Below are 144,179 nucleotides of genomic sequence, written 5' to 3'. Positions count from 1 at the left end.
CAATACCTATGAAGTAGAAAAAAACAGACCACCTTAATACTCAACACCAGGGTGCTTCACGTTTAAGAGACTCTGTAACACCTGACACACAAGTTGGTGCAAATACGGAATAGTGATTTAATGGATTTACACTATAAAGCAAAATTTAAGTTAAGCTCTGTGCCCTTTTTCAAGCAGATAATTTTTCCCCTGTGCTTCTGAATTTAGCGTTATGAAGGATGGAGATAAAAACTTGAATTTCTCTGCTATTATCTGTAAAGACTTTTTTTTTTTTTAACTTTGTACATAACGATGAAAGGGGGACTTTTCATTAGGTCAGGTTTACTTTTCCTGGAAAGATTGTTGCATTGTTTCTTGATTTCAGGTGATTTTACATCGTGGTAACACACAGTTATTTCTATCGTGATGATCTGTGCTGCACAGAAAAGGTATTTGCGTCAAAGACGAAGGCTGAAATATTTTCTCGAATATAAAGATGACTTTTTTTTCTTGCCTAAGAAGCCTTAGTGTGACTGAGCCGTGCGTCAGCCTGGGGGCCAGCACTGATACTGCTCAGGAGTAGCTGGGGCAGAGCACCCCTGTTGGTTAACGTCTGGCCACGGACAAGGTGTTGTGCTTATTAGGGTTTCTGCGCTGACCGAATTAAAAAATTTAAATAGATATATATAGCAGGGTGATATGGTGAAAATGAGCTAAAAGAAAAACATTTCGCAGAGACAAGTATATACTTTCAAAAGGTTTAAAATATTCAATTGGTGAAAAAATAACTACTTGTAAAAACGTGTGTATTTTCATTATGCTTAATTTGCCATTCAAAACAAGTTTTTCTTAATAAGCTCTATTGTTTCTATCTGTTTTGTGAAATGTAATACGTGTGAGACAGAAAGCAGACTCGGAATGTGAATGAGTCTTGTTTTCTCCTTCTCTCTTTCTTTCTATCGCTTTTAAAATACAACTTTACTCGTATTCAGAGAGCCTTAAGTCAAGAAAAGGATTAATAGAAGTGGAGTGGCACGGCATTCCTGAGGTCATGATCTGAAAAGATGAAACGTGAAATCCTGTGTGCTAGTTTTTTCTATGTCTTATTTCTGTGCAGTATAAAAGTCTCCATAGGCAAAACACTCTATGGTTAATAGTTATGTTTTCGCTCTCAGCAGTGACACAAGCTTTGTCAGGTTTTCGCCGTTTGCACAGTTCATTAAAAATACTTTATTAAATGACTCATTGTTTTAAAAAATCACCACGCTATCACCCGAGTAAAAACATCTATATCCCCTTAATCCGGCAGTGTCAAAAAGTATAGTCTCTCAGGGCAAAAGGTTACGGAGCCTTCATAAAGGTTTCCCATCTGTCATCAAGTGCGACATCAAGCCCTCTAGGTGCCGTGAAAATGATTTTCTCCGGAATTCTCCAGCCCAAAGATGCCATCCTCTTAATTACAAGCATTGGAGATCAGGAACGCCACTGAATTCCCAGGAGATTCACAGAAGATATGCAAAAATAGTCTCTTCTCTTGCTTGCCTGCCAGGGCTTCTGTACCTGCCCACCAGCTAGCCGGCTCATTTGCTAGGTAATGATGGGTGAAGGAAGGCAGCCCGGACAGCGGCACCGCCACCCCTCCTGCCATTGCCGACACGCTGCCATGGGAAGCTTCTTCTTTATAACTGACCGTGAGCAAAGGAGTGACAAATAATGTCCTGTTTGGCTTTGTAGTGATTAACTGCCCTTCTCGCCGTCCCAAGGCTCCTGCGCACGGGTTCCTCCCGGACGCGGGGTACCGGAGTGAAGGAGCCGCTGAGATGGCGAGCTGTGTGTGGCACCACATCTGCTTGCTACAGGTGCCCCGAGAGACCTCACAAAGTACTGCTAGGGTCAGCGTGTATGAGAAAGGGTGTGCGTGCAGGCGGTGTGCGGAGCCGAGCCTTTGTGCGACAAGACCGTGCCTGCACAGCACAGAGTGAGTCTGCGGTCGGGCGAGAATCCTATCTCCAAATGTCCATTAGCACTTTTTCCAGAGGTGACAACCAGGTGAAAGGGCACCCGACCCACCAATTCATCAACAGCCGAGCGTTGGAGGGGTTTGCTGGGTTAAAGGGATTGCAGCAGTTGGAGGAGGAGGTCCAGAAGATGAAGTGAGCGGGAGAAGAATATCCTTGCAGCCGGACGCGGGTGACCTCCCAGCACGGCACCAGCTCGGAGGAGCTGGCTGCGGCCAGACGGTGCGGCGCACACAGACCTGGGGACGGCAACGTCTGCAGAGGCTCCGCTAGTGTTGTCAATCCGAGCGGTGGAGACTGCATTTTTAATATGTGGAAACATGTACATAACTCTGGACATAAGGGTGGGGGCGTAAAAAAGCCACGTCCAAGCTCAATAGGAGCACTGGAGAGAAACCTTGGGCTCCATGCCATCCGAGATGTGAAAGCCCACGGAGGCTCAGCAGCCAAAATCGCATACACTGATTTTTTAATAGAGTTCTCATCCATGTGTCCATTTAACTGCAGTTGATACGGATCAAATAAGCTTGTTACTTTTAGATTCCCAGTTGCCTCAAGTGATACAAGACAGTAGCAACAGGAAGATCCCTAATTAAAATGGATTCATCTGATTTTCTTATTCAGGGAGTTTAGTGCCCTTAAGTATTCCAGGAATGATAAAACTCTCCCAGCGTCAGCCTGCCAGGTCTAGCCCTTCTTCTGCCCGCGGAATGGGAATAGCAGATTTTCTTCTACCACTCAAACTTCCTTTCATTCTTTCGTATCATTTCTCAAAACTCCTTCGGCACACTGCTCTCTGCATTTCTCCGAACTTTTAAATATATATATATATATACAATTTCATGTCTATATGCAAGAACATGCATATTCCAGGCAACATAAATCTGAGCGGAATATGTAGCTGGAAAGCAGTACAAGATAATATATCAGTTAGTCATGAAATAGCTTCATACACTTTAACAAAGTTTTAAGAGTCATCATTTTAAAATTTACTTCGTGTAATGATAGCTCGAGATTATAGGTCATGATTGCAACCGCAACTATTTGAAGATACATGTGTAGTGATCTGTGAATGCCTCTTCTAAGAAGAGGACAAAATGCTGAATGCTTTGCAAATTATTCTAAAGTTAACTTAGTTTACATGCTTGTTGTGTTGTTTGACCGAGTGCGTGCTGCTCCTCGGTGAAACTTACTGACCTACACGGGAAAGAGGCAATGATGACCCCGCTGCTGGAAGCCTTGTGCACCCCACGCTCTGGGCAATGCTCTAGAGTGGCGAGCGTGTACCCCTATAGACGGCCAAGTGTGAAAGAAGACGAACATGAATGTTATTAGCAGAGAGAATGTGGTCATGCATTCAAGTTCACAAGACCATGGTAACGTCAATGGGCGGAACTGCAGTAAGCATTTATAAGTTTGTTTGGCTTTTTATTCCATATAGAATACCAGGAATGCCAAGCAATGCCCAGCCGGCCCAAACACGCCACAGACACAAAAATAAAAGGCAGTCCCTTCCACTTTTTTCGACCCCACCATACGGTAGAAAATGGATGCAAGACCTGGAATGTGATGAGAATCTCAGAAGTGCCAGACCTCTTATGGGTTTCAAGGGAATTGTGTGGCCAACAAATCCAGCTTCACTCTGGTTTTAGTCAGTTTATCAAAGAGAAGAGATGACTAGAATGGCAGAACAGCAATTACCCGGCTCTTTGCGTGAGGGTAACAAGACTATGAGGATGATAAGACTCCCACAGCATTTCTGAAGGTCTGTATTTCCCACTGGGCCTAAGTGACTTTTCCATTATAGGGTGAAGAAAATGCCTATTATAAGAAAATGCCGGTGAAGAAAATGTTACTATATAACAGACCGTTTGCGTCTTTTGATAAAGAGTTTGTAGGAAATAACACTGACTTGACTTACTGTTCTCAAAAACGGTTCCTTTCCCTTTTCCTTCTAAGCATATATCAAGTGAGATTTTTTTTTCGAGATGAAGCTAAGAGGGCTTTAGCTTTCTTTTAAAGAGAAGGTTCGTGGCACTTATAGGTGGGGGCATCTTTGTGTTCGGAAGGGAAATTTATTTCTTTAAAAATAAAACCTGTTCCTTGGACTCTTTTAGTAAGGCTAAAGGAGCACGTCCCTTTCTTTGCCTTCAGAAAAAATGGCAGAAAGTTTGAATCTTCTCGCTTTCTCTTCCCAAAATAAATGCCTTGTTATGATTAGTTGTGTGGTGCCCTAAAAAAAAAAAAAAAAAAAAAAAAAAGTAACAGCTTCCAGGTCCAAGCCTCCACAAATTACAATTCAAAACGTTTTTGAAGAAACGGACTAACCGCAACCTCCTTGTTTAGAGTCGCAAATCTGCAGTGAAATACCGCTAAACTGGGTTCTTAAAGTTTATTCGGTGGCATTTTCTTCGGTTGCCTGTGTTCACTCTGCTGAGATGCTGTGAGCAATAATGCAACTCCCATAGGGACTCGTGCCTGAGAGCGCTGGTGATTAGCTGATCTGCCATGTCTGGTATATCAGAAGATGGGATGTACACTGGACTGACTTTACCATCTTATTTAAATGTGATGATTTTTCTCATTTGTTGCATTGTTTGTATTAATACGAATATCTTGTTATGTTTGTTTTGTCTCCTGGGAGCCAATAAAGCTGTGAAGTTTTTCTTTACACCAAATGCAGCTCTACGGGCGATCAATCAATGGGTAGTTTTTGGATAATCTGCGAGAGTGAGAAATCTAATAAAGCAAGCAACTAAAAAAGGAAAACAAAGTCTATTTTCTGTTAGGTTAGCTACGTCAGGAGTCAGGCTTTCCACCATACCTTTTAATACATTTAAACAGCCACATTTAACTACCAGGGCAGCACCTCGCTAAATTAACTTGCTGACATATAAAGGAAAAAGTTTAGACGTCGTGACCTCGGCAGCAACGTGGGTGACTTACTCTTACAATTAAATTTACTTCGACACTTGCATTTCCCCCACCTCCTCCTCCGCACTGGTATATGAAAACATACTAAGGCGAAATATAGACCGATCGTGAAGTGAGAGAATAAAAAAGTGATTTTTAAAAAAATTACTATTGCTTTGGAATACCAGGTTTAATGTTAAGAAATAGGTAGACAAAGACTATATAGTGAGCTTCCAGGTCGCAACAAGGTCCATAGAAAATCGTGCCACTTAATTTCAAGGCAGCAGTTCTCTTATCACAACAAAATGAGTTATAAACAGATCAAAATAACAATCTGAATTATCTAGCATTAGTGGCTGAACTGAACAGCCCCAGATTACGTGATGAATTGTTAAATTGCAGTAGCATTGTTTTGGAATTGCTAATTAAAAAATAAGTAAACCCCCATGACTCTGGATATGACAACTGAAAATACCCACAAATTATTTAATAAATGAAGCGTCTAACAACTCTAACACTTCCTGCTCGCCTTGTTAATAAATGTAATTTGAGGTAGATTTAAAAAATCTCCCATCTAAACAGTGAATTCATTACGCGACGTTCAGATCTCCAGATGCCTATGGACTCCTCGGAATTAGGTGTTAAATAGACAAAAGTGAACCAAACTGCCTTTAAAAGCACAGCATGACCATGTAATTCTTTTTCCAGTTTGTGGTAAAAAATGATGAAACTTCTTTCCAAGTAGCTATCACCCAGATTTAGTGTGAAAAGTAGTGTAATTGTAATTCACGCCATCAGGGTCTATCACTGATAGACTATCAGCTGTTCTGTAGTTAGGAAGGCTTTCTTTTCAAATAGGAAAGCTGCCAAGTGCTCTGTGATACCTCCAGCAAGCTTATCGGATGGAAGATCGGAGCCAAAACAGCAGCTGCACACATATGCAAATTGGCAATTAATAGTATAACATTCTGGGGAGGATTTTTTTTTTTTTAATATGGGAAAGTATAGCGGAGCTACCTTAATATTAACCTTAACAGTGACAGGGAACTTCTTGTCTGAGCGGCCAAGGAATAATTACCCTCTGGAGAGCCTATCACTCCATTACTTTCTTCCTTCACACAAAGATCAAAGCTTTGTTGTCCTGCCGAGTTTCTCTCCAGCAGGAAAGTTAACTTAATGCCATAAAAAGGGAATACCTTGTAGCTTCGGCTTTCCAGGCTTGGCAATCGTGGCCATTCCTTCCCCACCCCCCGATTTATTTGTTTGTTTATTTTCTTTTGCTTAGGATGCTTGTCCTGTTCCTGGAAAAAAAAAAAAAGCTCCGTGCAAAAACTCTTCGGACCGTGCATTTGTTGTGGATACTCTAATCACCGACAAAGTAATTGAAAGGATTAGTTTTATAAATTTTCCCCAGCCTGCTGCAGCAAACCAGCTTGCTTTATTTAGCCCAGCATGTATGAATACAAGCCTCCCAATTAATGCAGTTGCTTGCTTTAGTCAGAACATTTGCTTTCAAAGGAGCCTCACATGATCCTTTTCTTTACTAGCAGGCTGGAGCTGGAAAGGCTTTCCAGGGCTACTGCGTTTCACACCAGCCCGTCCCCAGCGCTTTCCCCAGTGTCTGTCTGTCTGCCTCCTCTAGGACAGGCGTGGGGTGATTAGCTAATGTTTTCGATAATCTGCGAACTGTCGACACTCCTCTTTTCAGGAGGAAAATCGCCGCCCGGCTGGGGTTAGGACGAGCAGCGGGCGTCTCTCTCTCCGGGCGGCTCCCTCCCTCAGCGGCGGCCCTCAGGCCGGCCACAACCCGCGCTGCCGCTCGCCGGGGGCGTCTCTCCGGCCGGGGCCGCCTTCCCCGCTCCCCCTCGCTCCCTCGTTCTCCCCGGCCTCGTTCCCTCTCGCTGCCGGCGCCCTGGGCCGTGGCGCCCCTGGCCCCCGCGCCCCGCTCGCGTCGCGGCTCCGAGCAGCGCGGGCTCGGCGCCTGCGAGCAGCGGCGCCTCACGATCGCAGCCCGGGAGCCCGGCCCGCGGAACCCCAGGTGGCGGCACCCAGACCAGCGCCCCAGAGCCTGGCCCCGGCCTCAAAACCGGCCCCGCAGCCGGCGCCCCGCAGCTCAGCCGTACAAAGGCAGGGCGTTCGGCCGCAGCACGCAGCTCCTCGCGGCTCGCTTCCAGCGCCGCACCTTTGCACCGCAGGCGACTTGGAGCCATTGGGATCTAAACAGATCCCCCGCGGTCTGATTGTCAGCTGGAGTCAAAGCCGCGCTCGTCTGGTTATTGCGGTGCCTTCTTCCAGACTGCAAACACTCCTTCAACATCTTTTTTTTTAAATTTATTTTTTTATTTTTTTCCCAGTGTTTCACAAGCATATATGGGTTCTTACAGTTGGTTAAAAGGACGGTGTAAAAGTTGTGTATCATTGACCCGCATCAGCTTCCCAGTGTTTATATTAACTATCATAGGATCTGATGTTTCCCATTAAAGAATTTAATGCATTCACACAACTCTTTTGCTTCTGCTGTCCTAATGATGACACAAATCTCCTTCAGCAGCTCAGTTTAAAGAATGGGCTTAAATGACATTGACCGCAAAATTTCAAACAACGTAAGGCACAACCTTACAAAAACAACCTTGATGTTTACAGTTCAACGTAAATCAGTTGTGTCTGGAAAATTCAGAACAAAACCACCAGGATTATTTTCGTGATCTAGGAGAAAAGGATTTGGGCCTTCATCACCACTTGGTTAGAAGTACGCATTGCAACACTCACGGTGCTCAGAGCTCTGCAGCACCTGGAGTTTTAGGGCCTCACCTTGCGCTCTGCTTTGGGCATAGTGTCCACCTAAGTGTTACCAAGAAACACATGCATCAGATATAGGTACACATATAACTGCAAACAGTATAAATATTCTCTTTATTTGCTGAGTACTACACTACTTAGATATTTCTAACGGATTGTTTATCCTCATTTAGGAAAAAAAAAGTGATTTTTTTTTAAACCCTTGTCCCCAAAGACAACAAGGAAAAAAGGGGTTTAGGTTATGTCCTGTCTCCTAATAATTTTTAAATCTATTGGCAAGTTTCAACCAAGTTTGAGAAACGGATAGTGCTGCCTTTTTTTTTTTTTTTCCAATTTATGTGTATAAGAACAAGCCTGTAAATTCTAAGGAAAAGGCAAAAAGAATGCAACCACTATTTGTTCTATTTGGCAGCATCTGGTAGACCGAAAAAAAAACCCACGTACTCCTGAGGCAGTCTGACCATCTGATGTCTCTAATCTAGCTGGCAGGCCAGAACCCCAAACCATAGCCTCCAGGCAAAGACAGAAATATTCTGGAGGTGTCTCATTAAAGGGACAAAGGATGTCCTGGAAGTTTTAAAAGATGTAGAGGTGATGTAAGATTTACTTGGGATACAGAGGGGATGGGAGTAAGAACAAGTAAAGGACATAGTGAGATACAGAAAATATAATAAATTGATTTTACCGCTCATTGAACAGCTTTACACTTGGAGTATCATACTATTTCATTACTCAACATATTTCCATGGTCCTAAGACAACAGAAAAGAACGACAAATCACTTGTGGTGAATTTCAGAATTTTGCCTACCAACCCAATCTCAATTTTTGTGTTGGAGAAAGCAATCCTTCAACTTTTACACCAAGGCACTGGGGCAGAAGATAATTGGGTGCACTTTTACAAGTACGTTCTCCTGACTTGCTACTAAAGAGAAACTGTGAACAGCAAAGGTCGAAGTGGAAAACAGGTCAGTTAAGTATGATGGTAACAGAAGAGCTACAGTGCCAACAGGCTACCTGAGTAGGTTATTTCCATTTGATTCATGGAAACAGAAGTAGAAGACTTTGCTTCCTTGCTTTCATTTTCGTTAAAAAATTTAAGCATTTTAATACTATGGAGTCTTCCAATGCTACAAGGTATACTACATTGTTGTATTTGAAGGACAAGATTTGAACTTTGTAGACCAAAGTGCTATAAAATTAAAAAATAAAAATAAAAAGAAGAGAGAATTCTGGAAATAATAATAAAGAACCATGAGATTGCCCAGAATGCTGCCTCCTTGGAAGACAGAGCTGCTCCTCAGCAAGAAGGAATCAGCTCCAGGACTGGATTTTTCTCAAGAAAGGACAAAAGAGCTGTACAGGAAAGTAGTATAAACTGGAACCAAAAAACTTTGCAAAACCATAGTAACCCTAGCTACTCTATGGCTTCCAGCAACTGTAGCTGTCCCACTGGAGAAGTTTTAGCAGAAAGTGAAGAGATTGCAGTGAAGATGGGTACTTTCCATATCTGAGAGCTGCAGAAAGCAATGTGCCTATAGATATACATTACTACAGCTGAAAAAAAAATAATCTTGTTCTGAATATTATACAGATAACTAATACACATTAAAATGAAATCACTTGATTTAGATAAGTAATCTAAAATATTATTCGCCTACACAGAACATTTTCAGTAATAGTTCTAGGAAAATTTTGAATGTATAACTCAACATATAAAAGCACATCATCCATTGACAATGAGTCATCTATTGAACAGTAAGAAATAGAAAACTAAGTAAAAGCACAGTACAGCACACAATACCTAGTAACGGAAAGGCAGAGACAGTGTGCTATAAGTTTCAGGCCTGCTGCTGTGTTTCTCTGTCAGATTTAAAGGGACAGTTTCCCAGATGATACGAGAAAAAAGAAGTCTTAGAAACATTTCATCTCAGAGACCTGAACTTATAGGGAAAGGTCAAAATAGGAAAAAAAAAAAAAAAAAAAAGAAAAAAAGAAAAGAAAAGAAACCACACACACACTTACACATAAAAAAAAAAAAAAACACACACACACACACAAAAAAAAACCACTTATGTATGTTCTGCAGTACTGGGGCCAGTCAGATGTTCACGATATATTGCTCACCAAGAAACTGAGCCCAAGAATTATTAAGTTTTTTGGTGAATAACTTTGAATAATTAAATCTTCTGAGAAAATCGCAATCTGTTCACTAAGAGTTCATGAAAAAAACAAGGTGAATAATTCATTATGAATTATTTGACCAGTTTTAGCAATGAGATTCTAAATCTGTCTTCTTATGGATATTAACCTCATTAATACTATTTAGAAAGAATGCTTCAAGATAATTAGGATGGTGCAATACTGCACATTACTATGAAATAATTTAAGATACTGAGTCTCTTGTAAATTCTTTGGAAATAATGCTTTATTATATTTTAAAAAAGCTGTGTACATAAATCTAGAAGTACTGGTAGTCTTGGGTGCAGTAATAGGACATTCTTACATGAGAAGAAAGCCTTGATAACAGAGAGATCTAAATGTTTAAAATCTGCTGGGGTCTACTGCTATAACACATAGCTGAGTGACCAATTTAGCACTAAGATGCTGTCACTTGTGAGTTTTAGGGAACTTGACAGAATGTCAAATCCTGCACTAAGAAACAGAATTTCCATGGATGGCAAAGAAATCAGGTTCAAATTCCCATTCTTACTATTTTAAAAATATTAACTATAATAATTATGCAACAATTATTGTACAATAATTGAATAACTGAATGATGTTAGAAGACTAATTTCAAACCATTCCAGTATGCCACCCTAAAACAACACAAGTAGTCATTTAACCCCTTACTACACTATTTCTGTTTAAATATAAACGTGAAATGGTTTTAAATTAAAAACTAACATTTTCTAATAATTCCTAAGCAACATATAGCCACGTCTCTAATTTCATTAGTTACAGCTGCAGTTCCATGACACTGTGAACTGCTCCACATCAGAGCTGCTAGTGTGCTCACAGCCAAGTGTTTCTGCCTACTCCCATGCATCAGCAGTAGTGTTTGGATGATGCCACCCCCCACCTTCCCACAGAGGTGAGCTGTTTCATGGCATAGCTGCAGCCTGACAATACAGCTAGGCTAGGCTGGTCTATAAACAGGGCCATATTCCAAGAGATTATCCTGCTTCCTTTTTGTTCCCCAAACTGGTCGCATGCCTCCCCATCATAGGTATTGAGCTGACCCCACAGGAGAGAAAACCAGTCTTACAAAATGTACTTTTCTGGGTTAGTAGCAGGCCACTGAGTTGCAAGATATTTACTTTAAAGTCAGATGAATGAAGGTGCCAGTACAAATGCTGAAGAAGAGCACAGCAAAGAAAGCTCAAGGGAAAGCAGTGGTAACATATGGCCAAAAGTAGGGTTTGCAGCAATCAACATTTAGATTGGCTTCGGCTTCAGTGGAACCACAGCCTTAGATTTACTGTAAATAAGATCTAATTCTGAAGGAACTTCTTCAAAACAAACATAAGGCAAGTCATTCCATACCCCTTCCCCAAGAAAAAAGATACAAAATCAATTACAGTAATAATAATAGTAACTTATTACACCTAACGTGTTTTTAGCCACTTGGCATACAATGTGTGAGTCTACTAGTCAACTATACTTAATGCTGACCTGACTTTTACCAATGTAAGATTTAATCTGGCCCTTGAAAAAATATTTTTAAAATATTTAATTGCAAATTCAATGCAATGCATTTTTGAAAGTGCTCTGCTGTTTGCTATGTGCAAATATGCATCACGTTACTTGGAAATATTTGAAATGCCTTTTAAAATAATATCTCTCATGGAAGAAATTTACCATTTAAATAATTCTGAATGCAATCTTCCGTTGGGTTTCTATTACATGTTAAAAACAGGATTCTATAGATTATGAAACTATTTACTATATAGTCTGTGAATATTTTAACTACTACTTCTAAATTTGAATGTAGAATCTGAAATTATGTAAGGACATATGACTTCAGAACATATTTTTGTATATACTGCATAAAAACATATGCAATACATACGTAGTAAATACGAGACAATCCACACAGTTTCTCAATTAAGTGTTACACTAGTAATTATTTCTATTAATAAACAAAACAAAATTATCATAGTAGGCAAAAGTAGGCAGAAGGCAAAAGTGTATACAGGTGGGATTTGGCTACATTGTTCTTCTTCACACCAATCATTCAATTGCACAGCAGACGAGGAATTTTGTTCATATTAGTTTAGTATTAGGCTGTTTTTTTTTTCGTCTTGTATTGTCAAGGCATTTTTAACTGGAATTAAAGAGTGACTAACCTCTGCCAGTTCCGTCAGCTGTAGCATTTAGATGTACAATATTCCCAATTTTATTTTGTTCTGCTCTGTATGTAAGTAGGAATTTGTATTAAAAACAGGGTTGTAGCTTTATATGACTAATAGCTATGCTGCTGGAGCTACTGCTGGAGCTAAACTACTTTCACTGGTTTGTGTAACATTCATTTGTATGATACTATAATAACTCCATGAGAAACATTTAAGAAAACAATTCTGAAGCCACATATTAAAAGATTATGGTTTGGATGGACAAGATCTCATTGAAAAATGGCACTTTAAAGCTACTAGTAGAAAACACACATACAGCAAAAACATTAATAAGATTTGTGGTCATCATTTCTTGCTAACTACTTTTTTCTTAAGGTCTGGGAAAAGCCCTGAACAGGTCTCTCTTACAACTCCATCTCCTTGTAGTACTGATGGTTTGCTAGGTGGATCGCTATTCCTCTGCCCTACCAGAGCAGCAACTTTCTGTCTTTAGGCTAGGTAATTCTTCAAAAGGTTAGCTCCTTCCTGCTGTTCAGTGGGATCCTTGACCATTAATAGAGAGATCAGAATGAGATGAAAGGTCCAGAGAAATAAGTAACAAGTCTTGATGGATAGAATGCTGAAATCATCCCTAAAATGAGGCACATTTGTTTCCTAACAGAGTGAGAAGATCTAAAGAAAAATAAAATTAAAAAAAAAAAAAGAGAAAGTTGCTAAAACAAAATATTATCAGACATTTATTTAGATAAGAGTGTGAAATGGGATCTCCCATGCCCCTAAACCAATTCATTCTACAACAGTTTTATTTCACTAAGCTTTCAGTAGTTTGCTAACTCTCACAATTTCCCAGTAACATGTGATGGATTATATTGAGAATCTCAGCTTCTGCTAAACCAAGTCAAACATGACTTTCCCAGAAATAACTTAAAGATTACCTGTAAAAAACTCAGTGATTTAGCAGCGCAAATACGACAGTAATAAGAAGAAAAATGTATCTGTTTGGGGCACTCTCTGTAATCTCTCTGGTAAAATCTACTGACTATCTAAAGATGTAGATGATAATATCTTTGTTTTATACTTAATTACGCTAACCAGGCTGTTCTTAATTTTTTTTAAAGCCTTGTGGTCCTTTTCAGACCTAGTTGCTGAATTAACTGAATATTAGTGGTCCAAAAGGATCACTATAATTATAAAGATAAGCTTTTACTATATTTAATCTCTTCTTGTTAGTAATCCCAAATATTCAAAATACACACCTGCCGAATTTCACAAGTCCTTTAAGAGCAGGTAAATAGCCTTCTTCACTCCATTTAATCAGACGTACTAGGAACTAAGATGTTATGTATAGAGAGTTTACAACAAAGCCTATGATTTTTTTGAGTTCTGTGCTACCTTTAACATATAAAAGTTAAAAAAAATAAAAAAATAAAAACATAAATACAGGCATTATGTGCTAAGTAATCAAACTTGTCAATAATAATACGTGTTTACTGTTTTTGAGGAAAAGATTGGTTACATTTTAGTATTTTTGATTTTTTAAGTTAGTTTTAAAAGTAGCTGTTTTACTATGTATAATCTGATTTCTTTCATAGTCCTTTAAAATATATACTAAGGAATTCAGAATGGCATGTAGCTTTTAGACGAGTGAGCTCAGAAATGCCGTTGTTAACACAACATGGCAATATGATTGCAGGACTGAAAATTAGGCCATGCTGCTCTCAGGATAGGAGAAGCTACCAGACTAGTTAGATTTTGGAGGGAAACTATTTTCCTTCTGAAGACAACAGCCTTCCTTTTGTCACATATCTCTGTTTTGTTTCTTAAAGCCATGGCTTTACTATGCATTAAAACGTTGTGTCCTCTCAAAGCAGCAATATTCTTTCCCCAATATTGCTCTTTCTCCTCCTTCTTGGAGAAGGCAGGATAAAATGGTTACAAATGGCCAGAAGAAGACCTTATTAATGTCATACAGTAGGAAAAGGATATTCATGATGAGATTCCCATAAAGATTCATGGCAACATCTTACCTGTAAGCAGCAAAACCAAGTCTTCTCCTGATAAAAGCTTTGTTCAGGCACTCTAACTTTAGTTCAAGAATACAATTCCATTGATTAAGGAAAAAAAGAAAGACTAGAGACTTGCAGACATATTTAAATTAAGCAAGAGATGACATTGAGAAGATCTTAGAAATACCTAATTAAATACATCTCATCTCTTCAGTCTGCCCATCAGGTGTTTCGTACCTGAATAGTTAACATTCAAATATAAATCTCAGATTCTACAAGTTTAAAGAGAGCCATTTTCCTCTCACTATATTATTATTTTTTTATTATTTCTTTAGCGTTTGGTTTAATACTAAACGAGATGATTTGCTAGTCAGTTCGCCAAAGAATCCAAAAATGGTAAAGACTGTGAGAACATTCCTGCCGACCACACACTTATGCTAGCAGAACGTCCCATAGTATAGTTTGTATTTCATTGCCTAGTTTAAGTAAGTCAAGTATCAGTGCTTTCATCCATCTCCATTCAAGTCTGAATATACAGTTTAAAATTAACAAATCTAGGCCCTACTGTTCTAAAACAACTGAACATTTCAGTTTGAAAAGCAGTTACTGTGCAAGCAGCCTGACTTAAAGAGAAAAATACAAGGAAATTCTGGATCCATAATTCACCCTCCACCTTCCGACCCCACCAACCGCCATATTAGTGTGCCCCCACCAAAATACCAGCTTGTGTTTACAGTTTCGTTTCTCCTGATGGTGGATGGGCGCGTGTACACGCACTCGCTCTATGTGCACTCAATAGGATCATGATCTGGAGAGCTGAAAATGTAAACACAAGCTGGTATTGTGGTGTGACTAGCGGTTTGTGGTTTCTTTGTTTGAATATTTCAAAAATGGCACACTGGCCAGAACTAAAAAGGAGAAAAGCAGAGCTGCTATTTATGTGAAACTTTGATGGATCCAATATTCGCATTTCAGGTAGATAAAAAATAGTGACAGAATTAGAAGCTGTTTATCAATACTTTATTTTTTTTACATTGTCAATTACACTTCAGTGCAGGAATTTTGTTTTCAAGGATAGGTCATATATACTTTGCCTTTAATTTCACATAATGAAGAATTTCTTGCTCGTTTAGGTGCTCATCAAGCAACTTATTACAGATTAGGAAAGCCCTTTTCACCCAAAGGCATCTGTAATCATGCGACTAAAGTATTGAATATTGTTAAGCACTCATGGGATTGTCACATTTTAGGTGACTAAGAACTCATCCTATTTTCATAATGAATTTACAGGCTTATGTAGCTGGCCTGTTTCTGTATTCAAACCCAAGCATGGATTCACATGTGGACCAAACACCCCAAGCAGAGCTCCAAAATGGCATATCCATGCAGTTACAAGGGTGCAAGCTTAAATCCTTGTAATTTCAGAAACATTTTATTTCTTTTTGCTTCGCTGAAAGTAAATGAGACAGAATGACTCAATGAAGAGACCATGAGTCCAATACCTTGTCCTTTATTTTCTGGGTATATTAGCCAGTCTTAATAAAACGAATGACCTCTTCATATAAACTTTATTTTACTACTATAACAGAGAGGGAATGAAGGGAAGGGGTGAGGGGGAAACTGAAATTCAGCTTGTAAAGTAATGCATTGCATCTGGTTATATTGCCATATTATAATTAAAAGCTTTTTTTTTTTTTTAAAATAAGCTTATCAAAGGTAGATATTTGAAGTATGTGTTTTATTTTGTTTGACCATTTATTTTAATCAGAGTTGCAGAATGTTTCTAACAAATATTAAACCTACTGTTCATGCTCATCACTGAAAATTTAATTTAAACAAGAGCTACAAGTATAATTTAAGAAAAGATTGGAAGAAGCTGAGTGGTCTTCTTGAAACAGTGAAAAAGAGTCCAGAAGACCTACTGATACTAGCACAACAACTCTATATTCAGGAAAGAGGGACAGTTCTGCAACACTAACATTCCACGTAAGAACAACAGTGTTATTCTTATAGTAACTCATAGCTCATGAAAAGAGCATCCACTTGATAAATACTTACCGTTCCCATTTAGTTGAAGCATATCTGTCACATAAAAAGCAGGAAATTCCTTCTTAAAGTATGCAATATTACCTTACACACAAAATCACACAATAACAACACTCAATTTTCCTGCTCAAAAAACTTTCCATATGTATTTTAGAAACATTTGATTGCTTTACACAAACTGCACAACTGCAATGCCATCATAACGTAGAACATCTTGCTTCTTTTTAATACATTACTCTATATAAGCACCCTCACAAAGACAGCTTGTGAGCATTTCACAAATTATAATAATGGAACCACCTACATGTATATCAGTGCTGACAGATCTGGATCATCTTATTTTCACCTGCAGTAAGTTCAGACTCAGCTGAAAACTAAATTATACAATGAACAGCTTTGTTGTAGGAATATGCATGGCCTTATTTTCCACCAACATTTGCAGAATAAATGCATGCAGTTTGGATAGATATTTAATATCAATGGTAATAAATAATAATGATCTTGCAATCTAACTTTTTTCGTCTGAATCAACTATTAACTTCATCACTCTTTTTACATACTACACTACAGAGGAATTATTTTGTCTGTCTGAGATACAGCTGTTCAATAGCCATTACCTGTGATAGTTTAATGTACAAAATGTAAAATATTGTATCGAAAAAGATCTTCTTGCTGTTAGTAGATCATAGTATTGGGGTTCTCATTGAATGCCATATCATGAATTAAGTAAAGAATTAAGTAAAGGAGAATTTATCATTCAGCTATTATACAGAATACCATTGAGTTTTGATGACCATTTGTAGTCAAGACCTCTGCTATAAGCTGTTCTTAAAGGTAGTGGCGGTTCTGGTCTGAAATAAAAGGACTGTCAACTGAGCTGATGTCACTCTGTAATTTCTGAGCTTTAAAGACCAATATAGAATAAATATAGCCAATATATAGCCAAATACTGGTCTTAGTCTGTGGACATTTTAGAAGAGTTTATGACAGGATGGCTTGAGTCATATAGAATATGTTTGTAATTCTTACAAGGGAATGACAGTACATTCACAGTATTTCCCTGTGTTTGACGACCTATCTTAGCCATTTTTTTTAAAGAAATATAAATATATACTCTATGCAAAGATGAAATAAATTTATGCAACGCTACATAATAATACATGCCTTCCCCTCCTACTGGCATCAGTCACTGTAAAATTAAATAAAACCAGCATTCTTTAGTAAGCCTCATGAAATAGCATGTTTAGCATTCCTAGCTTCTTCTACAGAAAAAAAAAAAGAAAAAAAAGAAAAAAGAAGAAAAGAAGAAAAAGCCCAACACCCTTCTTATTCAACTGGCAAAATGACAAATACCTCAAAAGGCAATAGATGCTGTATGCCCAAATTTAGGCAGAGTGGATTCTTCCTCCTTAAAAATACCACTTCATTCAAAATATGTGAGAGATAGCTGCTTCCTCTGTCATAAGAAAGTCTTGATATTATTAGTTTTTTTTCCAATTTGTATAGTAAAATATAATTCTAGAAGCAACAGGGAACAAAACTTACCTATATTATAGCATAAACAAGAAAAACCTACTTCTACCTCTTTCATGACATTGATATAATCCACATCAGTCTTATATATAAATATACATACATATCTGGAGCTAATTTAAAATTAGTATCAAGATTAGCTAGAATTTTACTGGTAAGCAATGAAGAAAACTTAACAAATGTTCAGGAAATGAAAGAAAGAGCTGGAAGAGATCAGGAAGAGCTGAAAGAACTACTATCCAAACCAAATGACCTAAAACACATTAATATTGTAAATAGCTCACCAACTATACATCTAGCGGCTGTTTGAAAACTAACTGCAATATCAAGGGTACTTTCAAATAATTGGAAGCATGATTAGTTCTCACACGGCAGGCAGTCTAATCTTATCTTTCAAGACAGTAAAGACAGTTTGCATTTAAAAAATTCTTTGTTACTTAAGTATTTGTGTATATAACAATATGTTTTACATAACATATAGATCTAGATTGGACAACATGCTTACTGTCAGCTAGATGCAAACTTATGACAGCTTCAAATAGCTTTTTCAATAATTGAAACTTGAAAACATTTATTTAAAAATGTCTCTCTTTCAGAGGGTCAGAAGACTTGGTCTCTATACTCAACTTTGATAATTGTTTAAAAAGATTTTTTGGTAGTTTACATGTGATGGTTGGTACTAGGGATCATTTTTCTCTTACACACTTGAGAAACAAACCCAAAAGAATGTATGGAGAAAATCTGAATGAGCTGGCTTTGACATTTCTTGTACCATTAAGAATACATTTTGGTGTCTTTCATATAAAAAAAAAAAAAAGAGCTAATTTAAGCTAATTTAACAACCACTCATTTGAAGAATGACAGCTATTTCTGTATTACTTCTATCATAAAATCCTAGATTACCAGGAACAAACAAAGTCAATAGGTATAGTAGAGAGCAAAATTTGACCTCTAAAAATATTTGTAAAGTTTCCCTATTTTTCACAGAGATAGCCATATTTTACTGAGTTAATGAATTCAGATAGTGAGCATTTGACCTGGTTTTTTGAAAGTAATTAGCAGCTCCAGTTACCTGAAAGATGGAGCTAAGATGAGCAGGTAATTTTACATCAGTGCATTTCTAATTAAAAATGATGTTATTTACAGCCAGTCAATAGAAGCTGTAAGCATCTGTGCCCATAAAGAAACATGCGACAATGGAATGGTGATTATTTAGAGGCTATCCACAATTGCTGAAAACAGTGAGAGAAGGGTATTGAACACAAAGGGTAATTGTTAGCTAGATGAGATTATTGCTCTTGCTTGAATTTATTTTTCAGGTAACTTGGAAATCTGTCATTTAATTTATTTCTATATCCTCGTCGTGTGGAGAAGGGAAACTTCTCATTACTGAATATAAAACTAAAATAAAAGGAGCAAATAATTATATTAGTTTGTTGGAAAAATGCTGAGAAGGGTACTAAAAAAAGGCCAAAGCAGCGGGAATTTTAAATACGCAAACACTACTCAAAACCCTAAAGTTCCTAAAATACACAAAAATACAATTATAATGCTCTGATGCCATAGGGCAGTTTCTAAGGAGTATAATTACTGTAAGGAAAATATTTTTCAGACTAACAATTGCATTTATACCACCAAAATTCCCTGTTGCACACAGGCCATATGGATTATCATGCTATATATCAATTACTCTGAACATTGCAATTTCATGACCTGTACATGAAAACTACTCAAAGACTCCAAAGCATTTTAAAATCACTGATCCAAATTTGCGATCTGCAGGCTAAGCATAGAAGTGCCTGTAAGACTAATTCTTAGATAGGACTTCTAAAGCAGTCTGTATAAGGCAATTCAGAACAGTAAGTTCATAGATGTCAGTACCAATATGTCAGTCAAGCAACAACATATATCAAGGAGTCCACTGCATTTTTTTCAAGACTCCACAAGTCAAAACAGGTTAAAAGGTTCTGCCTTAAACTGATATAAATAGTTTGCTGAACTAAAACAAGAGCCAAAGACGTATTTTAAGGTTTTGGTGAGTATCAAACCAATTTGAATATTAACAAAACCAGACAGGAGATACAGAAGTCTTTTCTTGAACTTCAATAACTAGTCCTTTACAGCTAACCATGAAGTTCTCTGGGCTACTCCATGAATTACATTGGTTTAATCAGGCAGATAGACAAGTTGGTAGTCGCAACAAAATTTAAGACATTTTCGTACAATGTTAATTCAAATACGTTGTCTTAAAAAGTCTCAAAAATATATTTAACATAATTAATGTTAAATATTAATTGTATTTAAAAATTAATTGTATTTAATGATTTGGTTTCAGTATCTTTATTTAATTAGAACAAAGCTTTCATATTTACTTTCACTACAAACATTCTGCTTATCTGTGTGATATTGCACTTATCTGGATTTAGTCTCACTTTTATCAGTTAAACAAAATAAAATAATCTAGGCAGTACTGTCATGGTTAACACCTCAACAGAAAGAATAAACAAGGGAGTCCTGTTTACTCTGTTTACCAGAATAACTAAATTTGAAATAAAATACAATTTAAATTGAATTTAAATTAACTTTTTTTTCAACATAAACTATTCACCAAACAGATCAAAGATGCTGGAAATACCTGATACTGAGAGTTGTATCATTAGTCCTTAGGAAACCAAAAGACAGCTATGCAAATCTTTGTATAAAAATTTACTATGTACAAATATAATATTTGCATCTACCTTCTTCGCAGAGCATAAAAATATCTTACAGTTTGTTTATCTTAGCAATAAATATCTGAAATAGATAAAAAATTCCATGTCCTACCTTTGGAGAGAAAAGGCTTAGGTTCAATTAGTGCTTGGACTGCGCTCCAGACCTGGAATAAGATATTACAAAAATGTGTTTAGTAATTCAATCTAAAAAAAATAAAATAAAGTAAAACAAACAAACAAACAAACAAAAAAAGTGCTTCCTAAAAGCAGAAGAAAATCTGGACGCATATGAATTAAAAAAGAAAGAAAAAAAAGGGTCAAAATTAGAAATCTAGGCAGTAGTAAGAGAGTTTCTTCAGATCATTTCTACAATGGAGATTCAAACTTCCACCACACGGTCCCAAATATTTAGGTCTCCAAATACCAACTGTTACAACTTATAATTAAAGTCAGTTTATAGCCTTTAATCAACGGAATCAAGATAGCTAGTGAGATGAGATAAATTGCTACTGTATTTATTTATGGCAGACAGCCAGTATAACTAAAATAAACATCTTGCCTTACCTGAATAGTTTATTGTCAGTTGTAAAATAATCTGCCTATCCAAACTACATTTCTAACAATGCTTGTAAGGAGTTTGCCTATTCGGCAAAATAAAATCCCGAAAAACCTTATTTCTGCCAATTCAGGTATGACAAGAAAGAATGCAACAAGACCTTTCTACATACTTCTAGTGTATTTATTATGATTGACACATCAAAGACATGATGACAACAGTACAAATTGTGCTTAGTCAAGAAACAATTGTGTTATTTACTTTTTCCTTCTGCCAGTGACTCATACTACAAAAAGCTGAACTGGCTGAGGTGTGATGTACACATTTAATCAATAAAATGACTATTTTCTAAATGAAATAAGAAGGAAAAATACTGGTATTTATCTAGCTAGCTATTCATAATTTTCATTTTCTCAGAAAATTTCCAAACACAATAAAGAGGACCCACACAGAGTCCCGTAAAGAGGACAAAGAAAAAAGAGCCAGGGCAACGAATGAGGAAAAATGCCATCGGGTATATCTCTGTGTACTGCAAGTTAACTGAAACCATCCTAAAGAGAAAAGATTAACATCATCTCATCAATAACTTGCATAACTCTGAAGATTAAAACTATTAGGGAATCAAGAGTTTCATGTATAAGTTAGATACATTATTTTGATCCAATTAATATTTAAATAGAAACACGTGTTCATTCACTTCCTAAGTAACAACGTAAATCACAAACAACAAACAGAACCTTATTCTGTACAGGCATCAAGACTCTGCAACTACCTTATTCTCTGCTACACCACTGTGATTATTAGTGCAATCTCCACAGATTTAATTAATTTATAGAGAGCACTGTGGAGTCAATCTACGTAAAAACTCTTTATTACTTTTGTGTCATCAGATAATTTCCAAAATCTATAAATTGCATCTGTGTTCGTGATGCAGTTTGAAAGGAAAAAGTTCTGGCTGAGCAGAAAATCTATTTTTATAGAACAGCACCATCCGTACTATCCCTTTAATAAAGCATTATAGCTACTTTCACTGGTGTCACCATTGTTATGTTTTCCAGCAGCACAATCTTGAACAGCTTTTCTGTAGCGTATCTTCACAAGTTGAGTTGAGAGCAATCTATTTTCTGCAAAATGGCTGCTTTCATTGTATACAGGACACTGAACCTCTTGTGCGGGACCTTTTCACCATGTTGTGATTGATTTTACATTTATTGAAAACAAGTCTGGTCTCTGCCATTTGTTTACCCTTGTATTTTCTCTTTATGCTTTGGTATGCATTTTTAATTAGATGCACTCCGGTTCCTTCACCACTAGCTAACACTTTTATTTGGGAAGCAGTCTTTACTAGCCCTGCAAATATCCGCTGTTCTTTGCAATGTCAAGTCCTTTTCTCACCTTGCTTTGACTTGGTTATCACTTATATCACAAGTAATTCATCCATCTGTTAACTGCTCCAATTCACATTACTTGGCTTTATTTTAAAGATCTTAACAATGGTCAATGGTCTCATCTGGCAGCTGGTTCCTTGTAAAAAATGTGCCTTTCCCAAGTGACATTCTTGTGAGGATCAAAATATTCACTGAATGGGTTTTATCTAGCAGTTTACAGGTCCCTCAGGCTCTCCATAGAACATATTGTATATACGCAGTGCTTTGGGCATGCCATGAGTAGTAATGTGGAGGACCTCACCTTCTTCAATCTCATTTTACTCTCCTCCAGCTTTCTGACGTTTTCTTTTCATACTGTGGGTTAAGTTTTGCCACAAAGAAAAAAAAAAAAGAAAAAAAAAAGAAAAAGATGACATGCATCTAGATGATGCATATTTAAGTTTAGATGAGGAGCATGCTTTTAAAGCAAAACTCTCTGTTATCCCTGCTTGGGGGCTTTGGTTTGCCCCATGCTCTTAGCACACTGGAACTGAATTCTTTCATATGACAAACTGCAGAGCAGGAACATGCCTAACACACTTCAGCTGCAAATACTCATTCAATCCATGGGCCTAAACTGGAGCTATCTGACGGGGAGGGGGGAGTGGGGGGAGGGGAGGATCTGACAAAAACATTGTGTTGCCTGTTTAGGCCTTCCAATTTGTTCCTACCAGTCTGTGCTACTTCCTAACACAGACATAGCCACCGAAGTGACAGAAATAGTCAATTTCTGAGCTCTTGCTACCTGCGACTGGTAAAAAGCATTGTGCCAGTTACATAGCATTTTGTAAAGGAATGTTTCAGTTCAACTGCAAGAATGTCTTAAGTACTAAAGGAAATGTAAAATGTATTTTTATTGTGTCACAAACAAGTGGAAAAACTCCCACTACATAAAGAAAAAAATAAGAAATGGGTTGAACATTGTTCCATCCCACAGCAATCCAGAAAAAAAACAACACAGTATGTCCACTTTACATACCACCTTTCTCTTGATTTTCAGTCTTCAATTTACAGTCTTCTACACAGTTATTTAAATAATCTGTCTCTCACAGAGTAGCACCTTTGCAATTGCCAGGGACACAAACCCACTTCTCTGTTGCCTCATAAAAATTTTCCATAGACACCCCCAACACAAGCATTTCCAGCAAGACTGATTTTTTCTTGGCCTTATCTTCTCCAGATGGTTTGTAGATAGTTCTCACAACTCAGCCATCACTTTAAATAGACATAAAAAGACAAAAGTCCAGTTTCCTGTAGGACTGTATATGAAGTATGTATTGACTGCTGACTACTGAAACTTTCAATATAAACAGCACCTTTTGGCTTCATTTTTTGGGGGGGAGTTATGGCACACAGTAGGAAATGTTTGCTTTCTTAATATTCTTTACCTTCTAAACTGGGATGGATTATATCCAAATACCTTGCTACCATTCTTCTCACCCCAAATGATGCTGGGTTTATACTTGTCATGATTTAATGGGCAGGTCTATGTTCTGGGAGAGATGAAAATAGTTCTGTTTGCAGGTTTTCATTAATCATATGCTTCATGATTAATGAAGCCTCTTTCAAACCTCTAACAGCCTTCTGCAGCTGATTGTGAAATGTTGAGAATGCTGAAAAAAGTAATCTCACTCTTATTTACTGTCTTTAACCCATATTCTTGTAAAATTTTATTCATTGTGACAAGGCCACTTATTAGTCTGTATGCAGCAAAGAATTGTGCAGGCATTTCACAAGCTGTTGTGGATGTCACAGAGGTCATCCTAAGCACTTCTAACCATTTTGAGTGCTCGCCAAGTATGACAGAAGAAACCATTTCCCTGTATACAGGTCTGCCAAATCCTTATGTACAGAGCTTCAGTCCAGGGTAAAAGGCTGCAGTTTAAAAAACTACCATTCCTCTATTATTTTTTCAATGTTTGACTACCAAACATAGTTCAAAGCTAAACAAACAAACAAACCAACCAGACAAGTGTGCTGCTTCTGACTCTGTTATTCCCTTACAAGGATGAAGTCAGCTCTTGTACGCCCCAGTGTACATGCATTCCCTGGGCTGGTTTGGATGCTTAAATGTAGATGTGGTTGTCCACACCTCTAACACGCCATCTGATCCTACTGTACACATTGTATTCTAATCCCAGACTTACAAAATTTCTTTTTTTTTTTTTTAATATATATATTATCCTAATAAAGACCTGGACACTTCCTCCTGTCCTAGCACAAATAGCGTTCTGTTTGTTTATGTACATGATTTGCAGGAAAACGGTGGCCAATCTCTCAATGTATTCCTCACGTTCCGTAGACAACTCTTCAATTTCATCACTCAGATCTGTAAAATTAAGCTCATTAATTACAGAGCTGCATGATTATTGCTGCTTTAACTAAATCATAAACAGACTTGGGGGAAAATCACATTTCAGCTAAACAGGAAGTTAGGAAAAAATAGTTTGATCTCTTAGCAAGCCTGATTCCTGTTGATCACTTTGCTATAAACAAGGATAATTCAATATGAAGAAAACTGGAAGAATGTAAGGGTTCAATCAAAATAAGTTTTCATCATTTTCAACAGCCATGCAAGTAATAAAAAAAAAAAAGAACAAATCTTGAACATTTTAATTCAGTGCTTCATTATAGCAAAATAATAAATAAAAATCTTCTATGGATTAGTGCTGGTTAGACAAAAACAATGAGGGATTCAGTAGCGTGCAAGAGAGTGCCCTTCAGATTAAATAACAATTTGGAAGTGTTTAACAACATATGGTCTCTTTTCTTTGACATATACGATTAAGAATATATCTTTTTTATATCAAAATATAAAATACCATCTGTCGTAAGTACCAACTATGATACTTGCTCTATGTATCCAATTAATTCACTATATTTTCTAATGTAAATATTTCTCCTATTTTCTTTTTTTTCTTCTTCTGTAACTATATTATTTATAAAATTTCAATAAATGTATATGTTAAAAAAGTCAATAGTATGACTTGAAATGTAATTAGGAATAACAATGAAAGTCTGTTTCACTTTGTATTTAGAAGAAGGCCCAAATCTTCAGATGGTTTTAAATGACATAGCTCGTTAAAGTCAGTGGATACAGGTAAATTACAAAAATCTACCTATGTTGCTTTTTCTTGTCATACACATTAACTCGTGAGAATGCTACATTTTCATAAAGATTTTTGCAGGTTTTTTTTTTCTCCAGAACTGCTGAGTTCCAAAAAGACACAAGACTGCAGAGTAAAAATCAAAATGTAACGAGCATTCCTCACTAAGGTGTCAGAATTCCAGTGAACAGAGAGGAATAAAAGGATTACTCTCAAAAACACAGTACAAATTAAGAAAATCTATAACGCATTTCAGTTCTATTAATTCATACTTTACCTTATTAATGTATTTTTTAGAACAGAGAACATTAAAATACTCAAATGTCTCACAATATTAATGACAAGACTATCACAGCGCAAGTTTAGCAAGGTTAAATAAGAAAGAATGTAACTGCCACTTTGAAACAGGGTTCAAATTTTCTTTTGTATGAGAGAAACATACACTGATATACACACACACTTTTTTTTTTCCTGAATAATTTGGCTGTTGTTGCAGTGATAAAATGCACTAATAGGTTTTGCCTTAATAACATGAAATAGAAATGACAGTCATCATATAAACTAAATTTCAATCCTTTAGCATTTTAAGAATCTTCTGAGAATTAGCTCTAGCGATTCTCTCAGCCTAGTAAAGATCTGAAAAGGCACGGGGGAGACAATTATGGGAATATAGTTTTTCAGAAGGATTACCCCTCTTAAAAGGCAGTATGTATCATGTTAATTGAGTTTCCCTCTTTTTTGATTCATTTTACTCATCACAGTATAAAAAACCTAAGACTTCCACGATTGCTAAAGTGTCATGGAAGGGGTGATTGTATGTGGCTATGGATATGTCAGTGCAATTTACAACACAATGCATTTTTACTTACTTTAGCTAGTTGTTTGTGAGCATAGGTGCCGATCATCTTCTAATTTCACATTCTCAGTCCTTGAAGGAGCTCTCAAAACCAAACCGTAATGCTGTTCTTGGACATTCATTATGGAAACCTAAAATGTTGCTTTTCAGGTTCTTAAGCTGTTAAAGCCTTCTTAAGCTTTCTTAAGCTGTTAAGCCTTCTAAAATATTTGTAATATTTTGGTAACTAGATATATATCTGCACTTGTATTGTTTCAGCCATAAAAAGTTCCTGAGGCACTCAGTTCCAGAACAGTCACATAGTGTCTGAAAAATTATTTCCTCAGCCTCATGTTCTCCTATTTTTAATTTTTTTTGGTCCTGTGTAATATAAGGGTAATAGAAAAATCCAGGTGGCTTTCTCTGCATTATTCATCACTATGCATGCTTTTATCTTATGTCTTATTTGTCTTCTTTGTGTGGTAAAAATTACCACTCTTTCCCATTTCTGCTGCTGTGATGTTTCATATGTATGACCAGCATATTGCTCTTTTCTAAATCCTCTTAATTCCTATAACACCACTTTTGAGGCGATTACATATGGTACTACTGTTCCAACTCATCATTCTTTTACCGACTTGATGACACACCCTTTGGTTCCTCAGCCATCATATTGTGTAGTTATGAGGCACAGGGGCCATGTAGCCACAACTTGACCCTGCACTACGGCCAAACTGAAGGTGCGGGACTTCACGACAAAGCGGTTTCAGCGCCTCAGACCAGATTCCAGTCGGTTTCAGACTAGATTCCAGACAGTTTCAGACGAGATTCCAGTCAGTTTCAGACCAGATTCCAGTCAGCGCCACTTAAAGGCCCCTTCCTTCTGACGGCCCCTGCTCCCACGAGCTCCAGGTGCCCTTATGACGGGCGGGGGTGTGTGGGAGCACGAGCACCACAGGTGCCACTGCGGCTCCCCGCTGCCTGAGGGGCCCTCCGGGCCCTCCCTCGCCGCCCCGCAGCTCGCCCTCACGCCTACGGCCCGCCACGGCCCGGGGAGCGGCCGCGCTGCTCGCTCCGCCTGCCCTCAGCAGGCTGACGGCCGGGGCCGCGAGCCGGCGGCACGGCCCTAACGGCCCTAACGGCCGCACCCGCTCGTGGGCACGTGCACCGAGCGCGGCCCCGCCGGCGGCACGCGCCGTTGCCAGGCGGGCCGCGTTGCCATGGTAACCGCCTCCCCTTCCTCCCCTCCCCGCCCGCCCGGTTCCGGGCCCGGAAGGCCCCGCCGCGTGCCCTTTGAACCGGGAAGCGCTCGGCGGGAGGCCTGGGCGGCCGGGGTTTGAATGAGATCCGGCTGATTCACCGCGGCCCGGCCCGGCCCCGCGCCCAGGTGAGGGCCCGGCGGGGCCGCCCCCGCGCCAAGGCCGGCATCGGCGGCCCGGGGGGGGCTCTGCGGCCCGGGGGATGGCCCGCGAAGGGAGCGGGGGGAGGCCGGGCCTTGGCAGGCGGCGCCCGGGGGGGCCGCGGTGCGGTGGCGAGGCCGAGCCGGGCCTCGGACTCACGGCCCCGGGCAGCGCAGCAGGCCCCGCTCGGGCTCCGGCAGCAGCCGCGCGGCGCCGCTGCCTCGGCGGGGGTTGGTCAGGGGTAGGGGCAGGGGGCGGCCCGCAGGGGGGTGGCGGTGACAAGGGGAAGGGGTCTGCGGGCGTGCTCGGGGGGCGAGGCGGGCTGCAGGGGGAAAGGGGCCGTCAGCGGCAGGCCCGGGTGGGGTGGGAACCGAGTTGGGCGGCGGAGCGAGGCTGTAAACAGCTGGCGGCCCCGGGAGTGCGCGGATGTCAGCACCCAGAGGGCTGCTTGCTTCCGGTAGGGCCTGGAAGGCCCGGAGAACAACAGCGACCGACGGAGACGCTTGGTTTCCTTTCTTTTCTTTTTTAGTTGTTATGCCAACGTATCTGAAAGCTATATATAGCTGAGAGGGTACTAGGTGAGCTGAAAAGTCCTACGCGTTTGTATTGATCTCCTCCCCCCCCCCCCCGTGAGTCCAAGACGAGCTGCCCGCCTCAAAACAGGGAGCGCGCTTGTAAGAAGCTTCTCCTGAGAGGAGCGCTGTCAGTGGGCGGCTGTTAGGAAGTAAGGAAAAGATCTGTAGAAGCTGCAATTATTTCCCCTCGTCTGGGGTGAGACAACATCTAGGGTGGTGGGAAAGGACAGGTAGTTTGGATACCTTGAATGATAGAAAAACTGCATGGTGATGGCTCGGTGGGGAGGAAGTGCTCCAGAGCAGTGGTGTGTCTGCCGTTCCTACGGTGGAGTTTCAGGGAGCTCGCTATGTACGTGCAGCATAAAGTTAGAAAGCTCATTCTGGGGCTTTGTGTGGTGGTGTGATTTGTTAAGCAATCTTCCCTTACGTGGTAGCTTGGTTTGGATGTACTCGGGTAGCGCTAGAGAGGTCAGTCTGGGTTACTTCAGTAACTCCAGCTCAGCAGTGACTGTAGTTGAATTATACACATTTGTTCGCTATACTTCTAAAAATCAGAAAGCAAAAACAGAGGACCTAACCTTCATGCCTTCTAGTCCAGCTCAGGTTTAATGAAGTCCAGGTCTGTACAGTCCAAAAATGACCAGCCTCCAAAGCTGAGCACTTCATGGAACCTAGATAGTCACATAGCTCTGGGCTCGCACTACTGAGACTCCCTTTGTTCATTATATGGTTAATCTTTAGCTTTAATGGCAAATAACTGAGGATTATCTATAATAGATTGTTTGGATTTTTTTCCATTTCTCATACAAAATACATAAGAAGCCTTTTTTTTCCCCTGCTGTCACATGAGATCCCTGTTCTGGTTCAAGTTTTGCTTTCAGTCCATGTTCTATGACTTTACTTGCATTGAGTTTTTGACCTTTTCTAGGTGAAATGGTGCTTCTCTGCAAGATACATTTCCTTAACTATTTTACCTTCATAGCAATTTCTTGGAATTGTGTTACACTTGCAGTAGAAACCGTAAACCACTTGATTAACAGCAAATTAAAAAAAGAAAAAGCTAGTCTGCTACGTTGAGCTTCTCACCAGGAGATCTAAGCTTTGTATGAGCACTTCCAGTATTGTAGTCACCATGCAACAGGTGGAGAAACTGAGTTACCAGGGGTGAAATGGCTTGCATGAAGTCACAGAGTGTACAGATTGCACAAACTGTGGAGTAAGTTCCTGTCACCTGAGCCTAGCCTGGTGTTCTTTCCATTATTAGGGCAGTCTGGTAGCCAGTTTTCATCCACGTCTGTGGAAGCTAATTTTGATATTATTTTTTTGACTGTAACTCGAGCTGTCAACCCAGTAGGATTCTCTTGCACTGGGGGGTTACACCATGGTTTTTTAATAACAGATGAAAAAATAATGCACTGTAGCATGAAACTCATGCAGAGGTGCAATAATTTAAGACTTCCAAGTTGATTTGAAAATATGGGCTGGAACATGCCAAACACATGCACAACAACTGTGGGTACCTAATGTGTGCATACATATTGTGCATAATGCATTATATAACTTCTTCCCTATGTTGCCTAAGGAAAAATGTTTTTGTTATTGAAAGTTGGTATTTAAGTCAACGTTTATGAAGTGACCAGAAAACCATAATCAACAACTAAATGGTGAGACAGAGCTCTCCAATCTGACAACTCTTGTGACTTACAGTTATCTAATAATAGTATTATGAACAAGTGTTAGGCACAGGTATTTTAAAATTCCTGTTTTTATCAATTCAGAGATGCTTTGTGTATACTCCCAGTGCACTGTTAATATCCACAGACTTTTCCCTTAGAGGCCAGGACAACTGAAAGAGAAGACTGCAATAGTAGAGGTCTGTTTTTATTGTTGTTCTGTTTTGTTTTTTAACTACCAGACAATGACCAAGGTCTTTTAGCTGAGTTGTTTCAGTCATGGACTTATACAAGCAGAGAAACTGTTTAACTTTTTTTTTTTGAGATCAGTGTGGTTGCTGATAGCTTCAGTGACGAATGTATGTCATCTAAATCATGCAGTGAACCAAAATGCAAGTTTATGATGATTATAACTGGCCTCTACCAACTTTTTGATATGGAACTATTGATATGTGGATTCGCTTCCTTAAAGCTTCACTTTAAACAGAGACTGTTAACCCTTCCTAGCAGGCAGAAGGAAATGTTACCAAAGTACCTTCTGCTGACCTTGGAGAGAAAGGGTATGAAGTTTGCTGTGATTTTTTTTTCCACTTTTCTCTGTTTTATATATAATTTAAATAAAAGCGGGTGTGTGTATGATCAACACTAGCTTTTTGCACTTCCCAGCAGGGAGGAAAAACTTTCAGCAGTACGTTACCACTTTGTGTGTGTCCAGCAGGGAAGAAGCAAGAGGACAGAGCAGACAGTTGGTATTGGAGCAGAAGTATAAGCTGTATTCTTGTGTAACTGAGCTGGATGCTTATTACATTTAATATTCTAAGGTTTTCTTTAAAGTGCAAGGTCTAATTTAAATATTTGCTTCAGATTTGAAGTGACATCTGTACGTTTTAAGGTCCAAATTAATTAAGATAAATTACAGTAGTATTCCATGACAGAGAGCTGCCCATAAAGCAGCTTAGGAACATAATGTCAATAGTTTCAATCAATAATTTCTTCTACCCTAAACATCTTCTCTGTTTTTTTTATACAAAGATGATCTCATTCTAATTCTGCTTGTGATTTACCTACAAGAATGTAGGTTTTTGGCTTGCTTTTTTAAAACAGTCTTTGGTAATTAAGTTTGATGGTTTGAGGCTTACCAAGCTGTGGTTCCATGTCACTTTTCTGTCAGTGTTGAACTTGCTGTGACCGCGGGATTGTCCTCCGCTCCGGCCCCTCAGGACTGTTGCCTCCCCTGACCCAACAGCAGGGTTAGCTGTTGATAACAGTGGCTGTATTGTTGCACTTTGCAGTCTGACATTAAATCAAGCTCTCAGTGAACTGTGTCTCTAATATGCCTAAAGGGAGTGCAAGACCCCTGGGTGGGCAGCTGGCTAAAAGTGAGTTGGGTTGTAACTGAAGCCAGCTTCTGGGCTGGTTGCAGTTCTCTTGCAGCCTGTGCTGGTACAACTGCTGCCTCTTGTGGGCCTGGCTCATCGGAGCTCTCCTGGACCCCTTCCTTGTGCAAAGCTGGCAGAAACCTAATGCCTCTTCGTGTGACTTGTCAGTGGAATTGCACCCCAGCCTGTCGGCGCTGAGAAACTCCGACTTGTTCTTTCTGCTCTGACTTCCCAGAAAGATTAACACCTCCTCCTTTGTTCTGGTACCTCTTTCAGATGAGGTTCGGAATGGACTCTGTTAAATGACCTCATTTACTTCAGGGAGGGGGGGAAGACAGCCAGAGACATCTTTGGGCAGCTTTAGCTTCAAGAACGGTTCAACATAAATTTCTTCCGGAGTCTGGGTTAGCTTTAGAGCAGTCAGCTCTTCCAAGACCTCTCTTTCTGTTATGCCAAGACAACTGTTTCTGGGATGTAGTGTGAATCCTATCAGAGAAATGAACAGGGTTAAAAACAACATTTTTGTTAGCCTATCAGTTTACCGCAAGGCTGCACAAATGGCTGTCCTGGCAGTACTGAGAAAGCAGCATCAAGTTGGTAAGCAGCAGCAGCAGCTTCCCCACTGCTCCTTATGTTAACAGTGACATTGAAAAAAATGTCTATCAAATCATGGCCGCAGATCACTTCACGGATCTGTTGTAAACGCTGCACTGTAAGTGATTGAGTGGAGACAATTAGTGGGCAGTGTTCTCTGTGGAAATGAGAATGCAACTTTTAACTCCTGAACTGAATGTAAAACAGCCTTTCTCAACTTGAATTCAGGCAAACCTGCTGCCCTCAGTGACTTTTTTAGTCACGCTGCTAGAAACAACAGCAAAAAACACTCCCCGTGCCTACAGGCCGCTGTTTACCTTTGTGCTTAGGTCATCTCAGCTGCAGCAGAATTCTCCTAAAATAGTAACAACAGACCACAGTTACAGTCTAGTGGCACTAGAAATTATCGATTAGCTTTAAATTGCTGAAACGCACTTGGTAGGGTTTGTGAAGCACCTACGGTGGTATAAAAATGCAATTGGAAGTCAGTTTTTTCATTCTGCTAAAATGCAGCGTGGCTTCACTTTCGGAAAGTTAATGATGTTACACAAAACCTCTTATTCCTGTGTTTTTTTAATCTGCTTTCATAGTAAAAATAAAAATTGTTTTATTGGTGAGGAAAACTGCTTTTAATACCAAGAGTACTTAAAAAAAAAAATTGTATATTTACATGTTCATTTAAACTGTGTTCCTGTTTTTTTGGACTGCATAGTCTGGATTGGTGTAAATGCAGTGAACTACAGAAAGCTTGACCACTAGATCTTCTGTTCTATCTGTAAAAGGCCATTTCTATCTAGAAGATGCCTTAATCACTAGAAATACATTTCAGGTAGACCCTGGATGATGTTGTGATACTTGAAGAAAATTTAAATCGTGAGGTAATTTAGTCCTGCCATAATCTGTATGTAATCTGTAGTTGCTGAGGCCTCTGAAAATCCTAGCTGACCGATGAAAGAGCAGAAACTCTTATTCCTTTCTGAAGAATGTCTAGTGCTAAGGCAGGAATAGATCCAAGACTAAGTTACTGTGCTTAAAAAAGAGGCTATTAAAATGCCTTACCCTTTCTTTTACTTTTGAGAAACTTAAACTTCTTTCTGTGTTGCAGATACTTGGGCTACACAATCAGTGTGACATTTCTTATTATGCATGTTACTTACTGTTTCTAAATTTTGTTTTCTTCCCCTCCCTCTCCTTCATTTTTCCTTCTCTAGGAAAGACTTACTGATTGCATCTTTATAGCCTGAAAGTCGGAGTTGCTGCTGAGTTTGTTCTGCGATCACCTCTTGCTGAGTACCAGGTTAGAAATGCAGAGATGCTTTGTTTTTAATTGTAATCTTAATTATGGTCTAAAATTTTGCTTAAGTTGTTTTCAAAAACATTGTTTCTTAAACTGAAGCTATTGCTGAAATAATATTTGGGCACAGTGGGTTGACAAAAAATAAAATTGTTTTTAATTTGGATGGCTAACCTAAAATCTTCAGATGTTTACACAGAGTAAACAAATATGTTTAAATATATGTATGAAAGTCTAAATATACTCTAACCTACTAAAACAACTTCAGCTACAAATAAGAATGTAAAATACTAGTTGCCAAAACTCTAACCAGAGTCAAGCTGCGGAGCTAGTGAAATAATTTGCATTCCATCTAGAACTGGTTTGTGGAGATTTTCTCTCTCTGGTGTTGCCTTGGGAATCTGAACGTGAACAGTGACTAGTCTGTGATAGCAACATTGGAAATGTTATATCCCTCCAGTTCTGAAAGAAAATGAGACTCTTGTTCTTCTAAAACCTGGGAAGATATGCCGACAAATAAAAAGTTTCTGTAACTGATGAGTCTAATCCAATTTTAATGATTCATAAATGATGTGCTTGCATAATTTCTACTTAAACATTTACAGTCTTGGGTTAGACTGGAATAAATGATGTAAATAAAATACTAATGAGCTAGTAATAAATATTGCTTATCACTTGCTAAAGTGAAATGTGAAAAGGCATAAAGTTTTTTTTGATATTTCTTAAATGAAGGTAGGTAAGACACCTCATTGGCTTATGGAAGTTGCAGTAGTGTAGGAAAAACTACCAATGTGTTTTATGGCAACCCATTGTAGAGACTAAGAATTTCCCAAAATAAGCATACAGTTATGAGTGGTTAAAATCGTAGGTTTAGTAGCTTAAGCCTACTTCTCAGCTACCTACTCCTCAGCCCTTGTTAGTGTCATGAAAGATGAATCATCTTGCGTTTCAATGGAGGGGTGTCTACCCTGGAGAATGAGACATAAATGGCTTTAATTTGTGCTCATGGCTGTTTCACCTAAGTGATTTACCCTGTGCTTACACAACAGCTTTACCTTTCCATGGAAATTCTACAACGTGATTTCAAGTTTGTTACTGGTAGCTGAGGCTGCAGTTGTAAGGTTTGCATGTGTTAAAAATATGTTTTACAAAATAAAAGAAGTGAATCAAATGAAGCTAGTAGCTTGGTAGTGCATTAAAATTGTGAGTAAAATTCACAAATTAAAAATGTAGAGTGAAATTATCAAATAGTGCATGTGTTATTGATCCGTGTGTCATAGATATTGTTGCTTGAAATGGATGATATTTATATATCATTAAAGTAAGAGTTAAATAATCATGTCTTGTTGTAGATTCTAATAGCTCCTTTTTATTTGTTACTGCGAAGCTTAAAATATTTGTTTTAAACTTAAACTGATATAAATCGTGCTAGTTAGTAGTCAGTAAAACCACTAATAATTTCACAAAATGAATATCATTCCTTCAACATAAAAACTTCATCTTTCATATGCAAAGCCATTTTTTTTTAAGATAAGCTATTTTTTGCATATTTAAACTTAAAATGCTTGATCTAGTATCATTACTGCAGCCTGAGATTATGTATAATTCTGTTATGTGTAATGTAACATCTGTTTTGAGGATGAGTGTATTTTGGAAATACCATTACTTGCTGTTCTTATCACTCTTATATTGCATGAACAGGCTTTGTTGTATTGTATTGAAACTTGTAGAGTTAAGATGATAGTTTCTGGTATTTTACTACGTACTTTCTATTTCATAATTAGAATAAGCTAATAAATTTTACTAATTTCTGTAAGACTTGGAAATATAAAGGCTTGATTTGCTGAAAGCAGCTGTTTTATAAGAATTTTCAGTAGCTTTTGTTTATTTTATTACCAGATTTTATTGTGTAAAGTCAAGAAACTGCAAAGTCAAGTAAGCAAGTAGAAGAACTGTTACACCTGGGACAAAGCCCTTACTTAGGTAGCTAGAATTAAATATTAGATTGCTTTTCAACAATATAAAGTGAATAAACTGCAGAGTAATGAACGTTTAATTCTTCAGTTGGGTACCTTAACATTTCCTATTCCTGGAGATCAGTACTTTAAAAAGTGCAAGATAGAAAACCTCAATTTTTCTCTCCAAGAAAGTAACGAGTTAGCTGCGTTGATTGGAATAATCTTGCGCTAAAGCAATGCCTCATGCAACACTGGAAATGTATTAAATGACTGTACTATCACTAGCGTTCTAACTATATACACATTAAATGTTTACTTTACAGTATTTCTTTTAGTATAATGAGTTCATTAAAAAAAAGCTTTTGATGCTAATTCAGAGATCCATAATCTGCTCAGTGTCTTTCACATGTAGTTTTGATGATAACTGACAAGCTGTAAGTTAATTAGCGCAGAACTTACTAATGAGGATGCTAAAATCCTTACTTTCACATTTTTATTGATGCTTTTTGAACAAATTGGAGTAAACTTGACTGTGTATCATTATAATAAGTTTTAAGCACTTCCTGGATGTAGGTGCTGTTCTCAAGCAACAAAACTCCCCCAATTAATTGAATGATAGGAAAGTTTTTGAAAAGTTTGACAAGAGTACTCATCTTCAGAAATGGGGATAACCCAAAACCAAAGCAATAAAACAAGGTCTGTTAATTAGTATGGAAGACAGCTTCTTGAATTAATATGTGGTGTTAATTAACAGGAAGTCTGATGTTGTGTTGTAATTACCACCAATATTTTTGACATACTGAGTGACTGAAGGTGAATTATATGGATAGCAATTTAGTAAACACTTCAGAGCCTGGGGACATTTTTTCCTTTGTTTCTGTTTTTTTGTTTTTAGAAATATGGATAGACTTCTACGACTTGGAGGAGGTATGCCTGGGCTGGGACAGGTTAGTATATAGCTTGTCAATATCTTCTCTTTAATATTAATCAATTACTGGAATATGCCTTTAATTATGTTTAAAACACCACCACCCCCCCCCCAAAAAAAAGCCAACCACAGAATTCATAGTAATAATCTCTGACTCTAGAGATGCTATATAAGTGTATGCAAATCATTGTTACAGCCTGACTGTTTCTCTTGTCAGTATGAACACTTGTGTTGGCACTGTGATTTTTACAGAATGTTTATAAACCTTTAATTTGGTGTCTGAATGGTTTAAGTTTGGATTCAAAAGCAGTGAAAATGGAGAATAAAATTCAAAAATCAATTTCCTATAATAGTGATTTTCAGAACAGTAGTATTGTTCAAAATGGCTGAGCATACCCGTTTGCTATTTCAATATCTCTCTTAATCTTATAGCTTTTAAGATATATTTCAGTACCTATAATGCTCATCACAACAGCACTTAAGATACTGAGGTATATGTAAATTTCAGGGTGATGATATCATCACTTCTGGGTAGCTGTAGCCACTCGTGTGTGTGTTACTCTGTTTTATGTTGTTTGCTATTGTTCTTGCTGCTGTAATGCTGCTCACAGCAAAAAGGCCCCTGTGGCAGCTGTCCTGTTCCAGGGCAAAGCCCACACACATCGTATGGCCTCTCCTCCCGCTAGCACAAGTCTTCCTTACTTTTTTTTTCTGGGCCAGTTGGTGTAGTCTTCAACAGTCTTCAAAAATAAAACCAAGCTGAACTTATTACATTGTGGTGCCAGATTTATTCCTGGCTACTGTCAATACAGGGGGAAAAAAAAATAATGAAAAAGGAACTCTGTCCGAAGCTTCTAGGAAGAATTATTTCTTTAAGGAAAAGACAGGTCTTCAGTGGAATTTCCTTTTAGTCCTTTTGGTCTCAGCTGGACACAGTAGCTGGCCTCTTTCTTTTCTCCTGATCTGCCTCAGGAGCTCTGTTCTAAGTCTGGAATCCAGGCTGTCATTCTTCTGGAGGAATCAGTTCGGCTTATCTTGGACTTCGTGATGTGTGTGTTGGTTTTTTTTTCTGGAGTGACTGAAATTGTGAAACCCACAGCTTCTTTGGATTCTGTGTTGTGTTTGTGTCCGGTGTAACTAGGAAATGAGTGGTTTAATACCGAAGCATTTGGTGGTATATTCTAAACTCATTTCCAGCCTCTAGGTGTTTTGCCAAATAAGCTGTAACTTCTTGTGCATAATTTTTTTCCTTTTTATAGCTAAAATTCTATTCACGCTCTCTTAGTGAATCTTCAAGCAGCTCTCAGTTATTTTTAGTTTCACTTTCTTAAACATTTATTTCTCTTGTTCCTCTGAGCTGCCAGCCTGCTTCATGACTCTTCATTTTTTTAACATCTGCGCAGTCTAATCACTCAAGTTTCACTCCTTGGTCCTCTCTGAACTTGACGCATATCAAAGCTGTTTTTCAAATTTACAGTTAACTCTCTCGGTTGCTTTCTGAATTTCTCAGCTTTAACTTAAGGCTTGATAGAAAATTGAGGCAGACAGTAGAATGTGATACTCAAAAGAAGCTTGATGAACTCCTCTGGCAGCTTTGGCCTGCAAAGCTGCTCTGTTTGCGTAAATATGGAGTTGTCTCTTAAATGAATTGACGAGTATGTGTTGGATTAAAAAAAAAAAAGAAGGTGGAAAACTGAATTGCTCTTTATGCAAGTTGCTGCTTGCACTGAATATCTCTGCTACTTTTGTAGTCTTTCGGTTTACTCAAAGAGCGGGAAGGCTATTCAAAAAGAATAATCTTGCGTCCTTAAGATACAGTGTTTCATTGGACCTTCAAAGATCTGTTTTGAATGTTGATTGATTAAGAGATAATTTAGAGTGAATCAGATAACTGAGGTGGAAGAGAGAAATTGGGAAATTTCTTGGAGATACTTTGTCTTGCTGTAAAATAAACAAAGTTATTACCCTTTGGTTGCCCTAGAGTGTTCTAAACAATTGTATGTAACTTTGTTTTTCTTATTGCTGTGTCATAGTTGCCTTTGAAGGTTCTTCGTTTAAGGCTGAACATAGTGATAAACACCTGTTAGAAAGACGTAAGATTTCTCTGTATGTAGAGACTTGTAGAAGAAGAAACACTTTCAAATGAATATTATGTAATGCAATTCAGGGATTTTTTTTTTTTTAGCTAGGGGTTTGGTTGGTAAAAGGACTATCACATCAGATTGGATAGTAGTCCATTTGATTTGCTTTGTAACTAATGTTCAAGTAACAGCAAATGCTTGGTAAGCAGAGTTCAATCTCGACCATGGACTTCTTTCTCATTGACTTGCCTTAGGTTCTTCAACAGTGCTTGTCTCTTTCCCCTTGTTAATACAACCTGTTCTGTTTATTATTCTGTGATTTTTCTTTTTTTTCCTGTTATTTCTGAACTACAATATGCTGTTCCTGCAGCTAGTTGGATTTGTTTTTACAACTTTATTTTCAAAAGTCTTTTGGTGTCTTGTATTCTACTTGGGAAATGCTTTAAGTAAATCCATTTTTTTGCCTTTTTACTGTTTGCTCTATCAACATACTATTGGAAACTGCCAGAGATACGCTTAGGGTCAATGGAATTTAGCACTGACTATCTTCATATGGCTAATAAACGTCTGATGAAGACAATATGCATGCTGTCGTTCCTAAAGTGATATTTTAACAGTAAGTTTTCCTTCCAGCAACTTGTGGCTTAGAAACTTTATGGACCATTTCCTCTTTATTAGTCATAGATGGACGAAGGACTGCCATCTTGGCGTGGGGAAAAGAGGAAGGAAGATAACCTGATAGCTTTTGGCATCACATAAGCAATCCACAATGTTTTCTGGCAGTAAACTTAGTCACTAACCTCATGTTCCTTGAATGAGAAGATACCTGTGGTAGTTTCGTACATGGTACCATAAATAAGACCTTCTTTGCAACAGTTCTTTGTGCATAAATTGATTGTCTTAGATGCTTGATATTGTAGGCATCTGAATTTATACTTCACAGAATCACAGAATCGTCTAGGTTGGAAGAGACCTCCAAGATCATCTAGTCCAACCTCTGTCCTAACACTAACAAAACCTCCACTAAACCATATCACTAAGGACTACATCTAAGCGTCTCTCAAAGACCTCCAGGGATGGCGACTCAACCACTTCCCTGGGCAGCCCATTCCAATGCCTAACAACCCTTTCAGTAAAGAAGTTCTTCCTAATATCCAACCTAAACCTCCCCTGGCGCAACTTTAGCCCATTCCCCCTTGTCCTGTCACCAGGCACATGGGAGAACAGACCAACCCCCACCTCTCTACAGCCTCCTTTAAGGTACCTATAGAGAGCGATGAGGTCTCCCCTGAGCCTCCTCTTCTCCAGGCTAAACAACCCCAGCTCCCTCAGCCGCTCCTCGTAAGACTTGTTCTCCAGACCCCACACCAGCTTCGTTGCCCTTCTCTGGACTCTCTCGAGCACCTCCATGTCCTTCTTGTAGCGAGGGGCCCAAAACTGAACACAGTACTCAAGGTGCGGCCTCACCAGAGCCGAGTACAGGGGGACAATCACCTCCCTAGACCTGCTGGCCACACTGCTTCTTATACAAGCCAGGATGCTGTTGGCCTTCTTGGCCACCTGAGCACACTGCTGGCTCATATTCAGCCGACTATCAACCAATACTCCCAGGTCCTTCTCGGCCAGGCAGCTTTCCAGCCACTCATCTCCCAGCCTGTAGCTCTGCTCGGGGTTGTTGCGCCCCAGGTGCAGGACCCGGCACTTGGCCTTGTTGAACTTCATACAATTGACCTCAGCCCATCGCTCCAGCCTATCCAGATCCTCCTGCAGAGCCTTCCTGCCCTCGGGCAGATCGACACACGCACCTAACTTGGTGTCATCTGCAAACTTACTGAGGGTGCACTCGATCCCCTCATCCAGGTCATCGTTAAAGATATTAAAGAGGACCGGCCCCAGCACTGAGCCCTGGGGGACTCCACTAGTAACCGGCCTCCAACTGGATTTGACTCCATTCACCACAACTCCTTGGGCCCGGCCATCCAGCCAGTTTTTAACCCAACGAAGCGTACGCCAGTCCAAGCCGTGAGCAGCCAGTTTCTTGAGGAGAATGTTGTGGGAAACAACATTCTGTGGGGAACAGTATGCTTGATATGCATATGATGAGTGAGGTTGTTTTTGTTTTTTTTTAAATAAAAGTTAGGGAACACACAAAGTGACAAAACATCTATTAGTCCTTTCATTTCTCTTCTGTTGTTCATGGGAGTTTAGATTTTGGAAGTACCTCCTCCTCTTGTCCTTCTCCTGTATGGTCTCTTCTCTTCCTGACTCTGCTTCTTGTCATGCTGGGCTTTTTAGTTATATCCCCTTTCCTATTTCATTCTTTTCTGTATCATATCACGTTGATATCCCCATGAAGCACTGCTTACCACAGAATTTCACGGGTGATTTAGTACTTGGTTTTGCATTGTACATTTGCTGCAGACAAATTAACAGGCTTTGTGGGGTACGTAAAAGCATTCTTCTTATGCAGCAGGCAGGAATTTGGAGCAACACTCCTCTTCATTTTGTACGCTGAACTATTGTTTGCTAGTGAAATCAGTTCCACATATGCCTCTATTAGGCAATCTACTGGATACTGTTTCAGAGTGTGAGTAAATTAAGAGAGCAGAGCTCTTTCCCTGACACTTTGAGAACAATAACCCTAGCTATACAAGTTCTTGTCCATGCAAACGCATCCTGTCTCTTTTTCTCAGTCCAGGTGTGAGAGGAAGCAGTGAAGTAATTATATTTTTTAATTTTTCATTTTTCAAATGATTTTTTTTTGAAAATAGCCTACATTGCTCTGTCAGTGCAGAGGTTCTACTGCAATATATGGAAAATAAAATTGTTCCTCTACTTCTGAATTAACATATTTGGCGGTGGGGGAAGGGGAAAATATCCAAATGGGAAGGAAGGGAGAGAAGTGACCTGCGTCTTACAAGGAGTGTTTACACCTTGACTTGGAATAGAGAAAATAGAAGTGCAGATAGCTATTTTATTTGAATAATGGACTTGCCAATTAGCCATCAAGTGCTTCCATCTGTGAAATAGTTGATCAGATGGGTTAGCTGGGATGTTTCCAGATTAGGGCATTGTAAATGGCACTTGAAAACTGTCACTTTGATTATGAGGTTTCAAGCATTGCACTGCTTGATGCTGTGGAACCTTTTCCCTCATATTATCATGGTTTTTTAGAACATACTGATCCCATTTAGTAAATCTATGGCACCGTGGGAACTTGGGAGACCTGCCACTGATTTAAAGTTCTGTTTCATCTGCTAATCTAGCCAGGATGGCTATTAGAAAAGAGCACTACTGCTGGTCTGGTTTTCTGAGAGGCTTCAGAATAAGAGTTTAAGATCTGGCAGGCAAAGGAGGGTCAGTAGCTCATTCCCAATTATCAATTAAATGCAGGTTTCCTTGAGTTAGGTCATGGGAGTAAACTGATGTATATTAAAGTAAATGGCATGTTCTAGTTTGCTAATCTTCATGCTAAAATTCCCTTGTGTAATAAAGCACCTTATTGAAAATTGTTATGGTTAATTGCTTCTTGAAACAGCTTGCTCTTAGTTTGGAGGATACAGGTGTGTTTATTGAATACTGTTGTCTTTAACATCAGGAACTGTTTTTTTCTTTGGAAAGATGTGGAGTGTTTCTTGTAGCTCTTGGTATCTGTTGCACCTGCATGACTTGATTATTCCTGTGACTCCTGGGTGTGTACACTTTATGTGGCCTGAATTGTGATGATACACAGTTTTCTGCTTCCCATGTGTTTCCAGCTTCAGATACTCCCTTTGAGAATGCTCTGCAAGAGCAATAAGTCTGAATTATAGGTCTTGAAATTCTGCATCATTACTGTGCTATCACTTTGGTGATGATTTCCACCACAAATTCCAAGTGCTCAGAATGCTGCTGGTATTGCTGAAATATCCCATGTACATCCCAGTTGAAGAAGCTAGGTATACAACGTGGGTGGCTGACCCCTGTTCTACCTTTTTCCCCAGAAGCTATCGACCCATTTAAAGAGTAGGAAGTTTTAAAACTTTCTCAGTGACAAACATTAGTCACCCATTGGAAACCATCCAACATCAACTCCCATGAAAAGTTCAAAGAACTTAATCGCCTGTGTGATCTCCTATAGAAAGTCTCGGTTAAACCACAGGATGGTTAAGGTTGGAAGAGATCTGTGGAGGCTGTCTGGTCCATCCCTCTGCTCAAGCAGGTATCCTTGCTTGACATTACATATATGTTTTATGTATATGATTATGTTTTCAGGGAGTGGAAAAAGCACCTAAGATATACTAAACTGTTCTCTTTTACTTTGACTGAGATGAGTAGCTCATTGCATGAGTTGGTTGAACAGTCTTGTATTAAAACACTAAAATTTGCATATCAAATTTAGGGTGCCATTGTGGCCCAGGTCTGCTTACACTGGAGATGACAGCTCTGTGGATAGTGTAGGCTTAATCTGAAAGTTGTTGGGCATTACTAAAGTCTGGGTATATTTTTCCCACATTTGAAATATGGTTCAGTAATTGTAATGTTATTTATATCCAACAGTGCTAATGGGGGCAGGAGTATGGGGACATGCTAGAATCACATTAGGAACTGTCATACAATTGTCTGAGCTGATGGGTACTTACAGTGTGTACTTTTTTCATGGTGTAAAAGATGCCTTAAAGCGTGATGGGCCATGCTACCGTCATGCCTTACTAAAAATAACAAAGCTAGTGGGTTGTGCCTGAGCATTATCAGCTTCCTGTGATCTACTATTTTCCTGTAAACTCTGGAGACCATTCTTAGCTGTCTACTCTTGGCCGCAGATTTTAAGCTTCTTTATTTCTAATAATTAGGCAATTAGCTTCTCTTTCCTCAACTTAATTGCCAGTGTAGTCCAGCTGACTTTCCCCAGAAGAGACAAAGGAACTTGGAAAAGGAAATGAATGTAGTCATAATGAGAAAATAGCAAAAAAGACTAAACAAGAACAGTCATCCTTGTGCCTCTTGCGTTATACCTGTTCACTTGTAACATTCCACTCTGTAAGCAGAGAACAGCTCCTGTACAGCGATCTAAATTGCTGCTTCTGTCTGAAAACCCATGCTACTGAATGTTGCAATGCTACTGTGCAGCACCTTTGAACAAGGCCTTGTTTTCTTCCTGTGGTATAGAAGACTTCTCCTCAGGTTTTCCTGGAGCCATATGTTAGTGTTCTTTGTGTATTAATGTCAGTGGGTGTTTTCTTTTTTTTTTTTTTGGAAGTATTACAAATAACTAACCTTCCTTTTGAGTTTCTCAGTTAACCTGCTTGTGTCCAGAGTACCAGCTCTTTACAACAGCAAGCTCAAATGTGTAGAACCAAATACTTTCTAAGTAAAGTGTAAGTAAACCCTATTTAACTGCTGTGCTCCACAAAGTATGCTTTAGGGTGACCTCAGACAGCACACACTGAGGGCTACCTTGCTGCTTGGTGGAATTCTTTAGAATAAGATAGTGAAAAGTCTAGACTGGAGCACAATTTTCTGAAGGCAGGCAAAAATTACAAATCCCGATTAGTTATATGCCTTGAGGCTCTCGTTCTGAACCTCAGTAGCTGCTGTAATGATAGGAGTAGATGACAGATTAGTTTTGGTTCTATTTTGGAGTGAAACCAACCTTTAGTATTTTGTTTTTTTTCCCCGGTAGTTTGAGGCTGTGAAGAGTAGTACTTTTCAAAGATGTGTACAACACTGTTTTGTGTCCCTGTTTTTATTGCTTTTTGCTAACAGTAACTCTGATAATGAGAGATGTTAATTGCATTGGTGATGCATGTCTTCCCTTGATTTTTCTTGCTTTTCTTGATTTTTCTCTTAATAAATTTTGATTGATACGCTTAAGTGGCCACTTCATGCAACGGTTGGGTTGGGAACGTAACAGAAAAATCTGAGTATTGCAAATTGCATCAGTGGTGTATGCAAATCACTTTATATTGTGACTACATTTTAATATTGGGTTAATAATTATGTACCTCTAACAAGACATCAGACTAACTAGAGTGAGTCTCTCAAGTACCATGTAGCATAACTAAGCTTATATCAAAACACAACTAGCACCCAGTCATTGCCAAATCCTGTTATATTTTCTCTTAGTAAGCTGTAAGCCTCAGTAGTCTTAAATGATATTTTCTATGGGAACATTGGAAAACAGTAAAGCTGTTTTTTGTAGAAGACACTTAAATTTTATGCCTGTCATTTTAGACAATTAGGTAAGCAAAATAAATTGCATACTAAAGGTATATGGGAAATCTCGGGTGTACCCATATAGATGGATTATTGTACCTCTTTCATGAAACTGTAAGTAATGCAAGAGAGATCACTGGCAGAAGGATAATTTTTTTCTACTCAAAGTTTTGAATGGACAGGCTAGAAATGTAAACTAATTTTTTTGGATGCTTCTATTGTTGATTTTTTTTCTGTTTTTAATTAAAATTCTGACCAGATTCTCTATGGAGTATCTCAATGAGCTAGTGAATATTTTTGTTTGAAGTTTTGTTTAATTTAAAACAAACAAGCAAAATAGGTAGTAAATCTTTGGCTCTGCTGAAGAGGTGTTTGTAAACTGATGATCCCAACCCATTTAGCCAACGGCTCAGAGCTATACAAAGTTCCATGTTGTGTAATTTTGGCTTTTGAAGAGGAGGGAGATGGAAAATGTTGTATGTTTCAAGTCCATCTATATTGCTGTTGTTGAGTTCTGCTGTAAACATGAACCTGGATAAACCTTTTTTCCTTTTTTTAGGAGGCAGGATTTTGTAAAATATACTGAGGCAGTTTTTTTCTTTAATAGAGCCTGTTAAGGCTTTCACAAAGATATTTTTAATTTGAAGTAGCAATTGATGCCATAATATTTCTCTAGTATCCCTACTCCATTTTGGAGCCTGAGACTGTCTGAGACTAAACATATTACTGAAATTTTTATTTCATCTGACATATGGCGTAACAAGACAATGTGATCCTTTCAGAAATCTAGGCTGTTTGTTGAGGCTTATGGTATTTTGTGGTCTGTTATGTATGCTTGATTATAATTGGTATAAAAATGGGCCTAAACATACAAACAGTTTAGACATAATGCTTGCTTCAAAATATAATCCTGTTGATGTGGAACTAACTGTAAAATTGTGTGTGTACTAGCTGGAAAACTGCAATAAAATTTCAAATTTCTACTAATTAGCGTGTGATTCACAGTGCAAACTAATATTTTTATGAACTTAGGATTTTTCACTCTTTATGAATTAGATCATTTGCTCTGGTGTTTATCATGACAGTGTTGTTAGAATTGTTGAGATATGGGAATGTGGCTTATTCCCTTTTCCTACTTCCACTGACTGACTTAATATTTTCAAGGGTATTGTCTCAGTACAGAAACACTGCTCCACAATTACAACTTAAATAAGGTTTCTAGATTTAGCAATGGGTAAAAAGTACTATGCTCTTCTAAGAAAATCCTTGTGAATTCATCGTTATACCACTTCTCTACAAAGGGTAGGTAGAGAAGAGTACTTAGGTGACTTCTTAAAGTCTTTTTATCATCGCTCGTACTTCTGCCTACTTTGCATATTTGCTTGAATTTGTGTCATTTTTGCATGTAATATTCTGTGTTTTTTTTCCTTCCCCTTTCCAAACTATTCGCTACTAGATTTACCTTTATAAAAACGGGAGCTTTAAGCTCACTTTAAGCACTTGATTTTTCCACATATCTTTTAAAATGCTAAATTATTTTATTGTGGCTGTCATTGCTTTTATACCATAGATGCCCTTTTCCTCCTTAGTTCATAATAAATGTGATGATTATCTGGAACACTTACAATGGAGGTGGTTCAGTAGGGGAGTAAAGGGAAAAGGGGGTTGTGAACACTTTTTTTCATTTCAAAAGTACGGCAAGTTTTTATGTCTTTTTAGTTAATCTTTCTCAATTGTCTTCAGATATAACAGCTGAAAATATGTACTGAAGGGGTTAAGTCGGCATGAAAGAATTCATTTCCACTTTAATGACCTAGCCTTGCTGGGTTAGGACGATGGGGAACATGCTTCTGACTTGTACTCCTATTGCCAATTAACACCTCCTATAACAGGTTGCCTCAGCTAGTCATTGAAGCAGAGGCAGTAGAAATAGTTTACATGCAGCTTGTTTTTCACACTAGTTGTTTAATACTCACAGAATTAAACTATTAAAAGGTTCTTTCTTGCCTTACTGGGAAAGAAATAAACACTACAGCGGTCAGTGTTCGCATGCGTGTCCTATGTTCATGTTCAAATTGTTCCAATTGCAAGAAAAAAGTCATGATTGCAATGGTTCTTATATTTTACACAGCAATATGTTATTTGATGCAATAAAGCTAAGATTTGCTCTACAACACTTTGCTGCCTTTTTTTATTACAGCTGCCCCCGTAAAACCGGGTTTCTTTGTTGAAACTGCTCTGCTGTATTTCAACATCATCTTTTGTTCTATTAGCGTGACACTAGAACACTATTTAAGATCCATTTAGACAATAGAAAGTGTCTCTATTTGTGGAGTATTTCTCACTATTGATAGTGTAATTAATCGAGTCCACTTCTTATACCAATTTGAATAAATGTGAAATACTACAAATAAAGAGCAGTGCTCTAAAATGACACTTTAGTTCACATTTAATCAGCAGGTATTTTAATAACATAATAAAATTGGCTAAATAATTGATACCAGTTCACACTAAGAGAAAGGTGGAGTAATATACCTAAAAGTGTTAACAAATTTGCTAAAAGGCCTGAGTAGATAACACTTCAAGGTGTTAGTTTTTATCCTGTTAGAATGGCAAACGCCTTTAACACTTCGTCAACAAGGCCTGCCCAAGTAAAGGGCTGCTTTTTATATTGGATCATCTTTTTAACTGTTTGAAACAAAAATTGTATAGTGAATAATTTTAATACCTCACCATAATCCTCTGTTCTAACCTGAATGCAATTCTTTTTCCATTGCAAGTCTTACTGGGAAACACCTTGAAGCAAAAATAAAATGCATTGTAATAGTGTTAACGTTACTGGTTGTCGATGAAATTGGGATTCAGCCACTTCAAAACAACACCAGAATTTGATTAGATTGTACAAGATGACTGGCCTTCAGGCAGCCATTCACTGGACTGATGTGTATAGCTGATTTGGAATAAAAATCCTTTTTCAATAAGTAGCACTATAACATTGTTCTTTGAGATTATTTTAAGAGCAGTCTTTAAATTTTAGTAATTACTGTATTCTTCAGATTATACAGGAATGATTAGGAAAAAGAATATTCTCCTTGCTCTTTCTAAATCTCATTTTTCTCCAGCTCCCCAAGAAATTATTCAATAAAGCTGTGGGCAGGCAGAAAGAAGGCAGCATGTTATTTTGCAGTGAGATGGACAGTTACAAAGCTGTAGTGGGAGAACTGCATGACCTTTTGAGTACCATAATGAAACCAAAAATACCAGCAGATCTTCTGTACTACAGATACAAATGCTTTCTTGTTTAGGTTTCTGACACCAGTTAATTTAATTTAGTACTCTGCTTCATGAGGATGGTGCTCCTTTGTTAAAGTTGGCAGGCAGTGAAGTTTATGAACAGTGATAATAGCACATGCTGTGGAGGGTCAGCGTAAAATACTTTGCCTCCATGTAGAGATTAGCTCTTTTTTCCCCCCCTCTTTTTCCATGATGAAAGAAATGAATAAATGTCTGTGGAAGACGAGCAGAAACAGGCCCAAGAACTCTCCAGATGTGTAATGCGTGGCTGCCACGTGCTGTGTAACTAGCTGACAGGAGCTACAGCTCTCGCTCCGGCACCATCTTAGAACATCGGCCCTTTCTGGAGAAGGAAGTGGTCAGAGTGGAAGTAAACCGCTTCCTGTTCCAAATGCCCTTTTTTTTTTTTTTTTTTTTCAAATGGCATCATTTAAAGCAAACTATTTGGAAGACCCGAGATATATAATGTTGGTTTTGTCAGTTAGATCTTTAAAAGTTTTATGTTAAGAATCTTTAAAGAACTTTGGCCTTATAATTTTCTGTAGAAGGATAAGTGTGTACCTGTACTATTTTATGTGTCATCTTACCTTTGGTAGGAAAATAAAAGGAAATTCAATCTATTGTGAAGGTAGATTTTGGGCAAATTTTAACCTATAGACAGTGTCTTTCTCAAAATTCCTGAATCAGTACATCCAAATCAGCTCAGAACTCTGAGAAGTTAGTTTAATCTATAACCAGAACAAAGAATGGAATATAAATGTGAGAATAAATACATATGATTGGTACACTGCAACAAGTTATCATCTTTTCTAATAATTAGTTAGTAATTATAATCTAAAAGGAGAACAGAGTAGACAGAAAGGGAAATCGTGAGGTCTTCACAAACAAACAACTAGTTAATATACATTGTACTATATGAGCCTGGTAGCTAATAAATCAACACTATATTTGCATTGTAGATTACAATTAGGTAATTTTTAAGTTTGTTAATTGAACTGGATGAGAAGAGCTGTAGCTTTAATATTTTTATGATCTAGGGCATGTGCTTAAAGTGAAACAGTAAAGTTTTCAGTTGCTGTCTACTAATGGTGTAGTCATTTTATTTGTGTATACATATAGTTAAACTACACGTAGTGTGTAAAACTACATTTTTACGTGCATAGTTATAGTTAAACTACGTGTAAAGTGCAAAATCATAGAAGTGAATGCTATAGCTTAAAAAAAAAAGAAAGAAAAGAATGCTAGGCAAAGTTGATTTATACCAGTGGAGTGTTCCCTTATGCGTAAACGGTATTCCCTTTGCTGAAAATGAGTTGCTGGCTATGGGTGCTGGCCTTTGTCTGTGTCTAAAACGTACTTTGTAGAATGCCCAAAGGATCAATAGCAAATATAATATTAAATACTTCTGGACCATCGCTACTGCAAACAAAAATTTCAAAGCTCTAACAAGTACAGAAATAATGAGAGAGATTAGGAAGGAGCACAGTAGGTTAACGCCCAGATTTTCTTCCTATCCTTGCTTAAGTTAACAGTATTTTAGCTGCCTTGTTACAGAAACAAAATGTAGTAATATTTGTCTTTGTCTCCTCACTCTAAGCGTTGACTCTACTGACTGATTTTAAATAGATTTTAAAATGGGAAAAGTTATGAAGAATAATTAAACTCTTACAAGTTGTGAACACAGGTGTCTATGTAGGGGACAGAGACATGATTAATGCCTCAGCTGCAGGAAGGGTGTCAGTGTGATCTGCCATATTAACAGACATTAGAGAGTACATGCAGGAGAGCCAATTTAAATGTCATAATCTGTGGAATAAACTTCAGTTAAGTTCCTGAGTTTTGAGAAGCCAATCTCAAGCATGAACATTAGTTTTCCAGAAATCGCAGCTTTTCAGTTTTAAAAAATAGCGAATGTTGAAATGCAATGCTTGCTTGCAGAGAAAATCTAGAAAAAAAGAAAGAAATCTAGGAGAAATTTATATGGTGATATCATATATATGATATATAATGTAGAATATATTTGTGGTCATATCACAGTGTTAATGTTATGGTTCTTCCTGATACAGAGCCAAGGTCACTTAATTTGTACTTTTGCAATCACTTCAGACTCTCTCTGGTGTAAAACTAGTAGAAAATTGGAAAAGAGCTTTATACACTTAGAAGGTTGTTGTTGTCATACTATTTTTTTTAATTAAAAAAGTACCCTTATCTGTGTTTTCTTCTTAGCTGTGATTAAATGGAAATACAAGTCTTCATGCTTTCCAAGTATTAAGCGAAAAGAAGAAGATGTAGGATAAACTTTAAATGAAGCAGGAAAAATACACTTAAAAATGTAAAATTACACCTTTGGATGAAAAAAGCACAGTACCAGAAAACAATTAGGCGTTTGAAGCTTCATCAGCCAAGCATTTTGGTTGTAGTATATTTGGACTAAGTGTTTTGGTGCCCCATGGATCTGGTTCTGCAAAATGTTCTAATGAACTGCTTGTAAATTTTTCACTTTAAGTGTTATACTGTGTGTAAGGGCGGAATCAAAGTTCTAATCTAGCTTTGCATAATAGTACCATTTCCTTTCCTTCTTTAATTTAATGGGGAGCATCTTTCTTTCCCGTACTCCATGGTTGCTTTGTAGCCATTACAAGTTTGTTCTGCGTCACTTAGTGCAGAGATAACCTTTTGTCTTTTCATTGGAAATTTGCTGTACACAATTTGTTAACAAAGTAATGAATGTACTGCTAATTGGCTGTAATGAGGTAAGCTGATACGGAATTCTGTATGTAAGAGCAATATGTCTCCTGCTCTTCAAGAAGGGGACAGTTAAACTGCTGCCTCCTGTGTTTTTCATTTTCAGCAGTACAGAGAACCTGTTTCAACCAATCATTCACACCTGGGACAGTTGTGCTAATTTTTAAATAACTACTCGTAAGGCAAAGAGCAAAGTATTTTGTTCACAGCTTTTCCACCTAGGGATCGGAGGTCCGTTTTTTCTCTCACTGTACCAGTGCATCTGCAAAGTACTCCCATAGCCTTTATCTGCAAGTCCTCTGTAGCTGAAAGCTGATGAAGCAAAGGGAAATTGCTGTTTGTGTTGGTGCCAGTTAATCATGCTAGCCCAGCAGCATTTACATTCACACCACTGTAAGAAACACATAGTTAATTGGAGAACTGGCCATATTTTACAGCTGACGAAGGTTAGCTTTGCGGCAAAGCTGACTAATGGAAACTTAATCCGACTGTTAGTCTGTATGTCTTGTAACAGGTTTGTACCCAGTGCAATACTTGCCAGTTTTTTACGTGACTGATTCTGACAAGATTGCTGTTTAGGCTGGTATTGTTCTAGAGATGGGGGGAGACGGGATGGAGGCTAAGTGTTTTTTTTTTATTGCGAAATAGGTTAGTGTAGGAAGGCGCTATAAAAAAGCATTTGGGGCTTGCATGTGCTTTTTTTTTGTTTGTAAGAACTGCATCCAGCACACAAATTCCAAATCTTACATGCATTTTTCTTTAAGTTTCATAATGTGGAACAGTAAAGGAAATGTTTAGGAACGGCTGTAACAACTGTGGAGAAAATACTTGATTATTTATTCTTTTCATAGGGGCCACCAACAGATGCTCCTGCGGTCGATACAGCGGAACAGGTTTATATCTCTTCCCTTGCGCTGCTGAAAGTAAGTGTCTCGTGTGTGCTACAGCTGTGTGTGGTGCTGAGACTGAGTACCTGGCACCTACCCAGACCTTATGGACTTGTGCTCTTTAGATGCTGGTCAGACTAATTTTTACAGTGCATTTAATATTGAGTGGAACTTTCAAAATAAGAAAGTTATTTCTCTTTTTATGGCTTAATTTTTACTGTCTTATAGTGCCTTAGTTTCCAAAAGTGCTGCAAGTTGCAAATTATCAATAAAGAAGCAAAGGCTGGAAGAACTATCCCAGGTCAAACTTGAACCTCCTGTTAAACATATATAGTTAAACAATATCATTTGGTCTGAATTCCAGATGTTGAAACACGGTCGTGCTGGTGTCCCTATGGAAGTTATGGGTCTGATGCTTGGGGAATTTGTTGATGATTACACTGTGAGAGTGATTGATGTTTTTGCTATGCCACAGTCTGGAACGGTGAGTTCTTGCAGCTAGACTTTTTATTTTTTTCTTTCCACATAGTAAATAATTTGTAAAAGCTTTTCCTTCCTTACCTATTTATTCAATCTTATTTAAGCTGTCTATACCTATTGGATATAATCTGAACATGTCTAATTCACGTATCGATACCTTAAGTTTATGCTTAGATAGTGTTTGATTGTTTGTATTTTAAGGGTTTCAGTAAAAAAAAAAAAAGCGAAAACTTCATTTCTGAAGCAAAGACTAGTACATATAGTGTACTATACACCAGTGTATATCACTGGAGATCTGTTGTGTCTTTATGTGTAAATTATATTGGTATAACACCACTTAAAAGACTTATGAATTGATAACTTTAAGAACTCATGTACTAGCCAAGGGAAGGATTCAAAAATGTAAAGGTTTGACTAGAAATGTATCATGTCCTTAATTGTGATGATGCTATAGATACACTTCAAACTCTCTTTGGCAGATCTTATAGTGGCATATCTCTTAAATGATACTTTTTAATGGTGTGAAAAAATTAAGCATTTTAATTTTGAGTAAGAATATTAATGTTATGAAAATATATTTTAAAGAGATGATGAACCAATATTTATAATTGGAATTGATGGTACTTTTTTGTTTAACAAATAAAATACTGCTCTTAAAAAAGTACAGATCCCTTTGTAACTCATAGCTCCACAACAATGAAGTATTTAAATTCTTTTGTCCTGACTTTGTGTGTATTCATACATAGTCAGTATATGTAGAATTAACAAAAAGCTGTTATTTCTCTTGAACAAAATTTATTGAGCTGAACTTGTGAGAAACAACAGGCCAGAGTTTACGGAACAAAAAGGAGGTAGAAAAGACGAATCATAGTAGAAATTACTTAAACGACAGTTCAAAATCTTTTTTAGATTTTTAAAACATTCATTGACATACATTTATAAATAGTATTTTACGTTTAAGGGTGTTCTAAAGTAATCAGGTTTACTTCTTTAACAGATGCTTGTGACATTGTGTTTAAATTTTTGTTTGTGAAAAGTAACACGTAAAAAGATTTGAAGTATTACTTCATGTGCAATTACTATGATTTCTGTTTCTTTTTACATCAGGGTGTCAGTGTGGAGGCAGTTGATCCTGTATTTCAAGCAAAAATGTTGGATATGCTGAAACAGACAGGAAGGTAAGTCACCCTGAGGAGACCTGAGAATAACAAATACTCCCTGCATGTTGTTTAGAAGAAACGGCTGGCTCTCTGCAAAACTAGTGAAGTAGGAGCTGCTATTAAGTTTTAAAAAGATATAATTGGTCCAGAAAACGGGTGAGTAACGTAGCATGTAATTCAGTCCACCTCATGCCTTTCAATTGTCAGGAGGTTGTCAGTTATGTTAAACCCACATCTTTGATTATTGCACAGAAAGAATGCTGCTCAGTTTAGTAAAAGATTGATTTTTTTTTTCAGTTAAGATTTAAAAAAAATACAAAGTTTTAGCTTATTTATGAGCAATTTTAATAAAAAGGAGAAATTATTTGCTATAAGATTCTAGGATTTAAACAAATTTTTATTTCACTCCTACCTCTCAACAGTTGTCGTCTGCTTGCTCGAATTCTTTTACTGTGGGAAAAACTTCAAAATTAATGTTAGCAAAAAGCTCAGCAGCTGAACAGAACAGTGCAAATTGCTTTTTGACTGAGTTCCTAGTTCTACTGCTGGTTTAATTGATATTTAATCCTTTCCCACCGTTAGTTCCCGTTGTCCATGTCTGAAATGGACTTTCTGCCGTGAAAATTCAACCCTCAATGCCAAGGAGTTAAAGAGTAGATATTTACTCAAGTGCTGAAAGGGTAAAAACTGGTTCAAGAAAGGTGTGGTAACGGTGAAAAACTGAAAGCATGATCTTCTACTGCTAATGTGCATCCCTTAATGATAGCCCTCTTTTGTCACATTTATTCATATCCATGTTTTCACCATAATATGGAGAGTAATTTAAATATTTCCAATGGTATTTTTTCACAGATCAGCTTAATTTATGCCCTGGTGTTTTATTATTTCTTCTTGTGTTGCATGTTTTTATTTTTAAAGAATCTCGGTGTTCTCTTTGTTTCAGACCTGAGATGGTAGTTGGTTGGTATCATAGTCACCCTGGCTTTGGCTGTTGGTTGTCTGGTGTAGATATCAATACTCAGCAGAGCTTTGAAGCCTTATCGGAAAGAGCTGTTGCTGTGGTGGTGGATCCCATTCAAAGTGTAAAAGGAAAGGTATAGTAGCTTTTTTATTTTTTTTAAGGTACTTCAGTAAGAATTAGTATGGAGAAACTGTATATATGTGTAAGTTCTTGATTTTTGGAGGCCCATTCTCCCTTAAAAATAAATAAATAAATAATCTCACCGTAAATGAAAACATCCTTATCCACTTACTTTGCACCTTACATCAGTAGTCCTAAACAAGCTGGAACTCTTTGATACTGTCAGTACACATAACCGGTCATAATCCTCACTTCATATTTTGCTTTTCAGGTGTGACTCAACATTTTTGCAACTAATAATCCAAGTGTACATTGTTTCAGAGGTTTCATTTTAGCCACAAAATCTAAGATCAGAATCTAGCAGATCAGAATAGATTTAGCCCCTTAATGTGGGTACCAATAAGGCATTGATTTATAGGCATTACATATGATGGCTCTTAATAGCCTTTCTATTCCAAATGCTTTTGGCAATAAAACTTTAAAGAAGACTCGGTATCAAGCATTCAAGATTTTCAGAAAGTGTGCAGATAGATGATTAAGTATGTTAAATGATTATGAAAAGAGATTAACTTGCAAAGCGTATTGGGTTATAGTTGTCCTTTGTTGAAATCTCTTTTGTTCTTGTTTAGTTCTCTTTTTATTTCTTTCTAGCCCCATATGCCATTTTCCTATTTCCTGCCTCATGACAGCAGGGAGCAGCTCTATTATCACCTTCACAGAGCTGTCTGCAAATGTGAGAGGCAATTCGATTTTGCTCAACCACAGGGAGAGTGGATTAGAAAAACTACAGAACGTACAGAAATTGGCTAGGTGGTTTACTGCTTTAAAATACTGCTGAGGTGTTTTGTTTGAGCATGCACTCCCATTGTATTGTAGAATAATTATTGAAATGCATCATGGTATATATGGATGATATTAATGTAAATTTATAAATATTTAAAAAGTAAGTATTCATTTTCTGTAAAGCTGTAGTATGTTTCCTGTGAGAGATTATACAGTAGCTACCAAACAATTCCACTAAGGTTTCCTTTAATTTCATAATAGAATATTGTGAATCTATGGTTTCACTTAAAGTTTTTTTGTTTGGTTGGTTGGTTTTTAGTTCTGATTCTTTTATCATATTTGTTTGTGTAAATACAGGAAATTAAAAAAATTTGTTTGGAAGCTATTAGATGTTGAAATCAATTTTGCTGTCTTTTAAATTGCATAAAGAGTGGAAGAATATGTTGGTAGTTCTTGTGGAAAAAAAAATACTGCAGGAGAATATTTAATTAGTGCTGACTTTTTTCTGTAAGTTTTGCTTTATGCTTACTTTTATTTTCTCACTCAAGTATGAATGTTGAAACAAAATGATTTTGTCAAAATATAATTGGGGGTACTATACCAAAAATTTAGAGCTCTCTACCTGTTAAATCCATTAAGGGGAAAAGCCTCCCAGTAAGTCACACTACTGTTATACCACACTTCCACACTTGCTCACTAAGTGGTGTGGTTTCTTTTCCACTGTTGTTTGACACAGATGTCATCTTAAATAAGGGTCTTTGTTCTCCTCATGTAAATAATATTTGGCATTTTTATTTTGAATTTTTGTCCATCTAAACATTTCTCAGTTACATCTTTTCTTATGGCATTGCTGCCAGTACTTGAGATCACTGGAAGTCTTGTAATGTTTGTTTCTAATGTGTCTAGATGCTACAGTAAGATTAAATTGCATTCTCAGGTTTCACATCTTTAAAAAAAAAATGTTTCTGGCAAGTGCATCCCCAAAGTTTAGAAATAGAAAGAATACCCCAAATTATGAATAGTACTTCAAATTAATTTCTTGATTTTAGTGGTTGAGATTGGGCTGCGGGATGTATATGATTTTTATATCCTTGGTTGGCAAGTTCACTTGCATTGAAATGTATTTTGATTTTAGATGAACTGTAAGAACAGATTTATTAGAGCTGGGGAGATTTTTTAGGTCAGTTTTGACCGTTTTGTTTGTATGGCTTCCTTAATGTGCTGTCTAGTGCCCCTTAGTATCATAGACAATTTGAGTGTAGCCTATTTCAGGGAAGTACCTGTGTTTTCTCAGCGCCAGCAAAAGAAGAAATGCTTGTAGAGGTAATTTTGTTGCTGTAGTAGCCGCTGTACTGGTGGGCTTTTGCTAGTGCATGTAGCTGCATGAGTCCAAGATCATTACTCATTATACCTTTTAGCAGCATAACTGTCTGGCAAAAACTATTGTGAACATGTGGCGTAGAAGATTTTAATGTGGTGTATTTTGACTGAGATTAGAAGTATTTAAAAACAAAGTCCAAAATAACACATTAGCTAATTTTAAACCTGCCTGAGGGCAGGTCCGTGCCCAGATAAATTGCTATGGCTTGTAGTCAGTGAAGCAGTAGTGGTGGTGCTAGTGAGGGATAAAGAAGGGCACAGGTTATTTTCATGTGTCAGGAAGTTGAAATGAATTCTGGTGAGGAGCCTCAGGTTCACCTCGTCTAACCAAAGCATTAGAAAGCAGTTTGCCCCTGTCACTGGTAGAAAGCTAAAACTTTTAACTTCTTTGTTAGCTCTCCTAATCTGGGCACACATCTTCTGATTCCAAGCATCTACTAGGACTGTGGTTTGGGACTGCAGTTCAAAGATAAGAAGACATAATTCTCATCTGTTTAAAAAAGGCATTTCTTGTCTTCTTAAAGCCCTTGAACAGAATATGAAATCCACATATAAAAATAAAATCCTTAAATATTGTAGGACACAAGAAAGACAGGCAACTCTAGTACTGATCTTGTAACTTTACACATATATATTTTTACACAAGCAGTATTCTTTTCCATGACTATGTACCATATATTTCAATATTTAGGCTAATAAAGTTTCAGCTGCTTGTAAAAACTCATGTTTTATATATATGTATATAATATATATATATATATTTTATATATATATATATGTATTTTTATATTTATATATATATATATAATTTTAATTCAGGTCAGTGTTAGCAGAACCCAGAGAGAAAAAGCTTTGTTTTGGCTTTTTTTTTTTGTAATTGATTTTTGTGAATAAATTCAAAGTAGGCGTGGTAAAATGTGGAGAGTGTGGAGCAACCTGGCTAGCTGTCACTTTATCTTGTACTTATTACAAAAGCCTTTTTCAAAAAAAAAAAAAAATCTCCAGTTTTCCAGTCTGTGAAATGGGAGTTATAATACATACTTAGAATATTCCACAGAAGTAATTTCATTAAAGATCTGGATTAAAGCTAAATATTGACATTTTATATTTCTTTCCAACATACATTTTGAAATATCTGTACAGAGAACTATATACCTTTGCCAAATGTTAAAAATAAATTTTTTTGGACCTTAACTTAGCAGCTGTTCCTCACCTCTTAAGGAAAATACAACTACATTAAATCCACTGTAATGTAATTTCTTTCACTTTACACACATTATCTATATGTTAACACTCATATGTTAAATATAGCGGTGTTTTCTTTTTAAACTATTTTAAATTTAGTCTTTATTTTACTTATTTAACTATATTAGAAACCTTTATTTAGAAAAAGTCACCACTTAAAATGGTTTGCTTTTCTGAGAGGTAGTTCATTGGTTTCCCTTGATAAATAATTGCTGACAGAAAGTTTTGTGAAATATCCAAAATGGTCAGTAGTCTGTTTTGTACATCTGAGAAGTTCGATGGCACTTGTTGGTGTTTAGTATGGTATGTAACAAAATCTCTCGTTCATACAGCAAAATTTCGTGTCTGTTGCACTGTTACCTTTCCGAGCAAAGCACTATCAAAAATATTGGTAGGAAGATCTGTTGTTTCATGGCAAAAATCTATTTTTAAAAATATTTGTTTTCTGAAGAAGACTTGTCTTTGATAAATTTTTATAAATTGTATTTTGCATGTTTGTCACCTCCTGACAGATGAAAACAAACATGCTGTGCATCTTAATCCTATGTGCGGACTGTATCCTGCCACCTCTGTAAAACAGGTTTTTGCTGTGGTGTTGTATTGTTATCTTAATCTCATTCAGAGAATGCAAGGAGAAAAAAAACAACATTTGGGTATCCAGGTAACAGAAATCATTCAGGTCAGAAGTAATCCTAGAAGATCATATAGTCCAGCTTCGTGTGCAACAAAGGCTCCATGCTGAGTTTGGACCCAAATCACTTAGGGTTTTGTCCACTTGAGTCTTGAGATGTCACAGTCTTAAGGGGGTATCTATTCCAATGCTTTATTAGTCTGGAAGTGGCTTTTTTGTGTGTTTGTTTTCTGGTGGTTATTTTTGTCTCTGAATATAGTCAGCAGCTCCCCATTTCAGTTTATGACTGCTGTCTCTTTCTCCTTCCACATCAGTGAAGAACCTGGTTCTGTGATCTTAGTAGCCTCCTCTTCTGGAATTGCAAGGTCTGATGCTTCAAACAGAAGCCAGAATGTGAGCGTTAGACTAAAAACATTTTGATTTTTTTTTTTCCAGTGGGACCTCTGAATTGCTTTCCTTGGTTCAATTTATGAAATCTTTATAATTTTATTCTAAAATGAGTCTAACAAATGTGATGAACAGTTACCATTTATTCTTTTATTTGTTTTTAAAATGTGAGATAAAAATATCCTTTTTGTGCTCCTAGAAGTCCCAAAGAGGTACTGTTTTACTGTATGTATATATATATGCATGGTTTGTCCTGAAATAGCAAATTTCTGGAGAGCTTAGCTGAGTTGCTGCTGGAAGTCTATAGCAAAACTGAGTCCATCCAAAGCCAAGGTCATCTTTAGCAAGGGCAAGACCTTAAAATCCTTTTGAACTGGTAATGGAGAAAAATAGTGCATTTTAAATAAGTACGGTGGCTTAAATAATTTACTCTAGAATTTTGTAGTATTCCAGTCTATTTTGAATTTTATTTTCCATTCTTTGAAATGGACAAAATTTAAATAGGCATAGGGTGAAAGACTAGAATGCCACTACAAAACTGATATACAGTTGAACAGAGGCTTGTTGTTCTATTTGCTGAATGACCTGTTTGGCTGCTGTATTCCATAAAGCTCCCCCACCTTGGTGCTTATGTTAATTCTAGATCTAGGTGTCAACTTGTGTATCAGTGATATGGTTTTGTCAATACCTGATTTCAGTTTTTAACTCTTTGGAGGAATAGAGAGACTTTTTATTCAATGATGAACAATGAATAATGGTTTTGTTAATGATTTGGTAAAAAGTAGTCTAAAAGTAGAAGCCACAAGCAGGCAGAGAACTAACAATGATTCTTCTGAATGCTGGAATTGCCATCTGTCCTCAAGAATTTTCTTCAGCTGAACATAAGTCTTACGCTAGTTTCTAATAGTTTGCATACTTTCAGACCTCCACTCTTCTCCACGACTATTATTTTCACTTTGTACCTTCCCTTTTCCTTGGTTTGTTTAGAGGAGATAGTGGCTGCTTTTAAGGAAGCAGAAAAAAGCAATCGGTAAAATGAGATATGTGGAGAGATTAGTTATAACACCTGAAATTTGACATTGAAAGTGGCCCATTAAGAATTAAGCTTGTGAGAACTTTGAGTAAGCACATAGGAGCCACCTATCAAGTTTTTTTTTTACAAGCACAATTTTCCCTCCCCAGTTCATGTATTTGTCTTAGTAGTCGTTATCTTAATAAATCTTTCTGAGAAACAAGGCAAATTCAAGTCATTAGCAGCTTCAAATTATTAGTTAAAAACTAAAAGAAACTGACTATATTGTCACTACTGCTTTGAGACACGGTTGCTTTGAATTATTATGCAGATAATATTTTTCAATAAAGTATCTTCTAAAACATGTAATACCTACAATTTTATGTCAGATTATTTTATGCCTGAAACAGACCGTTTTCAGAATTGCACTTGCTAACATTATTTTCTGTTTTAAATGAAAAATTCTAAAATACAGAAGGGAGCTTTATGTTGTGTAAGTTTGATTACAGCTGTTTGAGATCAGGGATTATATTGTCCTGTACATTTTGTACAACATTTGGTACATTGAGATACTCTTACAGTATGTATAAAAACTTTCATCCTTGAGTATTGGATCATTACTGGCCATTAATATTGACATAGTAGTAATTTGTGGATTTTGAGATTAAAGTGAATAAACACAATAGCTGAGAAATAACAATGGAGCACAAAGCTTTGATACTTTTCATTATCACAATTTGCATTGTAATAATGCAAAGGAAAGAAAGGAAATGTCACAATTATTGTCATAAATAATTACAGGAACACAATATTATGTATTTGTAATGTGATTGTAGCCTTTTAGCTGCCAAAACTTGAAAACAAAGTGTTCAGTTAATTCTTAGAAAAACCTTTTATGGCAATATTGCATCTTTGTGCAATAAAATGTGTCCTCTGGTATGCATGGCAATCATCCTTGGCAAGAGTGGGATTACGTCTTCCATGTAACAAACAGCTAAGTAACCACCAAATAACTGTGGAACTCATCTGTAGCATATCTTAGCATTGAGTGGTGCATTTGGTGTAGTAGCCTCCATAACAGGGACTGAAACTTCCTCCTTGGATGGAGGCAAGAACTAAGCCAGATTTGGAGAAAAAGGAAGTAGACAACGTTTGTGTTGGTTTTGATTTACTACTCATTCAATAAAGACTGACGCCTTTTTTCCTGAAGAATCATTTGTAAGAGATGCGTTGCATCTGCACTACTGTGTAGGACACTTGGTGTTCATCTGTGCATTTCAGTTCAGGATACGAGTTTTCTAAACCTAGGCATAAATGACTAAGCATTGAACTGCTTTATTACTGCTGCTATACCACTCGTTTTCTACTGTTTTGTTTGAAAGCCAGCATTTTAATTGTAATTGCATGTACTCAGAATAACATGTTTTGCATATGTTAATTCCTAATTTTTTTTAGTGGGATGCTAAAACTTTTAATATCGATGCTGGTGTTCTGAATGCTGGTGTTTGTTATGCAACATCCTTTGGATTTGCTGTGTTTAAATTAGCAATGTATGCTTACCTACTAAACCATTTACATAGGTTACTTCAGTTCATGCCCTTCCCTAAAACAAAAAAAGTTCCAAGAAGACTTTTTGTTGAAAAGTATTAAATGTTTAATTTCCTTTTGCCGTGGTGGATGTAGAATAGTCCATTTATCTTCATTAAGGCATATAGCTTTAAAAACTTGTGGCTTTGCTACTTGTGAGTTATGGATGCATGCCCTCACTTGTCAAGATAAATGTATTATACTGTAGTTCTCTCCCCTCCCAGTATGGATGTTCAAGTTGTACAGCAGATTTGACCACAAATAAGCAATTCTCTAAGGATAGAGAAGGAAAATGCACATACTCCTAGGAATATATTTTTCAGAGCTAAAATTGACATTTTATAAATAATTTCCATGTTGCAAACTTCAAACTCACAATCACAGCAATTCAGTGATATGCATTTGGCATGAGTCAGTTTCAGTTCTTAGTGCTTTTCATTGGAAATGGCATAAAAAGTAAGATTTCTTTGAATTTTTTATGTTGTGGGCTTACAGGGGACAGAAGATGTTCTTCACTTGTAGCTGTCTAACAGTGCATGGCAGCATAAATAACGAAATGGTCATAAACCCGAGCTGCACTTCTCAAGTCACATGTTCTGTTTCATTTTTAAAGAATCTAGAAACAAACTAAGCAGTTGATAACAGGTCAGTTGCAGGTGATAAAAGATATTTTAGATGGGACATTACTTCTTTTTCCACACCTTGCATAACCACGTTATATCTTTTGCATAGTTTTCTTTAAGCACTAGTATGTTTGTTCATAAACATATGGCATAAACAATACATTGCTATTTGCATTCCAAGGAAACAATACATTTTTAAAGATAGTCACCATATGTGATACATTCTTCACTGGAAAAAATACTGATGCTAGAAGTTTTTTTTTTTAATTTCAATAAGAAGGGTGGCTTACTTCTAACTGAACCTTATCATTAAAACATAGTAGACCTTGCAAAACAAGAGTGTTTCTTTAAATATTATTTGTAGATTTGCAATTGGACTAATTTAATAGAATCAAGTGGGTAAAGTACTCTTGAAATTGTCTTGATTTTTTTCACACAGACAGTTATGGAGACTGTTTTAGAAAAAGTGGTAATCTACATGGCACACTGTCAGAAGAAGCTAAAATAAGTCCAGTTATTAAACATTCTAAATTTTAATCACACCATTATTTTTAATAACCATGTTCACTATAAAAGGCCAGATTTTTATCTAGTTACCAATCGAGGAATCCAACACTTGTGAATAATCATATTAATTATAGCTATCCTCAAATTTATAAAATAAACCGAAGATAATTGTAAATTTCGTTTCTAAAACTCTATTATGCAAGTTCTATTCTGGGTTGGTGACCCCTGGGAAATGCTTGAAAAATGCAGTATAGTTATTGTTTTTTAGATTATTATGCTTTTTTGAAGCTAAGACAGATGTACAAAAAGATGCAGTTTTTATTTTGTATTGGCAGCTTCCAAATATTTAGTATCTATTTCCAAGAGCTGCAATTAGTAAAGCATCCATGGTACTGAAATCCACACATCCCACAAGCTAATTATATTTGCAAGGTCAGATTGAATACATATTTTCAGAAAAATAAAGGGTTATATAAATGTGTCTTCTACTTGGCTGTTATATCACAGTTTGTTGATCTGGAGTATAATGTGTACAATTCACAAATTTGTCTGATAACAGAAAGTGGTGTGTGATTGTGTTTATTTTACTAACCAGTATATTCACAGCAATCACTTCCAAATATCTCTCCAGTAAAGATGTGTTAATTACAAAACAGACAAGGTCTTCTATTATATTAAAGCTACTAACAAGAAGACAGCAGGAATCACACATGTAAATAGCATCATCAACCCCTATTTTAGTCCTCTGTTTTGATCTGTGAGTTGCGCATAGACCAAAGGTGCTATTAAAGACTCAGTATATGAAATAGGCAGCATTATATGAACAAAATTTATTCAACAAGAAAACAGACCTTTAACATGAATTTAACAAGCCTGAGAAATTATAAACTCTCATATGCTGCAGATTCATGCAGTGATAATAAACAAAAACGGAAAGTAAGAGGTTTCCTTAAGCTAGCCAAACTGCTAATGGTTTTGTTATAAGCTGTCTGCTGTTGAAATGACCTCTGAAAAGTCTGAAGACACTTGTACTCAGAGAAATTAAATGGTCAGAGTGGTGAAAGAGTTGCACTGCGGAAGTGCATTTGAAAAAAATCCTACCTTTTTATTTCTGGAAAATATCCCAATGCCACAGACTTTTGTTTAACTTTTTATGTCTATGGAAAGAGAATTTAGCATGAAGCTTGGAAACTGTAGTTTTTACTAACATATCACAAGATGCATCAGATAATATAAGTGTAATGACAACTTAAAATTTTTGGATGAGGAAATACCAACTTCTTAGCAAAATTCTAAGTAACCAAGTGGGGTGTTTTTTGTTTTGCTTTTAATTAATCCTCAGAGGTTCTTTGTTCAAAATACCATATCTAAAGTTTCCATCATAAAGTGCAGGGTGACCATGTTGCTGTCATCTGATTACATCATGCTGTACTTCAAGATATGCAAACGTACAGAGCAGACTTGTGTGCACCTACAAGTGCTTACTGGGGTTCTTTTCTTGAATCTTACTGTGGCGTAATTAACACCTAGTTCACCCATTGCTCATTAGTAAACTGGACATTAATGAGTCTATTTATTTTGGTATAATCCTCTAAAAGAGGAACTGATTTGTTCTCACCATGAAAAAAGCAATTACATTTGGTAGAAGCCAATATGTAGGAATTGTTGTTGTATTTATGCTTTTATTGCATATTAGGTCTAAATTTAGCCTCCAGGTTGTTGAGCATGTTAGTTTCTTTAAGATGGTTGCTATAGAGATAGCAGCAAATTCCTTTAATCTTAGCGTAGTTAAAATATTTAGTTACCATTGGTCGTCATAGTGCAAGTAAGACGAGAAATACCATCCACATGCGTACTCATGGTGCCCTTCTGAGATTGTAGGAATTACAGTTTTACCTCAGTAGTTCATACCGCCTTCTGTTAGTGCAGCCTGCCCAGCTGAGGCGATGAGGTACTTCAGGCCTCATGCCCAGGTGGAGCCTGAGGCCTACCGGAAAGCACTTGTGATCAGAGAAAAGACACTAGCTTAATAGTCAGTGTCATTCTCAAATATTTTAGCAGCTAGTTCTCATGTTTTCCTTTGAAATTTATCCGAACATAACCTTGAGAACACTGACTAAAATGTTGAATTTATTATCAAAACCAAGTTTAATCTGTTGTTGTCGTTATTATTATTTTTTCTTCTTGTTTCAAATGGCTCAAGAATCAAACCAAATCCATAGTTTATGAAGCTATTCATTTTTGGATAAACTCAACACTTTTTAGTGAATTTCTCATTTAAACTCCAATCAAGGAGCACGGCCACTAAGATCTCAAGTTATCAAGCAGCTCCTCATGATTTTGGGATGGTGCCATGCAGATGTTTCTTGCTCCTCAGGGTAAATTTTTATTTGCTAGATTTTTTTCCCCTTGTCTAGCTTGTCTCTGGAGACCTGCAGTATAGATTTTTTTTTTCTTTGCTTGACTTTTTAATTTATACTGCCTGTTCGTTATGGTTGGGCATTTCCAGGTGTTCATAAATTGGAGCATCTGGTTAAAATGGAACATGGAGAGATAAATACAATAGCTTGTCACAAGCGTTTTGAGATAGAGAAAAATCTGTTAGTAATAAAAAAGGAAAAATACAATTATTTTATATCTTTCAACAAGGAATGTATAGGTAAATAGAAACTATTTAAGGTCATTTTGAGAATTATTTTTTTTAAATTATTCCCTTCAGTAGCATTAACATAAGATGGCATTTTTTCTTTACTGCATATTAAAAGTAATTTGTTTTTATTATTATTCAGAAAGGGATTGCCACTTTACCTGACATTAATTGGGTCACTATCTAATATTTTTAATAAAAACATGTTTTGTATGCTTTCTGCAGGCTTTTTTAAGACATGATATGTGCAGAATATTTATATCATGACATATATTGGGGCAGACACAGCTGGCAAGGTAGCTGAGAGTCTGCCCAGTAGGCCATAGTGGTACTGAATCGCTCAACACAGATGAAATAGTTTGGTCTAAAAAAATAAAGGTGATGGGTTACTAGTATTTTTGAGTTTACAGTTGGATAGATATTTATTTTGTTTAAATAGCTGCCTAATCAATTAACTTGCATCAATTTTATTTACACATGAATAACCTCAGTGACCTCAATAATTCTGTTACAGTCTTAGTCAAATTGCATACGTATTTAGTTAACATTGCTGTAAATCAAGAAGAAAATGCTAGAATAATGTGGGAGACCTGATGTCACTTTCTCTGCAGACTTTTGGTAGCAAACAGTGTTTGATTTCATGTTTTTTCAACACAAAAGATTTGTTTCAGCTCTAATTCCTCAGAATATCAGACCAGTCATATAAATGTATTTGTTGTTGGTCATAGTATGGAGAGGAAGAGAATAAAAATGAGTGTAGTAAAAGCTGCTAAAATGAGATTTAAACTATTTAGCTAAAAGAACTGGGATAACTCCTCGAAGCTAGACAGAAAAGATGTCTGCAAGTATGGCAAGAGCTATTCGTGGGGCTGCATGCGGCTGCATATGACCACAAGTCTGGCTAAAAAAACCAGGGCCCAAACAAGAAAGGTCAGTTTATGGTTAATCTGTAATGGCGAGTACCCAGCAAGAGTAGCTTCGCGTGTGTTGCTGGTATGTTCTCAGCTCCATCACACCTGACAGAGAGGTTGGATAGGTGATTGGGTTTTATTCTATGGGCCATGCAATACTATTTCCAACTATTTTAATAGACAAATTCAGCACAGGACAGAATAAAAATCAGTGATGGTTTTCCTTTATTTGCGAAGAAATAGCACTGAATACTACCTACTGTGTACCTTTAAATCATAAATGACCTTGGTTTTCTTTTACTCTATTTTTTATTCCTGAGCATGACACTGACAAGGACTTTTTAATCCATCAGACAGTTTATAGACCCTTTCGTAGTCACAAGAAGCAAAAAGCATCTGACTAGAAGGGAATACATGGGGCAAGTTCCTTGCTGGCTATAATTTTGTTGTCATTTCAAGTATTGTGGTAGTATAATTGATGTGACAGGACTGGGCTTTAGACTCAGTCCCTTAGCTTGTGCTCACTTTCAGTTTTAGTCTCTCTCTGTCATTCATTTTGATTGGATAAGATTTAGGTGACAAACATATGCATACCTTTGAAGCTTAGAGTAAGCATATATAAAAATTCAATGTTATCTGATTATACCATGTCTATAAAACTTACAGCTCCATGGAAAAGGTAGTAATTGGTGTCACCTTACAATACAAGGTAGTGTAGTGTGCTGATAGCATAGCCAGCAGGAGGCTCTTTTTTATTAATATTATAATTAAATGATTTTCTGGATAAAGGCCAAAAACAGATGAGAGTTGATTGTGCCTTGTCCACTGTTGCTTGGCACTATTAGTTGCATTTTCTAAAAAGAATTGACTTGACATCTTGTTTTTACAGGTTGTTATTGATGCCTTCAGATTGATCAATGCTAATATGATGGTCTTGGGACATGAACCAAGACAAACAACTTCAAATCTGGGTCACTTAAACAAGCCGTCTATCCAGGTAAACTCAGTGTTGATAGTCCTGTGAATTGCAGGATCTTTTCAGCAATTTTGGGGGCAGGTACCTAAAAACAGTAAGCTATAAGTTTGTTTATTGTTCTCTCTTTAGCATTTTTCTGCATGCATTTGAAGTTGATGTGATTCATCAATAGAGTTATATATATGAAGAGTTTAAAGTTGAGCCCTAAATTAGCTAACTGAGTGTGAATGCCTGTATAATTAAATACTGCAAAGGTTAAAGTACTGATTTATCAAAATGCAAACTTTAAAGTAACAACTGATGCCATACTGTGTGACGCAAGATAGGTAAAAGATTATCCATTTTCAGTGCTGTAATTTAAAAAATTCCTTATTAGCATGTCCGAGCTTTCTTAAATATAAATTATTCTGAAGTAAATTACGTAAAAAGTTTCTTCTATATTAATGATGTTGCCTTTCTGCTGTATGCATATTAAGTTTCTTGCTTAATATGTAATCTAGATTTAACATTGTATCGTGTCTTAAAAAAATCATTTTGAGATGATACAGTAATTTGGTAAAAAAATGGTGGACTAGGAGATTCAGTGGATTGTTTGGTTGTTTCAACTATAATGCTTCCTTTGAGAATATTGTCTTGTATTTCTCTGCAAACATTTGTGAAATTCAGTATTCAAAGTTTGATTTCTAAAGGTGACGGTTTGACTAGTGAGACAAAAATGTTGGTCTTCAATGAAGCAAACTTTCGTTTCAAGAAATAGCTTCTGATCTGAAGGAAGTATTCCCGAGAGTGATTAATGCTTTTTTCTGTGTCATTCTTCTGCCTCAATGTCTTTTCCTTTTTTCTCCCCAGAAAACTTTTTTCCCTTGCTATTCCCATGCATTCTAAAAGGCATGTGTTCTGGCACCCATGAATCAAAATTCATAGAATCAGAGAATCGTTCCTTCTCTTCTGATCTATTACTTAAACAATCAAAGCAATATCTGCTAGATAAACATACTAGGCAAAAGACAGTATGTTACTCATGGTAGGACTGACATAGGGGCCAAACTTCTGCTGTAAGAGAAACGTCCTCTGGGAGACTAGATCACCATACCCCTAACTTTCAAAAGATCAGTTCGTTTTTATTACTTACACATTGAAACCCTTTTTTAACATAATGATAATAAAATCCAATAGCTAAACGGTGTCTGCTTCAGAAGATGGTTGTTTTACTTTTGATTTTTGAATTGGTAAAAAAAGTGTAAACAGTAATGAGTATGAAATAACCAGTTAATACTCTTGATTGGATGTAGGCAAGCCTGCGCTTGCATATTTTGGGAGAATATCCTAACTGAGCTTTTCTGGACCATGTGTAATGACTCGTTTTGTAAACCCCTGTAGTATTGTTCAGCTTCATTATTTTAAGATCACTGTCACTATAGCATGGCGTATTTTAGCCACAGGAGTTTGTGGTTTCTCTTGTGAGAGTGTTTTATTTTTTGTTGGTTTATTTCATTTCCAAATTGGTAGCGAGCTGTTGCAATGTCACTGTTAGGCTAAAATCGTGGCTTAAAATGAGACTGTTCTTAAGCAGTGTTGTCTGCCCCCCCCCCCTTTTTTTTTTCCCCTCTAAGGACTCAGTTTAGTTTTGCTTTTGTTCTCAGGTCATGAGTACAGTTCTGACACAGTTGAGCTCAGCAGCAAACTTAACAGAGATTTCAGCTAGGCTGCAATTTCTGTTTCTTTCTCCACCAGTAGTTTTAAGGTATTTCTTAACATCTTAGAAATAAATATCCCCTTTTGTATCCCTTCATCCCTTTCTTTGTGTCTTTTTTCTTGTCTTCCTTTATCAACAGCTTTTTACTTGCTTTTTGTCTGTGCATCCAATTTGTAAGTCATGTTGGAATGGTGGTTTCCATTTGAAACAAAATACATGAAGAGCAAGGTTTACTTTAAAATGTAGAGCAAGTGTTTATTTCATGGGCTTCAATTAATCCTGTTGCAGTTGCCAAACTACAGCTTCTGTTCAGAGTTGAAGTGTTTTTTACCTTTTTGAAGTGTTTTTTACCTTTTTTTTACCTAGATTGTTTACCTTTTACATTTGTCAACTCTTTAAAAGAGTGATTTGGGAAGAGGGGAGGAAGGAGAAAGGGCAGGTGGAGAAAGTAAGGACAAATTCGCAAAGCTGAAAATTGGCTGAAGCTACTCTCTTTGTACTGTAGCTCAGAATATAAATGTGGAAAGGTTGGCAGTGGTTGTAAATAAAAGCACTCAGCATTCTTTTATTTGTAACAGAAAGAGACATATTTTAGTAGATGTGATAGCCAAATTTATTGAGAGAGGTAAGATTTGAGAGAAATACCTGCGCATATGTATCAGTCAAAAGTTTGCAGGCAGTTAATCACTTTTTCCTATGATGGCTGTTACTTGTAGAATGAGTCTGTGCTTTAGAAACAGAAAGTATAACCACCAGTTGACAGACATTGAAAGATAGAAATAGGAACAGGTATATTTATCTGATATGTACCTATAGTCTGTTGTGCTTTTTTTTTCCTTTTTTTTTTCCCTTAAGTGATCTTTGAAGGTGGCTGTATTTAAATGAACTCTTCCTTTTGTTTCAATGGTGAGAAGCTTTTATACAAACTTTCTCTGAATTTTACAGGCACTAATTCATGGACTAAACAGACATTACTATTCCATCACTATCAACTACAGGAAGAATGAACTAGAACAGAAGGTAATTGTTTTAGCTTTTATTCAGAGGACAAAGAATTCTGCTCAAACTACTTAAGAATTGTGGTAATATTCTAATTTAATTGCTGATACTTTCAGTAGTTGTTTTAACTCTCCTGCAGTTCATGGCTTTTCTTCCATAAGGAAGCACTTAGATGTGTAGTAATGATGAAACCTTTCAAAAACACATTCTAATATTTGTGTAAGTAGTTTGACAACATTTTTCTCCCCATGTTTTATGGGAAGTTCTCATGCTGTTCTCCACACTTAACAGGTTTGTGCAAAGTTTAATTTTCAGTGATTTAGGCTGAAAAAGTACCACCTCCCTTAGGTTCTCACAGGCTGGAATTCCAGAAGACTGAAGAATGTATTTTCTGAAATGGATTTGTATAACCAAGGAGTCTCAGGTTTTTTATTGGCTATAATCACTTCAGCAGTGCTTCTGGTTGGTATGAATAGAGCTCTCGAAGACTACACTGAGCATCAGGAAGTTGTGATGTCCTGCTTAACTCACAGGACACATTTCTTACTTTACACAAACTTCACACATTACACAGAAAAAATATTGTTCAGTAACTGACAAAAAATACTCAGTTACTTTTGTATCAGACTTCCTCAGTCACAAGTAAAATCCTCTAGCTTGACAGTCTCAACCAGGAAAAAAAGTTTATAGTCTACAGAAGTTAGTTCTTGAAAAGCCAGATTATGTCCTCAGTTATGACTATGCATGTTCCTGGCTTTGTTACAGTTATAAATTGATTTCAGAGTTGGAATTCATGATGCAATGGTCAGAATGGTTTTCTTACTTAATTTTTACTTTTAGAGGGCTAAGAATAATAAAAATAAAACCAATTTTGAATAATGGAAGAATAATCTTGCAAATCAGGGAGCTGAAAGGAGTTTGTGAAATAGATAACCCTTTTTAGGACAGTATTCTAGCTTCCAGACTATATTGTTTACATTAAAATACAACAGTGTGGCTGGTCCAGTCTTATCTGAAGTTCCAAGTGTGTATGTGGTTTAATGGTTTACATATGTAAATGCAAGTAAGAGAATAATTTTGTCCAAGTTAAGGAAGCTTCAATTTGTGAGGCAGCACGTTATCTTTACATGTCTCACTTAAGGTAGGTTGAGATCTCAAAAATCCCTTCATGGTGATGGTTACCTCCATCTGTAGAAAGAAAAGTACATGCTTCACGTATTGGATGAGGAGCCCATCACACAAAACCATACTTTAAAACCCAGATAGCCAAGCTAATCTATCCATACGCAGTTTGCCTACAACTCTTTCTGCCAGTAAATAAGATATTGCTAAAACAATGTATGACACTTTCAACTCAGTTCGTATGTTCCAAAGACAGTTTTCTTTGGAAGCAGGACAAAGGACGAAGTATCTGCTTTCGTGCAGGTAGTAGGAATTGCAGGGTTTATAGGTTCTCAAAGACTTCTGTAGTAAATGTTTGCAAATTGAAGGCAAACTGAAACTGTTTGCTGAAAGACTTTTCCCGACAGTCCTTGAGTGTGCAGAAAATCTGCAAAATAGGCTTTCCTTATGCATGAAAATCAGGAAATTACCTTTGTAGTTATTTCTTCGCTTTTTCAAGACTGTCAGAATGTCATCAGAGAGCCAAGTACGTTTCAGATATTTCTAATAGTCCCTGCGCTTATCACCATCAAAAATCTGTTTCATTTTATCATGTAGTTTTTAGGGCTCTTAACTTTGTAGGAAGACAAACAGAAGTCATTCTTTGGTTGCTTTTGAAGTTCACTTCTTCACAACTGTGGCAGCTGCTTGCATACAGTTCAGGATAATCAGTGAAGTCTAAATAAATACCTCATACATTTAATCAAAGCATTAAAATATTTTTCAAATTCATCAGAGGCCAGATCCTTCAACCATTCCTTATGTGGTAGCTAAAATATTCACCTTCCTGCTACCTCTTCAACAATACAATCGTGCATTCTCAACCTCCAGCAAAAATACTAAATTACAAAAGAAAAAACGTTCCCATCAGAATAAATGTGACCCTGGTTTGTATGCCTCATTTTCATATTTAGAGTTCAAGAAGTTTGGTCTTTAAAAACTTAAAGGAAGCCTATTGTCTGCTTTAGCAGAATATTTGATTACTGTAGTTACTTAAACATTGCACAATCAATAATTTTTATTATACTCTTACTACTATAAATCAGACATCTGTGTAGTATTTTGAATGTATTTTATGATGCATGCTCTAAACAGGTTTTATTTTGCAGATGTTGCTAAATTTGCATAAGAAGAGTTGGATGGAAGGTTTGACACTTCAGGACTACAGTGAACACTGCAAACTCAATGAAACAGTAGTGAAGGAGATGTTAGAATTAGCTAAGAATTATAACAAGGTATTCATATCCCATAATGATATAATTGTAACTGTTTATGAAGTGAAGAAAGTTATTACTTAATTCCAGAAGCAAAGATAATTATCACAGCCTTACTCAAAATGACTTGTAAAAGACTAGACTGTAAGAACAAAACAATCATTGCAGAACTCTTTTGAACCTTGGGGGTTAATCTGATTTGTATAGTCTGCTTTCTGCAAAGGGTTTCTTGGGGTTTGTTTAAATTAGGCACAAGCATGGCTTTAATGGCCTTGTGAAGATTGTTTCCCCCATTTATTAATCGACTATGTGAAGTTGCCTATTAACTTTTTTTAAAATACTATGATAGCTCTCCAGGCGTTTTCACCAAGGTTTTGCCCTAAACTAGCAAAATGTTTAATGATGTGTTTTGCTTAGTAATGGGAGTAATCACATTAATTTTGTAGTTGTGCTTGGTGAAGAGAATTTCAGATTCCCGTAGCTCAAAATTGATTGTATTATTCATTCTTCAGTCAAGGACTACTTGACCAGACTTCAGTATAACAGAATAAGGTTGTTTATCGGTATTACTCCAGTAGATAGGTGGGTAGTAAATATTTAGAACTCATTCTGATGCCTAATTTCATGTTCTTTTTAAATAAAGAAATTATTATTGATGTTGTAAGAAAGAAGAATCACAGTTATTTGTGGTGTTTTAATACTGGCATTTACACTTAGAAATATTGTTTATAAATCATAGATGTCTGCAACTTTTCAATAAGTAATAAGCTTGTCAGTCATTCTTGATAAATGGTATTTTTTTTAACTTCCAAGAGGTCCTTAAAAATAAAATTCAGTGGATTCACATAATACAGACTATGTGTTTGAAAACAACAGGACATTATAAAAATATATTGACTCTAAACAGTATAAAATGTACTAGTGATCAAACTGCCAGTAGTTGAAACAATGTAGGTGACATTATTTTTATTTTTTTATTTTTGCTGTACTAGTTTAATTGTCTTCAATTATCTTTACTGTCAATACTCCTCACTTAGGATTTTTTGCTTAAAAATTTTGTGAATACATCTTGCTTATCTGACAATAAAATCATTCATGAGTATTTACCTTCATCTTTTGTGCTAACACTTAGTAATTAAAACCATCTCTGCTGAAAAGCTGAAGTAGCTTTCCTTTTGACTTTCTAAAATGTGTTGCTCTTTGATTTTTCCTTTTTCTCCTTTTTTTTTTTTGTGAAAGAGAATTATATTTGAGAATCTTGTGGTTGGGGGAAAAAGTAAATGAAATCTGAAACACTGACCTTTTCTGTGTTTCGTTCACAGGCTGTTGAAGAAGAAGATAAGATGACACCTGAACAGCTGGCAATAAAAAATGTTGGCAAGCAGGTGAGGTGCGATGAATTAGAGTGAGGTGGAATGATACGCTTCGTTCATTCTAAATATTAATTTTCATATATGTGTGTAGGTGATTTTAGTTCTACATGCAAGATATTCTCAACTCTAAATAATGAATTTATTTTTGCTGAAGATTGTTGTGTAAGGAACAAGGCTTTTGACCTTAGGTAATCTGCAGTATATCTGCAAGTCATGTTCTACATGTGTTTATATTAGATGCAGAGGAATAGTGTTGAGATTTCTTCCTTTTTTTTCTCTTTCCAAGGAGATACATAAAGATATCCTAGTCTGTTGTACTGTCAGAGAGGCCAAAACCATGACGACTTTTAAAAAACAGTACTACTGAAAAAAGATGGGGGTGTAGTTGCATACATTATCATGGCTAAAGAGCCAGCTCACCCCTGTCCTTGGTTCACGAACACAGACAGTGCGTAGCTCCGATATGTACATATGCAAGTAAGCTGCACTGCTTTGTATTGCTGTTGAAGCAAAACAGTTTAGGACCATAGCTGAAACTGAAAACACCTACTCAATTCATTCTATCCCTTTGCAAAGTAAGGATGTGTAGAGGACTTGACAGAAAACCATTTCTACATATCATTTTAACCTAAAGGTGGAGGAAGTGTGCTTTGGTGGAGGAGAGGAGAACAAAACAGGTTGGTAAAAGGTTGTGTTCAAAATTCAAGAGGGGCAATGGAAACAAAAAAATGGCTTTAAAAATACTAGGCATGTCATTGAAAAACCAGTGTATATTGTATTGTTAGTGGCAGTAGAAGAATTTAAAGGCTTCTGGATTGCTCTTATGTGCCAGCTTCTAGCAGCTATGTCATAACACATCTGCACTATTGTTCAGTCACTCGTGTATTTCTGTAGCATTCAGAACAATAAAGTTTATGCACACCTACACATACATAAATATATATAATTAAACATTGTAACAAGGATTGTATTTGAACAGTTTTGATGTCATCTCAAACATAACTCGAATTTCATTCGTCTTTTAAATAATTAGACGTATGTGGGGGAAAATATCTATTTTGATGCAGTTCTTTATAAAGAAAAGCCATTTTTTCCTGATAAAATTACTAAGTAATTTCTGTGTTTTTTTCTCTGCAACTTATATAGAAAATTTTGTAAACAGACAGCTGCTCGCAATAGGTATATTATGTTATTAGGATGCATTTGCTAAGAACAGAATATTGGAGAACTACATGATCTTTGAAAATGAGTTATTTAAGAAAGCTTACATTTTATGGCATTCCTGACATGCTGATTTTCCAGTTCACTTTTACATAAACTCAAATGAGTTCATTAGATTTTGACAATAATTCTTTTAAAGTAGTAGATAAAATTCCCATATGATTGCCTTCCATGTTTTCTTTACAAACAAGAATGCTACAACAATGCAGCAGTAAAATTTAGAGATGTTTTTTAATCGTTCCTGATAATTTTGCAGTATTTTCAGATTAATTACTTAATCTTGATTCTGAAAGTTATTTTAACCGTTTATGAATATAGTTAAGTTTTCAACCAGAAATAATGTAATTATTCTATGTGAATGCCCACAAGTGCACACTCAATTGAGTAATAGTGTGTGGGAATGTGTATTTTCATAATGCTGTTCAGGTTTAGCATTCTATTTGTCAGAACATTTGAACGTCTCATTGTGCATTTTCTTGATAGGTATAAATATGTTAATTTTCTCAGTTGACACAACTATTCAAAGACTGTGTTAGATCATGCTTGAGGCTTTACAGGATTAGAATACATATTTGTACAAAGATCTGAAAACAAATTGCAGTGTACCAGAACTGAGATTAAAATATTGGACCTAGTGAGATGCATAGTGAATTCCACGTGTTGTGTTTTGTCCTTAAAACTCACAGCTGTCATGGTTACTCTTCAGATGCTGGATAGAAATTTCCTTCCTAAACCTATCCTCTGCTTCTCTGAGTGATAGTATGGACTAATCGTTTGGCAATTTAGTCATTTGCTAGGTCTTGTTAGAAAGGAAAATCTGGGAGCTTCACTGTCTTCTCTTCCTTAAGTCACAGCCTTCTTACATAGAAATGAAGTAACTGAAATCCTTCACAGAGATATGTTTTATTCACTTCTCGCATGTTATCCTTTTTATTTCAGGACCCCAAACGTCATTTAGAAGAGCATGTGGATGTGCTGATGACTTCAAACATTGTCCAGTGTTTAGCTGCTATGTTGGATACAGTTGTATTTAAATAACCGATTTACTGTTTGTGATGCTTTCTGTGTATATTTGTTTATTGTTTCTAATACTCACAAAACAGAGACTGGTGAGGCTATATTTGATTAAACAGAGACATCTGACTTCATTTGCAGTCTAAGCGCAGCTCAATAACACCTTTCAGTCTCTAATTGTGCAGTTGCTTCAGTTTTTTTATGTCAGGGTCTTTACAGACTCCAAAGCAATTCAAGAACACAGTGTGGGCAAAAATGTATTACATTTTCATTTAATATTTTGGGAAAAAAATCAGTAGTACATATATATTTTGATTGTTGCAACATAATAAAAGTACATTTACAAGCCTGTCTTAAGTTCTGGAAGGCCTTTTTTGTGAGAGTGGGGGGAATCAATGGTGTAGGAAAAGTGCTGGTAAAACGTATTTCTATCCACTGTAGAACTACTGAGATGTTAGTTGCTAGGACAGCAAAAAATCTCTAATGAAATTTGGCTTCCATTGATTGCTAAATACTCTTTTTAAGATTTTATATATATATATACATATACACTTATACATAAGCACTGAATTCCAAGGATATACAAAAAACAAGTGCTGAAAATTACGATGACAGCTCCCTTTCAATATTATTCAAGCTGTAATATCCACAGAAGACAATTGACCTTAAGAAAATGAATTCAGTTATGCTGATAACTGAATCACACAACTCTCACCAGCGGTGTCATAAATAGCACTATTCTGAGAATAAACATTAAAGTGATGGGGGCTGCTGTAGGGTTATATGAACCCTCCCTCCTGTGAAAGAGGAGGTACATAAGATAGATATATGGAAGGAGTTCCAACTGGAATGTGACATTTTAAACCCTTTCCATGGACTAGAAATGCTTACGGAAGGGCAGGTGGGTTGGCTGCTTGGTTTTAAGAAGACAAAGCCAAGCAACTGTGGTTGGGGAGTGACTCTGGGTTTTGGGCAGGGGTGGGGGGGTGCATTTTAAGTATGGGAGATGCTTAGGCTGGTTTGATTCTTCTGTCTGGGTGGAAATGTTCTTTCTGTGTCGCTCATTCACAATATTTTAGCTGCTGGATTTTTTTTTTAACTGCAACAGTTACGACAGATAAATAGTTTAGAATTCATCTTTGTGTTAAAGATTCTAAGTTATTTGACTTATTTGCATCATAAACAAATGGACCATAAATTTATGTCTTATTTTCCACATTGTGCCCAGTTCTTTCCTATTTATTTGTTCATTACCATTCAAACATTTTTCTTTTGTTTGGAATTTCTTATTTAGGCCTTCTACCATTTTAAAATAACTCTCTCTCAAAGTATATTTAGTGTGCCTTTACTTCAGAGGGGAACATGCAGATTTTTGCAGCTGCCCTCCTTATGGCCTTCCCTCTGCCCCCACAGTAGGCAGCAGAGTATCAGACTGGGAAAATGTAGACGTTTGTCTGCCTGCAGTTAAGATAAGTGGAAATGTTTCTGGCGGTTTGCACTAAAAACCAGCGTATCACTGGGGAAGGTTGTATTTGGGCCTTGCCATTGTCCAGTATATGCTTTCCTGCTGCACCCTGCGGAAACGAAGGGCAGGAGCTGATGTGGGGGCCTGCAGTGGGGCTCTGCATCCGTGCGCCCCTGTAACACCAGGAAGGACACGGATATTTGGGGGCAGTCATAGGTAACATGGCACTGCGGAAATGGTGAGGAGCTATTGCAGTGCTGCAGTGTACGCATGCGTGGAAGGCCAGTGCAAGCTGGGAGCCAAAACAGTAAGTCTTGCACATTTTTCTAAATTTATTTTAACAAATGTACATCTTACAGAGGGTAGCTGAAGGGAAGCTGCTGGAGATGAGGATCTCCTTAGTATGAGCGTGTGCTGTAATAGCCTGCTTTCTATCCAGTCCTTGGTTTGACTTGGAGGCACAATTTTCCATTTACTAAGGTGGTTCATGAATAATCAAAAGGCTGGGTTTTGGGGCATCTTTCCTCATTTTTGTTCAGTCCTTTAGGAGCTACGCAGAGGGATTTGGAAGCGTGCACGCATGCTGTAAGCTGAAAAGCAGCAGCCCATATACCATCCAGGAAGAAGAAAGGTTTTCAAGCAGCCACCTTCTGAGCCTCCAGCCGCAGCAGAGCAGACCTTCATTAGCAGCTTGACCCCTCATCACCTGTCAGCACGAAGGATGGGCATATTGTATTAGCAAACCTCTCCTTCTTTCTATGACAATTCTGTAACACCACCTGCCATTGCATATCCCCCTATTATACCAGTTTAGGAGTTGTGCACTGAAGATTTTTGGCATATATTAACACTTCCATGTGATTGGCAGTACACCACTGAATTCATTGCAGCTCTGCATGTATATGGGTGTAGCAACATAATTCAGGGCAGCGTTTCCCAGGGTTTAGCTGTGTTTCGACCCATCTCCTGCCCATGTATCTAAATCCATTACCTTTTTATCGGTTTCAAGCAGAGAAATGCAAGGGTGGGCATGCTGGTGAAGCAAGTGTCAGAAACAGTAGTTAGGACTGATATTGATAAAACTATTTTCTTAGCACTGAAAGGAGAAGGTAGAGTATGGGAAGTTGCCTGCACTGTACCACGAGCCTGCGAGTAAGCTTACCTGCTCGCTTTTTGCCTCACAAAGGATTTTATTAGAATAATTTCCATGCAGAGGCAGTGTATGCTGGCTTCCCTGAAACACCACGTAATTGAACTAGCGCACAGTTTTAAGCCACAGAAAAATTACTAAATGGCTGTGAGATTTGGGAGCGTTGAAATACGCATTCTGACAAGCCAGCCTGCTTCCTGCCTTCTCTGGATTCGAGTTTGCGAAGTTTCGGCCTGGCTTCAGCTGATTACGTGTCGGTCTTGATTTTATTATGAGGGGGTCGGGTCCGCGCTAACCGTGAGTGGAACTGGAAGCCGGCTGCTGGGTGTCAAGTGGAAAGAGGTGTGCTCTGTAACATACCTCAGGTCCACACCGCTAAGGGGAAAACACTACGAAAAATGAAACGAGAGAGCTCCTCCCGGAGAAAACAAACAAAAAAAAAAAAAAAAGAGAGGAAAAAGGGTGATTCTAAAAACTCATCAGCTCGCCTGGGAAGAGGCACGGGGAGCGACACTGAGGCGGCGGAGAGGCAGGCGGCCGAGTGCCCGGCGCGGGGCTCGCTGCGGGCCGCGCCGGGGCTCCCCCCGCTGAGGGACGGCGCTCACCGCCCCCCGGAGATCAGGGGCCTCGCCCCCGCCTCTAAGCCCCGGGGGGCTCGGCTCGGCCCTTGCGGGGCTGCCTCTGGGCCCCGGGGCTGCTCCCGCCGCCGGCCTCGGTCGCCTCGCTGAGGGAGGGCCGTGGCGGCGCTGCTGCCGTGAGGCGAGGCGAGGCAGCCGGTGACAAATGTATTACAAAAGCGCTCTCCCCTCCCAGCGCTGTCTGTGGGACTGAGTCACTGAGGGAAAACACCGAGTGGAAAGCGATCCGGAGCCGGATGGACGCCTTCTTCGCTGTTTTGCTGACGATCTGCGGCGTTACAGCGCCCTGCTAAAATATTTATTTACTAGAGACCCGCAGACACCACGCCAGGGCAGCGCCGCTGATGGTTACTGCGGAACTTCAAAGGGGAGACCCGCGGCCGCCGCGCTGGGGGCTCGGGAGGGGCGGGGGGCGCTCGCACTGACGGGGGGCTCCCGGTGAGGGGCTCCGGGCTCCCGGTGAGGGACTCCCGGTCCCCGGTCGCCCCCGGCAGCGGGGCGAGCGCGGCGCCGCCCGGGTGAGCTGAGGCAGCGGCACCCGGCCCCGCCGGCGGCCCCCGGGCCCCCCCAGCCCGGCCCTCCCCCAGCACCCAGAGGCGGGGGACAGGCGCGCAAGTATTTGGAGAAACGCAGGGCTTTTGGTTTATTTTGCAGCCGTAGTCAAAAAATAAAAATTAAAAAATAAGAAAAAAAAAAAAAAAAGAAAAATTATAAAAAAAAATGCTGGAAAGGTCACATAATAATGAGCTCTTATAGCAAACACACTCTTCCCTTCCCCCTTCGCCTTCCTTCTATCTCACAATAAAATCATCTCCTTCAATTTGCCATGATCGTCGCGACCAGGAGCCAGGTGATTATCCTAATTAATGTCTATCTAATTAAATTACTGTCAGCGGTTAACCAATGGCAGAAGCCGTTTCATCCTCTCCGCAAGCAGCAAGATCAAAAGTGAGTCTTTCCTGATTGCTGCATAGTGTCAATTGGCCAATCTCTTCTCCCAGGGAAGGAAAAAAAAAAAAAAAAAAAAAGTAAATGAAACGTTTGGGAAGCATTTGGTGGATGAAGTGCTTTCTGTCTAGTGAGGGTCCCAGGATGTCTAGCTTCTGATACTGAGGAGCCCTTTCAGATCCAGGGACTGAAGGGTTATTACTGTGGTGCTAGAGCTATGCAGCTGGAGCATTGTCTTTCTCCCTCTATCATGCTCTCCAAGAAATTTCTCAATGTGAGCAGCAGTTACCCACATGCAGGCGGATCTGAGCTTGCCTTGCATGATCATCCCATTATCTCGACCACTGACAACCTGGAGAGAAGTTCACCTTTGAAAAAAATTACCAGGGGGATGACGAATCAGTCAGATACAGACAATTTTCCTGACTCCAAGGACACACCAGGGGACGTCCAGAGAAATAAACTCTCTCCCGTCTTGGACGGGGTCTCTGAGCTTCGTCACAGTTTCGATGGATCTGCTGCAGATCGCTATCTGCTCTCTCAGTCCAGCCAGCCCCAGTCTGCTGCCTCTGCTCCTAGTACCATGTTCCCTTACCCCGGCCAGCATGGACCTGCTCACCCAGCCTTCTCCATCGCCAGCCCCAGCCGCTACATGGCTCACCATCCTGTGATCACCAACGGAGCTTATAACAGCCTCCTGTCCAACTCTTCGCCGCAAGGCTACCCCACGGCGGGCTACCCTTACCCCCAGCAGTACGGCCATTCCTACCAAGGGGCGCCTTTCTACCAGTTCTCCTCCACCCAGCCGGGGCTCGTCCCCGGCAAGGCTCAGGTCTACCTGTGCAACAGGCCGCTCTGGCTGAAATTCCACCGGCACCAGACGGAGATGATCATCACGAAGCAGGGGAGGTAAGCCGCCGCGCGGACCCTCTCCGGGCGCCGGGGCTGCTCGGCCGGGGGAGCCGCCCGCTGCCGCCGCCGCCGCCCCGGGGGAGCCGCCCGCCGCCGGGGCCGGTGGTCGCCGGGGCCGGTCCCCGCCGGGGCAGCCCCCCCCAGCTCCCCGCGCCCCTTCCCCGCGGAAAGCTCGACGTTTCGGGAGGGAGTTGCTTTGGATTTTTGGTTCCCTGTCGCTACCGGGAGCCGGGAGGATAATGCACAGCGGGCTGGCTCCTCTGCGTGTGCGTATCGCTGCCGCTGGCTTGCTTTCCTTCTTTCCTCTCTTTTTTTTCTTTTTTTTTTCTCCTTTCCTTTTTATAGGCGCATGTTCCCTTTCCTAAGTTTTAATATTTCTGGTCTCGATCCCACGGCTCACTACAATATTTTTGTGGATGTAATTTTGGCGGATCCCAACCACTGGAGATTTCAGGGAGGCAAATGGGTTCCTTGCGGCAAGGCGGACACCAATGTACAAGGCAAGTTCCTCCAATTAACACTTTTCCCGACACATATGTAGGTGAGAATGATTAATTAAAGCCTTTGTGGACTGGCTCTAGCGACTTCTTAAACGAGAAAGGGCCAATGATGCTTTTCAGAAAAAGAAAAGGAGGGTGGTGGAGAAAGTAAAAGGTGATCGGAAAACGCTGCTTTAATTCCGCTCTGTTAAGTGAAGGCGGTTTCGGCAGAAGAATAGCGCTAACTTTAATGGGGTCCTTCGACCCAGCGTGCTGCTGCAGAGGTAGAACCAGGCTACATGCGAGAACCGTGATGTGGTGGTGTTTTTTTGTTGTTTCGCTTAGGAAACCGGGTGTACATGCACCCCGACTCCCCCAACACGGGAGCCCACTGGATGCGCCAGGAAATCTCCTTTGGGAAACTAAAACTTACAAACAATAAAGGAGCATCAAACAACAACGGGCAGGTCAGTGGGGGAACCGCAAACGCTCCGCTAGTTTTTTTTGTTTATTTGTTTGGTTTTTTTGCGTTGCTGCTTCAGGCAGAATCCTGCACTCTCCAGTCGGATGTGTATATGCATTATATATATAGTCGTTATTTTTAAAGACCGTGTCCCCAAGCGAGGATAAAGGGGCGGCGGGAAGGGGAGAGCCCTCGCGTCCTTTGCCGCGGGCATCGCTGCCCCGTCCTGCTGCTCTAACCCCGCGGCCCCCTCCCTCCTCTTCCTCTGCCTGACAGATGGTGGTTCTGCAGTCCCTCCACAAGTACCAGCCCCGCCTGCATGTGGTGGAGGTGAACGAAGACGGGACGGAGGACACCAACCAGCCGGGCAGAGTGCAGACCTTCACCTTCCCCGAGACCCAGTTCATAGCGGTCACCGCCTACCAGAACACCGATGTAAAGAGCTCCCCTCTCCGGCCCCTTCGCGCTCCCCGCACGGCCCGGCCGCTGCTCCCGCTCCCCCGGGGCTTCGGCACCGGGAGACCGGGGCCTCCCCCAGTCTTTCGCCTCCGTGGCGTGCCCCGGGGCCGGGCCGAGATCCCCCCGGGAAGCTCCCGCTCGGCGGAGGTCAATTGGCGAGGCATCGATCGCACCGGGGCGATGGAGCAGCTCCCTCGAATTAAAACCTCGTTACCGCCTTGGCCGCGTTTCGGCGTGGCGGGGCCCCTCTCCCTGGTGACATATGTTCGGGCCGCGGCCCCGGGTTAATTATTTGGCTCGACGCGAGCCTCAACTCTCAGCTACCGATCTGCGGGGCGTTTCGCCTCATTTCTGGGTTTAAATATATTCACGGCCGTGCGCTACGCGTAATTACACTTCTGAAAACATGGGGTTAAACACGATTTTTTTAGCGTGATTTTTAGAATAAAGCGAATCGTAAAATTCGATTTTTGGTATCTAGTGGCATGCCGCAGCTTCGTTTTTCGCGTTTCAAAGGCAATTTGATCGACTAGAGCGAAGCTCGGTGCTTTTAAAGGCGCGGTGGCTGCAGCAGGGTGCATTCTTCGTGCTTTTCACACCGTGCGCTCTGCTCCTCTGTTTCCCTAGATCACACAGCTGAAAATAGACCACAACCCTTTCGCCAAGGGCTTCCGAGATAATTACGACACGTAAGTAAAACCGCATCTTTCTTTCCCTTCTGCCGGCTGTGGGCACCCGTCAAGGGGAGAGGCCGGGGGGCGCGGGCAGCCTCCCCGCCACGCCGCCCCGGGCGAGGCCCCGCCGGCGCCCGCTGCGCCTCTGCTCTCCTCAGGGCTGCGAGCACACAGGGGCTGTCTCATTTTGGGCTCCGCACAACCCGGGGGACCCCCGCACCCGGCCCCTTTCTTTGCGCCCCTTTCCAAGTTCGCGTTGAGTTGCGCGCAAGGGCCCCGCGCAAGGTGCGCTGCGCGCCCGCCGGGTTTGAATAAGCCCGGGCTCTGCAATCCCTGTGTCCAGGGGATTTTTTTTTTTTTTTTTCCCGTCTCGTTTTGTTCTCCTCTGGGGTTGGAGTGTGTTGTTTTTTTTTTTTTTTTTTTTTTTTTTTCCTCCTCTTGCATCTGGGTGGAGCTACAGGCCGCGAAGTTTTTAATCGCGGTTTGTCCCCGCGCTGCCTCCCCCACTCGCAGAACCGCCCGGCGGCTGCTGCCAGGGCCTGGCTGCTGGGGGGCGGCCGCCCCGGTCCCCGGGAGCCGAACGGGGACAGCCGGGCCCGGCTGCGGCTCGCCCCGGCCCAGGGCACGGCCGGCGGGCACCCCCTGCCCACACACCTCCACAGCCCCTCAGGGCGCAGGGCGGCTCAGAGCCCCGAGGAGGCTGGCGGCCCTGGAGCTGCTCGGCCCCTCTGCAAGCCCTGGGGCCGCAGGACGGGGCCGAGCCCTTGCGGGAGGGAGGAAACCTCCTCGTCCCTCTGGAGGCTGCAGCCGGGAGCGGCCTCCCTCCCAGCGCCTCAGGCCTCTCGCAGCGCTCCAGCTCCCCTCGGCAGCGGCATTTCGCTCCCAGGGGAGAAGCGACGCCGAGGCCTGAAGTAGCTCCAGAGGGGCCCAGGGCCGAGCAGAGGCTCTCCCCGAGGGGACCGCCCCGTCGGACAGCCGTTGCGAGCCGCGGGGGGCCGGGCGCCGTGAGGGCAGCCCCGTGCCGCCGCTGTCGCTTCTTGTGAGGGCTCTGCAAGACCTGTGGCCTTCAGAGAGGCTTCGTGGCCTTCGCCCCCAGCCTCAAGTGCTTTTTGCTTTTTCAGAGGGGGAAAAAACTTTATAGGACGTCACTTTAGAGGAGACGGGGGGAGGGGGAAGCTTCAATGTTGTCTAGCACGTTGGATTTGTTTAAGGGCCAAGTTTATTTTGGATAAGAAATTTCAGGAGGCGTGGAGGGTTAATTAAAGCACAGTTTTAGCCTGAATTAAATACAGATAGTAGTTATTCATCCATTAAAGTTTTTATAATCGCAAATTGCAGCCCAGCATGGGAGAATTATATATAGGCCACGTAGGGAACACTAGATGCGTCTGGTTCTGCATTTCCTACAGTAGGTGTTTAAAGATTAGCCTAATTTAAACCCAGTAAAATGTTGATGGTTCGTCTGCGACTCTCAATAATAAGTGTTAAACAGGCGCTATAACGCCGCAGCCCGCCGTTCCCGCTGCTCGCTGCACACGCCTGGGTTGCCTGTGGCGCACACGGCGGGACTGGTCAGCGCTTGATGGAGCGGGGATTTTAAGCCCTGGGCTGAGAGCAGGAGCCCCTTGGGCTAAGAGCAAGCACCCCTTGGTCCCAAATACCAGCTTGCCGTGTCCTCCCCGGCTAGGGCCCCGTCTCCCGGCCCCACCGAGGACGGCGGCTCCCGCCCCTGCTCCCGACGGCGGCGCCCACCCAGCCCTGTCCCCTTCTCTCCGGCAGGATCTACACGGGCTGCGACATGGACCGGCTGACGCCGTCCCCCAACGACTCGCCCCGCTCGCAGATCGTGCCCGGGGCCCGCTACGCCATGGCCGGCTCCTTCCTCCAGGACCAGTTCGTGAGTAACTACGCCAAGTCCCGCTTCCACCCCGGGGCAGGAGCCGGCCCGGGGCCCGGCGCCGACCGCAGCGTGCCCCACACCAACGGGCTGCTCTCCCCACAGCAAGCCGAGGACCCGGGGGCCCCGTCGCCGCAGCGCTGGTTCGTCGCCCCCGCCAACAACCGCCTCGACTTCGCCGCCTCCGCCTACGACACGGCCACCGACTTCGCCGGCAACGCGGCCACGCTGCTTTCCTACGCGGCGGCCGGCGTCAAGGCGCTGCCGCTGCAGGCGGCCGGCTGCGCGGGGCGGCCGCTGGGCTACTACGCCGACCCATCGGGCTGGGGGGCGCGCAGCCCCCCGCAGTACTGCAGCAAGTCGGGCTCGGTGCTCTCCTGCTGGCCCAACAGCGCGGCGGCGGCGCGCATGGCCGCCGGCAACCCCTACCTGGGGGAGGAGGCGGAGAGCCTGGCCCCCGAGCGGTCCCCCTTGCCGGGCGCCGAGGACTCCAAGCCCAAAGATTTGTCCGACTCCAGCTGGATCGAGACGCCGTCGTCCATTAAGTCCATCGACTCCACCGATTCTGGGATTTACGAGCAGGCCAAAAGGCGGCGGATCTCCCCGTCGGACACCCCGGTGTCCGAGAGCTCCTCGCCCCTCAAGAGCGAGGTGCTCACCCAGCGGGACTGCGAAAAGACCTGCGCCAAGGACATCGGCTACTACGGCTTCTACTCGCACAGCTAGGCGCGGCCCGCCGCCGGCCCCGCCGTCCTTTTGCACAATAACTCCTCCGCGGTTAGCGCACTGACCCCCGCCCCTAGCTGCCCCATCCGTTCCCCCGGCCCGGCCCGGCCCGGCGGGGAGGCGGGCAGGGAGGCAGGCAGGAGGCCGAGCCGCCCTCCCCGCCCGCCCCGCGAGGCCCGGCGGAGCCCCGGGGGTGCGGACGGCCCCGCCGCGGGTGCCCCCCCCGCGCCTCCGAGCCCCGCTGGTCAGTAGGATGTGTAGACTCTCTCCAGCCGTACAGCGCTTCCTTCCTTTTACCACGGATGGATACTAGGGGATGGTAGTAATAGTGGGGAAAAAAGAGCCTGTGAAATGCCTGTACATAGGGTTCTAATTTATTACTTTCCTTTGGGTTTGTTTCCTATTTGTTCGGATCTTTTTCTTTCTCTTTACTTTTGTTTTCACTGTTAAGTCGCAAAACTTAGATCTTGTTTAAATCCCCTCACTCTCCCCCCGCCTCCCCTCCCCGTGCCCCCCCGCCCCTCTCCAGGTGAACACTTTTTCCAAACGCCTCTGGAAACGCTGAGCGCCCCGTAGCCGTACAGCGAGTAATGGGTTTCTCACTTTCCCCGCAATTCCTCGCATGAAATAATTAAGCACTGCCCTGGGCTAACACAGCTACGGAATAGCTGAGCTTTCCCTTCAAAAGACCAGAAATACGTCTCGTAGGAAAGTCGATTAAAGTAGCATGACGCCTTCCAAAAGCAAAATTAACTGCCTCTGTATTTTTTTCTTTAAAAGGAATAGCTCGACATCAGCAATATTATTATTTTTGTGGTATTCCTCCCCCCCTCGCCCCCAAGTGCCAAATCCATTACTGGTCCCTGCAGGTGCCAAATATGCTGACAAACTCTTTTCAAATTTCTTTGCAGTTTTCCCCCTCTTTCTTTATATTGCTGTAAATCTTTGTAATGAATAATCTAAAAAAAAAAAAAAAGAAAAAAAAAGATATAGACGACTGAATTGTTGGTAACCATAGTGTAGTCCAGTGAAGATGAATTGTGAGTTGTATATTTTACTGCATTTAGTTTTGGAATTGACTTTTTCATAAAGTAGCTAACCGAGATCTGACTTCCTGGGGAATAAAATGCACATCGAAAGTAAGAGCGCTCTTTCCTGTAAACCTCTGATTCTGGCAGTGACGGAGAAATAATATCCCTCCAGGTCTCCCCCCCCGGCGAAGCAGAATAGTAAGTCTTCGAATTTTGAGTAGCAAATCTATACGATTAACGCATTTTTATATGAAACACAACTGCAAACTGAAATATGCATCGGGCTAAATATTCAGTCTAGGTTACACTCGACGGGGAAGTTTCCTAATAGAAATTCAGGGTCATAAACGTGTGTATATTTTTGACTCTTCTGTAAATCGAATGTTGTGATTTTTATATTTGTTCTGTTATGTCCGTGGAACTGAATAATTTATACAAGTACCTGCTCCATTGAGAAATGTTTCGGTTTTTGCCCGTTTGTATCGTCTGTGTATAACAAGTAAAATAAACCTGGCAAAACGCTCACCTCGTCTCGGGACGCCGCTTGGCAGCGAGGGCACCGGGGCTCGCCCCCTCCCGGCCCGGCGCTGCCGGCTGGAGGAGGAGGAGGAGGAGGAGGGACGGCTCGGGGGGTGCGGGTCTCCCTGCCTGCAGGTTTAAAGCCCCGACCGCGCTCCGGAGCAGAGGCGAGGGGGGCGGCCGGGGGCCCCTAACCCACCGCCGCTGCCCCCTCAGAGAGAGGTCGGGAGAGGAGCCGGGTGAGGCGCCTTCCTCCCTCGTCAGTGGTGGCCGGGGCGTTAGTGCAGGTGTGAGGGGTGACAGGGTGAGTTTGGAAAGCCGCCGCCTGGGCCTTTGGTGCTGGTATCGACCCGAGTGGCCCGGCCGCCCGCGCTGGGCTGCGGCTGAGGTGATGGCCGCTGCGGCTGAGGTGATGGCGGCGGCGGCCTCGTCGGGCAGGGCGGGAAGCGGCCGGGCCGTGAGGAAGGTGAGGGCCCGCGGTGAAACGCTCCCCACTTACCCACCCCGCAACTGCTCCCGGGTCCCGGTGCCCCCTCGGCGTCGCGGCGGGGGGCTGTCCGAGGTGTAAAACACGAAAAAAACTCGTCCCTCTTTCCCCGCCGTCGACCGCTGCCCCCTCCGTCCCGTCACGCAGTCCTGAGGGGCGCCTCCGCCGTGAGCCCGCCGCCGTCGGGCCCGCCGGAGCCCCCCGCCGTGCCCCCTCAGCCCCTGAGGCAGGGGCTCGCTGCCTTCTGCCCGGCGGGTTTCAGCCCGAGGGTCCGGGGCGAGCACCGACCGCCTGGAAGGTCTGAGCAAAAACCCTGCCTTCGAGCCAGTGGTTAACGCTGTTCCGTAACTATCTCGACAGGACGCTATAAATCCCTAACTATTTCTGCGGGAGAGTGGAAGAGGTAAAGGCTGCAGAAGTAAAAAAGGCTATTTCCTGTCGGTCGGTAGGTCCGTTTATTATTACTTATTATTATTATTATCATAATCATTAGAGATTCAGGAGCGTATCTGCCATACATGCTTTTACTAACACGTTAAAATACCTGCATAAACCTAGAATCAAAGCTGTGGTTTTTGACCCAGGGTATGTAAATGATAATACACTTGCAGTTTAGTTAAACCTAAACCCCGCGTTTGAATTTGTGATACCAGCAACTAATTGCATGAATTTTACATGAAGTATAATTTGTGCTATTATTCTAGCCGTGCTGAGCGGGCTTTTAATTTAATTATTCTGGAAAACAGTCTACTCAACTGCCCTTTCTTTGTGTTACTGAAATTACACAAAATCAAGCTCCGAGCAAGACGATCCGTAGAAAGTAATTCAAAGTTCCTATCGGTAATACTTTCCACGATATTTCCCGTTAATACTATATCAAATGTAATACGGTGAGTTACGCTCTGCAGATTTTGCATGAGTACTCTATGCATATTTGATGACACATTGCATATTTTAACAAGGTTTTTAATGACTGATTGAAATGTTTGCTAAGATATTTTTTAAGAGCTCGAGGAGAAATGGTTGCGGAAAATGTGTGTAATAGAATAGTGATAAGGATGGGAGGGTTTTGATTGACAGTATGAGGAAGCAGATGGATGACTAGGTAGGTCAGAGGTAAAGATGCCTTTGACAGCTTTTTAAGTTCCTTTGGCCATTTTGGTCCAATGAATCATGCAAAACATGTGTACATTACTAAACTGATGTCTCTGCATCGTTTACTGTTGGAATCCTTATCTCTTCAAACCCACCCTAACCTTCTTTCATCACCACTTGACGTGCTATGTCTAAACTAGATTGCAAGATCCTAAGAAGGCAAGAATCTGTCTTGTATTACTTGTCAGAAAAAAAAAATCATGTAAACCTATGGAGCTAGAAGAACAACCGCGACAGATTGGCAGAATAGGCGTAAGGTGGGACACGTTCTTCTTAATTTTCGCTGTCTGGTCATCACTCCCCTCCCCTAGGTAGTATTCGAGGGAGCTGTGGTGAACAATGATCCCCCCCCCCCCCCCCCCCCAAACTGGCATAAATCTGAATAAGTCTGATAAGAGACCTAATTGCATAATTTTACTTATGACATTATGCAGTGAGTTCTGTTGCTATAGTTAAAATGGTTTTCTTTGCAGTCTGCATTTTCAGGTGCTTTGTATGTCCCTCATAAATTACTTTGTCAACTGGAAATGCTGTGGTTTATCCCTGTGAAAGGTTATTGTTTTTGGAAGTCTTATTTAAATTACATAGGAGAATTTTAAAATCACTCAGACACAAAAATAGAATGTGTGTGTATTGGGAAAAGCAGAAAAAAGGATTTTGCATGGAAGTATGCTTTCCAGGTACTGCTTCTGTGCAAAATGTACACAAGGTTTCATTTTAAGTATTAAAACTTGTCACAAATGTGGTCTCCAGTGGGGAATGTGTGACTAGCTAAGATACGGGGACAAAGTCAAAGGAAAAAAAAATTGAAATAGTGGAGTGATAAGTAGATGGAAGGCAGCAGACTGTTCGCATTCAGTACCCTGTTCTTTTCAGCTAATATGTTTGTAGCAGGTCTAGAGAGCCACACAGCTTAGTGATAACATTTCATGGATTTATCAGAATGCATATTAATTTGGGAATGCACAAACAAAAACACCTCTTATTTCAGAGCACGATCACTTGAGAGCCTTCTATTTGTTCAGATATGTATATCTGAAACATATATCTCTTTGAAAAGCATATATATCTATGTATCTAGAAATTTTAATCATAGATAATATTTTCTTTCTTATAAAGGTAGAATAATCATTAATTCATAAAGATCCAAAGCTGGCGTTCCTGATTAGGTATAACTTTTGGCCTGGTAAAATATATTACACAATAAAATCTGTGATGTTTTATTCATATTACCACTGCAATTCCTCTGGGTTGCTGTGTTTCTAACACTAAGGGCCTGATACATGTACGAATGATCTTGTTGGTCCTAAGTTGACCTTTTTTAGGTGAATTTAAATTTTTTTTTTTTCCAAAATTGAAGGCAGAATGCATGAAGACTTCAGCTACATTCCTTCTGTGTAAACTATAATATTAGACTGTATTAACAGGCATTTATTTCTTAAGCTTTAAATAAGAAACAGCTGGTAATGACTTTGAATCTGTTTTAAGAGACATTTTAGGTAAAATGTTGATAGCTTGTAAATGTGTATTCCTGCCTTAGTCTCTGATCGTGCATGCAAGTTCATATGTGTGAATAACGTAAAGTAAGAGGTCAGTCCTACAAAGACTATTCACTTGTCTAAAAATTCACAGACATAAATGTTTTCAGGATCAAGGCCTTTTTCAATAATTGTGATATTCGTGTACCTTGAAGTGACTGACTAATTTAGAATACACTTAATAATTTGATTTTTTTTTAATATAGTAGAAACAGTGCGTTGATGGGTTACCAAAGCGCATCAGACAAGCTTCCACTTCAATCATTTGTAATACATTTTTGGGGGCTTGTTTGGGTATTTTTTAAAATTAATTTTAATTTTCTAGTGCTACTCCTAATTTAAACTTCTTTTTAGAAGTCACATCTTAATTTCTATAGGCCATGCTACAGAATTCACTTTTGTAAGCAGGCTTCTTCCATGGAGTGTATTTTATCCCAAAGCAGATAATACTGGTCTGGGACTGAAACTTTGAGTTGAGAGAAAAATTTAGGTTGCTGAAAGGTATCTTAGTTTAGATGGAGGCACCCACCCACCAGGAATTAAATGGAAATCACAAATGTAAGTTAAGGAATGCTTTTAGTGATTGATTAACACCCTGCTTACAGCTTACTTACCTTTGCGGAAATGTTTGCTGAAGGGCAGACATTGATTATTGGGGATAGACTACAACCGGGCAATCAAATCTCCATCTTCTGTGGCTCTCCTGTTGTAGATGCTGAGGAAATGTGGTGGTCACTGCTCGGCTCTGGGGAAAGCCGGGACTCATCCAGACACGCTGCCGTATCTCCTGGGAATCCCACCTCAGGGCCTTGCAGCAGCACTGCCCTTCTTGCCCGTTGTTCTGGGAGTGGTGCCCACATTTCATTAGGTCAGATCTGAGAAATGCCTGCTCACTGTGCTACGTCCCCTTTCAGCAAACCATAAAGCATCTCCTCCTTCCTGGTGTTGCCACCACCTTATCCCTGTACTTCTAAAGCACCTTAAGCTTGGTAGAAGCTCCCTTCTGGTTGCTCAGTTTACTTTTCTGTTGTGTTAGCAGAAGGGGGCATTTGACTTGGATAAGATGCAAGGTACTGAGTAAGAGGTGAAAGGTTTTGCTTTCTATTGACAGCTCATGAATCAAGCCATTGAAAACACCATGTGTAAGTGACAAGGGGTAGGGGCATTTTTCAAAATCACTGAATGGTTTAGTAGCCTATGTTGAGAAATGCTGCAAATTTCACCGAGAAACCTGCAGTGCTTCTGAGTTTGGAGTTATGCCTACCCTTCTGACAGTTTTAGTCTTGGACACCTTATTGAGCAGTTATTTCAGATATTAATTGAGGATTGGGGTATGTTGCTGAGTTGTGGGCAGAGTACCACAGATTATTTAACTGGTGGAAAATTATGTTATTTCATTGGTTCAGTAGGTCAATACTGATTTGTGTCATCTGATTTTTTCCTCCTGCAGTTGAGATACAGCTCAAAGCAGGGGCAGTTTGATGGAATGATCAGGGCCAGGTATTACTTTGATATATGCATTTGTTTCTCCTATATTAAAAGAATTACAAAAAAGAACAACTGCTGTCTTATTGTACTTGCATTTTTAATTATCTCTGTTTAGATTATAAGAATAATTGAAGCTTTATTTCTGTTTATTGTCAAAGTTGATTTTGATGCTTTAATTGTCTTCATAGATAGATCAAAACCTGTTTGGCTAGTGCACGTTATGCAAGGATTTGTCCCCTTTTTAGGGGCAATATTTATGTCAGGAGGATTCCTTTAGTACTAAAGAAATGTTCAGAAGCTGAATGGAAGGAAATTAATCAGGTATTTTCAGTCCTTCTTATATCTGTCAAAAATTTTGTAATGTCCGTATCTTTTTTTCACACATTTTGCAGTTTTATCTAGAGTAGCTCTTTTTCTTTTCTCTTAAATAGGATAAAAAAAAAACTGATATTAACATTCAGTGCTGTATTTTTAAACATTTCAGTGTTTCAGTCGATGTATTTCCATATATTTTTCACTTACAATTTTTCTCTGATCATTGATATCAATGAATATTATTTAAAACCTGTTTTTTCTTATTGCAGTCTGATTCATTTTTATAGGTAGACCTAAACTTAAGCAGCATGAAGTGTAACAACAGAAATGGAAAATGGGACTTGAAAAATCAGTATAAAATTTACTGGAAGAACATACGGATGAAAGATTGCTTCAGGAGTTTATTTCCCTGTACGCCATTTAGATGGATGTAACTTGAAAGGCCCAAATCCACAGTAATCCATTAGCAGTATACACTCGTTTTCCAAATACATTATAACTGGAGAAACAACACAAATAGTCCTGTTACAGTGTAAAGTTTAGCAGATACATGCACAGATGTCTTTGCAGGATGAGGACCTAAGTCTGTTTTGCTTTAGCAGTGTTATCTGCTGTGGGTTTTGGGCTGTTTTTTCCCCTCAGTAATGAAAATGCAGTTCTGTCACCATGGTCAGATTTCCCATCGATAGAGGGACAAGGGCAATGCCAGTGCTAAATACACACTCTGCTAAGCAGTAATTATATTTAATTTTGACTATAGTTTGATGTCTACAGCTGCCTCAGGGAGAGTGTGCAGTTCTGTGTACCCAACCCTTTCCCCGAGGTTGGGTTCGCTCAGCTCAGCGCCCCGAAGTCACTTGCACAGGAATGGTGTTGTTGTGGGGGAAATATTGGCCGGTGGTGTGAAGGCAGGGCTGCAGCAAGCCAGACGGTCCTTCTTGCAGGCAGTGGGTTGACCCATAACACAAAACCCACCCCCCAAGGGTTGGTTAGGATGGTGTGTGCACTGCTGCACTCCTGAGTGGTGAAACAGGAGCTCTCCAAGCTGACACACATGCACCAGTAGTCCCCTGGTAGCCTCTGCTCTCCTTCTCTGGTAGACCTCCAGACCTTCACGTGAGCTCTGGCCTCTGCCTTGCTCTCCTCTGCCCTTTTCCTCACTGTGGGCAGCCCACCCCAGAGCTGGTTTTGTTCAGGGCTTGAGCACGTCGACAAGAGCTCTCTCCCTTAACTCCTTTTGAGGAGATGCTTTGACAGGGGTCTTTTCTTACTGAGGAGTAGTGAAAAGGAAGAGATTCATGGAAGGCTGCTTTCTTTTGTATCCAAACGTTTTTATTTACATGTACCTAGTTTCTTACAGTTGCAAAGGATTTAACTCAAAATATTTTTTTTCTACGAGGGTGTCAGTTTATGGGTTTAACCTGAATTAAGCAGGGTGTCTATTTATGAGTTTTCTCCTAATTGGCAAGTAACAGGTGAACTAGTTTTGTGGGTGCTGCACTGCAATTTATAGGGCCACTGCTGATCTGAGCTTGATTCTTTACATCTTATTTATTATTTTTACATTTTTAACATAATTTTCCAAAAAAATTACCAGAGAGAGGATATCTTAATAATCTATTTTAATCTTTTTTTTTTTTTGTATAAAGATATTCAAACTTTCAAGAAATTCTAGTCTATTCAGTAATTGAAAGAATACGTCATATTTATCCAATATAGATTTTATCTATCGGATTAAATGCTTACCTTTTACATTATCTAGTAATGTTATTTCTGAATTGTAGCAGAATATTCTAGAAGCAATGTGCATTTTCTTTTCTGGGTTACACAAACATTCTGTTTTGCCTGAGAAACCTTTTTATTTTTATTTTTATTTTTTCTCCATTTTATTTATTTATTTTCCCACTGAGAAGCAGCCCGTACTATGCAGCTTTAGTGCATCTTTTGTATTTTTCCACATCTTGGTGTCCTCCTATTTTTCATCAGAGGTTTAGGTGCAGCTCAGCTGGGGTTTTATTCTATGTCATTACATTTTTCTTCATTTTCTTCGGCAAGGTTGGTTATGTGTTGTGCAGACAGATGAGCATTGTTGTTATATTTGCAATATCTTTTGCAAAGTTTTATCTCGTATTATAATGCTTGCAGTGACAAACCACAGCTGGTCGGAGTCTGGGAAGATTTTTCTTGAGCATCTCCACCATCAGAGCATGGGGTGTGTATGTCAGTTCTGCTGAAAGCTTGGATGGGCTATCAGCTATCATTGAATCTCACCTAGATTTATATCCTGCTGTAAATCACACAGCTGTTTGAAGAATAGCCTCTGCAATCTAGGAGATGCCTCCTCTAGATTCTTTCTTGGGGCTGTTACTAGTGGCTTTGTTTCTGACAGCTTCTAATTTTCTGTATACAGTACAATCAATTGTTTTGCACATATATGCTAAAGCTAGAGGCTGTTTTTTGACTGTGCATGCTACAATTAGTTATGTAAATAGCAGCATATGCTTCAAGTTTCCAGTGATCGCCCTGCCTTTATAGGAGTGTTGGCTCAGGCTCTGCTTTGAAGTTAGCTGGCAGAGGTGGTCGGTGCTTTGTGGCACAGACTCTGAAGACAGTGCTTTCTTCACCATTTCCCTCTCGTGCTCAGTGTTTTAGTCTATAGCAGTTTATACACCAAAGCCGATACATGACTCCCAATGTGCTAGGGATTTTGGTAGTCAGACTCCTGTGCTTCCCAACATCTGTTTTGATTCATGTGTAGAGGCATGCTGGCAACTGCAGGTGTGCTGTTGGACACCTCGCATCTGCATTCGTTATTCCATTCCCCCCCATTCCATTTAGGTTACTTCTTTAAGTTAGAACTTTTGTTTCTCCTTAACAAACTGTAAACCAACCCTTTACAGAGATTTTTTTTTTTTGGGGGGGTGTTATGTAATTAAATTACGTGATTAGTTATTTCCATATTAAAACCTTATTATTGTAATCTCTTTAGTATCGCCGAATATCCCCGTGTCTTTTTTGCAAAATGCTTCAGCTGCAGAGTGTAATCTAAATGGTAGGCTGGCAAAGCAGCAAATTCCAAATGGTGCTTTAAAAGTGCTCACATGCAAATTGTTGTTTTTTTATTTTTCCCTAAAAGATTCTGCTGGAGCTGTGATGAAGCATCCAGTGTGGTGCAGCTTTTGGCACTTAGTTTGTCAGTAGGACTTCTGAGTCTTAAACCACAAGCTAGAGAAACTAGACAGGCTTGCTAAACCTTGCTATCTAGTACTTTTGTGCTAGCTCTCTGTATGGGAGAATATTCTTTAACGATAATTTTGGTTTGTAGTGTTTTATGTTGTGGCACCTACTAATATGGGGTATTTGTTGGATATAGAAGCTTCTCCAAAATTCACTAACTCTTAAGGTAAGTCTGTGCCATTACTTTTGAGAATCATCATGTATTACTTGTATCTATGTTGTAACACCTTACTGCCAAGGGCATATAATAGTAAAGCAGCAACATTATAGTAAACAGAATCTTAATGACTGGTATGATATTGAATTTGGATGCTGTAAAAAGCCTCTGAAAAAAAATAAATCAAGCAGATCTCAGGTGAGAATCCAAGACTTCATTGCGGAGTGATGAAAAAAAGATCTTGGATATTTTAAAGAGTGTGCAGACTAGCTGAAATACTCATTACTAAAGAGCAGTTCAGAGTCTGTTGGGTACATAGACTAAAAATAAAATGTGCTGAGTGGATATATTTCCTCACAGATAAGGAAAGTTCCTAAACTTAAGATTGCAGAAGAATGAATTTCTTTCTTTTCTTTCTTTCTTTTTTTTTTTTTTAATTAAACAACAACAACAAAAAAACTGGCATAGTCTGAAAGGTGGGAAAGAAAATTCCGTAGCATAGTATAACTAATGTACTGGGTTGGTAGGGAGGAGACACCAGACACCACTTACTGGTAGCACAAGCAACAACCTTTCATCAGAATACTTCAGCTGGTGTCTTCCACCAGGACCATTAATAAATGATTATATGTATAGGACCTTTTATTTTAGGGAAGATCAAGGGTTAGTTGAGCAGGAAGATTCTAATTCCAGTGTATTTCTACCTAGTGTGTACATTAGGCTCTTAGGATACAGAGTTTCATTAACACACGCCTTCTATTTTGTCAAAAGTAAAATATTCATGGCCAAATTTCTGAATGTGTTCAATGGCTTATGGAAGAGTAGATTCCAGTAGCAAGGTGACCTGGTGGTCTAATAGCAGCTACCTTTAACTGAGATGTTGATAATTGCACTTCTAAAAATTACTTTACAACGCTCTGTGCACCTTAAATTAGTCTTTTAAAACCGATTTCCAATAAGTACATGTAACATCTATTTATAGGCAAATACTTTGAAATGAACTGTATTTATGATAGTCATATCACTGATAAAGTGCTGAATGTAGAAGCAATAGGTTAGTTTGACCTGATCGATGGATTAAAATGCAGCTTTTGTAAGTATTTTTGACTTTGAAAGTAAACCTATTCTCCAAATGTATTTAAAATGTTAATAAACTATTAAATGAACAAGTAACACTATATTCAGCATTTTTACACCATTTCTACAGTGGGTAAAATTGTAGTATAAAGTTGGTGTATACTCGATAACAATTTACATGTTTATTTTACCATCTGGTAAATGTGTAAACGATATTTTGAGAAGCACATTTCAAATTCACTTTAACAACTTATCCCCGACAATATGTATCCTATCTCATGTACTGACTGGAACGATTCTGAAAACCTCTCAGAGAGAAATGCAGTAACAAAACATATTATTTTTTTAGTGATGTTTAAGATCAAGCTTTGCTTCAAGTGGAGGTCTTTCACTATTCGGGGAGGATTTTATGTTAGTGGCGTTAAAGAAAGATTTCAGGCTATTTTACACACCACGGTATAAAGATATCATATCATCTTCCCTAAAGAAACCATAGGGTGCATAGGTAGTAATAACAAAACAAATACAGTTTGCTATGTTGTTGTATAACTGTATTGCATCCTTTCCAGGGGGTTTGAATTTGCTATCTCTTGTGTCTAAATATGGGAAGCTCATTATTAGAAGTGTTACAATGAACCCCAAGTGGATTGCTTTTCTCATGTACTTTAACAGCACTTTGACACTGCAGCCTTCTGCCTTTTTATTTTAGTCTTCTGTTTATTGGTCTCCCTGGATTAAGTTGCAAGCACTTTCTTAAATATAACAAACTAGAGAATATTCTGTTGTAGCTTGGCTTTTATGCACCCTTTCCTAGCTGTTACTAATCTTAACTGGGGGAAAAAAAAAGACTTCTTTTTCTCCTCCCCCAACCCCAATAAAATTTAAAAAACCCTACCCTGAAAGCGAGTCTGCCTGGAGAACACCTCCACACTAATTACCATCTGGCCAATCTGCAAATGAGGTTTGAGAGCAGATTTCAAATGTAGGCTCCAGCTAGTCTGTGGCTTGTATTAGTCTATTAGTATTTATTAGGAGAATCGAAAGCATTTAGGCAACTGAAGAGAAGGCAGGTGTCTTAACTTTTGGAAATCCAGTCAGGTATCTATTTGCTCCTTCTAGTCTGTAAATAAATGCCTTTGACCTGGTACCTGATCAGCAGTGCTCCCTTAGTGTTTGTGGCAGCCAGTTTTCCTTGAGTATAGATTTTAAAGATTCATGTTTGGAAGAAGAACTGCTGGGCAATGGTCTTAAAACACCTGTTTAAAATGCATTGTTGAAAAAAGCTGTGTATGAAACAATTCGTATAAATTCTGGTTAACTTCTGTATTGAAGTTAATAAATAAATAAATTAATTTTGTTTTTAGTTACGTGCTATTTCAGCATGTGGGGAGAAAATAGTGATAATAATAAAAATGCCATGAAACTGCATTTTTAATCTTAAAACATATGTTTGTATTCTTTTACAGACTAATTAAGCACACTGAAATTAACAGTACTTATTTGTTTCATTTAGACACTAAATGCATTTCACTAATGAATTTCAGGTTTAGTATCTTATTTCTCTTCCTTTTCCCTTATGGAGATTAGACAGGGCTTTTCTTGTTTGTAAATCAGCACAATCAAAGATGATTTAATTGTTAGCAGACTGTTAAATTTTGTTTTTCACCTGTCTTCCCTTTGCTGGCTGCCTGTTCTGTCTCAGCTCTGTGAAAAAGTGCTGTCAACCTTATGTAAACAATAATTTATTATTTTGTTTTTAGTGAAAAGAATCAACCCACAAACCCTTTCAACAAAAGAGCAGTAGCTGTTTAGGACACCTGCTGATATAAATGATCTTCCTACAGTAGCTAATTAGTTCATAGGTAAAGTCCCAGCTGAGAGCACCTGGAACATGCAGAACTGAATCTGAGTTTTGTAGAGCCAATAGCACTTAGTAATATGTAGTGAAAATATCGTTCTCTTTAGATCAGCTGCTGATAGCTGTATGGCCAAAGTAGATGTTGAAGAAATTGCTTAAAGGTTTAAAATGGCTTCTCATTGGAATCACTTGGAAGAAACGGGCAACACTTGGAAAATCTGCCTGATAGCAATCTGTGGAGGTTTCTTGATATGGTACAACTTTGAAGGTTGGTAGTTCATGGGTTAGGCCTTGAATACTGGGTAGCTTTGCTTTTCTTTTTTTTGTATTGTATTTGTATTGTATTAGAATATATTAGAATATATATATATATATATATATAGCATTTTTTCTCAAAATACATTGTTCTCAAAGTATTTGCTGCCATACGTGGTGCTTGCAACTAGGAACGCCAGCACCAGGTAGGAGTCTGTCCCCTACCCCATGATCATAGTTACTTGGTGGGCTCCAAGAATAAGTTCTTCTGGCTTGAAAAATCTAAGTTGTATCACGGCTTAAAATAATATTTTCTTTTTAGTGAAAAATATCTAAGCCCACTTAAGAAAGATTAATTAAAAAACTGACCTTTCAAAAAAGTGAGTTGAAATTACATATTTAGTTCTCATATTGTTAATAACTGTGCTCCTTGGCCTCAGAAGCTTCCCCCCTCCCACGCTTTTCTGTGTGTCTGCATATTTCCAAAAATTGTAAATATCAAACTATATATTCAGTATTCTAGCTTTAGAAATTGTAAAATGAAATGTGATTTTTCACTTTTATAGATTTTGGTATTGACTAAAATGGACCTTTTAAAGTGACATAAATACATAAATGGAGATTGATAAATTTATTTCAGACTACCATATGGAAAGGATTATTACAAGGGCATGTGGAGAGCAAAGCCAATTAAAGATATTCTTTCTTCTTACTGTGGACCATTGCCTTCTTCCCTATATTTCCTGGAAGTTAAACTGAATAGCATTTAAGAAAAATATTAAGCTAAGGGTATCATCATAAATTCTCTCTTTATGTAGTCCTGTTCTTTATTGACGGTCAGATTTGCATCAAAGAACATGACACCAGTGACTTGCTGGCAGCTTAAGTAATTGGGGAAAAAAGTGGTTATTCATACGGAAACAGGAGTTGGCTCATTACAGCCAATCACCTGAATAGCAAATGGTATGGCTGCCAATAGATGGAGAAAAAGGCAAGTCTAGTGGAAAATAGGAGCATTTAAAGGCCAAGAAAAGACATATGGTCTGTCTATGCTTGCCTTATACGCCTGGAAATTATAAATTAAGCTACAATATAGCCCACCACCTTAATGTGAAAATTCTCCATTTTTTTCCATCTTCATCTTGAGAAAATTAGCAGGCTTGGCTAGTAATAATTGACTTTTACTTTTGTGTCAGTGTTTAAGTTCTATATAAAAAAGATACCTGCATTGCTGTCTAATATTTGACTGTTCTGGCCCTAAAGGACGTGTTTGTGAAGTAAGTTTGCTTTCATAGCAAATGCAGATGTCTGTGTCTGTCCTTTACAGGTGTTTATATTTTCATGAGGGTGGACAAGAGAAGAAAGAAAATAATTCTTGGCAACTATTTTTGTAAGATAATCCTACGGTGATGGTATTAAATGATTTGTGTCTTCAAGAACAGTAAATACTTTTATGGTTATCTCATTTGCTTTTAACTATTCTCATAATTTCAATTTATTGTGGTAATGCTCTCCTATACTCTTTAAGGTATATAGTATTATTCCTCTCATGAAATAAGAGTCTAAGTCCAAATTGGTTTATGAGTTTCAAATATGCTAGACTTACTGAGGTGGCCACCTGATCACCTTTCTCTTAAGGCATTAGTAAAAGTTGAGGATACAGTCTTTTAAAATCTAGTTCTCATACAGACACATTTCATGTAAGAGATCAAATTCTGAGGCAAGGGAAGACAATTTGAATTTTAAAAAGATTTTATGTGGCCTAAAGTCTGTGAAGGCTTGTAGCATCTCTTATATTCTTTTTTTTTTTTTTTTTTTTAATAACTTATTGTGGCCCATTGCATGGTATGTAGTCACTTGGAGGACAGATGCAGTGTTCTGATGTTCTGAGCTTTTTTTTTTTTTTTTTTTTTTTTTTAAGGGCCATACTCTGAAACTCCAATGTTTTCTGCTTTCTAGGTAGAACTACTGATACAGTAACTCACATGGAACTCTGATAGAAACCTCCTGGCCCTAAATTCTCCATTTCATATACCTGAAAGAGGTACTAAAACTATTATTTCAGGTTTGTATTCATGGGTTCTAGAAATATGGAGTATTTTACATATTGCAAAATTTCTCTGAAAGTAAAACAAAACAAAACCAACAAAACAACAATCTGTTTTGACTCTCTAAGTAACTCTTGACTTGTTTGTGGTGTTACAGGAACAACGAAATTTTAGATATTCTGTTCTGAAGCAGATTTCAGAGTTAATGGAGGAACAGTGGATGACAAAATGGTGTATTATAACTAACATGCATGTAAAATTCTACAAGTGAATTCTGAAGATATAGATGTTCTGAAAACTGTAGAATTTGGAGCTGTATAAAAACGTGTGTATGCTTATCTGACATAAATACATCTGTGGAGTTTCTAATTGGGTCCAGTGACATGGTACACTTGCAGCTCTTCCCTTACCCTTGCCAACGTTAGGTTCTTTCACAAGTACTTCTGTTCTGCTCATTCTGACCGCTTCTTTGCGGGTGAGTGACCTGCTGGCTTCATTTCACTCTCTCATTTCTGCACAGGCACAATAAAATCATCCCAACTGGTGAACCTTCTGACAAGGAGCTGCAGAAGTGCAGTTATTTCATCCACTTTGAACCTGACACATGTCCCCCATGGTTATTTTGGGATGTCTGAGGTGCAGGGCAGGGAGAAGTAAATGTTTGCACAATTCTGAAGAAATGCTGCTAAGAAAAGTTCTTATGAAAATACTGCTTTATTCTGGGATCACCCTGTATTTAAAGGAGTAGAGACTTTTATTTCAAGAGGTTCCATCTTAGTGACCCTTTTCATTCACATCCAGAAATCACCCTGTAACTCTTCAATAAACCCTTAACAGGTAAGACCAATCCTAGGTAACAGGAGCCTTTCCCCACCAGCGCACATGGAAATAGCTCATTTACTGTAGCTCCAATTAATGGTAGTAGAAGTTACACTTGTAAATTCCCCCACGCATTAATGAGGGAACAGACCCCCTCAGTTTAGTTAACCATCTTCCAGTTACCTGGCACTTTCCCCATCCCTTGTGAGATCTCAAATATTTAATTAAAGCCTTTCCTTTTTTTTTATTTTTATTTTTTTATTCCTCCCCCCACCCCGCCTTCTCCTTCATTCAGTTTGTTGAGTTGTAATTCTTGTTGGCCTGATGCCTTGGCAGCGTTCAGCAGTTCTAATTGCCTGTATAGTCTGGCCTAGTCATGGAGCCTTTTAACTTTCATTCAGGCTTCCAGCAATATCAGCCTCACTGGTCACAAGCTTCCCACTCAGGTTCCATTCGCAGCCCTTTCGCTGATTACTTGTTACGTATTTAAAGAGCTCCATACTGTTTATTTCATTTCCTATTTGAGATAGTCTGTTTGCTTAATTTTTTTTTTCTATGCTAATTTAATTTTAAACATATAGGGCTGTCTTCCTGGTCAAACAAGCCAGAATTTTGCATCCATATGTTACATTAAATAATAATAATACAACAAATAATAGTCAATGCTTTCTACTTCTATAACGTCTACCATTCAATGATCCAAAAGCATTCTTATTTTACAAGTGGTAAAATGGTATCAAGAGACATGAACTACTTGTTAAACATTATGTATGACATCTGTTACAGAGACAGACATAGGACTGAGTAGTTTGGTTTTCACTAATAGCAGCTAGTCTAATAATTGCAATATGCTATAGCAATTGTTAGGTTAAAATGCTCTTGGATTGAACGGGGTGTACCCTTTTGGAGTTGTGTATTGCAGAGATATTTGTTCTCAGAATATCATCTTTGTTGGTGTATAAGATACATAACAGAATGGATATTCACATGGACTCCATAAAGGTTGTTAGCCCCTGTAATCATAATTTGAGTTGATTTTAGAGTCATTATTATTAATCACAAATAGACAAAACTGGTAAATTTTTGTCTCATTTTGTTTTCTGTGTGAAGACCTAGCATTCTCACTTTCCTGGATTTCAGTGGACCTCCGTCTTAGTATGGCTATGATAATTCTTCTACGTCTCTGCAGGAATAATATGTTAACATTACGACCTATGAAAGTATGATTTAAATGTATCCTCTTTCAATGGTAGGCAGCATACAGAGATTGACTGAAAAAGGTCTGTCCCCTTTTATGTTTTTAAGGTTGCCCGTACCCAGCAGCTAATAACGGCTCTAGCCTTCAGAGGCTACCATGACCTCATCCAAGGTTGCATTACCATGTATGATCGCTCTGCAGGAGTCAGTAGCTGATCCTTAATGCCTGCACTTGGCTTTTAGGATGTGAATGCTTATCTTCATTGTCATTACATACTTAGAGGAAATGATTCCATACTTGTGTTCTTGTTTCCAAGGTCAGACAATGGAACATTAGGGCAAAATATGATTGTATTGATACGTGAGCAAAGGTCAACCAACCAGAGAGAAGCAGATTTCACTACTGGATGGAGAAAGTTCCCTAACATGGTGGTAAGCTTAGTGAAATCATCTTTCATAGTTTTCAGGAGTGAAATTAGATTGAAATCTGTATTGTGATAAAAGGATTACTAGGGTCCTCATAGGAAAAACGAGGTGAACTGGAAAGTTAGCAACTGAGGTACATGGAAGTAAATGGTTATATCATATTCTTGGAAGAAAAATCTTAGGAAAACAACCAGATTCCATTTTAAGACAAGAACAACTCCAACTGTGATTGTTTCTGAAAAGCAACAATGTAAAAAACCTGTTTGCTACAGATACAGGATTTCTTTTGTAAGATAAACTTATCTGGTATGTCTGATTATTTTTATATTTTTTCCTTGTTTGATCAGCATGTATTCTGAGCTTGGTTTTATGCATAAGTTGGTGCTCATGGATGCGTTTGGGCTTCTCTTGGATAAGGACTGTGTGGGCTTTTGAACAATAGTCTGCCAAGCAATGTATCATGAATCCTAATTGTTTGAGAAAACAGTTGTTCTTTTTCTCCAGCAAATACTGTTGTATCCACATTATTAACATAGTTATGTATAGTCGTTTTGAAAATCATTCTCGGTTTGAAGAATTCTAATGCTTCATACAGTGATTATGCAAAAGTCTCATGTATAAGCAATACCGATGTTACTGGAAGCGCCTCATATAGAGTCCAAATATAGCAGATCAAATCAAAACTGTGCTACATCTTAAGCAACTGTTGACCCATTTCCATATCAAATTGGTTTCTGTCATAGAAGACTTTGCTTTTTCTTTTAGAGATATTTACTTGTTCTGTGCTGCTCAAGTACTGCAATGGCGCATTTTATTCTAAGGTCGCTTAATTATGGGTCAATTGATTTTTAACTTTGTTTGTTTATTAACAACTTTCTATTTAAGGGACTGTCATGATGAAAGGCTTGTTCCTGCTCTGTAACATGCGACCATGCCACTGACGCCTGTAAAATCAGTTGCCATGATTCAGCACGCACAGAGAGTCAGTGTGAGGTGCCGTGCCATGTGCAGGATGGCTGCTGGTTGGCTTCATCAGCGCAGTCCTAAGTCTCTAACTTACATAAATGTTGGGGAGAGGAAATTCTATTTTAAAGATTTCACTTTGTTCCTTGTTTATCCTACTTTTTTTTTTTTTTTTTTCTTCGGGGAGGGGGAAGGGGAAAGGAAGGGGAGAAGAATAGCAGAATTAATAGAACATGGTATATCAGTAAAATTTCAGAGATTGCTATAAATACCTAGAGTAGGAAGAAGGTGAGTTGTTAGCGGTGTGACTTGTTTGTGTCACTTTGTTAGAACATTAGCGGTATCTTAATATAGATTTCTTTTTTGGCTTCTAATGATACATTCCTTTCACTGGGGAGGGGATGGGTAAAATTTGCTACTGCTGTTTTTCTGGCATTAACTGCAACTCCCTTCTGCTGCTCCCTGCAGCTCTCCCTGGCACGGCCCTGGGCCCTCTAGCGGACCTGCGCCGCTTGCAGCAACGTCTCTGCCAAAACACTGCTTCTGTTGCTATGTTATTTGTTAGAGCTACGCTATTGTACGTGAAAATCAATGTAGGCAATGTTGCTGAAAAGTAAAACTGAGATTCATATGGTATTTTAAAACAGCGTTTATATCTTGCACAAAAAGTGCCTAACCTCGGCTGTAGGCAGCAGGCCATCTGGGGCCGCAGTGGTCCTGCCAGTGTCCTTACTCCAAGTGATCTGTTGTGCTCCACAGTGTCAGGCCGCGCCTACAGAATCAATTACATTTCAGTAGTATTTGAACATCCTCACTTCATAATATGTATTATTTACTTTTTCCCACTGATCTGCTTGTTTTACTGTTTGTGTGTGCTATTGTCTAAAATTTAAGCATCTTTCAAAGTATAAAAATTACAAATATATATATTTGAAGAATAAATTGAACAGATTTGTTAGGTGATTTTGATACCTTAACAGCAGCTCTGTGCTGTGGTCATATATTTTTGGACATCAGTGACTATACAGATGAATCAAGTGTACAAGAATATAATTTGTTAACTTTGTGGATTTGTACTTTTGTAGTCTTTCCTTTGAAAAGTGGTGTCTAGTCACTTGGGAGAACAGGGCTGCTAACATAACAGTTTTCGTTAAAAGCCAAACTTCTTCTCTAAGAGAATTGTTTTACGTGCCACCTCCCAAAGAAATTTCCCATCTCTGCTAGTGGAAGCTGCTGGTTCCTCCTGAAACTCAAGGTCAGTCAGTCAAAAACAGAAACACCAAACATGCTGGTTTTATATCCCATGTAAAAGGTGATGCCATTAGGAAGTGCAGTGATTTCCATTAAAATGCCAGGGCCCAGTACTCACTGAGAGATATGGGAATTTTCTGTTTATAGATTTTTATAGATTAGCCTAAATCATGCTCTGTGACAGCCTGCTCTAGATGCCCTGAAGCACCTGACCCTCGGCGCTGTTGAGCGATGTGTCTTCCACCTCTGCATGTAGAGGACCTCTGGGAGCATGAGGCTCTTCAGGGGCTGGTGACCCATGAGATGAATTTCCAGTCCTAACAGGTCTGGACAGTAACCTGTAATGGAACATTTTCGTATCAGAGAAGGCAGATTTGTTGAAAATTGCAGTTTTAATGGAGGTAGTTTGACTGAAGAAGTAAGAAAAGCCAAAGAAGTTTCCCAGCTCCCAGACGGCTCCTTGCCAGCCTGGTATTCCCAGCTTCCATGTTTCTGGTAACCTCTGTATCAGGTTGATCTCACAACTGGAAGGTTTTAGATCCTGATTTCCTCCCTGCCTTGCTGACAGACCTCTTAAGGTTGAAGGGCATGAGTTTGTTGTGGCTTTGGTCCCTCTCAGAAGCCCTGGATACCTGATGGGAACTTAAGAGCTGTGAGGCTTTGATGTGATCATGATGGCAAAATCATCAGGTCAAGTTTTAACTATTGTTTGCTGTGCTTAGTTATATTATTGTAACTGTAGTTTTAGAATGCTACAGAAACAAACCTTTCCTTTGTCATAGTGTGTTTTATATTGTCTTGATGGCAGACTGTGATTGTGCTAGTTGTATTTGAGAATTTTATGGTAAATGCTGGTTAAGGGAAGCAGGAGTTCAGGCCACGTTACTGAGCCTTTCATATCTATGAGTTCCAAATCTGTCTGAAAGGAGAAAAAGCAAAACAAACATTTTCTTAAATTGAAGTGGTATTCTCCAACTGCAGTCCTGTTACACATCATCAGATACAAATATTGTTTTCAGTGAACACGTCAAATCAATGGCTATTTTTGAGATGTTTCACTGCACTTGGCAAAATGAGCAAAAAAAAAAGTGAAATTAAATTTTTCTTTGGAATAAATAAAACATAGCTGCTATTAGCATTTAGCTCTGTATATGATTAAAAAAACCCAACAAACTATTTGTGTTCAGGTTTGGTGGTGATGCAACTTTGAGTCATTCTTAAACTAGAGACATGGATCTGAATCACAGCTAAACAAGTCACATTTTTTTCTTCAGGGATCTTCAGCCTGGCTTTATTCAATGAAACTGAATATGCCACATTAGAGCACAAGCAGATGATTACCAACAATGTTTATTGATGCTACCACTAAGAGAAAATGGCAGACTGATATAAAATAAAGAGACTTAGCAGATGGGATATTGGCATTTGAATTGGTTAAAATAGATTACTGATTTTACCCCAAACCTGCCCTTTTATGAACGCTTCAGTATTGTTGCTTGTGATAGAAATGTAAATCGTGGTCATCCTTACAAGGTTATTTCCAGCTGCAGACCTAGACTATTTATTGTTACATATGCAAAGGATATTTTATTATCAGGGAAATCTAAAGCAGTGATTTCTTGTTAGAGCTCCTGTCAGCACTGACTTTAGACATAAGCTGTTAGCATAGAAAGTTAGGTAAAACATTTACTGTTTCTAGGCATCCCCTTTCAATAAAAAAACAGCAAGAATAGATCTGCAAGCATAATTAGACACATAGCTTTGATTGAAATCGATGGGAATTAGAAACAATATCACATAGCTGGCATTTCACTGAACCCTGTAACTGAGCAATGCGGAGAACCGCCTGAGCCTGGTGAGGGGACTCAGAAAGATCAAGTAAGGGGCAGAGCAGTGACCTGCCACAAGCTGTCTGCTTAAAAGCTAAATGCAAATGAAGATTAGGCCTAGGGTGGGTGTAAGAACTTAGTGAAGTTCAGGCTACTTGAATCTGGCTCTAGGTGCCTAACTCATGCTCTAAGCTTTTGGCTGTGGTAACTCTCCCAGACTCCAGGCTAATGTGAGGAGGCACACAATGCTTAATTAATTCCCTGGTATTAAGATTTTGTAGTGTTTTGTGCTGTGAGTATCCAGCAAGCTCCACAGCTGTTATCTTCATTATTGTCATCCTTTAGTGTGGGTCAAGGCATGCCCTTTACATGTAGGTCATCCAAACAGTACTGACTCACCAATATTTGCTCTGGTGGCTTTTTGCACTGGATACAGTTCTTATGGGTTGGAAATAACAGTGACCCTTAGTATCCAGGATGATTCATCACAATTGCCAATGCATATTTATAGCAGCAAAAATTCATTCAGTGCTAGTCAAGGAAATCATGTGTGAATTTAAGTCCAGTTGGCAAGGTAATACAGTATCTGAAATGTTGGCTGTGCAGCAGCTGTCATTCTATGCCAATCTATTCTATCATACAGTAAGCAGGTGGCTCACACATATTGTTTTTACTACATATCATTTTAATTTTGCAATGTCTCACTGAAATAGGAAATGTGTGCTACTGATTTCAATAAGATTTTCTTTACTGAAGCCAGGAGAGCATGTTAATAGCATGCAGCAATTTACAGTGTAGTTGGAGTAATACAGCAGCTGGTGAACCTGTTTATTCCCTTTGGCTGTGGTTGTATATCAGTCTTAAGTGTAGCTAATTAACTTGTATTCATTAGCAATTTTACATAAATTCAAGCAGAACAGAAAATACAAGCTCCAAACAGTTTGTGTTCCTGCAGCCCCCTTTTGTGATGCCGTGCTGCAGCAACCTGCCTCCTGTGTTAGCCACGCGTTGTCCTGAGGCCAGCCGCAGGGATTCTTCAGTGCCCTTCTCTATTTCTGAGAGTGGTATCTTTTTGAGGGCTTATCTGCTGAAGGAAGTGTCTTTATTGTAATGTTACATGCTAGTTGTTGCATGTGATAATGATATCTTGACATATTTTAAATAACAGTTGTCACGATACAGCCCTTTGGTGTTCATTGGCTTATCAGAAATAGTATTTGTCAGACAAGGCAGGGAGAAACAGTGTCCAACTAGGGACAGTCACAGCATCCTGTGCAGACTGTGCTCTCTCTGGTATTTTATGATCTTGTTGGCCTGCTTCATTCTCAGTATATTGCTTAGCTTTATCATGTTCTGGCTGGGCAAATCACCTTTTATTTCAAAGTAAATGGCATCTCCTACTTGATTTTTATTTCCGTTTGTATTTTTTGATTCTGTGGTGCTTATTGGCCTGGGGGGATATCTTGTTTGCTCTGATTATAACTCCTATTCATATTACGCAAAGCTCTCGGAAGATATTTCTGTTTATGGGAATTACTGTCAATAGAACTGATAATTTATTCAGATTATATATATTTTTCCTCTGTGAGTTGATTGCTTTTGATTTATAAAGGACAGAGATAGCAGAACCCTTATTTTGGCAAAGTGCTTCAGAAAGTGTATTCTCTGAGGGAATTACTAGGTTAAAAACAACAACCAAAAAAGAAGCAAAATTAGCAGAAATAGTTACTGAGAATTAGGAAGGAGGAAAAAGGACACTAAAGGAATATAGTATATGGAATTGCCTTAGGCTGTAATGTCTCTGAATTCAAGATCTTGCATTTCACTGAAGATGAATATTTGTCCACGTTAGCCAACAGTTAGTTATAACTTACTTGACTTCTAATTGTTTGCCCTCACTTCCTTGTCTCATTTTCTTTGCATTCACTTTGTTCTTTTCTCACTTGTATGTATTTGCTCAGCATCTCTTTTTGTTCCCTCTGATTTTTGGCTTGTCTCCTTTGTCTTGAAAACTTCTTTCTCTGTCCCTTCCTCTCTGCTCTAGATTTCTTTACTTCTTATGGCTGTGACAGTTTACCAGTTCGTGTATCATTTTATGCTGCTCATCCAGTTCCTCTGAAAACCCCATTGTGACTTCTATGACTTGCTCAGAAGAGAATCATTAAGGCTGAAGATGAGATCACGTGAAGGATCAATATCGTCCTCTTTTCTAAAATTCACCTATTTTTACATGAATCAACAAATACCATTCCACTACATAACGCTGAGTGCTCTGCTACAGTAGCTCCCTGCAGTTGTGTGATTTGAACACTGAGTGGCACTAAAGCCCATGTCACTGACAACAGAAGGCATCCAAAACATGGTTTGTGACTCAGAAGGATGCAAACTGCTAGATAATACGCGAGAGGGTGTCTTTTTTTTTTTTTTTTTTGGGGGGGGTGGGGTGGGTGGGTGGGTATGGTTGGAAAGAGAGGTTTTACATAAGCAAACTTGTAACAAGCATTAAATATCTGAGACATGTTGCTCTTCCCTTTTTTTTTTTAATTTTTTGAGGAAGGATATTTTGAAGGATGTATGGTACAGTTTTGCTAGGGCTGATTCATGACTGATACTTAAACAAAAAAAAATTGACTTTAATCCTTAGTTTCAAGGAGGTTCAATATACTAAAAGCAAGCAATTCTTTTGCAACTCCTGCATCACTGTGACCCCCTGCCCTCCCCCCCCCCCCCAACTCGTTTAGCTCAAAGGTGTCAAGAAATATTCTAGGTTGTAAGTGTTATTAAACCACAACCCTTTCTAAAAAATATTTGTGGGCAATTATGTTTGCAAAAACCCATTGTTCTAATTTTGTGCAGTTTAAAGTTAGTTGAGATCCAGCTTTTACCTACTCAAAAGATACAGTTCAATCAAAGGCTTTTAATCTTCCTCTGAAAAAAATGGCTCAGTTGTATCTGCTTGTATCGTAGGAAGTCTGTTTTTTTTTTTTGTGACTAGTGCATGACATGAATATTTAATTCAGTTTTCTTAAGAGTTCAAGATCATCCCTGCTTTATTTAGAAAGTGTGTCCATTTCACAAGGTTTTTATTTAGTGTTCACTTGAACAAAACGCCTGGGACTTGACCTTAGACAGCTGCACTTTGTCTGACCGTTCTTACTGAAGCTCATATCTGTTTCACATTTGGCACATTGCCCTTGTTCCTTGTGCTAAGGACAAGACCATGCCCACTCTGACCTGAAATGGTGGAGGAGTAGCTCTAGTACGTACTTAGAAGTAAAACTCCGGGGAAAACGACCAATTTCAGGCATAATTTAGCAGTCCTGTTTCAAAGTATGACTTAGATGCAGTGAACAAATCAGACAAATGAAGTGTCTAAAAAAATCCCTTACATTCTTCTGCTCACTTATTTTTCTGTTTTCCCTATGACACTGTGACTATTGAAACTTAGTTAATCTCTACACACTAAATCAGTTTCTTAGTTTCCCACAGAATCTGCTTTGGCTTTTAATCCTTTCCAGTGAGTGACAGGATACATGGTAATATCAACACCTTACTCTTTTCCTTTATCAAATCATCGGATTGCAAATACAAGTGGTGTGCCCTGTTAATTTAGTATGAGTGAACTAACCAGAATGTGTAGTCCTAACCAGAGTAGTACTTTATTTTTCTTCACAGCTGGCAGATGGTGTACACAGATGATTGTTGTTAGGTATAGAAGGATTTTAAGTGAGTGGGGGAGACTTCAGTGGCATGCATTACTTTTTGCTGCCTTTCACCTGTGCACTGCAGCACTGCCTCACTTCTCCACACCACTTTGAGGCAAATAGCAACTTCTGCCAGCTCTGCAAGGTCTGGAAAAGCTACAGTTTCCATAATGACTTGCCTCCACCTAGAGGGGAAAACCTTATCTTCATGTTCAACCACAGTTTAAGGAGGAATCATAAGTACAAAAGTCTACTGTGTCCTGAACTGCTTTTTACCTGGAAAAGGTAAATCAACTTTAACCTACCATTGGGTTTCTCAGCTCTGTGGTTTGCACTGACTTTCTCAGTGGTTCTGAATTTGAGATGAGGGAAGGTGAGACATCAGGATTTTTATTAGATTTAACATTTGTTTCCCCTCTGAAAGTAGATCTGTAATGTCTGGCAACTAGCTAGGAAGTGTCATAGGCACAACTACTGACCAGTAGATTTTCTGCTGAGAACGTCCCATAATAGTGCCATAGAAGAAGAACAGTTTATAACTTGATTCCTTGCATTCATACACTGAAGAGACTATGCTTTTTGCTGGGATGAAAGAGATAACTATGTATTTTTAACTTGGCTGTATGGTCCACGTTTCAACAGGGGGGTCTGGATCTTAAAAAAGAGATGCCAGGTAAGGTTTCTATTCCAATGTCACTCTTTGGATAAAGTTTCTGAATCAGTTATACATGATGGATAAACTCATTCATACATTGTTATTGCATGACAGTTGACGCCAGGTTCCTGTTCAAAACATGGAGTATTCCATATTCATGTTCCTTCTGCAGTAACGGATGAGAGTTAATATAAGACCCTCATGTCAAGTGTTGTGGACTAGACCTCTCTCTGTCTGTGGTTACATGACTAAGGTGTTTGTGTTGTAACTGTATGTCATGTTTCGGATAATTCACCAGTGCATTGAGTTTCAGACAAACGCAGAATTGCCTTTTCACTAAGACTCCAAGGCTCTATTTTCTAAGGCTTGTGGCTTTGCATGGTTACCAACAGCTGTGCAAATTGTGTTTTGTGAATTTGGGCAAGTTCTATTTGTGATGTAAATCATGACTACTTTAAATGACCACAGGTGGTGGCAGTATCCACCTCAGAGGTTCCTCATGCTCTTTCTACTAGCAGCATTTGGATACTGCATTTGTTCTTTCCAGACAGTGAGTTCTGCAAATTCCTTAGGAGCTGGAGAATCTTTACCTTCTTTCTATTTAATGTCCCCAAAAATGTATTTACTGTTCTGTGGTATGAATGGAACATATTATTCTCATATTTAAGCCAGCACAATGATACATTGTCATTCCTAAATAGTTCTGCCTGAAAAATGGGTAATTTATTACAGACACTTCAGAAGGAAGAGAAAAATGTCTTTCATTAAATTGTTTCTTACCACCTCTGGGCTTTAAAATATATTCTTTTCTGATTGATGGTAGCCTTGTGATTTGGACAAACAGCAGCAATCAGTTAAGGTGAAAATGTACTCCTCTCACCTGAGGGTTTGTTCATCAGCTGAAAGCAATAGCAGAACTTGTGACAATAGTATTCACAAGGGTATCTTGAGATAGATTTCCCCTTTGAGATACAAGCTTCTTCCTTTATTATTAGAATATCTGTTTAAATTTTGTTATCAAAATTTAGTATTAAGTACAGTATTAATAATCATCTATTGCCATGTCCTTACAATTTTTCTTGTAATGGAGAAATGGGAAAATTTTCACACTGAATTTGTTAAAGCCACTTTCAGAAGTTTTTGGAGATTTTGAAGCTGACCTATGGAACTGTATGGAAATACATTGTTGTGATCTTCATTTCGTTTGCCCCTCTTGAGTGTTCTTGAAACATAAAGTATCCTGAAAGATCTTACAGGCAAGTGCTCTTCACATATGTTCAGTGTATCTTACATCTGTTAGGCTGTCAGAGTCATCATTAGAGAAATGGAAGTTAGACTTCCAATACTGCAAATTCCTCCAGAGAAACTGTTAAACTTGCAGTGTACTTGGTGCTACTGCAGTTCCACTGCCAGCTTTATTCATAGCTTAGTAATTTAAGGACAGCCCAGGAATGACCATGTGTGCTGCAGCCATAGCAGTGTAGTTATATTCTCTGAAATAGTATCAGAAAATAAATTAAAATACAGTGTATCTCTAACGGTAGGAGCAGTATAAGCATGTGACAAAATACTCTTTACCCTTAACGGGTTTTTGTCTTGTCAGCCCTGAATACAAAACAAGTGATTTATTATATTCCAGAAGTGTAGTTGTAGCTTAGTCAAAAGATGTGAGAAAAGCAAGTCTGTAGAAGAAATACCTCTCTTAGTGTGGTGGGAAAAAATGAATATGCTTCTGAGCTTGTAATGTTTTCACTAAATCTAATAAGAGGCAGCAAAATTCAAGTAACACGTGTGGTGCAGGTATGAAGCCAGACATTTGAGCTGTGAATTTCTTGGATCTTTGAGCTGGAGCATTATATTTACAACCATTGATTCTCAGGTTAGGGCAGAGCATTTTGTTCTCATGAGAAGGCTCTGGACTCTATGTATTTTCCAGTCTCTCTGTATCTGGAATGAGCCCTGCACTCCTGGTGTCCCAGTTGTCTTGGCTGCAGTGCACTACAGCTTCCCCAGGTCCTGGTTCCCTTTTTGTGGGGAACAAGGGTACTGGGGGGGAAATGGAATGAAAATGGTCTCCTTTCAACATGGCTATACCAGAATGGGAGCTGAGAAACAGTCTTAAGTTGTTTAGACATTAATGTCCCACAGCCTAAGTTGTGCAAGGTGTTCACCACAGTTTATGACGTAATTTTGGTTAAGGTTTTGATCAGTCTGTTGCTGTTTCCAAGACACGTGATGTGACACCAACATCAAAGTACACAACAGTGCCCCAATGCATGCATCCAGTGGTGCAGTGCAGTCAGTATGATATTTGTTTGGTGCTTCAGGTGATCTTGATAATCTCACACTTTCACTCCAATGGGTTTTAAGTTTTCATATGTGCAGTGAGAGTATTAGAAGAATCCCAGAAGTTTTGACAACTTGCGGTCCTGCTTGCAGGTGGTGACATATTTTGCATGTACGAAGACTTGGCTCTGTTTTTGAGGAACAGGCAATGATTTCTCATATTAGAGTACTAGTACATGCATTGTTGAGCATAATGCAATGGCTAGGGAGTGGATTTACATCTGTGTCCTTACACTTACAAGTCTGGGAATAATGTGGTAATTGCAGAAATGGCAAACAGATTACATGTACTAAATGGCTTATGTTTTTTTTTTTTTTTAATCTCTTAATGGGCTTAAAGACCCTATAAATAGATAAGAGACAGAAACCCCACACTTGCAGTCTTAGGGATCCTACAGACATGCAGATAAGATTTTTGAGAGCTCTAATAAGAGTTGCCTACTGCTCTGGTAAAAGTTTGCACAAATAATTCCTTTAATATCAATATATTAATACTTCTTAGTTTTCTCTTCATACTTGGAATTTTAATCTTATGCCTTCTCATTGCAAGGAGGAAAGTACAGTTGTATTTGAGCTTAATTTTCATACCTTTTCCCAAACAAAAGTTGTGAGCTCAGTTCTGTGATTGGTGCATTTAACTTCAGTCAAAATTAAATCAAAAGGGGAGCTCAGACTTTACACTGATATTTACTCTGTAAGTGGTCTCTTCTTTTTTCATGTATAATGCAGGACACCTTGAGAGGTTACTCCAACCGTGTTAGATGTGTCAAATGTGGTTGTTGGCAGCTGAGCAATTTTTGTGAAATCCTTTTGAAGTCATTGGAGAGGAACAGATGCACCTAGGTCATGATTCACCTTAAATGTACCTTTGGGTGAGATAAATTATAAATGAGAATTTACTTTCTCTTTATAAACTACAAAATGAGCATAAACTGCTCACGGAAATTCAGGTGGTCAGCAATGCAAGCGTATAATTTGAATAGAGTCCAGTTTGTTGACCTTTCTCTGTATACTGTGGGCCCACAACCAGAGGCATTATTTCAGATGTAGTCTCATGAGCCCCAAGGCAGAGGGCAATAATCATGCCCCTGTAATCCACTGGCTGTGATCTTGCTGATTCAGCATGTGGAGTTGATTCACCCCAAGTAGAGGATTTTGCACTTCTCTCTATTGAATTTCATGAGGTGTCTGTCAGCCCGCTTCTCCTGTTTGTTGAGGTCTTCTTGAATGGCTGCCCCATCTTCCATCATATCAACAACTTGTCCAATTTAGGTGCCTCCATGGATTTCAGGAGGGCTTGTTTTGTCCCATCATCTGAGTCATCAAAATCAAAAAACTTTGGGTGTTAGTGTCAGTGTCAAACTTGACTGACTGGAGATGGGCACCCCTTGCAGCTGACTGCAGTGAGATTTTGAATCACTGACTTAACCTTTCGGCTTGATGGACCATCCCGCTTCTCAATGGCTTTGTGGTTCACCCATCCAGCTCATATCTTCCTGGTTTCTCTGCAGGGATGCTATGGGGGACTGTGTTGAAAGCCTTTGTAATGACAAGAGGGATGATACTGCTTGCCCTCCATTTGACCACAAATAGGGAGGAATCCATCATGGAAAGCAATCAGGTTGGATAGATCCAACACGCTTGGCTGAGTTCTGAGCTTTAGGATAAATGTTGTGAAAGTATGGTAGCAACTTGCAGAATGTATGTTACTAACACTTGTTTCCCAACATATTTTTAAAACACCATTGTTACTATTATTAAACATAACAAAACAGGACTCTACTTTGTAATCTTTTTAAGTGAAATCCAATGCAGTCAAGTTCTTACAAAACCCGGGGATTTTTATTGCTGACTTCAGCGAGGGCAGTAATTCAGTAAATATTTCACTTTCTACATCTTAATTACATCCGTATCAGGAGGTATAGATGCATTTGGTCTCTGAAGAATTTGAAAGCTAAAAGGAAAAGTATTTCTCTTTAATGTTTCTGTACTTTATAGTAACTACAGCAATATGTATGAAGGAAAGCAATTGCAATTCAGCAGAAATTCTTTCCAAATTCCTATTTTTGACTAAAGCTGGCTACTTAAGTAAGGAATGCATGTTCAGCTGACATAGCCCATTTGACTGTATTGGAGCTGTGCCAGTTTATAACAGCTGCTGGTCTTGTGAAATCACCAGCCAGTCAAGATCCTGGATTCTGGATCTCAGGTAAGAGATTATTTTTCTGGAAATGTACTATGTAGAAGACTAAAAGGGAGCATATATTTCTATTTTGTTAGTAAATCAACGTTATTTTTTTAACAGCAAGAAAACTGAGGCTCAGCATGTGTTTTTTCCTGTATGTTGTGGTTAAAGCAGCAAACTGACAAAGGTGGTATTTTGAAACAGAAGAAGCACTATTAATGTCAGCTCTGTCATCTTTGTCAATAATGTGTTAGATGTGGATATGGTTGCTTTGTGAGGAGCCTAGAGAGCTAGAAATTTTGAAAATAGTAAAATGTACTTAAAATGAACACTTCATATTACATGATTAAGAAAGTAGTTGTCATAAAAATCTTGTGAATAGCAAGAAAGCTGCTTGGGCTGGAAGTTATGTGTTGATTAGAAAATGCAGTAAGAGGGAGTGTTCGATCATTTGTGTTTGGTATCTGAGTAGGCTCCCTGAGGGAGGAAGAATAATTATGTTTGATAAAAGAACACTGTGATGCTAAGGCCAGGTTTCTGCCAAAAGTGATGGGTAGAGAGGGAGCTAAATTGAGCTCTATAAATTACCTATAGCAATGGTTCGATTACTAAGGAACTTCAGTGTTATGTATAACCTAATCTGTACAGACTTAAAAAGAAAAAAATTTTGAGATGAGATCTTACTAACACAGAAATTGGTAACAAAATTTCCACGGACTCGCTAGAGTCAAGACTTCATCCTTTGTTTGTTATTGTTAGGTTTGTCTGGGTTTGCATAAATTATTTAGTGTATTTTACAGAAATACAGAAGTGTATTTTACAGAAATATTTTCTTTCATTGTTTTCTTTTGCTTGAAGCTTGGAAATTGATTTGTGGCTTTACTTGAAATACAAATACCTGTAGCAGGTTGCAAATAGACCATCTTTTAAAGGTTTGTCTTCACTAAAGGAGTATCTTTCTGATAAACCTGTGCTAATACAAGTCTTCTCATTGTCCACTTTTGATTATCGTGTGAAATTAACTCTGCTGATAAAGTCTACTGGCAACCTTCTGTGTGCATTTTTTGTTGTTGTTTTTTTGTTTGAATTAGGAAGAAGGCGAGAGCAGCAGAGTATCAGAGACACATAGATAGCCAAATCAGGTAGATTTCAAACACGCCTACTGTGGGGACAATTTAAAATGTGGAGACAGTGTTTTCATTCAGTATAGTAATTCAGATATCTTAGCTCTGAATTTCTGATGAGTTTTTGAGAATCAGATGTCAACCACAAGAGTTATTATTTTTTTTTGTAACTGCATGGAAATCTAGAGTTTGCTCGTGTATCCGGAAGTTGTTAAGTGTGCCTTTGCTGTTAATCTCATTGCTAATACCATGCTAATCTGATTTTGGAGCAAACAGTGGAGACCCTGGCATGGGACCAGGCAAAGTTAAAGTAGGCAGGTCATCCTGGGGGGATGCGTTAGGAAGGGTGAGAAGAGCCCATACATGAGACTCAGTTAATGACACCATGTTAAATAGTATTCTGGTATTCCTTTCACATGCAACCTTAACTTTCTAAAGTCAAGCGTCGGAGTAAATTCCTTTTCAAAATCTGATAGCTCAGGAATGACACCAGATAAACTCTGTACTACATCAAGGACCCACGTGGCTTGGGTGCGGATAAGCCTAGTTCTCATGGTTTAGAGCTTCTGTTTCTGGGATTAGCACAGATAGCTTTGGTGTCTTAGATATACATGCCAAATATTACTGTTTATATATTATATACGTGTCAAGGCATAGTTCTTTTTATAGTTACATGAGTACATACGGAAAATCTACTGGCTGACATTTTGTGCCGGTTTCTCAAGCACAGTAAGGCCACGTGATGTGTGGTCTGTTATAGAGGCTGACAGACCCCCTGCTGAAGTGCTTATAGTCTAAAGTAAGTGACAGACAAAGGATACGATTAGGATTTAAAAGGTGAAAGGAGGAACATGCATTTCATAATATTTACTTTAATATGTATTTACGAGTCTGAAATATTGCAAGCAAATAAAAACACAGCCAGTCTCATCTGTCTTTCATTGGTCATTATCTGACCCTTTAGACTTTATCAGGAATTCTCCGTGTGGTGCAGTAGTTAAGGGAGGAACTATCCCGTTCCATGATGTGGAGGACAGGATGATCCAGAGGTAAAAGGCTTATAGTTTAGCTTCAGACTGTTGTGTTGTCGAACCAAGTTTAGTATATTGTTGTGTTCTTGTGCCATATAAGAATGGTGACTTCAAACAGGTCAGGGGAGCTGTATGACAATAGTGTACAGTCTTTTCTTGCAGCAAGAAATTAGAAGCACTGTAAAGGAAGAAAATTACTAATGCAGCACCTACCTGAAGACTTCTTGGCCTAGAAATAAGAGATGTAGCAAGACCCAATGTCTAGAAGCCCAATCTAAGCAAATGTTTTCTTATGTCTGTAAGATACATCTTCAGTTATAATTTGCTGTTAGAATAACTGAGCAAGAAACAGGAAAACCTTCTCCCTCCATTGTAGGCTTAAAATTAAGACAGCCTAATCTTTATGAAGGATTATTTAGGTCAGTGACTAATCAGAGCCTGATTCAACATATTTTATTTAGAAAGTCGGATTAAATGGATGATATGTCTGAGGAATTTCTTCCACTTGAGAGAGTACTTGATGAAACATAACACTAGAAAGGGTAGCTACCATAATAATTGGCAAACTAATATATTAATTCATTTTACATACTACTTTATCTGTTAGTCTTCACAGTTCTTAATTTTATTTTACATCTTTAAATAGCATTTTCTAATATTAACATACCAAACAGCAAAAATCAAAGGCCCAGCTTAGAATTCAAACACCACAAAATTTATCACCTTTGGCAGATGATCCATTTTGGGGAGAATTAAGGAATTAACAAATATTTGGTACTCTTTACCAACACAGATTGTCTCACTGTGTTACAAGAGTTGTAGGATTGGGCTTATGGACACAGACATATTTCATTGGCATTACTTTTTTGGCTCAAGAATGTGAGAAGTTATATTAGTGAGACAATTATTACAATACTTTTTCTGGTTCTGATGCCAACAGAAAAAAGAAATTGTTGCCATTGAAGAATATATCCCAATCAACACTGAAACTTTTTGGATCAGATTTCAGATGAATTAACTTAGAGTCAAATAATTTCAGATAGAGTGTATTAGCAGAAGAAAGAGTCATTACTGCTTTCCAATAAAATGAGAAACATAACTGAGTACCACCTGTCACAAAGGCAGTACAATGATCCAGATGGTTATTTATTTTCAGATAGTGAGGAATAATGGAGAGAGGGAAAAGCTGCTGCCAGATTCTTTTTCTTTCTTCCCTCCCCTTTGTTACCTTCTTGTCAGAATAGTTTCTCTAATTATAGGAAAAAAAAATCTTAGAATTAGGATGGATTGATGGGATGTTCCTTTTTATTATCTAAAGGTAGTTCACTCTTTTTTTTTAGGTCAAAATGTAGTTTGAGAGGTACAGACATTACTTTTTCATTTTGTATGATAAGCTGTACAAAAATAGAAAGGACTCCTGAAGCTTAGAAATAAATTAATTTTACTTGAAATACAGGTACCTGCGAGAGGATGAAAATAACCTGCAAATTTTTTAAAGGTTTCCCTTTGTTAAAGAAATACTTTACTGATAAATATGCACAGCATAAGCAATCAGAACTAATCTGTATTGTGTACACGCTATTTACCAGTATACGTGAGGCTAGAACTTAGGTGGGAATCAGGAGGGCACAAACCAATCTAACTCCAGTCCTTTCTGATTCCAAATTTTGTGTGAAATTGTTCACTATGCTGCTAAAAGCTACTGGTGACCTTGTTAGGTCTGACAAAAGTACAGGTTCCTTTTAGAGTTAAGAAGATGGTGAGAGTATTAGATGTAAATGAGTGAATTAGGTAGGCTCCAAGGATATTTCTAATGTGAGGACAATTTAAAGTAAGCGATTGTCATGTTCCATTTTGTAACTAACAACTGTGTGAAAATCAAGAGTTCAGTCTTCCTTACTAGCGATTTCTCTCCCCCTTGTCCATTCTGGTAGTGACATATTTTATGGCTAAACTGGGAGAAGAGCCAATATACCCAGGACGTCTTCCTAGAACAGGAATTGTATCTGGAGAAACAGTTTAAATAGAGCATTCCTTTTAGATTATAGCCATATTTTGATCATAAAATGAAAACTGACAGAAAGATATAGCACTAAAAATGTGAGTGGTGCTGGGACAGTAAGTGATACTAGACTTCTGCAACAGCTTTTGTGCATGCATAAAATTATAAGTACATGAATAGCATCACTTATTTATATCTGAATGCCTTCTTGGGACTTAGGTGAGGGAAGGACTCATCAGTCTTGATGATCAGGGAGTACTCCTTAGGTTAAAAAAAAAAAAAAAAAACCACAAACAAAACCCACTACTACCACCACCACCAACAAAAAAACAAACAGAACTTTTATTACAAAGATACAGTAGGAGAAGTACTGCAAGACCTCTCATAAGATTAAAATCCGTGATTTTTAGCTCTTCATTTTGGAGCAGCATGTTACCACAAATCTGTTTGTATGTGTACACGCTGTGTTCAGGTGTTCAAGGCAGTGAGAATTGTTTACAGCCCTGACCATTTTTTATGTTAAACAAGTAGTTAAGCATATGCATTATGCCTCCAAAATGTATGTTATATACCTACAAAGTACTTTGAGAATGGGTTGTGCCCTTTGAACGTATTTCCCCTTTTATATAATACATACCTCTTGTGGCCAGATTTTAAGGAACAAAACATCTGCTCAGTGGTGTTTGAAAACATTGATTGTGATTCAGGAGAACATTTGACTAACCAGCTTGCTGCAGACCCAAGAGGCGAGAGGTAACGTTAGGTAAAATAATAGAAGTCAACTTTTGCCATCTTTTTCTTTTGAAACGTGACTCCAGACAGGGATCGGGTCAGTTTCTGACCTAAATTCAGAACATAACAGAACAAGAAAAATGCTCTTCCTTTTCCCTGCTGAAGTTTGTTTTAAGAGTTTTACAATCATAAAGCTAAATGTAGAAGCCCTCCTTATCTCATTTATGTAATCATTACATATTATTATTTATAATAATACATGTTTTATATTTAAACTTATATAATTATTATATATATATATAAAAAGATGAAGTTAGTCTGATGTATATGTCACAAAAGTATTTAGAGTAGCATGTCCTAGGTATTCTTAAAATCTTAAAAATCCAGTGTATCTGCATGTTGTGATTTCACAATACTTGTTCATTCAAGTTTCTTGTATTACTGATGACTTGAGAACCTCCTCTTACTCTTTCCTGTAGCAGCCTTATACAAAAGCTTGAAAATATGACCTGACTGTATTCTAAAAGTTTGAAAACTATATACTAAAGCCTTCTCTACCTCATTTTAAAGCTAATGTTTGTCAGGGAGAGAAGCTACTTTAAGACTGCCTGGGGATGGCATTACTACCGTGACAGAGTAATCTGCAAAAGAGAATTGCTGGATGTGACTGGGAGTGTGGTTCAGATCAGATACAATCATGAAAGAAGCCACCTTGAAGAACAGGAAAACAGAATTCAATTATAAACAATTAGAGAATAAATATATTATTTGCTCTCTGTTGTGATATACTGCTAGGATGTTACTGGGGTGGGGGAAGTATCATCTTAGTTATGTTTGACTAAGAATAATGCTTTCACCCCAGTCCTTTATGTTCTTCCATTTGTGTGCGTGGAAAGCCTTTGGCCTTGGAGCTTTTTCTATGGATCCAACATTTTGCATCTTTGTATTAAACCTCTTTGATACAGCTACTGAAAGCATGACTTGCACTTAGACTTTGGCAATTTGTGCCTTTATGACCATTGTGGCCATGGAGGTCTTGAGATTTTTGTATGGGATGGAGTGGGATGTTACAGAATAATTTGAGGATGTCAAATAATAATTATTTAACACAGTTTTTCCATATTTCATCTAATATTCAATAATGGCGTACTCCTGGCTCTGTAAATCACTGGCAAAGAACCCTTGCAAAAACAACTCCTAACTCTCTTTTGGGGACCCATTCAGTAGCTCATTTGTAGCTTCTGTAAACGGTGCTCATGGTCTTGATCTTGTTTTCTCACTGTGGAAAGTTAGTGTTGGAGGAATAACATCATGTATGCCATCAGCCGATGCCCCTCCTCACCTGGCAAAACTTGATTTGTTTTTACTCTTTGCTTTTAGGTGTGAATGTGTGTGTTTTGGGGGCATTTCTTGGGGAGTAAAGATGTGTAAATGGCACTGGCGTTGATGGATTGCAGTACCTTATCTTCTGGGAGACATTCGAGATATTTAGGCAGGGAAGACTAAGGATGCTTACACTAACGTTCATTTCCAGTCTTCCCCATTTCACAAGTGGTATATTCACTTGAGATCTTTTTTGTTTAAAGAAGGAAAATCACTTTTAAACACATTCCTTTCCAAGCTTCATTGTGACGTTTATAGCTTAATTATAAGCTCCTGCAAATAGGATTTTACTGTGCGAATGCTGCCACAGCCTTACCTCTAGTGACCTGAGTGGCCTACTGTGTTAATTACTGTAAATCATTAATCATTATAGAAATATACATTTCGGATCTGTCCCAGAATCTGGACCATAGTGGTGTTTGTCTTTTTGTAGAGTGTTACATGCACATATCACTTTGTACAAAGACCAAATTCTAAGTCCTCACTCAGAAAAATAGCCCCCTTCCTTGTGAGAACCAGCTTTGACTCTGCTTTCTTTATATTTACCTAATGCATGAATAAATTGACTTGGACTATCTTTAGGAAACTTGACAAATATGTCCCTTGCCAGAGGAGATTAAATCAGATTTAGCAAAATTATTTATTGATCTACTTTTAGGCTGCAAAGGATATCCAAAATGTAGGGCTTGGCCTGCTGCGTTGCAAGGAAATCAGCATGAAGAGGGAGGCAGAGGCTTATCTGTTAGCTTATTTTTCTCAGGCAAGGCTCTGTTCATCTTGACTCTCAAGCCCTCGGCTTTGGGTGGGCATGTTTTACTGGGGAGCTGGACTGGGAAGCAGTGAATACAAGAATTTCCATCTCAAATGTGTTGGCAGGCACTACTGTGCCTGTGTCTGTAACACGAGTGTCGTGGAGGCTCATCTGCCCTATGTGGGCAGCCAGACGTAGGCTTTGAGAAGCTATTTGTGGAGCTCGTTGGGATTTTGGTGTGGCTGCCTGTAGCCACTAAGAGGCAGAGGCAGGTGCATTAGGGGAAACTCCATGTCTAGCAGTGATAGAATTGGGTGAAGGAGGGGGTAAGCCTCCTATTAAATTAACTGCATCCAGAAAGACATGGCAAATGGGTATATTTTAATAACTTTCAAGTAAAAGGAGAGGGGCCGTTGTAGGGGAGAACGGGACAAAGCCCTGGGGGAAGGTGCTCCCTGCCTGAAGGCTCAGAGCGGGGAGGCCGAGCGCTGCTACTCACAGCTCCCCTGTCGCCTCAGGCACCGGCTGGGCGCGGGCAGCAGCGCCGCTCGGGGGTCCGGCCCCCCCTTCCCCGGGGACCCCCTCAAAACCCTCCGGAAGCACGGAGCCGCGCGCAGGCCCCCTCCCGCCGCCTCTGCCGGGCTCCCCCTGCCTCCACGGCGACCGGGGGGCGGCGGCTGGCCCCGGCCGCATCCCGCAGGTGGATCCGGGCCCTGCCTCCCCCCGCGGCGGGGCGCGGAGCCATGTGACCGCCGCTTCCTGCCTCCGCGCCACCTGAGCCGCGCAGCCCCGCGCAGCCCGGGGAGGGCGCAGCCGCCGCCGCCGCGGCCCCGCCGCCGCATGGAGACCCAGGACCAAGGGGCGCAGATGGAGCCGCTGCTGCCCACGGTACGGCCCCGCGGCCGCCCCCGCGGGGGGGATTTGCGGGGTGCGGGGGGCCGCCTTCGTGCGGGTCGCAGCGGGTTTGTCGGTGCGGGGGGACGGGTTGGCTCGCTCTGCTGCCGAGCGATGCGGCGGTGTCCGTCCCAGCCCTCCGGGGCCCCTTTCTGAGGCATCCCCCGCCTCGGGCATCCCCTTGCCGGCGGCACCCCTCGCTCCGCATCCCCCTGCCTCCCGCATCGCCTTTCGCAGGCTCCCCTCTGCCTCCCCCGGCGGCTGCGGGGCAGCGCTGGGGAGCGAGCACCTGTGCGCTGCGCTTGGGGACCTCGCTGCGGGGACCCCGCGCCGGGCTGGGGCTGGCTCGGCGGCTCCCCGGCCCTGCCTGGCTCGCAGACAGCAGAGGAATCTGCTGAGGTCTGGCGCTTGCACGTCAGGGTCTGTCTCCCTCCGGAGCCCTGGTCTCTCCGCGCCGCGGTGTCGCAGCTTGTGGCGCTCAGGCGAGGGGCTGCGGGGTTCGTGGCTGGGGGTGCGCGGTGCGCCCTTGGCTCAGAGCACAGCGTTTCCCCAGCGAGTATGGAGGGGATCAGTTGGTGGGGTACTTTTCACGCTGTTAAGTCAGTGGGGATCCTCTTTCCTGCCTGCCTTCCCGCAAACGCAGGGTTTGCAGATGCATGCAAGATGTATGTGTGGGTGTCAATATTGCTCTCGTATCGAGATGCTGTTTGTGAATGGAGGTTCCTGTCTGGCGCTGGAGATCAGACTGTCTGGGGCAGGGAGAAGTCTCTCATGTGCATACACAAGAGTCTGTCTGCGCGCACACATCCACAGGAACGCACTGCATAGGTCTGCGGAGGATTCTCTGGCTCTCAAAACGGTTCTGTGTTAGCACGACAAGCTGCACAGCGTTGACAAAGCTTGAAGGAGCCAAGTCTCAGCTGCCGTAGGTTGATGAGAGACACTCATGGCAAGCCTGTTTTTTGTGGGGTCTGTTCCCATCATCTGTTGACGTGGTCCATTTTGCAGTCAGGTGGCAGGTTGCTACACAGTGTGAGGTTATCCCTGGCATCTCCTTTTTCCTTGTGGCAGGGGAGCAGCTTTTCATGTTGCTTTCTGGATACCTTTTAGGAGTCCTAATTCCTGTTACTTGCCGCTCTTGCAGCTTATGACGCAGGAGTAGGAAAAGGTCTTGTCTTTTTGACTGACAGACCAGTTGCCCAGTTCCTTGCCGTTGAGAGACAATTCACTGTCAATCCAGTTTCCATCTATGATGTTCATGATCACTGATTCTGTGGAAGTCCTCTGTTTTTCAGCCCAGCTCGATAGTCCGCAGTCGGTAGCAGACTGGCTTTTGCTTGTACCCTGCTAGCCTACGTGCTGCTCAGTCTCGCTTCGTGAATGTGCATTGCCTCCGCTTGTGTGACAGCGGCTGCTCGGGGAGTTGGAGGAGTTCGCTTTTGGGAAGGGCAGTATACACGGTTACCTTATTCCACCTGGCTTTAAGTTTGTTCTTCTAGGGCTATGCACAGAGAGAAAGGTGGCTGCAGTTGTTGGGAGGATCACAGAAGGCAGTATTTCTTGTGTGCTGCTAAGGAAAGGATTATCCCCTTTTCCCTCTGCAGTCTGGAATGGCAGAGCTCTCCTCTGATCAGCACCTGCCTGCAGAGCTGCAGGTCTCCAGCAGTGCCTACTGCTTGTCATGTCTGGGGCTTGGATCCCACCTCCCATTTACTACATCTCACTAGTTCAGCAGCTGTTGTGTAAGCTTCAAGTGGGGAAGGGAGTCTTCTGTACTATACATAATATTTATTATGGTACTTGTCCTCAATTCTCTCTCTTGCTCTTTATGTTTCCAAGAGGGTCTCAGCGAGGCAACCTTGCTTTCCTGCCACAGCAATGATGGTAAAGTCACAGCTCCTGCAGTCTTGGAGATCCCTCTGTCCTGCTGGCATTTTCACTGTGCATCAAGCAGTAAAGTGTCTAAATGTGCTTTGGCAGCCTCAGTCTGGCTGATGTCTAGAGCCCTGCATATGGTATGGCAGAAGTGGCTTTTGCATGGTGGGAGTCTTGTACCTGGCATCAGGGCAGAGTTTAGGGAATAGGGATCGGTACTAACTTCAGCACTTTTATCCTGGAAGGTAATACCGTGACACAGCAGTACCTTTAGAGTGCTTCTGTTTTAGGGATCAATCCTCATCTTGACTGGAAATAAGTGGAAACAGGCACGCAAGCTGCAAAACAGGTACAGTTCTGTTTCCAAGCTACGTCTGAGGTTGATGGACACTGGTTATGAAGAAAAAGGCTCCTGGCTGAAAGAACTTGTTTCCTTCAAGGGCTTAGTGTAGTGGTTTTGGTATGTGGAACAGAAGTAATTGTTTCTTTTTTTTTCTTCTTTTTTCTTCTTTTTTTTTTTTTTGTGAAACTGTAACACGATACATTATGATTGCTATTCATAGTAAAAGATAGCAAATGTAGTCTTTGATTAATTTTATCTTCTAATGGTGCTCAGAGATTGCAAAATATCAATGTCGTTTCTCATCAAAATCCCACAGTGTGCACAAAGTGGAATCTTTATGTTGTAGTATTAGTCATATGTTGTTACTGATTTATTATACAAGCTTTTAATTAAAAACCCAACCCTCAGCACTTTATAAAGTGATATAACACATTGTTACCTGTGGTTTTGAGGAGTTAAGTGAAAGTAGGTTTTCATCTGCACACTTTTAGCCTATTTTTATAGACTCCTTTTGGAAACAGTTCTTACACAGCTGTAGCACCTTTGTTAGAAATTAGGCATCTGCTTTTTTTTTCTTCCTACACAATGTGGGCAAATTTGTGTGAAAATTATTAGAAATCTATTGTGAATAGTCTATAAGTGCAATATTGTAGAACTAAATTAAAAATATATTTTTTCCACGTGGGGACAGTTTATTCAAAATTCTTGAAAACACGAGTTTTGTCTTGCTTCCATCACTCAATATGTATACTAATATGGTTACAAAATGCAGACTCCTGTGCTTTCTATGTCATCATCTAATGTTATATTTATCAGCCATCAAGTGTATTTTTATTCAGAATGCTTTAAAATAGTTGTGAGTAATTGAAAGATTGCCATGGAGTCATCATTTGTTTACAGAATGGGAGAAACAACCTGCAGGTCTCTATGAGGATCATTTATGGATTTCTTATCAGAGCTGCAGATACTGTTGTCTGTATTTATATATACTTCAATACATGTAAACTGACTTGCAAATTGTCACTTAAGACAGTGTATTTGTATCAAAAGCTGTTTTTAGGGTGTTTACTTCTTCTGGTTCCAGAACTCACTTGTTATGCAAATCAACACTGGCTTTCAAAATGGGGTTGTCATCTGACAGGGGTCTGATGCTTCTCACATACATAAGCGTGCATAGATGTGGTGTGGAGACTTTTGTTGATTATGTTTATGCATAACAAGTTGCATTCCTGTGTTGTCTGAAGACAGTGGTAACAGTAAAACCAAACTGACTCTTCAATTCCAAGTTCATGTACTCTCCTTCCTCACTCAGTTGTTTCAAGGACTTTTTTTTAGTAGGTATAAGACCTTAATGCATAACTTATATTGCTGATATATGTCCACAGATACACATAATACATGTTTGTGTACTATGCTTATAGTAGGTAGATGCTGTTTATACCCAGTACTCCAGTCACTGCTGCAAATGGCACACAGCTATTGCTAGTTAGGCCTGTGTATGTGGGAGAATGGTATAGCGAGATCTTGGGGAGTAGCTATTTTTAATGCAGCAGGTGAGTGTGGGAAGCTACAGACAGTAACAGGCCAAATTCTTTTGCTTTTGTTAATGCTGAGTGGGACCTCCAGTGAGACTTGCAGATGAAATGTATTGCTCATTATGAGAGCGGATGGCAGAGCCTGACCCAACAGTTTGTTTAACAGTACCAATTCCCAGTTCGCTTCCCCAAAATTTAGCATTATAGCAACAGTTAAGGTATTTTTATTGAATGTTGCGGTTCCTTTGGAAAATTACAGAGGCAGTGTTACATTTTCAAGACAAGAGTACTGAGATAATGGCACCATTGAAAATAAAACCCCAAAATCTAACTATAAGTATAAATTTAGAATTAAGTTGCTGCTTTGGGTATTTTATCTCTTACTGCCTGATTCCAAGTTCTGAGTGAAAAGAGAAAATAAATCTTTTTTTTTTTTTCCCCCAGAAAATGTGAGAAAGAAAGGAAGTAACAATCAGACAATCAGAGGCTCTTTTTTTTTTGTTTCCTAACAAACAAAAACAACCACAGAAAAACCTTTATTTGCAAGTGTCATGATTAAAAAAGATTTCTCTGAATCACATGGTGTGCTGTGGTATTACTGTTTAAGAATAATTGGCAGCCTGATATATATTTGTGCAAAACCAAGAAAAACTATTAATACTATGTGGAAATCATTCTGCTTTAATGCATTTCTGCCTGGTTTGAGTTGTTGGCACAATTTCTACTTGTTGAGTATGTGTTTCCGTTTCCTCTGCTAATAATTGCATCTTCCCTTTCTACTTTTTTCTTTGGAAGAAATACAGAATCAATTTTAAAACAAAATACTTCCATCAACATCTTTTAATGCTTCTTAAACAAGTAATGTTTACAACCTCAGGGGATGAGAGGTTTTAAGCAGGTGAAGAAAAGTTTAATCTGTTGTAAATTGTCTTGAACAACTATTTATGTATGTGATAAGAGAACAGAAAGCCAAAGGCATAACATGTTCCCTTCATTTCAGTAATATACTGTAACAGATGTCTTCAGGTCTGTATTTAAAACAAACAACCCCAAAACTTTTGAAGAATCATGTAATTGTGGCTGTCTTTGTGATAGTAATGGCATTTGTACGTTGTCCAACTTAGCCAACAACTGAATGTGTTCAACGCAATTTTTAGGGAAGTTTAAAAGGTATTCTCATGAAACAAAAAATAAGCGTTAGATATTTAAAGATGATTGAAATCCATCCTGCTTCTACAAAGTTGTCCATTAGGATAGTTGAGGTAAAAGAGAATAGATGCAGTTACTACAAAAGATGCAAACAAGTCACAGAATCACAGAATCACCTAGGTTGAAAGAGACCTCCAAGATCCCCTAGTCCAAGCTCTGACCTAACACTAAGTCCTCCACTAAACCATATCACTAAGTTCAACATCTAAACGTCTCTTAAAGACCTCCAGGGATGGTGACTCAACCACTTCCCTGGGCAGCCTATTCCAATGCCTAAAGTAAGGAGGGTGAGATGAGAATAAAAAGGAGCATGGAGAGATTTGTGCAAACTTGGAGAAGTGAGGAATGGAAAGAAAGAGGGAACTGATTAAGTTGCATGAGATTGATTTGGTTATGGGACAGGGAAGGAAATGGAGGAACAGGTGGAAAGCCAGTTCACGTCTTTGTATAGCTGGGACAAAACTGGATCACGAATCCTGATTCTTCCTTATCTTTGCTAATTTCTCTGGCCACCCACTGGAGCCTTTTCACTTTGTATAAGTAATTATTTATGAGGTGTTGAGAGGTTAATTACAAATAGATTTTAGAATTCAGATGAGATGCGAAAGATATGTCAGGATTTGCAAGTTCTCAATTTTAATCAAACAGAGCAAGAACTTGCTGCAAATAAAGTCATCATTAACATATTTAGGGAGAAATGGAGTCTCCAGATACATGAGATAATATTTGGCACTTGTAAGGTCTTAACTGATTACTACAGTGTTACGTGTAGTGCTTCCAGAAAAGAATGGCAGTTGAAGAACAGTAAAAAGCATCGTGAGACTAAAAAATATGAAATAAGATTTGAATGAACTGGGACTCCCTAGCCAGAAGATGGAAAGGCAGACAAAATTTTAGTGCGTAAAAGGCTGCAGATGCTGCAAAAAAGAACAGTTTCTTTCTAAGAAGAAGTCAGTTATGGGAAAATATTGAAAGGATGTTAAGAAGAACTGTCCTGTGCTTAAGGATAATGAAATGGTGGAACAAATTTCCTAATATATGTGTTGAGTCTCTGTTACTCAGCTGTAACAACAAGTTAGACAAATACCTGTCAGGAAAGAAGCATGCACGGTTATCCCTGCTTAGGGCTGGGTGATGGACAGGAAGGCTTCATGAGATCTCTTCCAATCCTATCATTCTGTGACAACGGCTCCCTCTTGTCTTTTTGGAAATACTATTTCTTAGATGGATTATATATTATATTGCAAACAGAGGAAATAGGAGCAGTTTATCTAGGTTATAAATGTTCATACCTTCAGATATGCTAAGTCCATCTGTGTCTTCAATTACATTCATTATAAGCACATTCAAAGAGCATATTAAAGAGATGGGTACCTAACAGTCAACAAATTTTGTGATCAAAAGCAGGCTTTAAAACCAAGCATGTTTTTAAACCATACAGAAATACAAAATCGTACATTATTTGTGGATTTCTTTTTGCAAAATTACAATCCTAAACACAGATTTTTAAGCCTTTATGCAGTCCTGTTGACTTTTTAAAGAGCCTAGGAGTCTGTCCACATTGGTGGAGCTACAAGAAGTTCCAGGACTTGTTTCACTGGGAGCAATCAATTTGTAGCTGTCATGCTCAAAAATGCTACACTTTTTTTTTTTTTTGAGAGGTTAGGTTCATTTTATACCTTTTCTGGGAAACTGGCACTAAAAGGAGGCAAAATGTAAGTTAAGAAGTGATCTGAAGCCACTGTTCTGAGTTGTTTCAGATAACAGTCTCTAGCAGTTGTGCTAGATTTTCTCTAGAGGCATTCTTAGTCACTGAAACTATGTAAATATGGAAAAAAGAAAGAAAAAAAAGAAACCCTGCTATTAGATTCTGTCAAATGGAAAATAGATATTTAAACTATAATTAGTCTGGCAAACTGTGTAATTAAATTCAATAGTAAATGCCATGTCAATTCCAGAGAGGAAGATCATATGTACATGTAAACTTCCTTTTCAACAGATGAAAGTGTTTGAGAGTTTTATTTTAGAAATACAGTATCTATCACCAAGAATGAGATTTCATGTCTAATCTCTCCCAGTGAAACACTGAGAGCTCTGTTGCAATTTTGTGGTGTTACAGATGTTTAATAGTGTTGTAAGCATGGATGAGAAATAAAGGTACAATCAGTGAGATTGTGTATCAGACCCTAACTGCTTTCGATTTTTTTATTGTTACTAATTTGTGGTTGTTGTATTTTTTCTTCATAGAATCAAAGAATAGAATCCACAGGGGAATAAAAATAATGCAAGATTGTTCTCCTCAAAGATTTTAATTTTCAGGTTCATGAAAAAGCTACTGATAAATTTGAATAATTAGATTTATGATTATAGAATACAAATTGAGAAAAAAAGGACTGCATTATATTGGTGTGCTGAGTGTTTATAAGATTCAGTAAAATTGTCAAGTTTGTATTTTTTTAGTGGACTGAAACATCAGGCTTCTGAATGCTAAGGTGGAACTGTTTCATTCCGTAAAGCTGCATTTTCGTTGTAAAACCAAGCAGGGGAGGAAAAAAATAAATAAATTCCAGGGTGAGATCCTACTGTCTCTCGTAACTCTGATCAGACCAAAAATTCTATCTATAAGAGTAAGTTTGTCCTGGAGTGTTTTTTTTCCAGAAGGAGGATTTTGTTTTCAGTGTCTGTCTATACCTTTGACAATTTTCCAGGAGCCAAACAGAACCCTGTCAATAGTATTATTAAAATTCAACTGAAGAAAAATTTGTGTGTTTCCTCACTAGTTAAGAGTTTGATTTTTTTTTTTTTTTTTAAACGTATACTGGAAACACAGAAAAGTATGAAAGCTTTCTATTTGGAATCAAGCAGTATAATGACATCTAAAACCAGCTTGAGGAAATTGCCAAAATTCCCATGCGACAATCAGTAAAGTCTAACTGCGACTCTAGAGATACGATTTTTTTTTTCAAGGCTGAATTTGGTAGAGTTGAAGACATCATTCTCATTCTTGTTGAATTAATTCATGTGCTTATGTCATGAGACAAAGCCTATTACAACAGCTGTAAAACAGAAGTTAACCTTGAGCTTTCAGCCAACTCCAGAAATTATATGCTCTGCTAAACATAGGAGGTTGTTATTTTTCGTTTGATCTGCAATTAAGTGATGGTAACAATAAGATGAGAATTTGAGTGGCAAGATCATCCACTCAGTTGCTCTGGAGATTTGTTCTTTACTCTGAGGTTCAAGGTTGACCTTACAGATATGCTGCTCCAAGAATTGCTGAATAACATGTGGAAAATGGTTGAATCACTGTTGCCCATATTAACGAAAAAATTCTCACCAATTCTGCCCAAGTTCAAGGTGAGGAAGTTTGGTATCATCTGTGGGGAATGCAGAACATCTTTTTGTGAGATTGCACTGCAGCATCTCATGCGTATTATTGCAAAACTGCAAAGACTGTAAGTTTATCAACTGAAAATTCATATGGAGGAGGATACATTCTCCTGGTCTGCTCTGTAGTATGAAGACTACCAAAAATGGTAATCTCAAATTGCCTGTGGGAGAGTGTACTTCTCCTCCCTTTTGTTTCACGATAATGTAGTTAACCTATATCCCTTTTCAGGAAAAATTAGCATGCTTTAAGAATTTCTTTTAATCATTTTTTGTGACCTATTTAGGGAAGTACCAAAATAAAACAAGAATGTCCTAGAACAGTGCATTATTGTGCTGACTGAAGGGATATTATATGATAGATATTTTAAATGAATTTATAGAATAAGAAAGTGTTGTTCCTCCCCCTGCAAAAATCTCTGACATACTACAATGTATAAGCTCCAAAGGTATCATCATCAATACAGATGTTTATGTTGTCTCTGCAGCTGTGCTGTGTTCTGAGACTTTTTCAGAATTCACTCCACTTCTGTGTAGAAAAGTTCATAACTCTAGATTGTAACTCATATTACCCATCTCCTTCAGTTACTGACATCATTTCCCTTTATTAGAAAAGATGATTAAAATACTCGAACGTAAGACTTCACTGACTATAAAATTACCTTTTAGAAAGCTTCCACATCGTTCTGTTTCTCCTCTTAATGATTGTGTTACAGTGAAATACATAACTATGTCCACTTGTTTTTATTGCAACATTATAATAGCTTTTGAAATTAAATGTGGCAATGAGCTGTAAAAGCACTCAAAGCAATGTATCATACTTGTCTGAGGATCTCTTCATGTGCAAATTCTAACAGTAAGTGAATTCCCTGTCTTTTTTGAGAGAAGCATCTGGATGAATCCAGAATAAGTTAACGTTTTCAGAAATAATAAGTAGTGCAGCAGTCTTCATGCTTACGTTTCATAAAAAGGATTTTTTTTTTCCTGTAACCATTCAGCTTGCTTTCTCCATTAAAATCAAACTTACCTCATGTTTTTGGAATGACCTGCTACAGTCCCCATCTTGGAGAGGAATGGCTTCAGGAAAAACCCTACTGTGGAGGTTTTCCCCACACTGAAAACCCATGTAATGCACAGGACTTTGCTCAGAAGTGGTATTGGAAGAAAAGGTTAAGGAATTCTAATGTAACTTTTATAGAAGAAAAGAAACTTTTGAAGAAAAAAACAGTAAGCATAAAAATTAAATCTATGGGTGCGCATCCTGTCTGGACTGATAGACTTTGTAGTGAAAGCCTTTTTTCTTTTTTTTTTTGTGTGTGGACTTTTAGTTACCTTAAAAGCTTATGACACCAGAGGAAATGCTGAGAAGATGAGTAAAGAAGCGTTGTGAGATGAGAACAAGGCAGGACTTGCAATTGTCCTTAAACTGGAAATGTTCGGAAGTAGAGAGGATAGCTTAGCAGCTTGTTCTCAAAGGTTCTTTATTCTGTTTAAGATGCTTCTCTTTCAGAAGAGGAAGGTGTTTACAAAACGTTCTTGATGCTTGTGCAGCGAGGCTCTGATTGATGCAGGCTCTGAAGGTTTTGTGGCTTGCACTTTGTTTTCTTCACACGTTATATGCTGCAGTTGGTACAAATCTAGCAAACCATATCGTGCATTATCAGTAAAGTTGTTTTTCTTACTAATTGGAGCAGTATATGTCACTAACTTGGAGGGACACGAGCAAGGTGGAATGGAGTCTGTAGAGAAGTAAGCTGCAAGGGATGGAAAAAATGTTTTAGTGAAAAATCAAATGGTTACAGAGTACTTAAGGGAAGAGGCAGCAGTTTCCCAGGCTACCCTTTCCTAACTTGAAAAAAATCCCAACCAACCTACCAAAAAAAAGAATAACTAAACATATGCTTGGTTGCTACTATTGGGAGAAATGCAGGATAGACAACCTAAAGCTCAGACATCTTCCACAAGCGCACAGATTGGAGTACATAGCATGGTTGATGAAACTGGTCTCTATACCTAGTCAAAATCCCATGGTTTACTTGAGATGTGCATGGTAACAGAATTGTAGCTCACAACCCCCAATACATTTCAGCTGAAAAATAAATAAATAAAAAAACCAACAAAAAAACAAATCCAAAGCAACCCAGCCCCTTTCTCTTCCTCCAGATTTATCCATAAATATGAAAGTTGTTAGTATATGTATGTCTGTGAAAAAACAAGCCGGATAGTACAGGTGGATGCTTCTTCAAAGATCTTTTTTAAAAATATGGAAATATAAAAGTGAAGGTGTCTGGTATAAGTTTTTTTACTGAAATGGGTAAGATGGATGATATTTAAATATCATCTAAATCTACAATAAGTATTTTTGTTTGACTTTTGTTTATTCTTATGTCAGTCATGCAGGCATGTACAATTAAGTCTTGTGTATGTTTGTGCCCATTCTGTGTCTTGGTTAATTCGAATATAGGTTTTGATGATGCATCAGTGGAGGATCTGAGAAAGTCTGGTGGGAAAGCAGTCTTGTGCTGAAACCATTTTTCTGATCTTAAAGTCTAGGAATTACTGCTCCAGAAGTGGTCTGGTATTTAGAGGAAGGTGTCACATAAAAATGCTGAGTAGTGCGTTGATGACAATATTAGAAAAAGATAATTTTTGTAAAACCAGTTCCTGATGACTTTTAGGCAGTTGAGATTGATACCCGTGGCACTGACCAGAAGCTTTTCGTTATTTCATGTTTGTGTCTATCTGTTCTCCCTTGTCTTGCATACAAACGATGGCTCTACAGAAAAAAAAAAAAATCACTGCAAGGTAGGTAGCATCAGAGCCTTCTCTTCTAGTTCCTTAGTTGCATGCTCTGACATAAATGCAAGGTGGGTTTAGCCTTGATAAAATCTGCTCCGTGCTTGTGATCACTCAAGAGCAAACATAGTAGTTTATTACAGTGTGGGTAAGATGCTGTAAATAAATGATTTTTTTGTTTATTTGTTTAGGCAAAAACTTGCGTGAACCTTTTGGAATGACAATCATGTTTTTGTTTTGTGGATTCAGGGTCTGTCATGAAGGGGTCCTGGTCCGTGACTGGCTGCTTCAGGCGCTATGACACTACAAATATTAATAGTAAACTTCCTTATTGGCTTGACTGCAAATGGGTTTCAGGCAATACAAAAATAATAAAATATACTTCTTTTCTCTAGATTGTTATTCTCCTGATTGCTCCCAGAACTTAGTGAGCTATTGCAGCATAACCATTATGACTGTCATCATATAAAACGCTAGCTGCAAGAGTACAAAATAATTCTGAATTGTGAATGGAGAGAATTAAAAAATACCTTTTCGCTTGTGCTTTTATTTCTAAATTTGGTCTTTTAGACTAGTAACGTTTTTAATTTTCTTGATAGAACAAATAGAAAATTTTATGGATTAGAGGAAGTGCTGTTTTATGGTTATGAAATTAAAAAATTCTAGAGGATTATGATTAATCTAGTTTAAATACTGTAATCCAGGTACTGTTATCCTGTTATCTGCTAAACTTAATCATTGAGTCTCAAATTTTTCATTTCATGATGATTGCAGAAATAACTGTTTATGTAGTACTTCCATCATGAATATTCATTGAAAAGTAAGAATGTCATTAAAATAAATCTGGCAAGATCATCTTGAACAAAAAGAAAAGAATCGATAAATAGTCTGCAAACTGTAATGCAGCATTGATAATGCTTTACAGTTATAGGTTTTACTAAATGATTTTATTATTAAAAGAGCGGGTTTATTTCTGCTGGATACATTTTATGTAGAAAATAGTATTGATTTATAATTATTTTGAGTGATTTCGGGATTCTGATTTTATTTTATCCACAATGTAACTGATTATGTTCCTGCTACCATTTAGTATTTTTCCCACTTTCCATTTTTCCAACAGGCTTTGTATGTTAAGAAATGGTGTGGTTTTGTGTTCATATATATAAAACCATGAAAATCTATTTCATTCCAGTGGAAATCTATTTGAAAATATCTGTGTGGTGGCAAATATTCAATCAACTGTTTGCAGTGTCCAAGACTATAAGTTTTCTTTTGGTTTCCTTATTAATGCTCCGTAATTTTGGTGACAAAATTGATAGGAGATAGATGTTAAAAATATTTTAGGCCTATGTGTAAGAAGTTCCTTCTATTTTGAGTTCAGTTGTCTGCAACAAAATTGATTTCATATGTGTGTTTTTATGTCAGCATTACAATTAAGTGTTAGTGTCTGGCTTTTTTTTTTCCCTTAAATGTCTGGTGCTTTAGTACTGGTAATACTACATTTGAATTATCTAAAACCAGGCTTTGCGTTGAGATAGCAGGTACTCGGCATTTTCTAATGACCAAACTGCTTCAAGACATGCAAAATTACACTGAGATTTATTGCAGTACTCTAAGCTTTAAAGCAGCTTCCCCAAGTGCCTTTAAAAATGTTTGTAGAATTAAAAAAAAAAATAAATCTTTTACTTATTAGGAGTGGGAAAATGAGTTGATCCAGAGTCAGTAGCAGAATTCATTCTCAAAGTCTCAATTTTTAAGTGTTTCATTTTAGATATCGTGATTGGAAGGGATAGGAATACAAGTGTTAGAGAAATTTTTATCATTTGGAAGTGATAACGTAAAGATGGATTATGAACATGAGAAATCCAAAACATGCATGTTGAGAATAATGTAAAGAGCAAGAAATGGAGAAAAGAAAAAGAAGAAAATTCAGTATCGGGTCATTATTGCTAATTTCTGCTCCTGTCATAATCTTGCAATCTTGTAGTTTCAACACCAAGAAAACAGATTTCTAGATTTTTATTTAGAAGGTAAAAATAAAATAGGCAAGATTTCATCTCTTATGGCAAAGATGTAAAACGTGAAAATATCAGGCGTGACAATCCCAAATCATCCTATGTGTGCTTCTTTTAGTCTCGTCTCTTGAGCCAAAGTCCTGATTTTTAGGTGCTACTGCTGTCTCTTAGTAACCTTTTCTGTAACAAATTTAATCTCTCCCTGGGATGTTTTTCTCTCTGCTGTCCATGATGTTCATTGTCCAGATTGTGCCACTTTTTGATGCCCTACTCAGGCATTTCTTCCTGCCGTTCTGTTGCCTGTTCTTCACACACTGTATGCCTACGTTCAAAGAGGAGGTGAGTTTAGTGGCTGCTGATGTGGACGTGATATGAGAGGGCTTGCCAGAGCACCTTCTCTGTATTTATTTTTTCTTGAAAAAAGAAAAAAGTGGAATACTAAATGCTATCTAGCCAGTCCACAGCTTTCTTATGGTAGTGCCAGTCACCATCTGAGAGTGGTCTCAGATGATGTCATTGATGACAGCACCGAGTGCTGGCAACCTGAGGCCTGAACTTTCAATTTCAGGAGTGTACGTTCTGAAACATACTTTGAAGTCGTGTCATTCAGTGTTTCTTGCTAGTGGGGACACAGTTTGTGTTCAAATTGAAGCTCTGTAACTTTGGAGTTGTTCTGGAAATGAGGTCATTCAGGAGGCAGGATATGAAAAGTAAAGAAAAGTGAATACCAAAAAAATCCTATTTCATTATAGCAGAAATAGGGATGTTGGATTAAAATTATCGATCAGTAAGACAAAAACAAAAGAGAGAGAAGCACTTTCTCGCAATGCGTAGAGTTCCAGTGTAAAACTTGGAGTGATGTAGGATATTATGGTGGCCATAAGTATAAATAGGTTAAAAAGGAATTAGGTAATTAAATGCAATGATACTAATTCAACTGATGCAATCATCAGCTTAGGAAAACTTTAAACTGCTGATTACCAGAAAGTGGGACTGAACACCAGAAGAAAGACCATTTACTAGTTCCTTTTTTTTTTTTTTTTTTTTTTACTTATATTAGTAGGAACCAAGTAGTGGGGCAGCCTGAAAAAACAATTGTGATTTCAGAGATTTCTGCAGTTCTGCTTTTGATTTTGTTATTGGGGTCCATAAAATAGCTTTTGTCACTGTCAGCTTGGCAGTGATGGGTTATGTCTTAAGTGTTTTTGATGATTTTGTGGAAAGAGAACTAATTGTTTGCCCTTACCAATGGCAGTCCACCTGGTCATCTGCAGGTGAGCTCATTTAAAATAGTTGATCCAAAATGAGTTGGATCATTGTACTGTCACTTACTCATGTGCTGTCTTTACTTCCTTGTGCCAAAGGGTTCATTTTCTTTCTGGTCAGTTACAGTTCTTTTTGTTGTTGTTGGAATGGATATTTCGGGAGAAACATATTCCTGATTAAGGGATTCCAAACATAAAAAAATGTAGCACTAGTCAAATGTTTGCTGTTTTAGCAGTGAGCAACATCAACCTGGGGAGGTCTATCAGAGTGTGCTCCTGTTGAATTCAGTAGCAAAGGAAGGGTAACTTTCTGCTCTGTCCACACGTTCTCATTTCTTTGTAAGCAAATGAGCTCTGTAAATGCAAACGTCTTCACAGGCTTGTGAACTGCTGTCCTCCTTTCCAAAGCACCTTTCTTTGCCGAATCTTTAGAGTTTTGTTAATGTCATTGTTCTGGCTGTGATCACAGATCTGAGTTTTTAATCCAGATTGCTTTCAAATAGTTTCAGCAATCACTGTAAGTGTGTTGCCAAGCAATTTATAAGATGCAGCTTGGCAGGACATGCAAAGTACTTGGTTTTTACAATGGGCAAGTAGCTGTGTATTCTTTTACAGATTCAGTTATGAACTTCTAAGGAGGGCAGAAGGCTGCCACTGAGCCTGGGAGAGCCAGTGTAGGAGCTGATGATGGATGCCCAGTGCTTTCACTTTAATTATATTAATTATAGACTGTTACGCTTTGTTGATTCATTGGGTTACTAGCTATGTGTAATCCGACTGATGGACCCTAGATGGCATCTAGTCTGTCCCTTTGCTGCTTCTCTGCACACTCTCTTTGCATCTTTATTGCGTGCTTTGGCAAGCAAAGAGAGCTCATTACCTGGATGGTGACAACATGTGCCTGTTGTAATGTGAAAACAATATTGCAACATTTCCGGGAGTTAGAAAATTCATTGTTTTGAAAGTTTTGATGCTTCAGTCTTTGGATACCGAAATCATGATTTTTAATTTTTTTTTGGTGTGTCTCCATTTACTCTGCAATTTCACATAAGAGAATCCAGGTCTCTAGAATCAAGCAGTGTAGGTATGCAGTATGCACACTCCTAGTAAGTGTTTGTCAGAGGCAGGAAAACTTAGTATGTTGGAAAATGAGCAATATATTTTTTTCCCCAATTTATTTGAGAGTACCACTGTCTGCAAAATTGATGGTTGTTGTTTCACATACACTTTTAGATGGATTAGGAGAGACATGAAAACAGGTTTTCAACTTACACCACTGCAAATATTTAAAAGGAACATCTATAATGGTGTGCAGAGGTGCTATGATAAAAAAATTGAATGCAAATACCTGTAGAATAAAGATGCTTGTGAAACATCTTCCTTGTAGGACTAGGTAAGACTAAATCCTATGCTGAAACATCAGTAAGAAAGAAACCTAAGAAAATATTCTCTGTATCAGGACTGAGGAACTAGTTTTTCAGTTTTGGATTGTGTTATGCTGAGAATCCAAGCCTGAGTTCTATTTTAAAGGTTAATGCTCAGGTTGAGATATTTGGGCTTAAGTATATCACAGAAATCTTTAAGAATATTTCTAACTCAGTCTCTAGGTTTGGATCTAATCTAGAATAAAGAAATGTTCAGACTGTAGAAGTGTTTCATACACAGTTTTTGTTTATCTGTATAGTAAGCCTTGTCCAAATTTTACTTGGGAAGGTACCATGCATTGTAACTTGATTGAAACCAGTGGAGTTGCCCAAGATTATTATTAAAAGCTGAAAATGGGATCATATCCCCCCTGGCACAGGTATTTCTATAATAATTTTACAGCTTACACAAATGTGTAATAGCATCCTGTTCTAATATGCTAACATCTTCATTGTTTCCATTTTGTTTTTTGTTTTCCTCTTCTTTGGTTCTCTCTTTGTCCGTTATCATACACCATCAGGAGTAGGTTATCACTTGGTGTGATTGTGCATATGGTCCTATACAATATTGGCTTTCTAACCCTGACAGCTGACAGCTACAACAGCAGCAGTCTGAAATTAACTTACAAACTCAGGATCCTAATCACTGGGTTTTGTGCTGCTTCAGCTGTCTGTACTTTCAGCCAGCTAAACCAGGACTGTATTACTTGCAGATGTAGAAGTGTGATAGAGCTGATTGATGGGTCAATTCAGGATTCATTCAAAGTTGAGAATCCAGCTGGGAGTTGAAAAAGCAACTTTCATCCAAATATATACATGGAATATATTGGAGAAGATGAGAATTGCTAAGTCTGGAAATTTAAAGGATTTGTACACATTTTCAAAGACATTTAGATGTCAAAAATTCATGGAAGTTCCTACTGAGATTAGGTTTAGCATAGTAGCTTCACTGAATTGAATTCCAAGGCACTTTATCTGAATTTAAAAAATCTAACAAATGTAATAATTTTCTGACAAAATAATGGAAAATTAATACTGAAAAAATGTTAATAAATATACAGTCGCCTAAGGAGTTATATAAGCAAGCATTAAATCCTCATGGCTATTAAAAACTGACTAGATATATTTTATCGTAGTTTACATAGAATCGTAGAGTATCCCAAGTTGGAAGGGATCCACAAGGAGTCCAGCTCCTGGCCCCACACAGGACCACTCCACAATTCAGACCCTATGTCTGAGAGCGTTGTCCAAATGCTTCTTGAACTCTCTCAGTGCCGTGACTGCTGCCCTGGGGAGCCTGTCCCAGTACCCGACCACCCTCTTGGTGAAGAACCTTTCCCTAATACTCAGCCTGACCCTCCCCTGTCCCAGCTCCATGCCATTCCCTCAGGTCCTGTCGCTGTCCCCAGAGAGCAGAGCTCAGCGCCTGCCCCTCCGCTCCCCTTGTGAGGGAGCTGCAGGCCGCCATGAGGCCTCCCCTCAGCCTGCTCTGCTCTGGGCTGAACAAACCAAGGGACCTCAGCTGTTCCTCATATGTCTTGCCCTCTAGACCCTTTGCCATCGTTTCCCTCCTTTGGATGCTCTCTAATAGTTTTATGTCCTTCCTATATTCTTGCGCCCAGAACTGCATGCAGTACTGGAGGTGAGGCCACACCAGAGCAGAGCGGGACAGTCCCTTCCCCTGGCCACTAGCAGTGCTGGGCCTGACCCCCTTTTGGCTGCCAGGGCACACCGCTGACTCACATTCAACTTGCCGTCGACCACAACCCCCAGATCCCTTTCTGTGGGGCTGTTCTCCAGCCTTCCATCCCCTGGTCTGAACGTATAGCCAGTGTTGTCCTGTCCCAGGTGCAGCATCTGGCATTTGCTCTTGTTAAACTCAGTATGCTTCCAGTGTTACACTAAGCAATGAGAATAGATCTCTGTTTAGGAAAATACCTAACAATTTAACTGCAAAACAAGATTAAAATAAACTACTAAACTAGAATTTCCTACAAGCTCATTTAAATAATGTTCGTATTTGTTTTGTCTTAACTTGATCTGCTTTGCCTAGGATGTAGTACAAAAGGGCAGAACCTGGAGAGGGCTACAGAGGTAAGGTGCCTGTGGCAAAGTCTGCAGTGCGTTTAGTTAGTCAAATGATTAAAGATGCTTGCTTCTCTAGGTACATTTTAGCTTTTGTCCCCTTCAGCAATAATGAGTCTGTTCTCAAACTGCATTTTCTTTGTGATCACTCTAATGGGATACTTTCTGCTGACTGGTTTTCATTAAAAAAAAACAAAAAACAAAAACTGCTTTCTCATTTGTTTCTTTGTATATGAAGATGCGTAAGTTGGAGGTAGCAAAGATGGGCATAGACTAAAATACAAGTGCACTCTGGAGTGTCCACTTCTCGTGTGAGAATGTCTTCTGGTTCACTATATCCAGAATGGATCAATCTGAGAGACTTAAAATTTTAGTCAATTAGCATCTGTATTTCGTAGTTCTTATTCTTTATGAGGAGTAGGGAAATTTCAGTTCATACTGCTGGAATAATCTTAGAGTTGCTGCTACAATTTGTTCTGATGTTTCTAAAATTTTAGGGACTCCTAATCTAAACAAGAAAAAAGTAGCATGACTGTTTTTTACCTTAGAGTACTCTTTTAAAGCATGAGTGATCTAGTGGCAGTTTCTCTTCAACAGCTGTGACAGCACTTGAACAGGTGTCTTCCACTTCCAAGGTGAATAATTTCACCCCAGTGAGTCACAGCTGGACTTGCTGGTGGACCTGTATGGTACCATGCAGAAGATGGAATTACTGGTGCATTGCCGAGGTTTCTTGATGTTATATAATGCATTGGAAAGGTTGCATAATGGATCACATGAGAGTTGGAGGTGGTTTTTTTTTTTTTGTTAATTTGTCTAATTAATTGTCATGGAACTTCATCCAGTTACTACAGTAATTGACACTGAAATTTTAGTTTTACAGCATAATATTTGAGTGCTTTCTGTACATATCTTCCTGTAAGTTTTTTTTCTTAATTTAATTTTGCAGTATGTTTCTTGTTGGCAGGGTTTTATTACATACGGAGGTATAGTGTTATGACCATCATTTTTAGAGAAAAAAGGCTTTAGTTAAACAAGACCCCACTGCAGAATTTCTTAAAAAATCAGGATTTAGCTGATTTACTGTGGAAGTTCATCCTAACACCAGGTTCTCTCCAGAAAAAAATGTTTTTCCACCCCTGTCTCAAATACTTAGTGACCTGCATTAGGAGAGCATGGTGAAGCCTTTACACTGTTCATAGAGTGCCATTCAGTATTTCATGTAAATATGCTCTATTTCTTTAAGATCAGGGTCTCTAGTTAGAGTTGGACATTGATTGCAGATATGTTGAAGAAATTGGTCATGGGCATGGGATGTTCAGGATGGACTAAATGAGGATTATAAGAGATAGATAGCAAAAAAGGAGGATAGCACCCCTGCATCATTGGTTGCATGTACTGTAACCTATGTAGGTGGAGAAGTAGGCTTAGTATTAGGTTTAATAAGTCGACTTTAGTCAAATTTTGAAATGGAATGACAGAATAGAAATTTTGAATTGGAAGAGTTTCCAATTTATTAGTATGTAGTTTTTAAATGCTTATCTTGCTCATAATTGGATTTTTTTAGGTGATTGTGATTTTTTTGCTGTTCATAATTTAACACCAGTTAATTGATTAGAGTTTCAAAATAGGCATGAAACATTGGCTTCGTTATTCTTTGCATTGGGAAAAATATGGTCATTTTCATAGTATAAATACCAAAGCTTTAAAAGAAAAAAGATTCTACATGCCGAAGGATTATATTCATTTAAGGAGACAGAATTTTCTCCAACTAGTTATGATTGGAAAATAAATTTAATAGTCTTTCTCCCTCTGGAAAAGACTTGTTAAGGCTGAACGATATACAATTTCTAAAAATAGGGCAACTGTTATTAGAACAAAATGACAAAAATGTAGTGAAAGACATTTATCATCTGAATAATGTATTTTTGCTTGGAGGCTTACTTATATTTAGGCTCAGTGTTATAAATATCACAGTTGTAATTTTTTGTTGGAAGAATCACAACAGTAATTGTTCCGATATATTAGTAGCAGATATTCTGGCATATTCCCCAGCACTCCGTTATAAAATTTAGAGGATGAACTATGAAGATGGAGATTTTTTTTAAGTGATTTTCATGCTTATTAATTTTTAATGACATTTGAGAATGTTCTGTATATTTAACTTTATCCCCTTATTTTTGCAATTTATTTACGACCATTCAAAAATACTACTCAGTTTAATTTTCTTGCTGAATTATTAGTGCCTTATGTAAATCCTTGCAGTACCTTTTTTGATTTCCATTTTCTAACCTTGCTGATAAGAAAACAAGACTGACTTTTAAAACTATGTCACACATCAAGGAAGTTTTTTTTCCTCTCCTTATGTGGTTATATCCTGCTGACGAATGAACAGAAAATGTATGCTTGATTATTATTTGATTGAGTCTCTTTATCTGATTTCTTTAGGTCAGACATATTCTTATCCTTTTAAATTAAAAGCTAATTTATTTGTGAGTCATTATCAGGCAAATGAGTAAGATTAGTGCGGATATGTATTTCCTGACAACGCAGATGATTTCTTTATTGTTTCTAGTAATTGTACGAGGAAACAGTCAGCTGTT

General features: G+C 39.0%; 2 protein-coding genes across 5 annotated transcripts; both read left to right on the top strand.

The window, feature by feature from the left end:
• Nucleotides 1-27,399: 27,399 nt before the first annotated feature.
• On the top strand, nucleotides 27,400-75,725 carry PSMD14 (proteasome 26S subunit, non-ATPase 14). 4 transcript variants are annotated; one of them, XM_035569995.2, is made up of 14 exons: nucleotides 27,528-27,670; nucleotides 33,116-33,201; nucleotides 34,248-34,319; nucleotides 35,098-35,181; nucleotides 36,052-36,103; nucleotides 51,251-51,322; nucleotides 51,651-51,770; nucleotides 52,874-52,944; nucleotides 53,870-54,020; nucleotides 66,610-66,717; nucleotides 69,338-69,412; nucleotides 71,662-71,787; nucleotides 73,089-73,151; nucleotides 75,300-75,725. In XM_035569995.2, exons 5-14 carry the CDS (start codon nucleotides 36,056-36,058, stop codon nucleotides 75,396-75,398), a joined length of 933 nt encoding a protein of 310 aa, XP_035425888.1. In that variant the 5' UTR covers nucleotides 27,528-27,670; nucleotides 33,116-33,201; nucleotides 34,248-34,319; nucleotides 35,098-35,181; nucleotides 36,052-36,055; the 3' UTR covers nucleotides 75,399-75,725. The 4 variants fall into 4 exon arrangements, with proteins under 4 accessions (XP_035425862.1, XP_035425888.1, XP_035425879.1 ...); XM_035569986.2 differs by lacking the exon at nucleotides 34,248-34,319; XM_035569969.2 differs by lacking the exons at nucleotides 34,248-34,319; nucleotides 35,098-35,181 and having other exon boundaries at nucleotides 27,400-27,670.
• Nucleotides 75,726-79,792: 4,067 nt separating this feature from the next.
• On the top strand, nucleotides 79,793-85,185 carry TBR1 (T-box brain transcription factor 1). The gene is made up of 6 exons (XM_035536710.1): nucleotides 79,793-80,484; nucleotides 80,833-80,987; nucleotides 81,312-81,433; nucleotides 81,706-81,864; nucleotides 82,516-82,577; nucleotides 84,342-85,185. The coding sequence occupies exons 1-6, from the start codon at nucleotides 79,793-79,795 to the stop codon at nucleotides 85,183-85,185; spliced, it is 2,034 nt and encodes a 677-aa protein (XP_035392603.1).
• Nucleotides 85,186-144,179: the final 58,994 nt, after the last annotated feature.

Source organism: Cygnus atratus, chromosome 6 (genome assembly GCF_013377495.2).
Source record: "Cygnus atratus isolate AKBS03 ecotype Queensland, Australia chromosome 6, CAtr_DNAZoo_HiC_assembly, whole genome shotgun sequence".
Lineage (NCBI taxonomy): Eukaryota > Metazoa > Chordata > Aves > Anseriformes > Anatidae > Cygnus > Cygnus atratus.
Note: the sequence above shows the minus strand (reverse complement) of the source record. Positions and strands in the feature narration are given on the sequence as shown.

Bases quoted from the DNA above. Each gene is read 5' to 3' on its own strand.
- PSMD14 (XM_035569969.2), top strand. From the start codon at position 36,056: ATGGATAGACTTCTACGACTTGGAGGAGGTATGCCTGGGCTGGGACAG. The intron at 51,323-51,650 runs GTAAGTGTCTCG...TCTGAATTCCAG, and splicing joins CTTCCCTTGCGCTGCTGAAA to ATGTTGAAACACGGTCGTGC. The intron at 71,788-73,088 runs GTATTCATATCC...TTTCGTTCACAG, and splicing joins TAGCTAAGAATTATAACAAG to GCTGTTGAAGAAGAAGATAA.
- TBR1 (XM_035536710.1), top strand. From the start codon at position 79,793: ATGCAGCTGGAGCATTGTCTTTCTCCCTCTATCATGCTCTCCAAGAAA. The intron at 80,485-80,832 runs GTAAGCCGCCGC...TCCTTTTTATAG, and splicing joins ATCATCACGAAGCAGGGGAG to GCGCATGTTCCCTTTCCTAA. The intron at 81,434-81,705 runs GTCAGTGGGGGA...TCTGCCTGACAG, and splicing joins CATCAAACAACAACGGGCAG to ATGGTGGTTCTGCAGTCCCT.